General features: G+C 33.8%; 8 protein-coding genes, 2 long non-coding RNA genes, 1 other non-coding gene and 1 pseudogene across 15 annotated transcripts; 5 read left to right on the forward strand and 7 right to left on the reverse strand.

Moving 5' to 3' along the window:
• Positions 1 to 2345: 2345 nt before the first annotated feature.
• On the reverse strand, positions 2346 to 4472 carry LOC129894825 (protein MADS AFFECTING FLOWERING 5-like). Its single transcript, XM_055970456.1, has 3 exons — positions 4289 to 4472; positions 2970 to 3070; positions 2346 to 2633 (listed from the first exon to the last, which is right to left on the reverse strand). The coding sequence occupies exons 1-3, from the start codon at positions 4470 to 4472 to the stop codon at positions 2346 to 2348; spliced, it is 573 nt and encodes a 190-aa protein (XP_055826431.1).
• Positions 4473 to 7879: 3407 nt separating this feature from the next.
• LOC129889670 (truncated transcription factor CAULIFLOWER A-like) lies at positions 7880 to 23755 on the reverse strand. The gene is made up of 7 exons (XM_055965078.1): positions 23430 to 23755; positions 20864 to 20936; positions 12278 to 12286; positions 9111 to 9166; positions 8942 to 9041; positions 8581 to 8622; positions 7880 to 8048 (listed from the first exon to the last, which is right to left on the reverse strand). The coding sequence occupies exons 1-7, from the start codon at positions 23609 to 23611 to the stop codon at positions 7887 to 7889; spliced, it is 624 nt and encodes a 207-aa protein (XP_055821053.1). The 5' UTR covers positions 23612 to 23755; the 3' UTR covers positions 7880 to 7886.
• A 6091-nt stretch (positions 23756 to 29846) lies between these two features.
• Positions 29847 to 43666, reverse strand: LOC129880304 (agamous-like MADS-box protein AGL70). The gene is made up of 7 exons (XM_055954282.1): positions 43200 to 43666; positions 33147 to 33225; positions 31939 to 31994; positions 31770 to 31869; positions 31263 to 31304; positions 30520 to 30561; positions 29847 to 30426 (listed from the first exon to the last, which is right to left on the reverse strand). The coding sequence occupies exons 1-7, from the start codon at positions 43382 to 43384 to the stop codon at positions 30334 to 30336; spliced, it is 597 nt and encodes a 198-aa protein (XP_055810257.1). The 5' UTR covers positions 43385 to 43666; the 3' UTR covers positions 29847 to 30333.
• A 14219-nt stretch (positions 43667 to 57885) lies between these two features.
• Positions 57886 to 58413, reverse strand: LOC129894838 (uncharacterized). Its single transcript, XM_055970464.1, has one exon. It carries the CDS (start codon positions 58411 to 58413, stop codon positions 57886 to 57888), a length of 528 nt encoding a protein of 175 aa, XP_055826439.1.
• Positions 58414 to 59222: 809 nt separating this feature from the next.
• On the reverse strand, positions 59223 to 62803 carry LOC129894843 (uncharacterized; annotated as a pseudogene).
• Positions 62804 to 86488: 23685 nt separating this feature from the next.
• Positions 86489 to 91267, forward strand: LOC129880314 (uncharacterized). Of its 5 annotated transcripts, XR_008765366.1 has the most exons (3): positions 86489 to 86957; positions 88743 to 89424; positions 90402 to 91267. XR_008765366.1 is itself a non-coding variant. In XM_055954293.1 (2 exons), the coding sequence occupies exons 1-2, from the start codon at positions 86738 to 86740 to the stop codon at positions 91121 to 91123; spliced, it is 375 nt and encodes a 124-aa protein (XP_055810268.1). In that variant the 5' UTR covers positions 86494 to 86737; the 3' UTR covers positions 91124 to 91267. The 5 variants fall into 5 exon arrangements, 1 of the variants encoding a protein (XP_055810268.1); XR_008765363.1 differs by having other exon boundaries at positions 88743 to 91267; XR_008765365.1 differs by having other exon boundaries at positions 89307 to 91267.
• A 1009-nt stretch (positions 91268 to 92276) lies between these two features.
• Positions 92277 to 94051, forward strand: LOC129889677 (RING-H2 finger protein ATL52-like). Its single transcript, XM_055965092.1, has one exon. The coding sequence runs from the start codon at positions 92503 to 92505 to the stop codon at positions 93598 to 93600; it is 1098 nt and encodes a 365-aa protein (XP_055821067.1). The 5' UTR covers positions 92277 to 92502; the 3' UTR covers positions 93601 to 94051.
• A 3188-nt stretch (positions 94052 to 97239) lies between these two features.
• On the reverse strand, positions 97240 to 99644 carry LOC129889687 (transcription factor bHLH96-like). Its single transcript, XM_055965101.1, has 3 exons — positions 99135 to 99644; positions 98208 to 98720; positions 97240 to 97416 (listed from the first exon to the last, which is right to left on the reverse strand). The coding sequence occupies exons 1-3, from the start codon at positions 99513 to 99515 to the stop codon at positions 97321 to 97323; spliced, it is 990 nt and encodes a 329-aa protein (XP_055821076.1). The 5' UTR covers positions 99516 to 99644; the 3' UTR covers positions 97240 to 97320.
• Positions 99645 to 108119: 8475 nt separating this feature from the next.
• TRNAL-UAG (transfer RNA leucine (anticodon UAG)) lies at positions 108120 to 108199 on the forward strand. Its single transcript has one exon. It is a non-coding gene; the product is annotated as a tRNA-Leu (tRNA).
• A 12808-nt stretch (positions 108200 to 121007) lies between these two features.
• LOC129889697 (E3 ubiquitin-protein ligase ATL6-like) lies at positions 121008 to 122330 on the forward strand. Its single transcript, XM_055965109.1, has one exon. It carries the CDS (start codon positions 121074 to 121076, stop codon positions 122217 to 122219), a length of 1146 nt encoding a protein of 381 aa, XP_055821084.1. The 5' UTR covers positions 121008 to 121073; the 3' UTR covers positions 122220 to 122330.
• A 9971-nt stretch (positions 122331 to 132301) lies between these two features.
• Positions 132302 to 133845, reverse strand: LOC129889709 (uncharacterized). The gene is made up of 3 exons (XR_008766940.1): positions 133609 to 133845; positions 133399 to 133518; positions 132302 to 133319 (listed from the first exon to the last, which is right to left on the reverse strand). It is a non-coding gene; the product is annotated as an uncharacterized LOC129889709 (long non-coding RNA).
• An 885-nt stretch (positions 133846 to 134730) lies between these two features.
• Positions 134731 to 136325, forward strand: LOC129880349 (uncharacterized). Its single transcript, XR_008765368.1, has 2 exons — positions 134731 to 135095; positions 136281 to 136325. It is a non-coding gene; the product is annotated as an uncharacterized LOC129880349 (long non-coding RNA).
• Positions 136326 to 144179: the final 7854 nt, after the last annotated feature.

Genomic DNA, 144179 nt, shown 5'->3' on the forward strand with positions numbered 1-144179 from the left:
TCAACGCAACACTATTTTAATATTATTATATCAACTTCTCCAATTCACGAGCAGAATTTTGTTATTCTAACTTTATATTATAGTTTTTCATTGAAAATTTATTATTTACATTCTTAGTTCATAAGATATATGTCTATCCTACCCTCCCAGACCCTACTTGTAGGAATAAACTAGATATGTAATTGTTGTTATTGTTATTCAATTTATCTATGTCAAGTAGAAAAAAAATTAAGGCCTCTTTGAAATTTGGTTTTAGCCCCCCCAACCAATCTTGTTGGGCTAGCCCTGAATGGAGCATGAAAAAAAATGGGTATGTTGGATTGCAAATCTGTTGATACTTATATGAGCTCAGATGTTGAGTTTTCCCAAAAATGGGAGCCTTTGAAGTACCCTAGTAGTTCTTAAAGATATGTTGACAAGCTCAATTATTTCACGCTTGCACCACCCAACATCTCACACTTGTTGTTAGTCAGATTTTTTCAAGTGCCTTGTGATAATTAGGAGTGAAAAAATTAACTCATGAAAACATGACAATCAATTTGTTAACTTAGCCATTTTGATCCACTCAATTCAGCACATTCAAAGTTGGTTAATATGTAGCTCAAATTAACCCATGAGAAACCTTGTTACAATATTTTTATAAGAAGGTGGTGTCTGATATAGGGGCGGATCTGAAGATTGGATCCTTCATGATCAAAATTTTTAAGATTTGGAGGTATGGATACAAGTGTGGGAATTGAAATAAAAATAATTTTAATATCTAAAAATAGAATTAAGAATATTCTGAAATTATGATGGACAAATTGGAAGAAAAGGGATGCATGAATGTTTGTGAGCAAGTCTAATTAGTACATATGCATCTCCTTACAGCTTTTTTGTGTAACATGGCCATTGCAAATGATATAGAAACCATGATAGACTTCTTGAGTTCATTGTACATTGAATAGTGATGTTGATTTGTAAATATCTTTAAAAAATCTTTTGGTTGCGAATTTTTTAATACAAATATCTTTTAAAAATAAGAAAAACATATGCCTAAATTATGATTTCATCATTTTTGTGTTTCTTTCAGAAATCATTATAAATGTCTCGAATTTCTCTATCGATATTGGTCAAAGTACCCAAAATCTATTGACCATATCAAGTATAGATACCACACCCACGCCATGTTGACATGGATGCAACACTGAAAGTGAAAAGTCCGCACAACTTGTCATTTAATAGCTCAGCCTATTTTGATCCATCTAAATTCAGCTCAACCTGCCCATTTAACACCTTTAAGAATGCAGTGTTTCGTATTTTAAGAAGCCTTAAGATAGTAAAAAAGAATTTAAGATCTTTTCTTCCTAGTGATATGTGGGACAAACATCGTTATAAGTTGTCCAAATTGCTGACCTATTTATTTTCTCGACTTTCTTTTATCGAACTGAATTCCCTCCCATCCCATGAATAATTGAAGAGAGTTATCTCCCTTCGCCAACATTGAAGTTTCCAAAGTATCTAGATTTGACATTCTTATTTTCACATTAATCTCAACCATGATAGGAAAATTCTAACATCAAAGGTTCATTTAGATAGAGTCTATCATATAAGGGCAAGAAACATCCAAATATTAATGAATACTCAGATGAATACCACTAATAAAGTCCATTGAAACGGACATCCATAGCCTTTATGGAATAGAAAGAGGTTGCAGAAAACCTACTTTCTTTTTACTTCAATCTTATCCAATTGACAAACAAGACAAGTCTTCACATAACCTTCAATATCGTCTTCGATCTTTGGCCATCTTCCATCTTTTGCTAGAAATAAACATGGGGATAACAAAGCTAACATCTATTCTACACCTGGATGAACAACCCAAGTAGTATCATGCTCCTCTTTCAATAGTTTTCTGTGTAATGCTCCACCTTGAGGTACAACGATCCTCCCCCCAAAAATGGAGCAAATCGTCCTCAATTCAATACCTCCTAACATTCCTATCTTTCACTTTGAATCATTAATTTAACATATAATGAATCATTTGCAGGACATATTTCTGATTTTATCCATTTACAAGTTTGGGAATTGAATACATAGTAACAAATACCTATTTTCTACTCAAAGTATCCGCAACATGGTTGTGCATCCTCGACTTATGTTCCCACACGAAATCATATTATGCCACAAACTCCTGTCAATGTGCCTGCTTTAGACTTCGGTTGCATTGCGTCTTGAAAAATGTATTGGCTACATTATTCATCCAATCTACAAAACGTGGACCCAAAAAATATACCCTCCAAACTTGCAAGAAATGCACAACAACCACCATCTCTTTTTCATGAGTAGAGTGCCTCTGCTCCGCATCATTCAATGACCTTCTTGCACCTGAACACCTCTACAGCTTTATCGGAAGCATCCGTATGCACTTCAAACGACATTTCAAAATGTGGCAGCTTCATAATTGGTTCTGTTGCAATGGTCTCCTTCAATGATGGGAACTCACCATCACATTTCTCAGACCAAAACCATTGAACATTGTTTTTCAACAAAGCTTTCAACGAAGCCTCCTCGTTCGAATAACAAGGAATAAACTTGCGATAGTAATTTGCCAACCCCAAAAATGACCTCAAATCTTTGACGTCATTTAGTGCCTAGCAGTCAACAGTGACTTGCACTTTCTTTGGGTCCATCCGCACTTTGTTTTTGACTGACCAAATGTTCAAGGAATTTGATTTTCTCCTGGGCAAACTCACATTTTTCCATCCTAACTTACAGGTTATACTCTCACAAATGAGATGATACTTTGCTTAAATGGTTTAAGGTTTTCTCAAGATAACGACAACAAATCAAGATGTCGTCTAAGTACACTACTACAAAGTCATCAAGATACTCAAAAGAACATCATTCATTAAATTACGTAAAGTTTTTAAGGTAGTAGTCAGCCCAAATGACATTACAAGAAAGTCATATGACTCGTACCTAGTTACACAATTAGTAATAGGCTCATCACTTTCTGCTATCCTAACTTGCCAATAACCAGACCTAAGATCCAACTTAGTAAAACCAACATGAGCTTGGCCATAAGATCCTGCACCAGCGGAACTGGATATTTAATCTTCATAGTTACCTTGTTCAAAGCCGAAAAGTCCACGCACATCCTTAACGATCCGGAATAGAATGAGAGGATAAGGTTGTGTGTACACCACCCTCCTCATACACCACTTGTGGGATTACGCTAGGTATATAGTTGTTATTGCTATCCACTGTTGGAATGGTAGTAAGATCGGGAGACGAAGCTTGGATCTGATTTGGGAAGCCTTGGATCACAATGCGATGTGTGTAACGAGTTCATTATAATGCTTGAGATTCCTAAAACATCAAAGGTATTTTTAGAAGTATTGAACTATATTTTTATGGCGTACGTTAATAAATTTATTATCTTAGATGTGGTTATATTTTAATATTTAGTGATGCTAACTATCTAAATTCAAGTGTAAAAAAGGTTTGTGTTTTATTTTTTGCTATTTCAACCAAGGGAATCTGGTGTGGCCTTCATTGTGAGTTACTAATATTTTGGTTTTTTTTTCATTTGATGTAGATATGCTAAGCTCGAGGACGAATCCTTTTTCATGAGAAAAAGAATGATACGATTTCGCAAGGTCAAGATTAATCAAGAAGAACGCTGACCCATGATAAACTCAAAAGTATTCACGAATTGCATGATGGAGAGACTTCAAGATATGATTAAAAGATGTAACACATCGTATTGTTGAGTAGTGTGTCCCCTTGCAATGCTGACGAAGCACCAAGGAGCTTCTTGAAAAAACAACGCATGAGTATGAGGCACAAGATTCGAAGTTGACTAGAATTAACAATCCAACTTGACACATGGGGAAAATTTATTGAGCAAGTGCAACGTTCTGGAGTGTTAGCAAAATGGTACGGAGTAGCTTGAACTAATGCCGACATTAAGGCACATAAACTGAAGCTTCCTAAATGTCACGTGGAAAAGTTGATATCACTCTTTTTGAGTAATTGACTAACATTCGAATTATTTGGATACGTGCATTCTCAATTGTATTATGTTTACATGCTGCATAGCTCGTGCAAAAAGGTACTTTGTCTTATGCATATCATTAAGATCAACACCAAAAACTGCACCGCTAGAAAGCACATAGTTAATAAACGTGTCAACCTATAAACTATTCGTCTTCCTAACAGATCAACATGTATCAAAATGGAAGATCCACTATAAATTAGGGAAAATTAATAGGAATATCTTATTAAAATGAAAAAAATAAAATACTGTTATTGCTGGAATATTCATGGAGCCTGCCACGATGGGAGATGATAAGAACAGCAACATCGACATCGCAGAGAATGGAGAGTTCTTTAGCTTTCTTCAATAAAACTTTTCTCCGTTTACAGAAAGCAACTTGCCTACAGTTTTTATCTTGGATTCGCTTAATTTCTACCTTCCTTTGCCCCATTTTTTAGCCCGAAAAAAGCCCTATTCCACAATTTTCAGATACTGTACATATCCAAAAATTTCCTATTTTTATCATTAACCACAATTGCTCCACAGTTTTTTTTTTTTTTTTTTTTTCTATTTCCATCCTATGTTCTCCACACTCAAAATCTCCATGGGTCCTTCACCCATCTTTTCATGATTTTTTATTTTTTTTGGTTTTTCAAATCCTGCTCTTTGTTTTTACTTGTCAGTAATTTTGGTCCAAAAATCCAAGGACTATTTGACAAGTTGGCTCACTACGTGGCAAAAAATAGAGAGAGCTGTTTAGGGTTGCTCAAAATCGAACAAAAATTAATAATTTGAATCCGAAAAAGTTATTAATTGATTAGTAATGAGTTATTGATTTAACGGTTTTGATAATAGTTTTAAATTTTTTATAATTATTAGGTTATCGATTTTTTAAAGATTTTTTTTTTTTAAAAAAAACAGATTAACCAATAACCTGATAGTAAATTAATAAATATTTATATCATTTGGTATATAAAATCATTGATTTAGGGTTTAGTTTCATACTTTTATTTTTGATTGTCTCAAACTCTCAATTATTCTACAATATGTCAGTGTTTGTTTTGAGCAATATGCAATCAATCAACTCATGTGTATAGTTCATTTGGTTTGTCACGTTGTTTTTAAGTGATTTTAATGTCTTTTTTGTGTCGTATCTTAATGATTAAATTGCTAACGATCAATAATCAATAAACATAAGTCAATATTTTAATGGTTCTATAACGGTTTAGCATGTTTACAAACCAGTAATTGATAAGCCAAATCGATAAACTTTAAAATCGAACCGATTGATACACAACCCTAGAGTTGATGGGCTGACAATTTTAAGGGGCCGTTTGGTGTGAAGAATAACAGCAAATAGTCTTGGGATTAATTATGGTGCTTCTTAATTTTTTGTTTGGTTGGCAAGTCTGGGATAACTTATCCCAAAATTAATAATTAGTACCGGGATAAGTTATCCCTCCTCTTGGATGCTATAGTAGTTCCGAGATAACTTATCCCGAAATAAAATAGGAAAAATGACAAAAATATCCTTTTAAAATATTTTTATACATCACTTTTCACATTCATGTATATTTACATTATTTTTAATACTATGTATAATAACATTCTCAACCTTCACCACTCCTTATTTTTATGATAATTTTTCATATTTTTCTATTAAAAATTACACTATATAAAAATATTTTTTTTATTAATTTATTTAACTAACTCTTATGTTTATTTATATTTTGATTTCTCTACTATTAAATTACATATTTTTAATTATATATTCTTTTAACCACTTGAAAGCTTGTATGTTATATATCAATAAAATGAAAACTTTCAATAGTGATATGTACTTAAATAAAGTGATATAAATAATAAAAAAAAAATTACTTAAACAAAGTTAAGCAGTGTAAATTTTTTAATTGAATTAACTTAATAAAAGAAGTATACACCTTAATCAAGTTGATATCCGTATTTGAATTAATTTATGAAATTTTACAATCAAGAACATGAATTTAATACAAGTTCAATATATTCATTATTCGATCACAAAGCAAATGAAAGAAAATTGTTGGGGATGATTTGTGATCCGTGATTGACATGAGATCCGACTTTATTGCCTTTTAAGTTTGGCAAATAATATTGGGTTATCGATTAATGAATGATAAAATCGTTTCATTTTGAATAATTTTGAGGTAAAATTGATCATTTTTTCCTCCAATATTTAAAACAACAACAGTCAAGTTCAACCAACCAATCACATCCAGTAAGCAAACAAACATCATAAGAATAACCAAAATTTAATCCCAAAATCAAACACTGATTTCTAAGCTAATATTAATACCATTTCAAAAGTTACACATACAATATTCACAGGTTCTCATCACAGGAGTTCTCATGGATATTACAATAACAACTTCAAACTAATCTAAACAGAATAAATTGATTTTTAAAATGTTAATTAAATAAATTGATTTTTATAGATATGATCGAAAATTGTCGGCTCTAAATACATATCATACGTAGCAACCAATAGGCTCCTAAGATGAAACTTAATTAACTATCAACAAGACTAATTAAGGATAAACTAAAAATGACGAATATAGTCTTCTTTCGAATAGTTCGGAAGCAAAATTAATTATATTCTTTAGAAGTGACAAAATTAGTCCATTAAAATATGAACCCCTAATTCATCTAAATATGAGCAAATTAATGATTCATTCGTTTATTAACTTAGTCTATTTTAATATGTCCGATTCAATCCATCTAAAAATTAGGTTGAATCAGTCCAAATAAACTATAATCGAATTAATAAACTTAGACGATTTTAACCCGTTCAAATTTAACTTATTTAGCTTCATCCAAAATTTAATTCAACCCGCTTATTTAATAGTTTACTTTTCGAGTGAAATCATGACCAAACACTAATTTTAATATTTACTAATTTGTTCATTTTATTTAAAAGAATAGGAAACTACTATGTTAGATAGACGAACCCAAATTGACAATTACCAGTAAGTCGGTCCAATTAATTCGTCGAAGTAGTCGTTAGGTGGCACTTACCATTGTGGCAAACTATCCGATCACGAAGGAAAGTCATCCAGTAATTATAATTGGTGTAATTATTAGAGTAATAATTATCAGTCTAATAATTATAATGGCATAATATATTGAGGATACCAATCATTAAAGTTGTTATTGAGTTGTAAATATTCTTCCTTTTTTAATTGAGATTATATCGTTTGAGCTTTAAATATGAAAGTGTTGTTGATAAATAAAAAAATATTTTATCTCTAAAACGAGATTTTTCTGCACAAATTTAATTAATTAGCCTCAAAATAAATAACAAACACAAAATGAAAAGAAACAAAAAAAAGGTTTCCTCGATGTACGTAGCTGGCTTTATAGGCGATTGATCATCGTACACGCCGAACACTTGTTTCTTTCTAATTTTACCTAAATTTAAATTAACTAATATAATAAACTATAGTATTATTTTCATGTAAGAAGCTAAATTTTTACCCTAATATATATTTGCTTGAGTGGCATATTCTTCGTAGAACCGTGACTTATATAGATTTCTACTCTTTTCAAAATGCAAAGTTTCAATCCTCTCTGTCTCTTTTTATAAAGCTTGATTTGTTGTTCGAACAAAAGCGGTAATTCGTAATAGTTATTTCCAGAGACGTGTTGAGTTTTGCTGATTTTTCAGGTTATTCCCCTGCGGCCTGTATAATTGGGCTTTATTTATTGGTACCAGCCTTCTCCGATCATGTTGATCGTAACAGAAGAGTTCCTCTACAATCACTAGAAGAAATTCAGGGTCACTCTCTGTGCTAGCAGGTCAGCGAAATCCGTAGACATCTCATTTACTTGTCTATTTTTCTTCATAGTAGCGATCTGTATGGGCATAATGCATATTGTTATTGTTAGATAGAAAAACATGAAACAGGTCTAATTTGTGATTACCAGAATTGAAGAGGAGATTAATATTTACATTGTCCTCCAAATGTTTCTTTTCCTCTTGCAGCACTTTTTCCTGCAATAATTAAAGATATCTGATGAAAACTATTGATTATAAAGATACATACATCTGTAGAAACCAGGGATGCCAATTAACTGGAGCAAAGACAACAATATTTCATCGGAAGAGAAGCCGAGAGTATTAAGTCCAATAGTCAATTAAGTCTTTAACATACTTTAGACCAGCCTATCATGAAACGGGCGAGGACAAGTGGATGTTTTGTATGTGCAAGACTGGTGATGGTGTGTCCTATAACCCAGGAAAAGAGGAAATGTTCAACACCAGAGTTGTACGGTTTAGTAGATGAAAACTGTGTTGCTCCGACCCTCCAAAATATTTTTGAAGAGTTCGACCAAACGCAGGATATATCAAGGTTTGAATAAGAAACCTAATCCAATGCACCTTGATCTGAGACTCAAAGTTCAACGAATCAATGCACTGTTGGTCGAGAGATTCACAGGACACAGACAGATAAACCAAACTCATGACTTCAAGAGAAACTAGTATTCAGGATGTTCCTGAAGATGCAGTGGGAATGAAAACGTACCTTCTCATGAAGATCCTTAGCAGATTCAAGCATCAAATGTGTCTGCACAAAACAAAACTATTTAGATTTGCTTCATTCTGAGGTACTAACTGAGAACCAGATTATAATACTGATGTCGAACATTACTTTTAAAAAATAAATGCAACTTCTCATATTATGGTTTCTTACTATTTGGATTAGAAACTAAATCATGAAACAAAGCGTTAGAACATATAGAGTTACGAGATAGGTGTATTTTAGAACATTGAGGTACTCTAGCTAAGGGTTGTCAAGTCTGAAAAACACATGACGTTGTGACAGCTTTCCAGAGTTCCAATGATTCAATTCCAATAGGGCGAGGTACAGAGGAAAGCAGAGAGACCTTTCTAGATCTGACATGTATTAGAGCAGTTTGAAGTTCGTTCTCCAAATGGATAAGGTCAGTCACAGTAAGATCATCATCATTAGTTTCCTCGAGTTGCCTGTCAAATTGAGACACAGAATCAATGGTATAAGCTTTAAGAAACAAAAGTGAAGAATAAGATCAGTACCTTTCTGTTGTTTGTAGCAGTTCTCCCATTGTTGTGAACCCTGAGTATATAGAGTGCTATTTCCACCTCAAAATGATTGGAAAACTTTCAGCACAAAAAATGTAAGAATGATTATCCAAGATAACACACACATGATTATTGTGGATACATTGCAATATACGCAATGAATCGATGATAAGTTAGTAATCAACCGTATTTCCTATATGATTGAACAACTAGTCAAAACATGCTTCCAGGATTTGATGATCTACTATGCATGTCTGGCATAACTCATTTTAGTCGAGTAAATGATAGGTACCATTTTTAGTTGAACAGCAACATGACTTTGATGCACATGCACTATAATGAAGAGTAAGCATTATTATAATTTGGACCTTCCAGTCCAGGAGGTGGCACACCAAAGCTAACGTGTATTAGTGTATATATAGTTTCCGTTTGGCTATAGATTTTGGTCGTAGATTTTCCAACAAAAAAAAATTGAAAACATTGTTGTTTCTTGAAATTCGGAGATTTTTGAAAATTTGCCTTCAAAAAATTTCAAGTTACAAAAACTAGTTTAGAGCAGTTCTTGGGTGAAATTTCACTTTCAGTCACAAGATTTCAACTTTTTTCCCAAAAAGTGTGTAATGACCTTGAGGGTCATTTTTAAAAATTTTGTGTGAAATTACCATTTACCTCTATTATTAGTGCCCCCGAGTATTATTTAATCGATTTGTGTAGTTGAAAGTGTCAAAATCTTAATGGTTTGTAAATTGTGCAAATTCTTGAGCTTTATAGAGTTAAGAGGTGAAAAAGTGATTTTCGATACCAACCGTAGCTACGGGTCTCGTAACAGAATTTTGTCGATTCCAGTAGCTCTGAAATGTGAAAATTGGTCTAGGAAAGTTTACGGAATTAATTTTGGAATTGTAACGAAGATTTGAGGTCTTCAGTTGGGAATTTAAGAAATTTTAGGCCAAGGTTTAACTTTGGTCAACTTTCGGAGTTTCGATACTCAGAATGGAATTCCGACGACTCCCTTGGATTCGGGGGATGATTTTTGGTCTATAAGAAGTGTTGGCTGAATTTTTAGCGGTCCCGATTCCATTTTGGTATTTTGAAGGCCTAAGTTGGTTTAGTTGCGACTTTTCGAGTTTCGGGGCAAGGAGACTTCAAATTTGAATTCTAATGATTCCATCAGCTCCGGAATGGCCAAATTAGGTTAGAAGCATTGCCGGCATAACTATCGAGGCAATCGATACGAATTTGGGACTATTTGACGATTTTGACTTTGAAAGTTAGCCTATGGTTGACTTTGGTCAACATTCTTGAAAAACGTACTTGGATGAAAATTCTGACAGCACAGTTTGTTTTGGAATGTCAATTTTGGTCTAGAACAACCCTTCGTTTTCTTCCTGAAGTTTCCGGTCTAATTCCGAGGCCCGTTGTGAAATTTGGCTTAAAATAATACTTTGATGTGGGATCTACTTTTTATTAAAATAATCTCGTATGATAATTTCGAATAAGTCATTGAGTACAGAATGTCGAATTTAGTGGGGTAGCATATCTGATTTATTTTTATCAGGTCCGAACGAATTTCGAAAGTCATTTCGGAGACTTTAAATAATGCAAAAGTGCAGATTTTTCAGATTTTTTTTCAACTTTGAACCCTCAATTTTTGAGTTTTCAAGTCCAAATCTAGCGATTCAAGAGTCTATCGTCAAGAGAATTTCATGGGGAGTCCATTGGTGAGCTCGAAATCTTGATTATACGCTTCATTGGAGGTAAGATTTGATGTTTTAGATGCTACCTCGACCATTTTCAGATTCAGATTTTTGTAAACTTTGAAAGATGATTTCTTGGCATTCTTAAATCCGAATTCAGTGATTCAACGCTCTAAATTGTGTAGTTTTTCCGTAGGAATCTAGTGGTGAGCTCAGAAACTTGATTAGGAGCTTCATGTGAGGTAAATTCGCTAATCTAATTGCTACCTTTGTCATTTTCGAGTTGGAATTTTAATGGATTTTGGAGGATTGTTTCTTGGACATCGTAGCTCCGTCTTTAATGATTCTTGGGTCTAAATTATGAGTTTTTCCGCAAGGAACATCATGGTGATAATATCTTTTACCAGTTTCTGCAATTATTTTCTTCCAAAACATCTTTAAATCAAGATTTCAGAGGTGTGTTATAGGGTTTTCTTCCAAGTTAGAAAATTGTATTTTTATAATTTGGAACTCGATTCTTGCTCGATTTTAATGGGTTTTTCATCCACGAACTCTACTCAATGTGTAAAAAATAATTTACAAATAAAATTCCAGATTTGACCCTTTTCAAAAATAATTCATTTTTGAATCATTTTACCTTCGATTTCGAAACCTATCAATATATGTGTCATTGGACTCCTTGTGATGTGTATGTTCCATTGTTGATAGTGGATTGTCATTCCGGGTGTTGAATTCGAGAGTTGCTTGTCCAGTGGAGGTATTCGAGTGCGGTTTCGGCAATTAAGGTAAGTTTGACTATCCTTCGTTGAGATTGAGATTGGGTAATTAGTCATTTATATGTTATAAACTTTTGGATGGGGTTGTAGTATGAGTTGAAAATGTTATATATATTGTGATGCCCGTGTGGGGGCTTATTTATTTAAGCGTTGCCGCGTGGGGGCTTATTTGTATTACATAGCCCGTGTGGGGGCCTTATTTATTATTTTATTTATTTTGAGAGCATATGATTCATGATTTGCCTGGGAGAAAGGCCTGAGGGCATTATTTGACTTGTGATGCTCGCCCGTGTGGTTGATTTGGGGGTTTTGAGCACGTCTGAGTATTGAAATATTGTTGAGAAAGTGGTAACCACTTAAATTGAAATATTTCCTTCTCATTTCTATTTATTGAGGGTGAGTATCATGGGTAGGTTAAGTTTTGAGAACTTTAAACCTTGTACTACATGTTGAGTTGAACATTGCTTCCATGCCATATGTGTTTTGATGCATTCATCCTTATTCATCATATCATGAAATATGGAAAGTTGTGAAATATGGAAATTCTTTTTGAAAAAGAAAATGAAACACCTTTAAACCTTTGTATCTTACACTTTATATCAATTTGCGGGAGTGGCCAAGGAGTGTGGAGGTCAGTTCTCGCTCGTAGACCTATTAATTCTTCTATGATGAGTTGGGAACAGTTTACTGAGGTGTTCTTTGAGAGATTCGTGCCTTATAGCCTCTGTGATTAGCGCGGAGATGAGTTTGACAGATTGGAGCAGGGCTCCCTATTTGTATCTGAGTATGAGGCTTGCTTCAATGAGTTAACTCGTTATGCTATATCGAGTATTCCCACTGAGTTCGAGCGGATTCACAAGCTAGTGAAAGGATTCGTCGGTTATCTCCAGGAGGCTACAACCTCTCTTTTACTGTCTGGGGGTATGTTTCAGAGTATTATTGATCATGTCAGGATGATAGAGAGTATCTGACGTACTAGACAAGGAGGGGCCAAGAGGTTCCATCGGCAGGGTCAGTTCAGCGGTCATTCCTCCAAGGGTAGAAAATATTTGGGTTTAGTAACCTATGGTTATCAGGGCAGACCAGTCCAGGCAGCTATTCAGGGTTTTTCGGGATCTGATGGCCATTTTGACACTTAAGGTTATCCCCCACGGGGTTCAGGTCCTCGAGGTTGTTATGTGTTAGATGATTTTGGGCATAAGGCCCAATATTTCCCTAAATGTGCTCCTTCTACTGGACGGCTCGGAGCACCAGTTGTTCGTTCTATAGATTCTCCAGCTGTTCGAGGTTCTTCGCAGAATACTAGAGGTGACACTCGTAGTGCTAAGGGTGGAGCACGAGGTGGTGCTCGTGGTGGTTCGCAAGCTAAGAGTGACCATCAGTTATGCTATTCTATACCGGGTAGATATGAGGCAGAAGCCTCTAATGCAGTTATTAAAGGTATTGTTCCATTTTGCCATCGTTCTACTTTAGTATTATTTGATCTAGGGTCTATCTATTCTTATGTGTCGACTTATTTCGATGTGGGTATTAATTATGTGAGTGAGTCCTTTCCTGTGCCTATTACTATTTCTACCTCGGTAGGTGAATCTTTAGTGGTGGATCGGGTATACAAAGAATGTTTGGTGATATTTCCGGGTAAAGAGACTCGTGCAGACTTGATTTTATTAGATATTCTTGATTTTGATATGATACTAAGTATGGAATGGTTATCTTTTTATCATGCTATATTAGATTGTTATGCAAAAATCGTGACCTTAGCTTATCCCGATTTAACTAGCTTGGTATGGAAGGGTAATCCGAGTTCGTATCCTAAGGAGGTGATATCTTATATTCATGCTCGTCACTTAATAGATAAAGGTTGTTTGTCTTATTTGGCTCATGTATGTGATCTCACTACAGAGTCATCTCTTATAGAGACTACGAGGGTGGTGAGAGAGTTTATGGATGTATTTCCTACAGACTTGTTGGGAGTTCTTCCTGATTGTGATATCGATTTTGTGATTGATTTGGAGCCTGACACTAAACCCATCTCTATTTCTCCTAATCAAATGGCTTCGGCAGAATTGAAAGAGTTGAAAGAATATTTGAAAGATTTATTGAAGAAGGGGTTTATTAGACGTAGTGTATCACTATAGGGTGCACCGATTTTATTTGTGAAGAAGAAAGATGGTACTATGAGGATGTGTATTGACTATCAACAGTTGAACAAAGTCACCGTCAAGAACAAGTATCCTCTTCCTCGCATTGATGATTTATTTGATCAGCTTCAGGGTGCATCGTTGTTCTCAAAGATTGATTTGAGGTCGGATTTATCAGTTGAGAGATCCCGAAAACTACATTTATGACTCGTTATAGGCATTATGAAGTTGTGGAGGCACTATCTCTATGGAGTGCATTGTGAGGTCTATATTGACCACCATAGCCTTAAATATATCTTTTTCTTTGTCGAATCTGAACATGCGGCAGTGTAGGTGGTTAGAGTTATTGAAAGACTATGACATCACCATTCTTTATCATTCGGGCAAAGCTAATGTGGTAGCGGATGTCCTGAGTCGCAAAGCATCTAGTATGGGTAGTTTGGCCTTTCTTAAGGCTGATGAGAGGCCTTTGGCGTTGGAGGTTCAGTCATTGGCTAGACAGTTGGTCCGACTAGATATTTCTACACATCATGGTATTTTGGTCTTTGTGGAGGCTAGGTCTATTTTGATGGACTAGATTCATACACACTAGTTTGAAGATGACAAGTTGAGGGTCATTCGAGACAAAGTGTTGAGTGGTGAAGCAAAATTAGCCTCTCTTGATCCAGAAGGAGTTTTGAGGATTAATGGTCGAATTTGTGTGCCCAAGGTTAGTGAATGGGTACGTATGCTATTGGAGGAGGCTCATTGTTCTAAGTATTCAATTCACTCGAGAGTGACAAAGATGTTTCATGACTTGAAACAACATTATTGGTGGTGTGGCATGAAGAGAGACATTTGATTTTGTGGCTAAGTGTCTAAACTGCCAACAAGTGAAGTATGAGCATCAGAAATCGGATGGTCCTATGTAAAGGATGCCCATTCTCGAGTGAAAATGAGAGCGTATCATTATGGACTTTGTGTCTGAATTAGGGGTGGGCGTTCGGTATTCGGTTCGGTATTTTCAAAATTTAGATTCGATAATTCGGTAATCGGTAATTCAAAGTATATACCAAATACCGAACTTTCAAACTTCGGTTCGGTAATTCGGTAATCGGTAAATAAAAATTCGGTTCGGTACGGTATTCGGTAATACCCAAATTTCTGCATCTTATAAGATCAACACAAATGCAAGCACTTTTTTTTACAAGATAAGTAGCCACAAACCATCTTAAAATAAAACCTAAAACTAAAAGGCAACAACAGGCAACAACAACAAAGTGCTTCAGCCTTCAGCTGCAACACACAACAACTAACAACAATACAACATAAGCTGCAAGCCTGCAATAATACACCAAGCAGCAGCAGCTCCCTACAGCACCTGCAACAGCATACAACATGCAGCAACAGCTACACACAACAACAACTAACAACATAAGCTGCAATAAGCTGCAAGCCTGCAACACTACACCCAGCACTGCCAGCAACATCACACTACACACTACACACAACACCTCCTGCAGCAGGTCCCTACAACAGCCACCAAAATAAGCAACAACCAGCAACAACACCACTTGCAGTACACCTGCAGTAGCAATAAGCCAATAAGTGGCAGGAGCAACACAACAACAGTCAACAGCAGAGGAAATAATTGGCAGGAGCAACATAACAACAGTCAACACTACCTGCAGCAGCAGCACACTACACACAACACCACCACCATCTGTCTTGATGTTACTTTATGTTCTAGTGAGTGGTTGTATGCTGAAGTACTTGTTCTTGGGGATTATAGTTGTGTATTGTACCTGCACAAGTAAAAGAACAAGAAGAAAAGTACCTCCAATACTTCTGCACAGCAAACACTGTGCTGTGGTTCTGCAGGTCCATTGTGGACTTGTAGTTTGTCCTTGTATGCTGCATGTTGTTGGAGTTTTTGTGTGTTGTGGCTTGTAAACATGTCCCCAACTGTAACATGCTTTAATGTATCTCCAGATACCTGCAAATGCATAGAGACAAGCCAACAAGACCAAAAACAAATAGACACCAACCTCCTCATTATGCTTACGTCGGCTAACTTTTTCAAGATCGCTCGACTAACGTTTCCAATTATCCATTTGAGGTGGAACTTCTTGGGCCTTGTAGTTACTGTATTTTCTGTGTTCTTGCAATATTTGGAGGCCTTTTGGACAAGCTGGAAGCTCCAAGTAGTGAATTGCTCCATTTGAAGACTTAAGTCGACTAACTTTTTCAAGGTCGCTCGACTAACGTCTCCAATTATCCATTTGGGATGAAACTTCTTAGGCTTTGAAACTACTGTATTTTCTGTATTCCTGCCCAGTTTGGAGTCAATTTGATATTGCATGATGCTTTTGTTGGGGGCTGCAGCTGTGGCCTGTGCTGGAATTTTGATGGTTGTTGCTTGCTGCTGGCCTCTGCTGCTGCTGTTGGACTGCTTGTTTGTCCCAACTATAAGTTCAACATTGGAACAGCTGTGGCAAACTTCCAGTGTACCTGTAAACTTGAAACCAACAAGGAGGGTATTCCTAGTGCTGAGTGATCCTTCACCTGCTATTGCTGTAATGTTGCTGCACCATGTGTTATTATTTACTGTAGTGTGGCTGTACCAAGACTTACACCTGAATGTCCCTCCAGTTGTTGGGTGGTATGTTGCATGTCTATAGGAACCTACACTTCCAAGAAAAGGAAGTAAAAGCAAGAAAAGATCTACTCTAGTCCTAAGCTGAAGGATTATAGTTGTTATTCTAAGGAAGTAATAAACAGGGGAGAGTTCCCTTTTTGTACACCAGTTTGCCATTCTAATAATGAATTTTTTGTGGACTTATCAAAAGAATAAGAATTGTGTGTATTTGAATTATTTTTTTCCAGTTTTACCCGCCAGTAGACTGGTTGGTTGGGTCATGTTTGCCTTCAAGGTTTAGTCCAGACATTATTGAAGCAGTTCTAAATGATCTCAGAAATAAGAGAAAGACAGAGAGAACATGCTGCTTATGATTTTTCCGAAAAGATCAAAACTTTAGATTTTTTTCATTTTCTTCATACAAAGAGCAATGTTCAACAGATATACAAATAACGCTGGTGGAAGAAAACTTGCCTGAGCTTCAAAAAAATTCAGCTCGTCTAAATCAGCCACTAACTCCAAAGCCACTAATTTCTTATACCAATTTTGTTTCGCCTTCAGAACCTCTTCCCGATAAACTCCAAAGCCACTAATTTCTTATACCAATTTTGTTGAAGAAGATTCAGCCATAACCAAAAAAGCTTTTGCTTTCCTGTGAAGCTACTTTTTCTTTTTTCTTTTACATTCCCATGAGACGATGACTATCGACTGATGAGTGATGACTGATGACGAGTTGACGACGAGAACTGAGAAGTGAGAAACTGAGAAGAAGTGAAGGCGCACTGGCAGAAGTGAAGAACTGAAGAAGAAGAAGAAGTGAAGAACAGAGAACTGAGAAGAAGAGAAAGTGAGAAACAGAAATAAAGAATAACATTTAACCCTAACTAAATGGATTTTTGTTGTAATCTTGTAATGTTGTTGGACTGGGCTGTTGTTATTGGGTTAGCGATTTGGGCTGAATTAAAATATTTCATAAAGGGCTTAGGCCCAACATATATAATAGACTATTAATAGTGGACTAGTCATATTAATTACGGTATTTGGTATTTACCGAAATACCGAACGGGAAAAAATTAAATACCGAAACCGAAACCGAATACCGAAATTATGGACTTTTGGTACCGATTACCGAACCGAATTACCGAATACCGAATACCGAAATACCTAAATAGCCGGTTCGGTTCGGTAATTCGGATTTCGGTATTTTATGCCCAGCCCTAGTCTGAATTACCCATGGCATTGGGTAAGTATGACTCTATTTGGATGATTGTTGATCAATTGACCAAATCAACCATTTTTTTTTCGGTGAATACTAGCTACAATGCGGATCAGTTAGTTAGGATCTATCTTTGTGAGATTGTTAGGCTGCATGGGGTGCTTATCTTTATTATGTCGGATCGGGGTTCAGTGTTCACCTCTCACTTTTGGGAGGCATGTTTGGATATGCGGCTAGAGATGAGTTCAGCATTTCATCCCCAAATTGATGGTCAGTACGAACGGACTATTTAGGTGTTGGAGGATATGCTTAGGGCCTGTGTGATTGATTTTGGTGCCCGATGGGACTAACACTTGCCCTTAGCAGAGTTTGCCTGGCACCATATGAGGCATTATATGATCGTAGGTGTCGATCACCCATTGAATGATTTGATTCTGTTGCGGTTGATGCATTGGATACTGACTTACTTAGGGATGTTGTGAAGAGGGTACGTTTGATTCAGGGTTGACTATTGACAGCTCAGAGTCGTCAGAAGAGTTATGCTGACAAGAGGATTCGTCCCTTAGAGTTCATGGTTGGTGATTGTGTGTGGCTTAAAATATCGCCCATGAAGGGTGTGATGAGGTTTGGGAAGAAGGGCAAGCTTAGGTCAAGGTTTGTTGGCCCATTTGAAATCTTGAGGAGAGTAGGTGGGGTGGCGTATGAGTTGGCCTTACCCCCTAAATTGTCAGCTTTCCATCTGGTGTTTCATATTTCCATGCTTCACAATTACATACCGAATGAGTATCATGTGGTTTCTTATGATGCGATAGATTTGAATCCATATTTGACTTATGAGGAAAAGCCGACAACTATCCTAGATAGGCAGCTTTGTAGACTCAGGACCAAGAAGATCGCTTCGGTCAAAGTACAGTGGCGCCATCGGCCTGTTGAGTAGGCAACTTGAGAGTTAGAGTGATATGCGGGCCCGATACCCTCAACTTTTTGAGACCCCAAGTACTTTCTTTTATCTTATGTTCGAGGACGAACGTCCTTTTTAGTGGTGGATGTTGTAATGACCTTGAGGGTCATTTTTAAAAATTTTGTGTGAAATTACCATTTTATTTCTATCATTAGTAACCCCCGAGTATTATTTAATCGGTTTGTGTAGTTGAAAGTGTCAAAATCTTAATGGTTTGTAAATTGTGTAAATTCTTGAGTTTTATAGAATTAAGAGGTGAAAAAGTGATTTTTGGTACTAACCATAGCTACGGATCTCAAAATGGAATTTCGTCAATTCGAGCAGCTTTGAAACGTGGAAATTGATCAAGGAGAGTTTACAAAATTAATTTTGGAGTTGTAACGAAGATTTGAGATCTTGAGTTGAGAATTTAAGAAATTTTAGGTCAAGGCTTGACTTTGATCAACTGTTGGAGTTTCGATACTCATAATGGAATTCTAACAACTCCGTTAGATTCGGGGGATGGTTTTTGGTCTATAAAAAGTGTTGGCTGAATGCCCGTGTGGGGGCTTATTTATTTAAGTATTGCCGTGTAGGGGCTTATTTGTATTACATAGCCCGTGTGGGGACCTTATTTTTTATCTTATTTGCTTTGAGAGCATATGATTCATGATTTGCCTGGGAGAGAGACTTGATGGCATTATTTGACTTGTGATGCTCGCCCGAGTGGTTGATTTGGGAGTTTTGAGCATGCCTGAGTATTGAAATATTGTTGAGAAAGTGGTGACCACTTAAATTGAAATATTTCCTTCTCATTTCTATTTATTGAGGGTGAGTATCATGGGTAGGTTAAGTTTTGAGAACTTTAAACCTTGTACTACATGTTGAGTTGAACATTGCTTCCATGCCATATGTGTTTTGATGCATTCATCCTTATTCATCATATCATGAAATATGGGAAGTTGAAAAATATGGAAATTCTTTTTGAGAAAGAAAATGAAACACCTTTAAACCTTTGTATCTTGAATCCCTGATCGAGATAGTTTTACGGTAGAGTAGTGGATGTATTGTGATTCCTTGACCACGAGGAGGTGGTAAGGATAATGAGATATTGTGATTGAGGTATATGGTCTGCGAGACCCCCATGGGTCCTGCTTGGCAACACAGCTCGACAGGTGTATACAATAACTTGTGCGACAATCTTGATTCCACTGTACCACCACATCATTGCATCATCATATTGTATTGCATTGCATTGATATCTGTGCTGCTTGAATTATCTGGTTAATTATGATTATGAGCTATTATTATGGGATTTACTTTACTCGCGCCATTATATATATAAACTGGCTGCACCGAACCCGAAGTGGAACTTTTCTGTATGCAGGTGGAAGTGTCCATTAGTTTACTTTATAGGTTTGATTAATTTCTTATACTCAGTCAGTTAAAATCTACTGAGTACATGTAAATTGTACTCACCCCTACTTTTGTATCTCTTTTTGATGCAGCTACTAGTCAGAGTACCTCACGTGGCAGTAGCGGATTGTATATTCTCAGATTAGTGGTGAGGTCCCGAAATTCGGATCGTCACTAGCCTATTTATTTCTCAGTCTTTTGTATCATTCAGAGACTTATGTTGTATCTTCAAACTCGAACCTTGTATTAGATGCTCTTTATACTTATGACACCAGGTTTTAGGATAATTTGATTCATTGTCTTTTTTTTCATTTAAATTGTGGCATGACTTTTCATTTGGGAGTCTCGTATGAGTTTTACTTTTAGGCTTACACATCAGGTTGAGTTTTGAGATGTGTGCCATCATGACCTCGATTTTTAGGTCGTGACAAATTGGTATCTTCAAAAAAAAATTCCAAGTAAAATACACGTCCAAACACAACTTAAAATTTCAAAACTATTTTCCAACAAATTTTAAAAACTCATATTTTTCAAGTTTTAATTAAATCTATGACCAAATGCTAGCTTAGAGCTTGTTTGAATTGGCTTATTTTAAGTGCTTTTAAGTTAAAATAGCTTCTAAGCACTTCTTTTCAAGTCAAAAACAGGCCAAAAATCATAGGTTGAGACTCCTAACTTACGGTTTATGCTTATGGATCATAAGTTACAAATCTATCCAAACAGAGTCCTAGTATCTTCGTACCTTCTATTAAAAATGCAGGAATTATATGTATTTCAAAGTTCATCCGGAATAGTTGATAACATCAAACGGAGGCAAAGAGTAACCAAATTAATTGATAACTTAAATATATGGACACACAGTGCACTTATTTCATGTATCAAGAGAGGATTGTAGTTCAATAGAATAACAAGACAGCAGTCAACTAATCAAATATCTCTGCAACCTGTATTTCTGCACAGATCTCTTTTTCTGCCTCGACGTGGCTTTCATATCGTTGAAGTATTTCTGTCAGACTGGAAAAAATATTATTAGATATGGTTGTTGGTGTGCAAGTATAAGGAAATATTATGGGGAGCAGATCAACTTGTATAGGTTTAAACTTAAAGAGTGCACCAGAAACTGAACATATTTAATGGTGTTCCATCTCTTTGGGCATTATGCACTAAACCATCGAAAATACCTTCTGCATCGGTAACAAAAGGGAAGGCCTCTTTTAATTAATAAGGTATGGGTTGGCGGGGGAGGATCCAAAACTAGGTTTCCTAAAAGTATACCCTATATTATAGACAAGTTTGAGAAAAGGTTAGAATAGGAATAGGAACAAGAATAATATATACAATTCTACTTAAGAACAGGAATATGAACAGTATATAGAATCCTAATTGGAAAAGGATTATAATATAGTGTCCCAATAAGAAAAGGAGTCTAATGTAGTGTCTATAAATAGGGTCTCAATGCAATAAGGTAGAGACACAATTCAATAATAATTTTCTCCTATATTTTCCACATGGTATTAGAACCTCTAGAATCTGACATCCGTTAGTCGTTTGACGCATGCCTTACATTGTGGCATATTTCTTTTTGATGATTTTTTTCTCATGTAGGACAGCAATACGAGACAGACGATTGGCACAGGACATGAATCACAAGGCCTTCCCTATCTTACCTCTTCAAATTCCTTCAGAGCATGCTCTTTTACAGATCCTCCAGACCTAATTCACAAACGTTTGGGACATCCGAGTCTATCCAAGTTGCAAAGGATGAAATAGGAATAGGTGTACACAATCCTATCTAGAATAGGAATAGTTTACAATATCCTACTTGAAAAAAAAAACTGTTTTATAGTGTCTATAAATAGGGTCTTTGTTTTATAGTGTCTATCAATAGGGTCTTTGTGTAATATTGTTCTTACACAATTCAATAATATTTTTCTTGTATATTTCTCACAACTTACACTCTCTTGGTATTTAGGTGATAGTTATATATCTTTGAATAAAATTCATCCAAAATTTGCTTAAATTCTCAAATTCTTTAGGCTAAGCATATCTATCAATTACTCTCATTACCTTCAATTGAGGTATAAGATCTTTTTGTTCTCAATATTGGTTGGAATTCTATATAATTATTTTAATTAATTGATTAGCCTAGATTTTGTACTACCGTCATCCAACTTTACCTCAATCAAAGTCTCTCGTCAATTGTGGCAAACTTAACTACTTTTTGGAGATTGAAGTTATGTTCCCAAACGGGATTGTCTTATCATAGTCAGAATACATCCTAGAGATACCATTTGAACTAGATATAATTCAGCGCAAAGGGATCACCATATCCATAGGTCCAAGTTCACCATCAATTGAATGGGTTTGCCCTTGAATTGAAGTGATGAGGTCGGAAAGAGGGAAGTAGAAAGCAATTGATGGTTCACCCCCTATCGATGCAATGCTATATCGGTGCACACTTGGTATGTTGCATTACATATCTTTCAGCACGTCTTGATATTTCATTTGAACTGAACAAACAACCCAATTCATGTATGCCTCGAGTTGTAGCCTCGGAAAGCGATAAAAAGGCCACAGACATACACAGATAGTTATCATTTTTTTTGTTTAATCTCTCCCCAAGAACTCCCACCTATTTTTTTCTTTTTTTGGTGGCTCAAACTCAAACATTAAAATTGGAGGAAAAGTATACTTTAACACCTGAGCGACCCCTCGTCATTAAATAAAATTCATTCAAGCTTTGCTTATCTCAATCTCTTTTAGGCTAAGCCTATCTATCAATTACTCCTATCACCTTAGACATTCAATTGAGGTATAAAATCAGTTTGAATTCTATCTTATTATTTTTATTAATTCATCCTTCCTCTTTTTCAATTTGTTTGGCTTATTTTGATTTTACGCAAATTTTTAAAAATTAAAAAACTTTTAAATTTTGTGGTCTTTAATTGAAGATATGCCAAATGTACCAAAATATGTATTAATCTTGTGATCTTAAATATATCATCCAAGGGCGTGGCTACCTTGACTCAAGGATTGCCACTTGAACACCCTTCTCAAAAAATTATATAGTGCACATAGAAAATGATACTATGTATATAAGTCTAAATATATACTAAAGTTTTGAACACTCAACAAAAATTTCTAGTTTCGCCACAAATGTCATGTGAAAAATTGAAGTCACTCTCTTTGAAACTGACTAAAAAAAAAAGCAGACCAAATAAATTAAAACGGATGGGGTAATTGACTAGCATTCGAACTATTTGGATGCGTGCATTCTCAATTGTATTATGTCGACATCCTGCATAGCTAATGCAAAAAGGCACTCTGTCTCATGCATATCATTAAGATTAACACCAAAAACTGCACCGCTAGAAAGCACATAGTTAATAAACGTGTCAACCTATAAACTACTCATCTTCCTAACAGATCAACATGTATCAAAATGGAAGATCCACTATAAATTAGGGAAAATTAATAGGAATATCTTATTAAAATGAAAAAAAAAAACTGTTATTGCTGGAATATTCATGGAGCCTGCCACGATGGGAGATGATAAGAACAGCAACATCGACATCGCAGAGAATGGAGAGTTCTTTAGCTTTCTTCAATAAACCTTTTCTCCGTTTACAGAAAGCAACTTGCCTACAGTTTTTATCTTGGATTCGCTTAATTTCTACCTTCCTTCGCCCCATTTTTTAGCCCGAAAAAAGCCTTAATCCACAATTTTCAGATACTGTACATATCCAAAAATTTCATATTTTTATCATTAACCACAATTGCTGCACAGTTACTTTTTTTTTTTTCTATTTCCATCCTAGGTTCTCCATATTCAAAATCTCCATGGGCATCTTTTCATGATTCCTCTGTTTTTTTTTTTCGTTTTTCAAATCCTGCTCTTTGTTTTTCTTATCAGTAATTTTTGGTCCAAAAATCCAGGGACTATTTGACAAGTTGGCTCACTACATGACTAAAACATAGAGAGAGCTGATGGGCTGACAGTATTTTCCTAAATTAGAATCATTATCCTTTAATAGTGTGTTTTGTTCGTCATAAATATATGTAAATTGTCATTATTTTATGACTTTCGCATCTCAATTATTACTAATTATATTTTGTTTACTAAACCCTCACCTTTTATTATAGGATAATCTCAAATATATATATAATAAAATAATTTGTTTATAATAAATATAGTTAAGTTAAGAGGGAAAAAAAGGGTTGAGTTAACATACTTTCAAAGGAAAATGCCCGATTATATCACTAAACAATTCAGAAATCAAAAGGGGATGGCTGATGGCTCTGTCCTCTGTCACGGTTTATTTACCTAAAAACACCATTGTGTTTAGTTAAGCAGCGTAAGTTTTTTATTGAATTAACTTAATAAAAGAAGTATACACCTTAATCAAGTTGATATCCATATTTGAATTAATTTATAAAGTTTTACAATCAAGAACCTAAATTTAATACAAGTTCAATATATTTATTATTCGATCACAAAGCAAATGAAAAAATTGTCGGGGGATGATTTGTGATCCGTAATTGACATGAGATCCGATTTTATTACTTTTTTTAGTTTTGCAGATGATATTGAGTTATCGATTAACAAATGATAAAATCGACTCATTTTAAATATTTTTGAGGTAAAATTGATCATTTTTTTCCTTCAATATTTAAACGATAATACTCAAGTTCAATCAACCAATTCACATTCACTAAGCAAACAAACATCATTAAAATAACCAACAATTTGATCCCAAAATTAAACACTGATTTCTAAGCTAATATTAATAATTCAATTTAATAACTTACACATACAATATTCACATCGGTTCTCATCACAGGAGTTCTCATGGATATTACATTAACATCTTCAAACTAATCTAAACATAACAAATAAGAAATTATAATATACTCATAGAGAGAGAACACAAAAAGAATATGCCCAACTATAAATTCACTTATTTCTTTAGTGTTCAGGTACCTTAATATTATCCTCAAATGCGTTCCAGACTTCTAGTGTGTGTAATTTTTACTTGAAAATTTTAGAATTTTAAAACAAAAGTAAAAAAAATATATATATGGTCAAAGGCCTCCTAATATCTATTTTATTGTCAAAATCCATCATCATAAATCTAATTCCACTAACTACCAATTATTGTTAAATCAATTTCGTCCTTCAATCATTAGCAATCATAAGGGTAAGGGTTATAATCACTTTCTCTCTATATATATATAGTTTTGAACATATGGATTGTACGTGTATCTCAAACTAATTAATATTAATGTTTTAAGAAGATATAAATAATATTGAAGTATGTATATGATGAAAATTGTAAGAAAAAATATACAAGTGTGAATTGATGAATGATTAGCCTAAATCTGAATTTGGAGAGAAAAGAAAGCTTCTATTAGTACCATCTTCTAATATTGGTGGATCAGGATAATGAGATCATTAACATTCTCTTGAAAAACATACCAAAAATTGAAGACAAAAAAAATTAACTTACTTCATATTTGTAAATCTATTTAACCATGCTTGCAGCCTAGTGTGCTTAGAGAACGTGATTAATTGATATAATTTTTTCACCAACCCTTGCTTGTGTGATACCTTAAATTCCGTTGAACTTCAAGTTCAGTCAACGAATGCAAGTGAGGTTTATTAAGAAGAAGAAAAGTAGAAAACTTTAAAAAATTGTAGTTTAAAAATGAGAGAAAATTCATCTATTTATAGCCAACAAACGATAATATGAAATAGTGTTAATTGTGCCTTATCAGAAAAGTCATAATCTCTTTGGAAAAATCACAACTAATCGAAAAAGTCACAACCATTTAAAAAAGTCACAACCCTTTAATATGAAAAGGTGTCTGGTTTTAATATGATACAAATAAATAAATATAAATATAAAAATAATAGATATTCTAAATTGGTCATTTTTAGAGATATCGTTGAATTTCGAACTTACTCAATGACTATAAATCTGATTGAGGTTTTTTTTTTTAAGAAGAAGAGTAGAAAACTTAGAAAATTCGTTGTTTAAAAATGAGAGGAAATTCCACTATTCATAGCCAACAAGTGATAGTGTGAATAGTTGATAATTGTGTTTTATTAGAAAAATCACAATTCTTTGAAAAAATTGCAACTCATAAAAGAATTCACAATCCTTTAAAAAAAATCGCAATCATTTAATGTGAAAAAGTTATTTGGTTTTAATATTTTATAAACAAATTAACTATAAAATATAGAAAATATTCTACATTGGGCGTATTATAGAAATTAAACTTTTATTGGGAGTTCATACTTTTATATATATACATGAAAATACTACAGTTTCCCCAAATCCAACGGTTTTTTAGTGGAGTTGTTTCTTTTTAAGGTCTTTTAGCCAGTTTTTACATCCTCATTTGTTCCATCAAAATTTCAAACATCGAGACATCCAGTTTCTTCATTTTCTACTAGAATTGAGGCTATTAACTGACTCTAGGATATAATAAAATCTCGATAAAGTAATAATATCGCAAAATAAATATTTTTTTTCGATCCCAATTTGGATTAGTTATATTAAAGTAATATTCTCGTTAAGTGCATTAGATGATAATTAAAAATAAAATATTAAAGACCAGAAAAAATATAAAGTAATAATTACTAAAATATGTCAAGAATTTATATATATTTAATCAGTAAATAATACTAAATCAATAACTATTTCTTTTTAAAATATGATTCTATAGTTGATTGTGTTTTCTTCCCACCAAAATCAAAATTAATCTCATCTAGCTTTTTTTCTGTTATAGTTAACATAAAATCTATTCATATTCTATATACATGAATACAATTAGAAACATTAAACTTCACTAAATTCGTTTAGCTTTTCTAGATTTGAATAATAAATATGCAAAGACTACACTTTTTAGTTTTCTAGATTTAAACTTTTGAAATTCTTAATTCAAATATTTTTTTTTCTTTCTTATGACACATACTGTAAAATACTCTCTAAAATAATAAATATTTATTTATCGATAAATAAATATTTTATACATTTATCGATAAACTAATAATCTCGATAAATAAATATTTTTTTCCGATCCCAAACATATACATTTATAGAGATTTTACCGTACTATATCTATAGAAAAATCTATCTTAACTAAAATCAATGATGATCAACCTCAATCCCCTACCTACTCGTCATTATGTGGAGAGAGCTACAGACTTTGACACAAGATTTTCAAATTGATAAAGAAAAACTTAAGAGTAGACTTTTATTCTCAAGGAAATATTTTTAAAAGAACTTGATTTTTTAATAATTTTCAAAATGATGAAAGAAAAAACCTTCAAGAGATTTATTGTGTGTTTTAAATTTGTCCAAAAATAAATTAATTTCTTTGAATGATTTGAGGCTTATGCTGAATATCATCAATTAGATTTTCTTTTTTTTCAAAATCAATCAATGTTTCAAAGATATGAAAAACTCTCAATAAAGGTGATATCACTTCTGAATTTTCCCCATTACAAAGTTTTACAATGTCTTTTGTTGATAGCTCTATCGTTGCAACACATTTTAAAAGGAAAGCTGATAATAACGCCATCAATAGAAGAGATATTAAAAATCTTTTTGAACAAAATAATTATACAAATAAATATATAAATGTTTTAATAGTAAATCTTGATCATCATTTGGGTAGTGTTTGATGTTTCTTTTGATTTTGATTTTTGCTGTTGATTGGCGCAAAAACGAATTCAGTATTTATATTTCTTATTGTAATTTGTTTTGTTTTTAAAATTATGATTTTGAATATACTAATTATTTCAATTTTTGTATATAAATTTATCCTCAATATCAAAATACTATATTCAAGTGATCATGACACAACAGTTCTAAATCTGGCGTTGACAGATTTGCCAGATGTAGAATTTATAGATTTTATTGCATCGATACTAATATTAGACTAGATGAAAGGTACGCATAAAAAATATTATTTGTTTGGACAACTTTGGGAGCATTTTTCAGTTGGATTTATGATAAAATATGGGTACTTATATTTTATTTATATTTTTATGAGTTAAATAGATTGAACACTATATTTACTCAATTAAAATATAAGTGAATTAATTTTAAAATGTTAATTAAATAAATTAATTTTCATAAATATTTGCTAAAATTGTCGGCTCTAATAACATATCATGCGTAGCAACCAATAGGCTCTTAAGATGAAATTAAACTAACTATTGACAAGATAAGGATAAACTATCAATGACGAATATATTCTTATTATGAACTCCTAATTCGTTTAAATTTGGGCAAATTAGTGATTCATACGTTTATTAACTCAGGCTATTTTAATCTACTTAATTCAATTTATTTAAAAGTTAGGTTGAATCAGTCCAAATAACCTATAATCAAGTTAATAAACTTAGACAATTTTGATCCGTTCAAATTTAACTTATTTAACTTTGTTCAAATTTAATTCAACCCGTTTATTTAACACTTATATTTTTCGAGTGAATTCATAACAAAACACTAATTTTAATATTTACTTATTTGTTAATTTTATTAGTTAAAAGAATAGGAAACTTACTATGTCAGACTGACGAACCCAAATTGACAATTTCCAGCGCATAGTAAGTCGGTCAGTTAATTCGTGGATAGTCATTAGGCGGTGCATACCATAATGGTAAATTACTCCAATGCTTGTTTGGAAAGTCATTTTAGTAATGAAATTTGATATAATTATGTGTAATTATATTGTTTGACATATTTGATTAGTCATAAAATATTTAGTCAGCAAATAATTATGTATAATTGGTAGAAGTAATTACACTGTGAATTGCTGATAATTAATTACAAGGTGATTACTTTTTAATTTCTTCTTTATAATTATATTTTTATCTTTAAAACTAGATTTTTCTACACAAATTTAATTAATTAAACTTTAAAATAAATAACAAATACGAAATGAAAAGAAACAAAAAGAGATTTCCTCGTACGTAGGCGCTTGATCATCGAAGACGTGGTCTTTTGTGTTGTTTCATTTTTGGCCAATGATGCACGCCGAACTCTTTCTTTCTCATTTTACCTAAATTTAAATTAATTAATATAATAAACTATATTATATTTAATATAAAGATCTAAATTTTTGCCTCTATATATATATATATATATATATATATATATATATATATATATATATATATATATGTTTGAGTGGCTTATTTGTGGTTTCTCCATAGAACCCTAACTTATACGAAAACCCGCAGTGAGAGGGAAGTCTTGATGAATCGTTTCAGAAGAAAATTAAAGCTGCATTAGATTTCTTCATGAATAATCTGTAAGTTCGACTAACTGATTTCTAAATCCTCTCTCTCTTTTTATAAAGTTTGATTTTTTTTTCTGGATGATAGAACGAATTTAAAATTTTACTTTAACGTCTAGCTCCACGTGCCAGTTTTGTATGTATTGCTCAGGAAGTTTTTTTCAAAAATATCTTTTTTCTTCTAGAAAAATAAATTTCTTAAAAATTAAAAAAATAATTTCTGAAAAACAAATTTTATAAATGATATTTTAAGTAATTGTCTTCTCCGCACCTTCTGACTATCCAACCTCCAACTCCTGAACCCCTATGTATTATATTTCGCTAGATAACATATTATAATTTTTTTTGAAATAATATTTTTTGCTTACTTATTAAATATTAAAAAAAATAAGTAGAGCCATCCACTTATTTTTTCATAAAAATATTTTTCTTCATGCCAAACACAATTTTTTATCTCATTGAATTATATTCTGCTTACTCCCAGTGGAGGAGATTTCCTCAAGTAACTTTTGTTACAGTAATGAGTGAAGTCCAATAGTACTAATGCACTTGATACTAGCCAAGTATCACTATAAATATATGAAGGATTTGAAATTTTGATTTATGCTGATGATCTCATACCGAATTCCATCAATATAATCACTTTTCTCGAGAAAATACAAGAATCTAAGTCATACAAATAAAGAGATCTAGACTTGTCAAACCTAGATTTGGGATATTTTTATTTGAACTTTAAGACCAGCATCACTTAAAAGATATCTAAATGTTCCCAACAAAGTGATTGAACACACCTACATAGGGGAACAGTGCACAGTAATAGTTATTTCCGGGAGACCTGTTGAGTTTTGCTAATTTTTCAGGTTATTCCTGTACAATGAGGGTATTTGACAATCACTAGAAGAGATTGTCAAACCCAAATTTCGGATATTTTTATTTGAACTTTAAGACCAGCATCACTTAGAAGATATCTAAATGTTCCCAACAAAGTGATTGAACACACCTACATAGGGGAACAGTGCACAGTAATAGTTATTTCTGGAGACATGTTGAGTTTTGCTAATATTTCAGGTTATTCCTCTGCAATGGGGGTATTTGACAATCACTAGAAGAGGTTGAGAGTCACTCTCTGTGCTAGCAGGTCAGCGAAATCCGCAGACATCTCATATACTTGTCTGTTTTTCTTCATAGTAGCTATCTGTATTGGCATAATATGCATATTGCTAGTTAAAAACACATGAAACAAGTCTAATTCGTGATTACCAGAATTGAAGAGGAGATTAATATTTACATTGTCCTCCAGATGTTTCTTTTCCTCTTGCAGCACTTTTCCCTGCAATAATTTAAAGATATCTGATGAGAACTATTGATTACAAAGATACATAGATCTGTAGAAATCAGGGAAGCCTATTTACTCTGTCCATCGATGGAGCAAAGACAACAGTTTTTGATCGGAAGAGAAGCCGAGAGTATTAAGTCCAATAGTTAATTAAGTCTTAACATACTTTAGACCAGCCTATCAAGAAACTGACGAGGACAAGTGGATGTTTTGTGCCTCTTTATACTCCTTTTCCACAATAAGCTAATTGACTATATTAAGCTTATGCAACTTGTGACATTAGCATAGCATGCAAGCACTACTGACTAATCCTCACTTGAAACCAAGGATTGTGTCTATAACCAAGGAAAAGAGGAAATGCTCAACACCAGAATTGTACAGTTTAGTAAATGAAAACTATGTTGCTCGGACCCTCCAAAAGTTTCTGCCGCACTCTTGTCGGATCCTCGAAAATGCATAGCTTTTGAAGGATCCTTCAAAAGCTATTTTTGAAGAAATTGAGCAACATAGGATATATGAAGGTTTGAATAAGAAACCTAATCCAATGCACCTTGATCTGAGAGTCTAAAGTTCAACGAATCAATGCACTGTTGGTCGAGAGATTCACAGGACACAGACGGATGAACCAACTCATGACTTCAGGAGAAACTGGTATTCAGGATGTTCGTGAAGATGCAGTGGAAATGAAAACGTACCTTCTCATGAAGATCCTTAGCAGATTCAAGCATCAAATGTGTCTGCACAAAACAAAACTACTTAGATTTGCTTCATTCTGAGGTACTAACTGAGAACCAGATTATAATACTGATGTGACTTTTAGTAAGGGGGTTCAAAATATGAAGAAGTAGACACATGAACTATCCGTAGAGGGGGTTCAACATCTACTATATATACATATAAAATAATTTTAATCATGTATAAATAGTGTAATTTTCTTCACCAAGGGGTTCGGATGAACCCCATAAGCCCAAGCTGGAGGAATTCAATAACAATTATGGTTTCTTACTATTTGGATTAGAAACTAAATCATGAAAAACAAAGCATTAGAACATATAGTGTTACAAGATAGGTATGTTTTAGAACATTGAGGTACTCTAGCTAAGGGTTGTCAAGTCTGGAAAACACATGACGTTGTGACAGCTTTCCAGAGTTCCAAATGATTCAAAATCAATAGGGCGAGGTACAGCGGAAAGCAGAGAGACCTTTCTAGATCTGACTTGTATTAGAGCAGTTTGAAGTTCATCCTCCAAATGGATAAGGTCAGTCACAGTGAGACCATCATCATTAGTTTCCTCGAGTTGCCTGTCAAATTGAGACAGAGAATCAATGGTATAAGCTTTAAGAAACAAAAGTGAAGAATAAGATCAGTACCTTTCTGTTGTTTGTAGCAGTTCTCCCATTGTTGTGAACCCTGAGTATTTAGAGTGCTATTTCCACCTCAAAATGATTGGAAAACTTTCAGCACAAAAAATGTAACAATGATTGTCCAAGATAACACACAAATAATATTGTGGATACATTGCAACATACGCAATGAATCAGTGATAAGTTAGTAATCAACCGTATTAGCTATATGAATGAACAACTAGTCAGAGCATGCTTCCAGGATTTGATGAAATACTATGCATGTCTGGCATAACTCATTTTACTCAAGTAACAACAAGATTATTAGTTTTTTGATAGGTACCACTTTGGTTGAACAGCAACATGACTTTGATGCACATGCACTATAATGAAGAGTAAGCATTATTATAATTTGAACCTTCCAGTCCGGGAGATGGCACACCAAAGCTAATGTGTATTAGTGTATATATAGTTTTCGTTTGACCATAGATTTTGGGAGTAGATTTTCCAACAAAAAAACAATTGAAAACATTGTTTGTTTCATGAAATTCGGACAGTTTTTGAAAATCTTAAAATTATTTTCAAGTTCCAAAAACTAGTTTAGAGCAGTTTTTGGTGAAATTTCACTTTCACTCACAAGACTTCCAACTTTTTCCCCAAAAAGTGTATCTTCAAAAAAAAAATCAAGTAAAATGCATGTCCAAACACAACTTAAAACTCCAAAACTATTTTTCAACAAACTTTAAAAAATCATTTTCTTCAAGTTCCAATTAAATCTAATGGCCAAACGCTAGTTTAGAGCATGTTTGGATTGGCTTATTTTAAGTGCTTTTAAGCCAAAATAGCTTTTAAACACTTATTTTCAAGTCAAAAATAGGCCAAAAATCATAGGTTAAGATTCCTAACTTATGGTTTATGCTTATGGGTCATAAGTTATAAGTCCATCCAAACACACTCTTAGTATCTTCGTACCTATTAAAAATGCAGGACTTAAATGTAATTCAAAGTTCATCCGGAATAGTTCAGTCTAAATATTGATCAGTTAAAGGCTGCTCCCTTTTTTTTAAGGATGCAAGTTCAAAGTTACTTAACATCACCCGGAGGGCCGGAGGCAAAGAGTAACCAAATTAATTGATAACTTAAATATATGGACACACACTGCACTTATTTCATGTATCAAGAGAGGATTCTAATTCACTAGAATATAAATTGACAGCAGTCAACTAATCAAATACCTCTGCAACCTGTATTTCTGCAGAGATCTCTTTTTCTGCTTCGACGTGGCTTTCATATCGTTGAAGTATTCCTGTCAGACTGGAAACAATATTATCAGATATGGTTGTTGGTGTGCAAGTATAAGGAGATATTATGGGGAGCAGATCAACTTGTATATGTTTAAACTTAAGAGTGCACCCGAAACTGAACATATTTAATGATGTTCAATCTCTTTGGGCATTAGGCACTAAACCATCGAAAATACCTTCTGCGTCGATAACAAAAGGGAAGGCCTCTTTTAATTAATAAGGTATAGGTTGGCGGGGGAGGATCCAAAACTAGGTTTCCTAAAAGTATACCCTATATTATAGACAAGTTTGAGAAAAGGCAACGATTAGAATAGGAATACGAACAAGAATAATATATACAATTCTACTTAAGAATAGAAATAAGAATAGTATATAGAATCCTATTTGGAAAAGAATAGTAATGTAGTGGCCCAGTTGGAAAAGGATTCTACTGTAGCGTCTACAAATAGGATCTCAATATAATAATGTAGAAACACAATTCAATAATAATTTTCTCCTATATTTCTCACATGGTATTAGAGCCTCTAGGATCTTGGTAGAGAATAAAAAGCTTTAGTAGTCGGCGGGTGGTATAACTCATATAGCCACCTATCTGGCCAATGATTATGTTAGCAAAAGTTGGGGCAATACTATATGCATGAAAAATAGTCTGCTGAGAAGGACTAATTTGAGAAGCATCCGAGACAAAGAAAGTAGCACCACGCTTCTTTCCAGTGACTACTTTCTCATATTTGATTTGTATAGTACTGTGTCATCTTTTCGGTGACTACTTTCTCATATCCAATTTGTGTAACATCGTGCATCTTTTCGGTGACTACTTTCTCATATCTCATTTGTGTAGAACTGTGATATCTTTCTGGTGACTACTTTCTCATATTTGAGTGAAAGTCACTTGACTGTAAGGAGAGAAGCTCACAAACAAGATATTTAGAACGGAAACTACAAAGAAATACAAAAATCGAGGTATAAGAAACAACAGCTAGTAACATAAATTAAATGACAAGAATCTACAGGTGCAATACTACGACTACTAATATGAACGGCCAGCAAGACAAGACCCTACATTCTACTAACCTTTCATCCTAATTGTGTCCTCCACACCTTCCTATCTAAAGTCATGTTTTCGATAAGCTAAAACTGTGTCATTTCTTGTCTAATCATCTCCCTAAAATACTTATTCTCTCTACCTCCTGAAACAATTTATAGTCAACCTCATACCTCCACACTGGGGCATCCATGCATCTCCTCTTCACATGTCCGAACCATCTCAGTCTCACTTCTTCCATCTTGTCCTCCAGCGAAGGTACTCCCACCTTATCCCAAATATTCTCATTTCTAATTCTATCTCTCCTATTATCCCCCCCCCCCAATCCATCGCAACATTCTCATTTTCGTAACTTGCTAGAAGACAACTTGAGAAAATGAATACCAAGAAAAACAAAAAAGGGGTCATTTTTTAACTAGAGGATTGGATTTTGGATTCAGTTAGGAGAAAGGTTTCCAACAAAGAAGGAAAAACAAGCTTCTACGAATAAGAGAAGGCCGCATTCTAAGTTCTCTAGCATATTAATGATAATGCTTATAAGATAGATCTTCCTAACGACTCTCTAGAGCATGACATGGCCAATGCTAGTGATTTTGTCTCATTTTGTTGTAATGATGAAGAATTTTTTCTAAGAAGGGGAGGGTTATAACCCCTAACCTACACTAATACATCTACAACACGATTCACTCGTAGCCAAAGAAAGAAGTTATAGGCACTTGAATTACCTTTTATGAATTGGAAAGCATTCAATGAACCCTAGGAGGATTTCATCTCATGCTACACACTTGTTGGAACGGTAGCAAGATTGGAAAACAGAGCTTGGAGCTGATTTGGGAAAACTTGGATTATAATGCGATGTGTAATTGGTTCATTATAATGCTTAAGATTCCTAGAAAATTTAAGCAGTGTTATCAAAAGCAAAAGAGTGCAAAAAAACTCTTAGGTATGTTGGGCTTTTTAGAGAGAGAAAGGCTCGTGATTTGAATCAAGTGAAGTGCATTAAGAATGAGGAAAGCAAGGTGTTGGTGGAAGAGACCTTTATTAAGCAACGATTGCAAGCATACTTCCACAAACTCTTAAACGAAGAAAGGGACAGAGACATTGTGTTAGGTGAATTGGCACACTCTGATAGACTTTGGGACTTTGGGTATTGTAGGTGTGTTAGGGTTGAGGAGGTTAGACGTGTTATTAGCAGTATGAGAAGGGGAAGAGTGCCGATAAGATTCTGATGGAATTTTGGAGAAACACAGACACGGCAAGTGTGGAGTGGTTGACTAAGTTGTTTAATGTTATTCTTAAGACGACAAAAATGTCCGACAAATGGAGGTGGAGTACACTGGTTCCATTGTACAAAAACAAGGGTAATATCCAAAATTGTAATAATTATAGGGTATCAAATTGCTAAGTCACACTATGAAAGTTTGGGAAAGTGTGGTGGAGATGAAGGTGAGGAAAGAGGTGTCCATTTCTGAGAATCAATTTGGATTTATGCCAAGACGTTCAAATTCTGAAGCCATCCATCTTATGCAGAGACTGATAGAGAAGTATATGGAAAGGAAGAGGGGTCTTCATATGGTGTTCATTAACCTTGAAAAGGCTTATGGTAAAAGTTTGAGGGATGTTCTCTAGAAGTGTTTGAAAGTTATAGGTGTCTCGATGGTATATATATTAATGCAATAAAGGACATGTAGCACTTTCCAATTAGAATGGGACTACATCAGAGATCAGTTCTTAGCCTTTTCCTATTTTCCTTGGCGATGGATGAGTCGAAGCGGTCTATTCAGGAAGAAGTTCCTTGGTGTATGTTATTTTCTGATGACATAGTATTGATTGATGAGACATGATACAGAGTTAATGCTAGGTTGGAGGTTTGGAGATAGACTCTGGAGTCCAAAGGCTTCAAATTGAGCAGACCAAAATAGAGTACTTGGAGTTCGAATTCGGTGTTGTGTTAGATGAAGCGGATGAGGAAATGAGTCTTGCCACACAACCTATTCCCAAGATAGAAAGTTTCAAGTATCTTGGGTCCGTACTCTAGGGTAATAGGACATCAACAATGATGTCACCCATCGCATTGGCCTGGGGCGGCATGGATGAAATGGAGGTTTGGCTCTTGAGTCTTGGGTGATAAGAAGGTACCACCCAAACTTAAAGGAAAGTTTTACAGAGTGGTGGTTAAACTGTCCTTGTTGTCTAGGGTAGAGTTCTGGCTAGTCAAGAACTCACATTTTCAAAAAATACATGTAGCGGAGATTAGAATGTTGAGATGGATGTGTGGACATACTAGGAGTGACAAGATTAGTAATGAGGATATCAAGGGAAAGGTAGTAGTGTCCTCTGTGGCAGACAAAATGAAGGAAGAGAGGTTACGATGGTTTTAGTATGTGCAAAGGAGGTGCGTTGACGCCGCAGTGAGGAGGTGCCAGAGGCTGGTTGTAGGGGGTACCCGGAGGGGTAAAGGTAGGCCAGAAAAATATTGAGGATTTGGCGCTTAAATAGGATTTGACGCAACTTCATATTATCGAAGACATGACTCTAGATAGAAAGGAGTGGAGGACGTGTATTAGGATAGAAAGTTAGTAGGGGTGAAATGTTGTCTTGCCTTATGTTGTGTATTGTGTTTCGATTATCACACTATTTTGTTGTTGTTATTGTTTCTTTCTTGTAGACTTTACATTGTCTTTCTTATTAACGGCTATGTTTTCTTCATTGTTTCTTTTTCTTCATTATTTCTTTTTCTTCTTTTACTTGGGTTTGATGCATTTGAGCCGAAGGACTTTCGAAAACAGCCTCTCTACCTTCTTGAGGTAGTGGTAAGGTCTGCGTACACTCTATTCTCCCTAACCCCACTTAGTGGAATTTCACTGTATATGTTGTTGTTTAATCCAAAACTAATAATTATAAGCATGATGACAAATATATGTACAAAGAAATTTAAAAAGAAATACAATAATCTTCAGAAAAGGCTCATTGGAAAGGAAAACTGGAAATAGTATGTCTTAAAACCTTGATGACGACACTGAAGTGCACATTAAGCGAAGTACTCGACATGTTTTGATACTCGCTTTGGGGGTTAAGCGCGCCCTGCATCTAAGGTATTTGTAGAAGTATTGTACTATATTCTTATGTTGATGGCTTTATTATCTTAGATAATGATTATATCTCAAAATTTATTGATAGTAACTGATATCTACAAAATAATTATTTCAAAAACAATGTGAGAACTTGATTTAGTGGGTATTTGATAAAATTTATTAATTTAAAGAAGAGTTCTTGGGTTGTAGCCTTCTTAGATTTCCAGTTTATATCCTTTACTTTGGCCTCCAATGGTTCTTTCGATTACTAATTTACAGGGTTGATTTTACAATTACGATCTTCCAAGCTCTAATTGCCTACTCTTGTTGACAGCTTAACTACATCGTTGAGCGGGGATAAGCATGAACCAACAAAAATGCATTATAACTATCATCTTGTTTATTAACCAAACATGGTGTATAGATATGTGTCACATCCATTCCATACACAAATTATTCTAGGCTATTTTAGGACAATCATGCTCCTTATATTCTAGTGTTCTATCACCTTTCCGTCTTCCGAGTTTCGGGTGGACAACAAATTTGTTCTAATGGTGATCAAGCATTAAAACAATAGAAAACAATAATATAAGAGTAATCATATGTAAAAACCCATTTTCAACCAAAGCAAGCAAGATTTAAACCTTCATCTTATTGTTACAACCCAAGAACAAGGGAATTTAGCCACTCATAGTTTGTGACATACTTACATGAATCATTTGTAACATTAACTTGAATTCAAGATGAAAATAAAAGAGAAAATATCAACAAAATTAGGGTTTCCTTCGTCTTCTGCAGCTCTCCTCCGACAATATGCAATGCTGCCTTTAGAATATGCAAAAGTTCCAATTATAGTGCTAGAAAATGCGTTGGTAAAGCAAGCGCACTGAAGTACGTGACGCGGACTTGGGTCATTCCAATACAACATTTCATTTTCCAGCTTTTGGGATGAATTTAGCTTACCCATGTCCAAGGTCCGCGACGCGGACTTGTCTCAGACCACACTGCCTCGCCAAATAATTTCACGCTTTAATTTTTGATCAACACATTTCCAAGGTCCGCGACGCAGATTTGTTGCGGACCACACTGCCTTGTGAAATAATTTAATTTCTTCGTTGTTGATTCTTCATAGACAGGTCCGCGTCGCGGACCTGGCGTGGACTACACTGTTTTGGCTAATACATTTCATGTTTTGGAATAAAAATTGTAGGTCTTTATTCCGCAATGTCGATTTATTTTGTTGTAGTGTACTTTTGTCGCCTTGTGATTTTATTTCTCCCTTGAGTTCCAATTTTCATCAAATCATGCTTCTAATGTCCATTTGTACTAAATTAGACCTGACAGTTTCTAATCATGCTATTTAGTTACAGCAATACGAAATATGCACAATATGAACTCAACTTTTAGGAATTTGTTTTCAAATCTAGCATTAATTTATGGGTTTTAATTGTTATTGGGCACGTAAATGTGCCCAAGATTAGTAACTAACTAAATTCAAGTGTAAAAAAAGGCTTATGTATATTATTTCATGTTACTTCAACCAAGGTAATTTAGTATGGCCTTCATTATGATTTGCCTAACATTTTTGTTATTTTTTCTTTTGATGTAGATATGTTGGGCTTGAGGATGAATCTTTTTCATGAGAAAAAGAATGATACGATTTCAGAAGATCAAGAAGATCGTTGACTTGCTAAAATCAAAAGTATTCATAGATTGTTGTATGTTGAAGAGACTTCAAGATATGTTTAAAAATTTAAAGAGCCATTTTGAATAATTTTTCCATATCAACGACCAAGCTAGAGATTAGGATTGGGGGGGGGGATTCTAATGACCCTGAAGGTCATTTTTGAAAATTTTTGCAAAATGACCATTTTGCCCCTCCCTCTAGTTTTCCTGTGTCATTTCTGATTAGTATCAAGTGTTGGTTGGAGTAAATTCTATGAAAAAGTTGAGTTTTTAAAAATTTTGAGCTTTCATAAGCTTTAAGTGTTTATAACTATTATTTTAGGTCAACCGAAGCTACGAGTCTCGAAATAAAATTTCGTCGATTCCAGCAGCGCTATGGAATGAAAATATTGGTCTAGGAGAGTTTACAAAATCAGAATTGGGTTGGTAACAAAGAATTGAGGTCTTGAGTTGAGAATTTGATGAATTTTAGGCTAATGTTTGATTTTGGTCAACTTTTTGAGTTTCGATGGTCGAAATAACTTCATTGGATTTATGGGGTGGTTTTTGGTCTAAAAGATGTGTTGGTTGAATTTTTTAGAGGTTTCGAGCCCGTTTAGGCATTTTGGAGGCCTAAGTTAGTTTGGTTGCAACTTTTTGAGTTTCAAATCAAGGAGATCTTGAATTCAAATTCTGATGGTTTCATTGAGTCCCAAACGTCGAGATTATTATTGTAGCATATAAAGTTTGTGTGCTCGGGATTCCGAATGAATCCCGAGGATATATTCCAGGATTTGAAACTTAAAGGAATTGCTGATATTTGGTGCACCAACCGAGTGCATCGCGACCGCGATCCCTTTTCCCGCGATCGCGAGGCTTTGTTCCCTTGTGAGTCGCGATCGCGTGGACTCTGTCGCGATCACGAGGGTCGATTAAGTGAGTTGACCCATTGACCCTCCGCGATTGCGAGGAATTGTTCATCGTGATCGCGAAGGGTAAAATATACCTGAACAGTGTTTAGTCCCAAATCGTAAATTAGACCTCATTTTCTCCATTGTTGGACCTTGGGGAACTCGGGAGGGACAATTCTTGAGGGATATTGGTTGGGTAAGTCCTTTTATCATGATTTCATCTCCCCATCAATTATTTACTGATTTTAGCTTGAATTTGGGGATTTCAATTGAGAAAATTTGGGTTTTTTCAAGAACATGTAAGTTTTGGTTAATTGAGGATTGTGAACTCATTTTATGTCCAAATTCAATTTTGTTTTCACTAATAGTTTCCAAATACTTCAAGGATCGTTTTCATGTAAAAAATTCCATATTTTTCTTTCATTTTCGAAATCGGGTATTTTAGGCTGTTTTGGTTAGTTTTGGGTCGTGTGTTCAAAATGTCGAATTGAGTATCGTTAGACTCGTATTCTTATTGAAATTGCTTATTTGAATAGATTATCTTGATTCGAAACGTTGGCGTAAGGGTAAAGTTCAGATTTCGAAGTAGTTCGAGATTGAAATCGAGGCAAGTGAATTTCTAAACCTATGTTTAAGCTTGTATGATCATGTATTCGTGTTTTACATGTTTGGAAGTAATGGGAAGTGATTTTAAGGATTAGTTGAGATTATTTGATGTTCAAACGGACTTGATAATGAATAAGGGGGTAATGGATGGCAAATGAGATGATTTAACATGTTGTGTTAGATATGAGTTGATACTTAACTTATTGTGAATACTTGAATATGTTGTTGTGATATGAGTTGTGAATTGTTGATATTTTCATTCCATCATTGTATTTTACATAGACATTACCTATTTGCATTAGCTCCGATATTTTGAGATGGAATTTGATTTGAGGATTATGCCAAAGGGAAATTGTTTCGGTGAGAAATGATTTGTGTCGAAGGGAAATGGTTCCGATGAGAGATGAATTATGCCGAAGGGAAATGGCTCTGGTGGATACATGGTCCATGTGTGGCCCCCATGGGTTTCGACCTGCTAGTCAGTGAAAGTGTATCATTTAGGACAGACATGCATCACTATATGTGACATTGCATTACATTTAATTGCATCATACATCTTTTGCCATTTTGGACTGTTTTACCCCTGACATCCCCTTGATTTGTATTATTGACTGATGAGATCCTATTTGATACTTGAGTAGCACTTTGTCGGGACTTATACATATACTTGTACTGTACTGTTAGAATTATTAGATTGGGCTGATGTTTATGTAAGTTGTAGTCTGGGGTTGGATGATATGACAAGAGTACGTGTGTCTTAGTAGCTTAGTCTTAATCGTTCGCTTGCTGGGTACCGTGCCGGTGGTACTCACCATTGCTATGTAAACTTGTGTAGGTTCTGAGCCTGGACAGTGACCCAGTTCTCTCATCTTTCATCCGAGGCTTTCTGAGGTGATTCGAGATGTAGCTGTTGATGTCGTCCATCTTTCCTATTTCTCCTTATCTTTTACTTTGTTCCATTTGAGATACAAAGGTTGAGACTTGTATTTTATTTCAGTATCTTGTATTAGAAGGCTTGTACATGTGACAACCAGACTGTAGGGAATTTTGTAATGATTAAGATTTCTGCTTTTGACATTTAAATTGCTTATTTTAAACTGTTTCCGCTTTTATTTCTGCATCTAGTAGGTTAGGCTGACTTGTCCGGTGGGAAAGGATAAGTGTCATCACACCCATATTTCAGGTCGTGACAGGGATCCATGCAAATGTCTAGCTTTTGGGTAGAAATTCAAGTCTAGTACATTAATTGCATTGGCTTTGGTTGCTTTGGTTGTGCCCTTAGCAATGTTAGGGAAGCACCGAGGAGTTGCTTGGAAAACCAATGTAGGAATATGAGGCACAAAACTTAAAGTGGACTAGAATTAACGATCCAACTTGACACACCGAGGAAGTTTATTGAGCAAGTGAGGCATGCTGGGATGCTGAAAAAACGTTGCGAGTAGCTAAAACTAATGTAGAACGTTGTGAGTAGCTGAAACTAATGCAAACATTGAGCCACATAAATTGAAGCTTCCTAAAATTATCAATTCAGCCCGATGCATTGGGAAAATTTTATCGAGCCAACGTGGTGTGCTAGTCTAGCAAAGAGATGAGAACTTAGTTTGGAAAATTTCATTTTTTCTTAAAATAATAATTAGGGATTTATATATATGGGGGGTGAGAGAGAGAGAGAGAGACGTCTTTGGGAGGAGATTATTAGATTTTGACAGTTGAGAAACCCTTTCACAAGGTAAGAAAATATTGATCGCTCGAATTTAATCTGTGTACATTTTTACAATGATTCCTGTCTTACATCTTTATATATTAGGTGTTTTCTTATAATTCTCTTGGATGGTTGGCTTTATTAGGATAAACTCATGTTTATCAATTTTTATTTGGTTGTTGCTCAATTGTTATGATTAGATTTAGTTTGTCTCATTATTTGAATTATTTTCTAATCTTATATATAAAGATTAGGTTATGTTAGTTACATAAGTTTAGGAGAGTTAGTTGCACTCTCTTGATATTTAGGTGATAGATATCATTGAACAAAATTCATTCAAATTTTGCTTAGTTATATTCTCAAATTCTTTAGGCTAAGCCTATCTACCAATTACTCCTATTACCATAAGACATTTTAATTGAGGTAAAAGATCTTTTTTTTCAATAATATCGATTGAAATTCTATCTCATTATTTGAGAAAATGATCAAAAACACATCTAAACTATCTATTTTTCTCAAGTTTCACACTCCAACTATCAACTGTTCCTTGTTCCTATACTTGAACTATCTCCACCATCTATGTATTAAAAACACATCACCTATTAGTTGTTGCTATTTCCTACTTGAATGACGGTGTTAACAACTGATAGTTAAAGTGTGTTTTAATGCATAATGTGATGGTACAAATAGAAAAAGGAAATAACGTAACTAATAGTTAAAATGTGAAAGTCAGGAAAAGTCAACAGTTCATTGAATAAAATTCATTCAATTTTTTGCTTATAATTCTCAAACTCTTTTAGGCACTATCTCATTATTTTCCCAATGGTATTATGTTGACATCTTGCATATCACATGCAAAAAGGTGAACTCTCTTATGCATATCAATAAGATCAACACCAAAAATTGCACCGTTAGAAAGCACATAGCACAACACCTATCAAAATAAAGATCCGCGATAATCATCTAGGGAAAAAAAAAAACCTGTTATTGCTGGAGAATTCATGGAGCCTGCCACGATTGGAGATGATAACAACAGCAACATCCACATCGCAAAGAATTGAGAGTTCATTTGCTTTCTTTACTAAACCTTTTCTGCGTTTACAGAACGCCACTTGCCTACTACTCTTCTCGGAGATTCGCTTTATTTCCAACTTCCTTCGCCCCATTTTTTTAGATCAAGAAAAGCCCTAATCCACAATTAGTTTCTACATACCCAAAAAATTTCATTTTTGTAGTTTTACTCGTATGCGCTCTCCACACATGGGTCCCTTCGTCCATCTTTTCATGCTTTCTCTGTTTTTTATTTTTTCAATTTTTCTAATATTGGAACTCAAATTAAATTTAAATAGCGCATTGCACGAAAGTGAAAGATCTCCTTATTACAGGCTCGAATTCACCACCTCTTAGTAAGATGAAACCTGCACCACAACCCAAGGTACTTTCTCTGTTTTTACTTCTCGGTAAATTTTTGTTTCAACTCAAACAGAGGTGGACTATTATTTGACACGTTGGCTTAGACGTGGCAAAATATAAAGAGCTGATGGGCTGACGCTAGCTAGTGTTGATGTTGAACTCGGACAATTTAATGCTGATTGGCTGGGAATTGTGACTACGGAAGAACACAGTAGTACTTTCCTATATTAGAATCATTATCCATTAGCGGTAGTTGGTAGAGGGTATCGGAAAAAATAATGTATGTATTAGCTTTTTATATTATTAATATTTTATTTGATAGACTTTTTCAGTTTATGAATAACTAATTAATATTTATATTATATTATATATTGAGATATATATTATTAATATCATGAATTTTTATGTATTAGTAATGCAATGAGTTTTAATACAATTATTAGTATAGTTAAAGATATAATCGTTCCTCAAAATCTTTTTTACATCCTTTTTATTATTTTTATGGAGGGTATTTTTTTAAGCAAATACTTTTTTAAAAAAAAATTATTTAATTTCTGTTATTTCTAAAATATCAAATTAAACACTGCATAAGAAAAATTTCAGCATAACTAACGCAAGCATTATTAACACACTGTAGTTTATATTATTCTTATACATTTTACCAAACGATCCATTAGTAGTGTACTTTTCTTGAGTCTATGGTTTTAAAAAGGCATAATACATAAATTGACCCCTAAACTTGGCTTCAAATTTTAAATATGACCTCTAATTTCCATAGTGCACAAATAGGCACTTTAACTATCCAAAACTTGAATAAATAGACACATATGTCCTACGTGACACAATACACGTAAAACACAAAATTACTACGTAGTTATATTTCTACGTCATCTATTTAATTAGTTATGTTTTAATATATAAATAATGATAAAAGAATAGAAAATAACTCATGGTAAAAACATACCTTAAAGTGCACTAGGCCAATTGTTAGCTATTTTCTTTTTGTACACTATCTACTCAACTAATACATAAATGATGTTAATTTAATTAAAAAAGAGAAACAACTAATAATTAATATGTGAAATTAGCAAAATAATAATAATAGTTAATATATGTTTTTGGTTATTATCTCATTATTCTTTGATCCAATGAAAAAAGAAAAAGATTGAATTAACATACTTCCAAATAACCAATTAGAAAATGGAGAGGAATGGTGGGGATGGAGTACAACGAATGACAGAGAGTTATGTACGTAACACATATGTGTCACATGTTTTAAGTTGAGTTTAATAAATAAAAAGACTAATTAAAAAATATTAGTTAAAACTTATGAGGTATTTTTACAAGTAATTAAGTGTCTGTTCATAATTAGGTAATGTCTCTACGCTAATTTATGATAAAGTGATTTGAAAACATAAGATGTGTCAGGCGGTGTCAATATTATACATTAATATAAATACTGGAACATAATGCTATAGTAGTATATATTTCAAAAAGATTCACCTAAGAAAAGTTTCACCTAAGTATAAATATTATTTATTGTTATTCTTAATAAATGTTGTTTAATTTAAGTTATCAATATGTAAAGGTGTATTACAACTTCATTATCTGACCATACAGTTTACACCTTACATAGAGTCTTATAATTAATTACTTACACTTAGATTAACCAACATATGTTTGTATTGAATTTTAGCAAAGTTAAATTTCTTTCAAATTTTTTTAAACCTTTTTCCTCCAAACTACCGTAGAATTCTTTTCATTTCTTCATTATATATTTTTTCAAGTATATAATATGATATATGTTCGTATCTGAAGAATCAATATTTCAGAGAAAAAGGAAGAAATCGAAGAAGAAGAGAGAGAAAGCAGCTGACTTTATTGCATTGGGCTAAAATGCCCTAACTGAATACAGTGATCACTGCTATGTATATATAGCAGTGATTTGTCTCTAAACTAACTTTGCTTTCTAACTAATTGTTACTTAGTTAGTTCTAACTGATAGATGGTAAAAAAGACTAAACTACCCCTGCTTCTAACTTCTTATTCTAGTCTTCTTATATCACAACACTCCCTTTCAAGCTAGGAGGTGCAAAGATATTCAAAACTCCTAGCTTGGATAGAAGATGTTCATGTTGAACTCTAGACAGTCCTTTGGTTAATATATCTGCAAGTTGTTCTTGAGTTGGTAGGTAGTTTACTTTGATCAAGCCTTGTTGCAACCTTTCTCTAATGAAGTGACAATCTATTTCTATATGTTTTGTTCTTTCGTGGTATACTGGATTTGCTGCAATCTGAATTGCAGCTTTGCTATCACTATACATTTGCATTGGCAACTCAACTTCAGCCTCCACTTCTTTCAACATTCCAAGCAGCCATACTAGCTCTGACACATAGAAGCCATGCTTCTGTATTCAGCTTCAGCTGAACTCCTTGATACTATGGTCTGCTTCTTGGCTTTCCATGATATCAAAGACTTTCTAATCTTGATCATGTAGCCTATGACTGACTTTCTGGTGAGTGGACAAGCATCCCAATCTGCATCACAAAATGCAGTGACCTGATTGTTTGAGTGGCTGGACAGTAGTATACCTTCTCCAGGTTGCCTCTTTAAGTACCTGACTACTCTTAGTGCAGCATCCATGTGAGATTTCTTTGGCTGATTTAGGAACTGACTTAATGTCTGAGTACTGAAGGATATATCTGTTCTTATCATATTGAGATACAATAATTTACCTATGAGTTTTTGATATGTTGCTTGGTCTATCAGAGGGTCATGTGACTCTTCTTGCTTCTTGTTCACATGGTCATCATACTTCCTTGATGTTAGTTTGATGCTGACATCTATTGATGTTTCTGCTGGCTTAGCTGCTGTCATTTCTACCCCTGCTATAAGTTCAAGAGTATACTTCCTCTGATGCATAAGTATCCCTTCTGTGGATCTTGTAAATTCAATTCCCAGAAAATATTTGAGCTCCCCTAAGTCTTTCATCTTGAAGGCCTTTTGTAAAGCCTTTTTTGTTTCTTCTATCAACTTCAGGCTGCTGCCAGTTATTAACATATCATCTACATACACAAGTACAATTACAATTCCTTCTGCTGATTTGTTGATGAATAAGGAGTAATCATATTGACTTTGTTTAAACTTAAGAGAAATGAGAGCTTCAATAAGTTTGTGATTCTATTATCTTGGAGCTTGCTTAAGTCCATATAGAGACTTTGTCAATCTACACACCTTCTTCCCTTGATTGACAAACCCTTGAGGAAGGTGCATATAGATTTCATCCTCTAGGTCTCCATGTAGAAAGACATTGAAGACATCCATTTGATGAATATGCCATTTTCTAGAAGCTGCAATAGAGAGAATAGACCTCACTGTAACCATCTTCACAACTGGAGAGAAGGTCTCTTTATAATCAATTTCTTTCTGCTGACTATAGCCCTTTGCAACTAATCTTGCTTTAAATCTCTCTATTTCTCCTGTGGATTTGTATTTAACTTTATAGATCCATCTGCAACCAATAGGCTTCTTCCCTACAGGTAATGAAGTGATCTCCCAGGTATGATTGCTTTCTAAAGACTGGATCTCTGTTTGCATAGCTTCAACCCATCTTGGATCCTTGATTGCTTCTGCATAGCTGGTAGGTTCTGTCACAGTTGAGGTAGCAGCAATAAAGCACTAATAAGTGGGTGAGAGATGAGAATAGCTCACATAGTTGGACAAGGGATATTGAACATCTTGCTTTACATTTAAGGAAAAAAAATCTTTCAGCCATAGAGGAGGTTGTTTAGATCTTGTAGATCTTCTTGTGACAGTTGGAACTTCTGTATGTGATACCTCAAAACCACCTGCATCAGTAGGTAGCTGTATCTGTATCTTCGATTGCTCCACACAGACTTGCTCACAACTTGTATCAATACATGCATCTACCCCCTCTGATATGACAGATTGATCAGTACCTGTGAATATCACTGGATCCATTTGATGAAACTCTTGATCAGTCTCACCTAACCCTTACAGGTTATCTACAAATATCTGCTGTTGAGCAGAAGTGTCATCCTTGGCAAATGGAAATATATCTTCCCTAAAGATAACGTCTCTACTGATAAAGAAGGAGTTATTGTGCAAATCAAATAAAATATACCCTTTTATGTACTTCAGAGTATCCCATGTGAACAGCTGACTTTGATCTGGGCATTAGTTTATCATGTTCAGTGAGATTCTTTGCAAGGGCTAGACATCCAATTGTTCTCAAATGAGATAACACTGGTTGTACACCATATAGTCTTTTATAAGGAGTTTTAAGCTCAATCACACTACTAGAAAGTTTGTTAATGAGATAAGTTGCAGCTAGGACAAAGTGAACCCAAAACCTTTTAGGTATTTTAGCTTGAAACCTTAAGGCTCTTGTTACTTCTAGCAGATGTCTATGTTTACTCTCAACAACATCATTTTGTTAAGGAGTGTAAGGACAAGATCTTTGATGTATAATACCAGTTCTTTAAACATATTATCACATACTGAGTTAACAAATTTTATACCATTATCAGATCTTAGGACTTTGACCACTTTTCCAAACAAAGAAGAGTTCTAGGAGCTTCAAGATTTGAGTCCTCCATTGAAGACCCAACAACAAGGTTTCTTCAAGTCTTCACTAAGGTATGTAAGGCTATCCAAAACATGGGTTAAGTCCACCCATGTGCCCTACTCTTTCTTGGGGTTAGATGTTCATAAGAAAATGGAGTTCCTTGGTATGGTTTATGGTTGAATGAGTTTTGTTCCCTATTTATTTGATTCTATATGTGTCAATGTTGTTAAGCTAAGAGGTTCCAAAAATGAGCCCTTATGTGAGTATGAGTTGATGAAGAAATGAGTTGTGAAATATGTTTTATTTATCTTCTTAACTATGTAGATTATGATAAAGGATGTTATTTTCTTGAAAATGTTGCTCAATATGAAATGTCAATTTAAAGTCTTGAAATTGTGATAAGCCTCAAAGATTTCTCAAATGGATGAAAGAAATGATTGATTATATCTAGATGATGCTATATATGTGCATTTAAATTTCTTTTGGAGATGTGATTGAGATTGATCGAATAGTATGATTGGAAGAGATTGATTGTGATAGAGTTGATGAGTTGACAAGGTTCTAATGAGACTTGTCGATATGATTTGATTGGATGGAGTTTTATGAGCATTGAGTCTTGGGAGGAGTATCGAGCACCGAATTGGGCAAGAGTATAGTCCATACTCGAACCCAATACCTATGTTGCCAAACGTAGGGGGGATTGAACCGTTAAAATCGGATGCTTCCCCGAGAGATTTGTCCTGACATCATAGGACTTGGTTGGATTGGATCCATGATTGGTTGATTCGTTCATACCCTGGCAAAGTATGAACGGACGCGGCAACAACGTCGGTTTGTTGTACTTTCACTGGCTCATAAGTGATGGTTGTCGGTTAAGAGAAACTCCCAAATAGGTCTTGATAGTACTCTGAGTCAGATTGAGTTGAATTGTATGTGATTGGTCCCGTCTAAATCATATTCTTGTTTAGACTTAGGACATTTGATTGAGTTGTTATTCCTCTTGAGTTGAACTTCTGAGTTGATTAATTCTTCCTTGATATTCGTTGTATTCGGCCATTTTACATACTCGTATATTCCATGTACTGACGCCATTTGGCCTGTATCATTTCATGATGCAGAGACAGGTACTAGAGATCATCAACCGGCGCTCCATTGAAGATTCACATACACTCTTAGCTAGCTGGTGAGTCCTCCTAGTTTCTGGAGGATGTTGAGCCTTTTTGTACAGTTTTGTTGTCATTTCCTTTATTTTGATTGATGGTAGTCATGGACTTGTCATTGGCACCTTTTAGACTTGGATAAAGGCTTCATAGACTAGAGTGTGAGGAGGTTGAACGGTTAATTCGAAGAGTCTTATTATATTTGTTGTTGAGTTGATAAATACTTGGCCTTCGGCCCTCATATTGCGAATAGTATTTTATTAATTGAGTTTCCGCTAACAGAATGTGATTGAATGAATGTGTGACTGGACCAGGTGGTTCGCTCGGAGGTCAGAAATGGCCTTCGGGTGCCGGTTATGTCTAGGGTACCCTCTCGGGGCGTGACAAATATGGTATCAGAGCACAGAGTTCAAGTGTCCTAGGGAGTCTATGAAGTCGTGTCTAGTAGAGTCTTGCTAATGAGTGTGTTGTGCACCACACTTATAAGCAGGAGGCCATAGGACATTAGAAATTGTTTCACTTCTTTCATACTCTAACTTCGTGTGATAGAGTTAAAACTCTATAAAACTCCTTCTAATTCGTGCATTTGTACGTTACAGATAATGCCTCCTAAACGTACTGCTAGCTAGAGAAATGTTGATAACGCCGAGATGCCCCAAGCAGAGGTACGTCCAGCAAGGGCTAGAGGCCGACCTGTGACGTATGCGGAGGCACCTCAAATGCCTGCTACTCCACCTGCACCCACATCAGAGGCAGAATTCCGAGGGGCAATTTTAATGCTCACGCAGTTAATGGCTGCCCGAAACGGTAATCAGAGCTTGCCCACTCTTAGCTCTAGTTCCCAAGAGCCATCTGCTGCCACTAGAATTAGAGACTTTCTGAGGATGAATCCGCCGGCATTCACGGGTTCTAAGGTTGATGAAGATCCCCAAAATTTTATTGATGAGATGTGGAAAATTCTGAAAGCTATGCATGCTACGGAAATTGAGGGGGTTGAATTGGTGTCTTATCAACTCAAAGATGTGGAAAACATTTGGTATAACCAATGAAAACAAGGTAGGGGCGAGGATGCCGAACGTGCTAGGTGGAATGAATTTGAGGGAGCCTTTCTTGACCACTTCTTTCCTCGAGAATTGAGGGAAGCGAAAGTGGAGGAATTTGTAAATCTGAAGCAAGAGGGTATGACTGTTAAGGAGTACGGCCTGAAGTTCATCCAACTATCCAGGTATGCTCCAGAAATGACCCCAGATGTGAGGTCGAAGATGAGGAAGTTTGTCTCCGGTTTGGGAAGACATGTGAAGAAGGAGTGCAAAGCGGCATTGTTAATCTCCAATATGGATATTTCAAGGTTAATAGTGTACGCCCAACAGGTGGAGGATGAGAAAAGAAAGGACAGAGAGGAACATCTGAGCAAGAAGGCAAGATCAGCTGGGCATGAGAATGAACAGAGGCAAAATAAGGGCAACAGGTCCTTCTTCCGGAAGAGGCCTCCCAATTATGCCTCATCTACCGCCAGCGCACCTATGCCGCAAAACAGGTATGATCGGCAGGGACAGAATCGCCAGAATTTCAGACCCCAGGGTTCTCAATTCCAGGCCAGTGTAAGACAAGGTACGAGGGGGAAGCCACCATGCAGCAAGTGTGGTAGGCTCCACTTGGGAGAATGCAGAGCGGGAAGGGTTGGTTGTTATAAATGCGGCCAAATAGACCATTTTCAGAAGGAGTGTCAAGCATGGGGGAACAGAGCCCAGTTCTCCACCACCGCCCTGCCAGCTAGGGGTAATCAGAGGGGCACTACTTCAGGTACGAGTGGAGGTACAAACCGCCTATATGCCATGGGTAGTCGCCAAGATTAGGAGGACTCTTCAAATGTCGTGACGGGTATGATTCGAGTCTCTTCTTTTGATTGTTATGTATTGATGGATCCGGGTGCCACCCTATCTTTTGTGACTCCTTATGTGGCTAGTAAATTCAATAAAATTCCTGAACGTCTTCTTGAGCCTTTTAGTGTGGCCACCCCTGTCGGTGATTCTGTCTTAGCTGAGAAAGTCTATAGAGATTGCACTGTGTCCATTTACCACAGGGATACCTTGGCCAACCTAGTTGAGTTGGACATGGTTGCTTTTGACGTGATCCTTGGCATGGACTGGCTCTATGTCTATTATGCCTCTATTGATTGTAAAACTCAGATTGTCACGTTCAAATTCCCAAATGAGGCTGTCATAGAATGGAAGGGTAGTCTTGTTGCGCCTAAGGGTAAGTTTATTTCATACCTTATGGCCAGGAAGCTAATCTCAAAGGGGTGCATTTATCATTTTGTTCGAGTGAAGGATGACAATATTGAGTCTCCACCCCTTGAGTCGGATCCGATTGTCAACGAGTTTCTGGATGCCTTTCCTGAAGATCTGCCTGGAGTCCCTTCGGATAGGGAGATTGACTTTGGGATTGATGTTCTTCCTAATACTCAGCCTATCTCAATTCCTCCTTATAGAATGGCCCCAGCCGAGTTGAAAGAGTTGAAGGAGCAGTTGAAAGACTTGTTAGATAAGGGATTTATTAGGCCAAGTGTCTCGCCATAGGGAGCTCCGGTCCTATTTGTCCGAAAGAAAGATGGGTCCCTTAGAATGTGTATTGACTACAGACAGCTGAACAAGATCACCATAAAGAATAAGTACCCTCTCCCCAAAATAGATGACGTATTCGACCAACTTCAGGGTGCCACTTGTTTTTCAAAGATAGACCTGAGATCCGGCTACCATCAGTTGAAGGTGAGGGATTGTGATATTCCGAAGACCGCTTTTCGGACTCGTTATAGCCACTTCGAATTTTTGGTCATGTCCTTTGGATTGACAAATGCCCCCGCGGCTTTTATGGATCTCATGAACCGAGTATTCAAACCATATCTTGATATGTTTGTGATTGTATTCATAGATGATATTCTGGTTTACTCCAAGAATGAGGAGGAGCATGCCCATCATCTTAGAGTCGTCTTGCAAACTTTGAGAGACCAGATATTGTATGCAAAGTTCTCCAAATGTGAATTTTGGCTTGCATCAGTGGCCTTCCTAGGCCACATTATATCTGGAGATGGTATTCAGGTTGATGCTCAGAGAATTGAGGCAGTGAAGAGTTGGCCCAAACCCACATCCCCGACAGAGATAAGGAGCTTCTTGGGTTTGGCTGGCTATTATCGAAGGTTTGTAGAGGGATTCTCATCCATATCATCACCATTGACTAAGCTGACTCAAAAGAAGGCTAAGTTTCAATGGTCCGAGGCTTGTGAGTAGAGTTTCCAGAAATTGAAGACTAAGCTAACCACTGCCCCTGTTCTAACCTTGCCCGATGGTACAGAGGGTTTTGTGATCTATTGTGATGCATCCAGAATTGGTTTGGGTTGTGTGTTGATGCAAAGGGGGAAGGTGATAGCCTATGCTTCAAGACAGCTTAACGTTCATGAGAGGAATTACCCAACTCATGACCTTGAGTTGGCAGTTGTGGTGTTTGCGCTTAAAATCTGGCGCCACTACCTGTATGGAGTGCATATTGATGTATTTACCGACCACAAGAGCTTGCAATACGTCTTTAGCCAGAAGGAACTCAACCTGAGGCAAAGGAGATGGCTTGAGCTACTCAAGGACTATTATATGAGCATCCTCTACCATCCAGGTAAAGCTAATGTTGTTGTTGATGCTCTTAGCAGGTTGTCTATAGGTAGCACTGCCCACGTGGAGGAATGAAGGAGAGAATTGGCGAAGGAGGTACACAGATTAGCCTAATTAAGAGTTCATCTGGAAGAGAACAATGAAGGCGGAGTTACTGTTCAGGATGGGTCTACGTCCTCACTTGTGGCAGAGGTAAAGGAGAAGCAAGACCAAGATCCCGTCCTTCTGCAATTGAAGGGAGTTGTTCACAAACAAGAGGTAGTGGTTTTTACCCAAGGGGGAGATGGTGTGTTGAGGTACCAAAATAGATTGTGTGTGCCGGATGTCGATGACGTTCGAGAAAGGATTATGGCTGAAGCGCATAGTTCCAGGTACTTCATTCATCCAGGCTCCACGAAAATGTATCATGATTTGAGAGAAATCTATTGGTGGAGTGGGATGAAGAGGGATATTGCGGAATTTGTTTCCAAGTGCCCGAATTGCCAACAAGTGAAGGTTGAGCATCAAAGGCCATGTGGTCTAGCTCAAAATATAGTAATTCCGAAATGGAAGTGGGAAATGATCAACATGGACTTTATTACAAGTCTACCGAGGTCTCAAAAGCAACACGATTCCATTTGGGTGATTGTGGATAGAATGACGAAATCGGCTCACTTCTTGGCGGTTAAGACTACTGACACCGCAGAAGATTATGCAAGGTTGTACGTTTGGGAGATCGTCAGACTGCATGGGGTTCCCTTGTCTATCATCTCAGACAGAGGAGCTCAATTCACTTCCCAATTTTGGAAATCCTTTTAGAAGGGGACTGGGTTCGAAGGTGAGCTTGAGCACAGCCTTCCATCCCCAGACAGATGGCCAAGCGGAGCGCACCATTCAGACATTGGAAGATATGTTGAGGGCATGTGTTCTTAACTTCAAGGGAAATTAGGATGATCACTTGCCTCTCATAGAGTTTGCATATAACAATAGCTATCATGCAAGCATTCAAATGGCTCATTATGAAGCCTTGTATGGGAGGAGGTGTAGATCGCCCATTGGGTGGTTTGAAGTTGGTGAAGCCGAGTTGATCGGGCCTGATTTTGTTCATCAGGCCATGGAAAAGGTGCGGGTCATTTGAGAGAGGCTCAAGACAGCCCAAAGCCGCCAAAAATCTTACACTAATGTGCGAAGGAGAGACTTAGAGTTTGAGGTGGGTGATTGGGTATACTTGAAAGTGTCACCCATAAAGGGCGTCATGAGGTTCGGAAAGAAGGGGAAGCTTAGTCCTCGATATATCGGTCCGTACCAAATTTTGAGGCGGATTGGGAGTGTTGCTTATGAGTTGGAGTTACCCTCAGAGCTAGCTTTTATTCATCCGGTGTTCCACGTTTCGATGTTGAAAAAGTGTTTGGGCGATCCCTCGTTGGTAGTCCCTATTGATAGCGTTGGAATTAAGGATAGCTTATCCTATGAAGAAGTTCCGGTCCAAATTCTTGATCGCCAAATTCGCAAATTGAGGAACAAAGAGGTCGCCTCAGTCAAAGTCCTGTGGAGGAATCAACTTGTTGAGGAAGCCACATGGGAAGTGGAGGAAGCCATGAAATCTAAGTATCCACATCTATTCGTGCCTACCGAGGAGGATGTCGAAGGTAATGTCCATTTCCTTGACATTGAATTCATTTGTGCATTTTGAGTCCTGATTAATAATTAACTGAGAATTTGATTGATTGAATGACTGAGTTTTGATTGTGATTTGCACCCCGAGTCTATTCTTGATTTCTCGTCATTCGAGGATGAATGATCCTAAGGGGGAGATAATGTAACACCCCCAAAAAAAATTTCCCTAAGATTCGGACCCTTCTTGTGTTCGGGTAGGGTCGAACTCGAGTATTGTGGAGCCTTCGCGTGAGTAAGACGAGTTTAAGGAGGACCCCTAGGACCAAATTTAACCCAAAGATTCGTCGTGACCAAGTTTGAGGAGGAGTCCGCTTAAGGGGTTGACTTCTAACGACCCTATCTTGTGATAGATGACGATCTGGGTGGCCCACGATCTATTAAATCAAAGGTCGTCGAGTCTTCTTTCCAACGCCACCAAGAATGCGAATTTTGGAGTTCGGAGTCGAAAGATATGACGCTCCTAAGACGAACTAGCGCGGCAGGAATTTCATTTTGGCCTGGGTTACAACTGTTGGGGAAATGGCCTTGGCGCTGTAAGGGCGCGACGCGCCACTATCGCGCCAGAAACATGTCTCAGTAGTTTGGTCCTTGGCGCGACGCGCCACTAAAAGTTGTGTAGGGTTTTTCAGGCCAGATTTCCAGAATCGAGAAACTTTGGCCTTGGCGCTATAAGGGCGCGACGTGTCACTATCGCGCCAGAAACATGCCTCAGTAGTTTGGGCTCTGGCGCGGCGCTCCACTAAAAGTTGTGCAGGTTTTTAGGCGTAACTGGCCTTGGCGCTGTAAGGGCGCGACGCGCCACTATCGCGCCAAGGGCGTTATGGCCTATTTTTCAGAATTTTGGAGGAGGGTAATTTGGGAATTGTCCCAAATTATATATACACAAGCCTTGAATATTTTTGGACCATTTCTTCAGCCCTCACTCTCTCTCTAAAAGCCCTAGGAGCTTCTCTCTCTCTTTTCTTCTTCTTCTCCATTTCCAACAAAGAAGAGTTCTAGGAGCTTCAAGATTTGAGTCCTCCATTGAAGACCCAACAACAAGGTTTCTTCAAGTCTTCACTAAGGTATGTAAGGCTATCCAAAACATGGGTTAAGTCCACCCATGTGCCCTACTCTTTCTTGGGGTTAGATGTTCATAAGAAAATGGAGTTCCTTGGTATGGTTTATGGTTGAATGAGTTTTGTTCCCTATTTATTTGATTCTATATGTGTCAATGTTGTTAAGCTAAGAGGTTCCAAAAATGAGCCCTTATGTGAGTATGAGTTGATGAAGAAATGAGTTGTGAAATATGTTTTATTGATCTTCTTAACTATGTAGATTAAGATAAAGGATGTTATTTTCTTGAAAATGTTGCTCAATATGAAATGTCAATTTAAAGTCTTGAAATTGTGATAAGCCTCAAAGATTTCTCAAATGGATGAAAGAAATGATTGATTATATCTAGATGATGCTATATATGTGCATTTAAATTTCTTTTGGAGATGTGATTGAGATTGATCGAATAGTATGATTGGAAGAGATTGATTGTGATAGAGTTGATGAGTTGACAAGGTTCTAATGAGACTTGTCGATATGATTTGATTGAGTTGATTGGATGGAGTTTTATGAGCATTGAGTCTTGGGAGGAGTATCGAGCACCGAATTGGGCAAGAGTATAGTCCATACTCGAACCCAATACCTATGTTGCCAAACGTATGAGGGATTGAACCGTTAAAGTCGGATGCTTCCCCGAGAGATTTGTCCTGACATCATAGGACTTGGTTGGATTGGATCCATGATTGGTTGATTCGTTCATACCCTGGCAAAGTATGAACGGACGCGGCAACAACGTCGGTTTGTTGTACTTTCACTGGCTCATAAGTGATGGTTGTCGGTTAAGAGAAACTCCCAAATAGGTCTTGATAGTACTCTGAGTCAGATTGAGTTGAATTGTATGTGATTGGTCCCGTCTAAATCATATTCTTGTTTAGACTTAGGACATTTGATTGAGTTGTTATTCCTCTTGAGTTGAACTTCTGAGTTGATTAATTTTTCCTTGATATTCGTTGTATTCGGCCATTTTACATACTCGTATATTCCATGTACTGACGCCATTTGGCCTGTATCGTTTCATGATGCAGAGACAGGTACTAGAGATCATCAACCGGCGCTCCGTTGAAGATCCACATACACTCTTAGCTAGCTGGTGAGTCCTCCTAGTTTCCGGAGGATGTTGAGCCTTTTTGTACAGTTTTGTTGTCATTTCCTTTATTTTGATTGATGGTAGCCATGGACTTGTCATTGGCACCTTTTAGACTTGGATAGAGGCTTCATAGACTGGAGTGTGAGGAGGTTGAACGGTTAATTCGAGGAGTCTTATTATATTTGTTGTTGAGTTGATAAATACTTGGCCTTCGGCCCTCATATTGCGAATAGTATTTCATTAATTGAGTTTCCGCTAAGAGAATGTGATTGAATGAATGTGTGACTGGACCAGGTGGTTCGCTCGTAGGTCAGAAATGGCCTTCGGGTGCCGGTTACGTCTAGGATACCCTCCCGGGGCGTGACAGTAATTGTTTGACATCTTTCTCAGCTTGACTTATAGTCTTATTGGAAGTAGAAGCTTCAGCTGGAACTTTGTCTGTAGTGTGTTGTGCTGTGATATTCCTACCCCATACTGATTCATCAATTACATTTGTGTTCAAGCCATAAGAAAAATTAGCCCGAACTAATTGCTGAGGTTGACTAGACAAGCCAGTGTTTGCACTTTGTACCTTTCTCTTGGACTTGAAGTCTGGTGGATACCCAACAACCTTGTAGGAAAACTCTTTGGTATGACCTCTACACTTACAAAAATCACAGATTAAGAGTGTATTTTTCTTGAATCTGTTACTGGCACCTGAACTACTACCAACTTTAGAGTACATAGCAGCTGAATCTAAGCTGGATGAATGTAGTCCCAAGTTATTGATGCATGTAACAACAGATTTTTGGCTCTCATCTCCTACTATTATAGCATATGCTTGATTGATAGTTGATAGTGGATCTATCATGAGAATCTGACTCCTAGCCTGATGGTATGAGTCATTTAATGCCATTAGAAATTGATACAACTTTTGTCTATTCATGTGAGCTACAAATCCTCTGGATTTCACACAGTTGCAACAGGGCGAGGGCACTAAAACTTCAAACTCATCCCACAAGGCTTTCAGTATAATATACTGAGAAAAGCAGTACCCTGCTGTAAAGTGGCAATTTCTTTGTGTAAACTATAAGTTCTTGATCCATCAACTCTATCAAATCTCTCTTGCAGATCAGTCCACACATTCAAAGCACTTGAAGCAAATGCAACTCCACTAAGTAGGCTCTTCGAAACTGAATTCATTAACCATGACAACACAATAGCATTCACTCTTTTCCATTGGCCCCACAGTTCTTCACTATACATTTTCTTCCTGCATGGTCCATCCACTAACCCTAACTTATTTCTTCCTAATAGAGCTAGTTTGATTGATCGATTCCATAAGGTGTAGTTTTCCACACCATGCAACTGAAATGATATAATGCTAATTCCACTCACATCTATAGGGATAAGTAATAGAGGATGATCATAGTCAATACCTTGCCCATTGCTACTCGCAGAGCTCGCAGAAACAGGTATACCAACTCGTTGAACATTGAAGTGACTCTGATTGAGATTTTGAGCTGGATCTGGTGTTGTGGCTTCACCTGCCATTTCTTCAAACTTCTTTGAAATTTTGTTGCGGAAATAACTGTTGATTGCAGATTTTAGCTTCAATGGAGCTTAGATCTACAGAACAAGCTCGAAATTGGATGAATCTTTGACTCAAATAAGAGCAACTTCTCACAATAGTCACTGTGATGAAGGCTCTAATACCATATTCGTATCTGAAGAATCAGTATTTCAGAGAAAAAGAAAGAAATCAAAAAAGAAGAGAGAGAGAGCAGCTGACTTTATTGCATTAGGCTAAAATGTCCTAACTGAATACAGTGATCACTGCTATGTATATATAGCAGTGATTAGTCTCTAAACTAACTTTTCTTTCTAACTAATTGTTAGTTAGTTAAATCTAACTGATAGATGGTAAAAAGACTAAACTATCCCTGCTTCTAACTTCTTATTCTAGTCTTCTTATATCATAACAATATATAATAGTTTATATACATTGTGATACATAAGATGCAACACATACACACACATTGTATTTACAACGTATAAATGATAGTTTTTTTTGGAGATAATTATTGATAAAAAAACTGTATGTAAACAACTTTCAAACTCCATTGATAACCATTGAAAGAGAATTAAGCTACAATGGAGAAACTGAATTGTATTTTACTTGAGAAGAGAATGAATTGATTTTCATGTACATCCACTACATAGTATATATCCAACTCTATACAGCTTGCAGTTAACAACTAAAAATGTCTAACTAACTAACTACACATGTATAACAAATTCCTAACAACTTCTACCAAAATATCTGACAAAAAGTAATGACCATTCTATCCTCAGCTTCTGCTTCAAGTTACTCCTACTTCATCACTCCCCCTTAAGTTGGTAGGTATGAAAATGTTCAGCATGCCAAGCTTACTAACTATAAATTCATTTGTGGTCGTGGCAACCTTTTAGTCAACACATTTGGAACTCACATGAATTGTCTTGATCAGCCTTTCTTGGATTTTCTCCCTAATGAAATGACAATTTATTTCAATATGTTTAGTTCTTTCGTGAAAAACAGGATTAGCCGCAATCTGAAGTGAAGCTTTACTATCACTATACACAATCACTGGTGTAGTCACTTTCTCATTCAGCTCTCTCAATAGTTCAGTTAACCATACTACTTCAGACACTGCATTAGCCATGCTCCTATACTCAGCCTCTGTTGAACTTCTAGATACCACATTTTGTTTCTTTGATTTTCAAGAGACTAATGAGTCTTCATGCTTGATTAAGAATCCTGAAACTGATCTTTTTGTATTTGGGCATGATGCCCAATCTGCATCAAAAAATACTGTCAAAGTGTTGGAGATTCTGCTACTTAGCAAAATGCCTAAAACTGGTTCTCTCTTAATGTACTTTATGACTCTAATTGCTGCATTCCAATGAGACCTCTTAGGCTGTTGTAAAAATTGACTAAGTGTTTGTACTGAGAAGGCAATACCAGGTCTTGATAGTGTCAAATATAACATCTTTCCAATCAACCTTTGATACTATGTTTTATCCTTCAATGTCTCATCATCTGTTTCCTTTGTTAATTCATCTAGTTTCTGTGTTGTCAACTTTGTGTTTGCCTCCAAAGTTGTCCAAGAAGGTTTCACATTGCTTATTCCCAAGTATGAAATGATTTCAAGTGCATATTTTCTCTGGTTCACAAGTATTCCCTTGGAAGATCTGCTAAACTCAATTCCAAGGAAGAACTTCAGTGTCCTTAAGTCCTTGATCTTTAAAGCTTGATGCAAGGAAGCTTTGGTCTCTTCAATGACAGCTAGATTACTTCCTGTCACTAACATGTCATACACATATATCAATATAATAATAGTAGCAATCCTTTGTCTCTTTATAAACAGGAAATGGTCTAGGCGGCTTTGAATAAAGCTTGAATGCGTCAATGCTTCAGACAATTTAAGATTCCACTACCTGCTAGCTTGCTTTAACCCATAAAAGGATTTAACAAGTCTGCAAACAGTGCCTTCCTGACTTGGTAAACCTTGAGGAAGCTGCATATAAACCTCATCATATAAATCACCCTGTAGAAAAGCATTATAGACATCCAACCTACCCTTGAACCTTTCAACCTCTCCAGTAGCCTGTAATTTCACTTTATAGAACCATCTACACCCAATAGCAGTCTTTCCAGGAGGAAGTTGAATCAACTCCAAAGTGTGATTATCTTGTAGGGCTTGCAATTTAGAATTCATGGCATCTATCTATCTATTATCTTGAATAGTTTCCTGGTAAGATTTGGACTCCTGAACAGTAGATAGAGCACCAAGATAAGCTTGGTGGGCAGGAAAAAGTGTCTCATAAGACAGATAAGCACTGATGGGATACAAAACATGAGCAGAAGCCTTTTCGGTGACATAATCAACATACCACATAGGCTCCTTAGATACCCTTTGAGACCTTCTTAGCGGAACAGATTCATGAGTGATCATAGGACCATCAGAGGTGGTTGGAGCAGGTTGTGAAGATTCAGAAGGAGAAAGAACTATAAGAAAAGATTCTATAGTGGTAGAAGGATTATTTAAGTCAGGATTAGAAGGAAAATCAGGTGTGAATGAACAAGGAGAAGAGTGATCAACATCTTCATCCATAGTTGTAAATGGATCAGAAAAGCTAAGATCTGAGGAGCCAGAGAACTTAGCAACAGAGAGAGTAAAGCCTGAAGCAATTTGAAATGGAAACACATGTTCTATGAAAAGCATATCTCTATTAACAAAGAATCTTTCATTTACTAATTTATACAAAATATAGCCCTTGGTAACACTTGAATATCCCATGAGCACAGAGGGAACTGCTCTAGGTGCAAATTTATCCACTTTTGCCAATACACTAGCATAACTCAGACAACGAAGAGTTCTAATGTGATCAAGTTTTGGCTTTCTCCCAAAGAACAACTCAAAAGGAGATTTCCCTTTAAGAACTACATATGGTAACTTGTTAATCACATAAGTTGCAGTCAAGATGCAGTGACCCCAAAACTTCAAAGGAATACCACCTTGGAACCTTAAAGCTTTAGCTAGTTCAAGCAAATGTCTGTGCTTCCTCTCAGCTACACCATTTTGATGAGGAGTGTAAACACAAGTTCTCTAATAAATTCTACCCAATTCTTAGAGTAGATCTTGCATGTTAGAGTTCAGAAACTCTCATCTATTATCAGATCTGATCACTTGTACAACAACATTAAACTGAGTCTGTATCATTCTAAAAAATGATTCGAGGATTAAAAAGACATCACTCTTAAAACTTCAGCAAAAAAATCCAAGTAATATGAGAGAAGTCATCTATCACAGTTAAAAAGAATTTATTGCCATCAAATATTGCTATAGGATAGGGTCCTCAAACATCAAGATGCAGTAGCTCAAAAATCTTATTGGATGAACTAGTGCTAATAGGGAAAGGTTGTCTTGTATGCTTGGCTAAAGGACATACCTGACAATCAACTATAATTGATTTACAATTATCTAGATTATAACCAAACAAATTCTTCATAGAATTACTAAAAGTATGAGCTAATCTCCTATGCCATAGTAGAATATCATCTTTTGTCTTCTCTGCAATATAAGCTCTTGCCACAGATGCATCACTGAAACAGTTTCCTTTAAGTGGTCGTGAAACTAGTAGATACAAACCATCAGTCTCTTTACCAATCCTCTTCAAAATCCCAGTGGCAAGGTCCTGGAACAAGCAGAAACTGGGATAAAAAAGACAAAGCATTTAAACTCTGTAATAATTTTTTAGACTGATAGGAGATTGTACTTGAAGTCAGGAATAAACAGAACATTGTTAATTACTCCTGTGTCTGTGATCTTACACTTATCTTACACTTTCCTATATGGGATACCATTGTTACTCCACCATTTGGCAAGTGCACCTTTCTATCATGATTTGTCTTGACCTCTTCTATATCTAATAATGTATCTAAACTAGCAACCATATGATTTGTTGCCCCTGTATCTATTATCCATTTGACTTGTTCTACAGTAGACAAGTTTTGGAAATCAATACCTGCCATATTAGCTATGTTCTCTTGTTTTCCTCCATTGTCTAGCATATCTACGATCCTGCCATGTTGTTCGTCTGTAAGATGTGGTGCTCTTTGAAAGTTTTCATCTCCAGATGAGCATCCTACCTTAAAATTTCCTGCATACACATTTGGATTAATATTTTCAGCCTGAACAACATTATATGCAGTATTTCCTTTGTACATATGTGCATTAGTGTTCTCAGCATGAGCATTATGTATATTAGGTGCAGCAGGTGGATATCCAACCAGACTGTAGCATACGTTCATAGTGTGACCTATGAGTTTATAATAATCACATTGCAAATTCCAGTTCTTCTGTGGTTTGTGATAGTTGTTACCTCCCTTTCCAGCCATCATAGCCCTTAATTCAAGTCATTCTCCTGAATTGGATAAGTTAGCTATGGATCTGTGGCTCTCTCTCTCGATCAACATTGAATAGGCCTTATTGATGTTCGGAGTAGGACTTGTCATTAGAATCTGACTTCGCGCTTGTTCCTAGTTCTCATTTAGTTCCATGAGAAATTGCATCACATTCATACCCTGCATGTACTGCACAAACTCCTTCGATTTAGTAAAGTCGCATGGGGGTGGTATCATGCTGTCAAACTCAGCCCAAAAATTCCTTAGCTTCGAGAAATACATCGAGATACTATCAATTCCTTGAACTAATGTTGCAACTTCTTTATGCAATTGATAAACTTGTGAGGCATTCACTTTATCAAATCTCTCCTTCAGATCATCCCAAATCAATTTTGCACTTTCTGCATAAACAATTCATGTGTGTAACTCTTTTGTTACTGATCCTAGTATCCATCCTATCACAACAGCATCACACTTATTCCACCGATGAGTGAGATCTGCGGTAAAATCCTCTTTCTTTCAGGTTCCATCTACGATTTCCAACTTGTTCTTGCCAAGTAATTGAATTCGCATAGACCTACTCCAAAGTGAATAGTTCTCAGATCCTGTCAATTGAATGGGAATTATCGGACCTCATGTTGTATCTAAAGGATGGATGAAGAGTGCGTGTGTGATTGATCTTCGTCATTGCCATTACTGTGTCGAGCTAGCAAACTCACTAACCGTTCCTCTGCAATCGTCCTCCTCTTTGGATCGATCAATTCAACTCACAATTATGGTTATTGCTCTGATACCATGATAAAAAACTTTATGTAAACAACTCTCAAACTCCATTGATAACCATCGAAAGAGAACTAATCTACAATGGAGAAACTAGATTGTATTTTACTTGAGAAGAGAATGAATTGATTTTTTTGTACATCCACTACATAGTATATATCCTACTCTATACAGCAGGCAGTTAACAACTAAAAATGTCTAACTAACTAACTACACATATATAACAAATTCCTAACAATTTCTACCAAAATATCTAACAAAGGTAATGACCATTCTGTCCTCAACTTCTACTTCAAGTTACTCCTACTTCATCAATTATTCTTAATCACGTACTTAGCATAACTATCTTTCAGGGATGATTTTTTAATATAAGAAAATATCTTGTATAATCGCAAGCAACAAACACAAAGGAGCCTTATATGTATTAGACAAATTTAGAATTTAAATTTTGTGGATTCAATGTAACTTTTAATAAATTTTAAAATCAGACACTTAGAGCTATTATTTGTTATAGTTTTTAAGAATCTTTACACGAAAAATTGTATTCAGTGTCAAAAAATTAGATTTGGATAAATTTTATGCTTTAATTATGTTGATTTGCATTAAAGTAGATCTTAATCATTATTTGGGTAATCTTTTGACGTTTCTTATGTTTTTTGTTGTCGATTGGTATAAATGAGGATTCAATATTTAAATTCTTTTGGATCAATTTTAAATTTCTTATGGTTGATTTATTGCATTTTATAAATGATGATTTCGAACCAACCAATTATTTCAATTTAGATATATAAATTTATAAGCAATATAAAAAACGATTATGTTTTTGAAGAATTTTGAGTTGGTTTTATGGTAAAATATGTTACTCATATTTTATTTATATTTTTATGAGCAGTGATTCAACTCATTAAAATGTGAATTAAATATAAATATGAGCTAAAACTGTTAAGTCTAAATATAAATTATATGTAGCAACCAATAGGCTTCGTTCTATTTAAGATGAAACTAAATTAACTATAATTAATCAAAACTGACAGTAAATTAACTATAATTCATCAAAACTGACTAAGGATAAACACTCAATGAAGAACATAGTCTTATTTCAAATAGTTCAAGATCAAAATTAATTAAAAATCTTTAGAAGTGACAAAATTATTCCATAAAAATATATATGAAATATCTATTTCATTCAAGTTTGGGCAGGTTAATGACTCCTTTATTTTAGTCTATTTTGATCCATCTAATTCAACCCATCTAAAAGTTGATTTGACCCAGCTCAAATAACCTATAACCGAATTAATGAACTCAAATGGTTTTGTGTTGGGGAGAGAAGCACCACAACTAAAGTTTGATATGACAAATAATATGAAAATAAATTGGACACGAGAATTTTACGTGAAAACCCCTCTAACTGATAGAGGAAAAAAACCACGGGGTAGAAGGATCTCACTATAAAAATATGGAGTACACTGTTCTCAAATACAAGGAGAAAACGACAATTAACACTTCTCTCTTGTAAAAGGAACAACTACTAAAGAGGACACTCAAGACTACAATATTTATCTTGGTATATAACTTTTTTTTATATTTTTACTCTCAGTTTCTAGGATGATTTAAATGAGGGCAAGAGGCCCTCTATTTATAAGAGAATGAAAACGCGTAAAATTATTTTACGCGTTTTCAAAACGCATTTGAAATGTCCAACATTTCAATTCAACAACAACAACCCAGTGAAATCCCACAACATGGGGTCTGGGGAAGGTAGAATGTACGCAGATCTTACTCCTACCAAGGTAGGACGGCTGTTTCCTGGAGACCCTCGGCTCAGTAAAAGCATAAATGCATAAAAAATGTTAGATAAGAATAGAAAATTAAAAGTTTTATGAGAAAAACAACAAACAAATAACGAATAGATAACAAATAAATACAAATAAATAAATACTAATAACAAATAACGATTAAATAAATAATGAAAGCGTCACAGGTAAAATTGAGTAATCAAAGCATAGAAAGTAATAAATAATAACAGAAATAACAGAAATCAGAAGTCAAAGCGCAAGAGATCGTAATGCACTACTACACCTATGAATAGAGAAGAATAACGAGACTATGAACTAGCCTCCCCTTTTTGACTCTTTTTCATTCTCCCACTTGAAGATTTAATTGAGAATCAATTAAGTCTTCACACCATCCTTTCTACCCAATTACTGCAATGTTACGTTTCTGCTAGGCCAATAGAAGATCGACACCATATGAACTTGTTACTGTTGATCGGCTTCGTAAACATATCTGCTAGGTTGTCATTAGTGTGAATTTTCTGAATATCCACACTGCCTTCTTCCACCTTCTCACGAACGAAGTGATACTGAACTCATATGTGCTTTGTCCTTGAATGAAATGCTGGATTCTTTGCAAGATGCAAAGCGCTCTGACTGTCACAAAACAGAGCAACCTTCTCTTGTTTGAGCCCGAGCTCCTCCAGTAACATCTGCATCCATATTGCCTCTTTGCTAGCTTGTGTAGCTGCTACATATTCTGCTTCCGTCGTAGATGTAGCCACGATAGATTGCAGTTTTGAAACCCAGCTTACAGCTCCTCCAGCAAGAGTAAACACATAACTTGTGGTGGACTTACTTTTATCAAGATCACCTGCATAATCTGAATCAACATAACCTTTAACAGTAAAGTCAGATCCTCCATAACACATTGTAACATCTGAGGTACCCTTGATGTATCTCAGGATCCTCTTAACAGTATTCCAATGCTCTTTACCAGGATTAGCCATGTATCGACGAACCAATCCCACTGCTTGTGCAATGTCAGGTCTTGTACATACCATGGCGAACATTAAACTTTCCATTGCTGATGCATACGGTACTCGAGACATCTTCATCCTCTCTGCTTCATTGCTAGGACACATACTTGAGGATAACTTGAAGTTAATAGGAAGTGCGGTAGAAATTAACTTACAGTCTTGCATCTTGAATCGTCTCAAGCATTCCTAGAATCTTGTTTGTTGGTCCCAAGTCCTTCATTTCAAACTCCCTAGCCAACTGTGCTTTTAAATTTGTGAGACGATCTTTGTTGGGGCCTGCAACCAACATGTCATCAACATACAACAGCAAAATAACAAAATTTTCATCACCAAATCTCTTGTAATAAACACAAGAATCTGAACTATGTCTGTTGTATCCAAGGCTTATAATGAAGGAATCAAATCTCTTATACCAACACCTCGGCGGCTATTTGAGACCATATAGAGATTTGTTCAACCAACAAACCAAGTTCTCTTTTTCCTATTCTTCAAAACCTTCTGGTTGGAGCATATAAATTTCTTCTTCAAGCTCTCCATGAAGAAATGCAGTTTTGACATCTAACAGCTCCAAGTACAAGTCAAATGTAGCACACATCGCCAGGACCACTCGAATTGTTGTGAGTCGAACCACCGGAGAAAATATCTCATTGAAGTCTATACCTTCTTTCTGAGTGAAACTTTTCACCACCAATCTTGCACGATACTTCTCCACTTGATCATTACCATTGCGTTTGATCTTGTAGACTCATTTATTTCCAATGGCCTTCCTTCCTTGTGGTAATTGAACAAGATCTCATGTTTTATTTTTATGAAAAGCTTCAATTTCTTCTTGCATTGCTGCCACCCATAGAGATGATTCTTGGCCTTTCATAGCCCCATGAAAAGTTGAAGGCTCTCCATCTTCTGTTAGTAGACAGTATGCAATATTACTCTCCATAAAATAATCTGAGTGCCAAGCTGATTCTCTTCTCTCCCTAGTTGACCGTCGAACTAATGGAGTTTTGATCTCAGCTTGCTCTTGTTCTTCGTGCTCTGGTGCTGCTTCAGAAGAAACTGGAACTTCTTCTATTTCTTCAACTTCAACTATAGTAGTCTCTGATTTTTCTTTTGAAGTGCTATCTTCTTTTGCTTGTATCTTATTTTCAACAAATACAACATCCCTGCTGATTACCACCTTGCGGGTTGTGGGATCCCACAAGTGATACCCCTTGACTCCATCAGCATACCCTAAGAAAATGCATTCCTTGGATTTCGAATTCAACTTCGATTTTTCTTGAGTATTGTACATAACATAAGCAGGACTTCCGAATATATGTAAGCGAGAATAATCATTTGCTTTTCTTGTCCACATCTCCATTGGCGTTTTTAGATCAATTGCGGTTGATGGTGACCGATTGATCACATAACAGGCGATTTTGACTGCTTTTGCCCAAAATGGTTTTTCCAAACCTACAGTTGCCAACATAGCTCTTGTCCGTTCCAACAAGGTTCTGTTCATCTGCTCTGCTACTCCATTTTGTTGTGGAGTATATGCCACCGTGAACTGTCGTTTAATACCTTCTTGTTTATAGAAGTTATTAAATTCATTACCGGTGTATTCTCCTCCATTATCTGTCCTCAAATACTTGATCTTTTTCTCAGATTCAAGTTTCACCCGCGCTTTGAATTCTTTGAAAACTGGAAAAACATCTGTCTTTCTCTTGATTGGATACACCCAACTTCTCCTGGAGTAATTGTCGATGAATGACACGAAATATTTCGCTCCTCCTAGGAACTCCACCGGTGCTTGCCAGACATCAGAGTGGACCAGATCTAATATTTCCTTGCTTTTAGCAAAGGAACTGCTAAACTTCAGTCTATTTTGCTTACTGGTAACACAATGCTCACAAAAAGATAGTGAGACCTTTTTGAGCCCGGGAAGAAGCTTTTGCTCAGCAAGAATCTTCAAACCCCGTTCCGACATATGGTCAAGTTTACGTTGCCATATCATCATTGATTCTTCAAATGAACTTGCTGACGCGATTGATGCTTCTCCTTCTTGGTGTGTTTCACCTTTAAGCATATATAGGTTTGCAGCAAGTTTTTCCGCTTTCATCACTACAAGCGCTTCTTTGGATATTCTCATGACTCCACCATGAGTTTTATATGAACATTCATTATCATCTAGTTGTCCTAAAGACAATAGATTCTTCTTCAAGTCTTTTACATGTCGTACCTCCTGGATGGTGCGAACCGTGCCATCTTACATCTTTATTTTGATGGATCCAATACCAATAACATCCAAAGCATGATCGTTTTCCATGAATACAGACCCTCCTGAGATAGGGTTATATTGATGGAACTATTCTCTCCGGGAAGTCATGTGTCATGTTGCTCCTGTGTCCATGATTCAGACATCAGCGAAACATTTTCTGCCTTTATTATTTGATATTGTCTTACTACATAAAATATCGCCATCATCCGAGGTACATGCAACATTCCCTTGAGCATTTGATGGCTTAGGGTGTTCACTCTTTTTTTTTAACCGACAATCTTTCTTGAAGTGCCCTTTCTTGCCACAGTTGTAGCACTTCATATTCTTCTTACTTCTTGATTGAGATCTGCCATGATTGTGACTCCCACTAGGGCCACGTTCCGTTGGTCTTCCTCTCACCATCATCAAAATTTCATCTTGCTGCGAACTAGCTTGTTTGTCTTCCTTATTTTTGCGCTGATTTTCTTCTTCCAAGACAACGGCTGCAATTTCATCGAAAACTAGACTGTCTATATTGTTCGTCAGGTTGATGATGAGTTGATCATACGAGTCAGGCAGACTTTGAAGTAGAAGCTCTGCACGTTCAGTCCCCTCTATTTTGCAACCCATTGTTGTAAGTTGTGAAAACAGAGTATTCAAAGTATTGATGTGTTCAGTAACTGACATGGACTCTGTCATTTGAAGAGTATACAATCTTCTTTTTAAGAAGATTTTATTATGCAAAGACTTGGCCTCATACAACCCTGTAAGAGTATCCCATATTTCCTTCGCCGTCCGTTTTTCCGCCATACTAGACAACACTTGATCGGCTAGTGTCAAGTGTAGACCAGCAACTGCGTTGTTGTCTATGTCGTTCCACTTGCTGTCATCAACAAAGTCTATGGGTCTGCCTTCAATTGCAGCTAAGCAATTGTTTTTTCTCAATATCGCTTTTATTTTTCATTTTCCACATTGAGAAATTAGTCTCATTGAATTTTTCAACGTCAAACTTTGTTGTACTCGACATTGTTATTTGTTTCACACCCTTCTAGATTGTTTCTAAATATTTTTGCGAACAATCGTGACAAACTGTACCGTCACCGAAATTTACTATTCACAAAAATTTACTATTCATGAATAATACTTTTGCATAAAACAAACAGAATAACCGAGGGCTCTGATACCACTGTTGGGGGGAGAAAGCACCACAACTAAAGTTTGATATGACAAATAATATGAAAATAAATTGGACACGAGAATTTTACGTGAAAACCCCTCTAACTGATAGAGGAAAAAAAACACGGGGTAGAAGGATCTCACTATAAAAATATGGAGTACATTGTTCTCAAATACAAGGAGAAAACAACAATTAACATTTCTCTCTTGTAAAAGGAACAACTACTAAAGAGGACACTCAAGACTACAATATTTATCTTGGTATATAACTCTCTTTGTATTTTTACTCTCAGTTTCTAGGATGATTTAAATGAGGGCAAGAGGCCCTATATTTATAAGAGAATGAAAACGCGTAAAATAATTTTACGCGTTTTCAAAACGCGTTTGAAATGTCCAACATTTCAATTCAACAAAGGGTGTAAAATGAAAAGTCATAAAGGGAGACAGCCTTTTTGACTTCCTTGGCCTCCCCTTTTTGACTCTCTTTCATTTTGACCGTTCAAATTTAACCTAGATTCGTCTAAATTTAATTCAAAACCCGCTTATTTAACACCTCTATTATTTTTCCTTATTTTAAAAATATTAATTTTACCTGGAGGTCAGTTAGTACACTTTTCTAACATTGTGAGCAATTTTGTGTCAAAAGACGAAATCGAAGTTAAAATTATCCTAGTTCGAACAGGTACAATACCGGAATGAACTCTTTTCCATTCTAATAATAAAGTATTGTAATATTTTTAAATAATATTTAGTAATTAAACTTTAATTTGCAATTAATAATTCTAGTATTTTGCAAGTGAAATCATGACCAAACATTAATTTTAATATTAATAATTTGTTGATTTTCTTTTTTATAAAAAAAAATTAGGAAACTATTATGTGAGATAGAAACCAGCATAGTGTAAGTCGCTCCATTAATTTGTCTACATAGTTGTTAGGTGGCGCATACTATAGTGGTCAATTACTCAGAAGTCTCTTTATCGAGTGATAACTATTTTATATAATTTTTTAAAATGAAAATTTTAGATTTAAACTTTAATTTTTGATTATGAGTATTTTATTTCTGATATAAAAGTTCTTTTATGTGAATATTAAATAGTTGAACTTGTGCCACGCGGTCTTTTCTGTTGTTTCTTGTTTTGGTCAAAGGTGTACGCCGAAGGCCCAACACTTGTTTCATTCTAGTTTATTCATTTGGGGCCGATATGAGTATTAGCCTGTTTGGATTGACTTATTTTTAAATAGCTTATAAGTTGAAAACTGCTTATAAATTAAAAAAAAAAGTAGGTGCAAGCCAACTTTTTTTTTTTGACTTATAAGCTGTTTTCAACTTATAAACTGCTTAAAATAAATTCATCCAAATAAACTCAACTACTTATTGGGACTTATTTTAAGCACAAAATGACTTTAAGTTAGCCAGCTAAACATTCAAAAAAAAGCTGAAAACAGCTTATAAGTCAATCCAAACGGCCTCTATATCGCTTAAATCAAATAAACTACTAACTCTAAAATTTTGATTAATATTTTACGGCAAAGGGGTAAATATATTTTTTAATTTTGTGATTAAAATAAATATACTTTTTATTAAAAGATATTGCATATATATTATTGTCGTCTAATAATTGGTATATATACACCATCGCTGTCTAACAAATGATATAGAGCCCGTTTGGATTGGCTTTAAGTTGGTCAAAACCAACTTAAAGCCCCTTTTCAGCTTTTGGACGTGTTTGCCTAATGCTAACTTTAAGCCAGAAAGTTCTTAAAGTCAGTCAAAAATGAAAAATTAGGATTCCTAACTTTTTTTTTTCTAAGTGCTTAAAGTCATTTTCTTTGACCATGAAAATTACTTTTATATCCCTTATATTTTAACTAAATTCCCAAACTACCCTTTTTATTCTTTTAACCCTAAAATTCACGTAATTTTCCTCGTTTAAGCACTTTTATCCAAACACTCAACTGCTTATTTATAAAAATAACTTTCAGCACTTTAAAGTTCTAAAAGCACTTCATACATAAAAGTTACTTTTTTAAGCCCATCCAAACGGGCTCATAGATTTATTCTTTTCGTTGTTGTCATACTGAAGATCAAAAAAATAATCTTAAAATTTTGGGGTATAGAACCCACATTGACATAAACAGGGAAAAGATAAAGGTGCCCAGCAAATTTTGGGGGTGAATTGAAAATTATATTTGAATTTTGGTGGTAGATATTTGAATTTTAATCAAATGAGTTACGTGTCGGGTTAGTTGAAAATTTATTTTAAACGAATAATTTTGACTGAAATTAGACAATTGAAGTCAATTTGAGAGATTCCATCCAAATCAGGGGTATATGTGTTAATTTTGTAGACGTTAAGAATAAGAATAACTTGATTTTAACGATAAAGGTAAATTCTAATTAATAAATAAAAATTGAGGAGTATTTTTGACTTTTTTCACTTATTTTTTTAATGTATAAAAACCAAAACTTTTTGACTATATAGGTACATCTGAACAAGTGTATTATGGTTTCCCCTAACTTGTATGGAAACCCGCGGTTAGAGGAAAGTCTTAGTGATTTATTTGAGAAGAAAAGCTGCATTTACATTTCTCCATGAATAATCTGTAAGTTCGACTAACTGATTTCTACTCTTTTCAAAACTGCAAATTTCCAATGCTCTCTCTCTTTTTATAAAGTTTGAATTTTATTGCTTCTGTCAGAAGCAGAGTTAGGATTTGAATCTTATCGATTCAAGATTGTAGTCATTTAAGGTTATTAAGTTCTAGAATTAGTAATAATTTATAAATATTAAATATAAAGTTGAGTAAAGTTAATGAATTCGATCAAACAATACTTTGGCCTCTAACTCCACCTAACCTCAGATTATAAGGCCGTCAATCAAAGTATATTTTTTCACCTTGAAGACGAGGAAGTTTACCCCTACCGATCATGTTGATCGTAACGGAAGAGTTCACTCAAAAAGGAGGGAAAACCTTGATTTATGCTGATGTTAGGCTTGTCAAATTCCAAATTTCCGATTTTTTTGTCTGAAGTTTTAAAACTAGCATGACTTTAAAAATAAAAAATAAGAAAACTTCAAGTACTTGATACAACTAGAGAAAAAGAAGGCATACGCCCCTGAAGAAAGAAAGCTGCCGAAGCAGGGTCGAAGAATTCGTGATTACCAGAATTGAAGAGGAGATTAATATTTACATTGTCCTCCAGATGTTTCTTTTCCTCTTGCAGCACTTTTTCCTGCAATAATTAACGATATCTGATGACAACTATTGATTATAAAAATACATACATCTGTAGAAACCAGGGATGCCTATTAACTGGAGCAAAGACAACAATATTTCATCGGAAGAGAAGCCGAGAGTATCAAGTCCAATAGTCACTGTCTTTAACACACTTTAGACCAGCCTATCAAGAAACTGACGAGGACAAGTGGATGTTTTGTGCCTCTTTATACTCCTTTTCCACAATAAGCTAATTGACTATATTATTATTTTTTTCCGAAGCTAATTGACTATATTAAGCTTATGCAGTTTGTGACATTAGCATAGCATGCAAGACGGGTGATGGTGTGTCCTATAACCCCGGAAAAGAGGAAATGTTCAACACCAGAATTATACTGTTTGGTAAATGAAAACTATGTTGCTCGGACCCTCCAAAAAATTCTGCCGCACGCTTGTTGGACCCTTCAAAAGCTATTTTTGAAGAGTTCGAGCAACACAAGATGAGCATCTTTTCTGATATATGAAGGCTTGAATAAGAGAAACCTAAATCCAATGCACCTTGATCTGAGATTCAAAGATCAGGGAATCAATGCCCTGTGGGTAGAGAGATTCACAAGACAGAAACGGATAAACCAAACTCTCACTGACTTCAGGAGAAACTAGTATTCAGGACGTTCCTGAAGATACAGTGGGATGTGTCGGTGGAAATGAAAACGTACCTTCTCATCAAGACCCTTAGCAGATTCAAGCATCAAATGTGTCTGCACAAAACAAAACTATTTAGAGTTGCTTCCTTCTGAGGTACTAACTGAGAACCAGATTACAATACTGAAATCGAACGTTATTCAAAGGCATATTCCATAAATGTGCCCTTTAACTTGACCTCAGCTGACATATATGCCCTCCAACTTTGGGTGTGCATAAGTAGACACTTAAACTTATATAAAATTGAATAAGTAGACACATGTTGTGAGAAATATTGGAGAAAAATATTCTATATACTATTCCTATTCCTATTCCTATTCCTATTCCTATTCCTATTCCTATTCCTATTCCTATTCCTATTCCTATTCCTATTCCTATTCATATTCATATTCATATTCCTAATCTAAATAGGATTTTAAATACTATTCTTGTTCCTATTCCTATTCCTATTCATATTCATATTCATATTCATATTCATATTCATATTCATATTCATATTCATATTCATATTCATATTCATATTCATATTCATATTCCTAATCTAAATAGGATTTCATATACTATTCTTGTTCCTATTCCTAATCTCATGCTACACACTTGTTGGAATGGTAGCACGATCGAGAAACGGAGCTTGGAGCTAATTTGGGAAGCCTTGGATTATAATGTGATATGTAATTAGTTCATTATTATGCTTGAGATTCCTTAAACATCTAAGCAATGTTATCAAAAGTAAAAAGTGCAAAAAAGCTCAAAGGTTTGTTGGGCTTTCTGACAAATAAAATGTGGGCTTTGAAAAAAAGCGCAAAGGGAGCAAAAATACAAATATATTTGTTTAGTCTAAAAGTAATAATTATAAGCATGAATGACAAATAATATGAATAAAGAAATTGAAATTTTTTTACGATAAAGTAATATATCAATTGTTTAGTGTCGCCTCTTCAGAAGAGGTTCATTGGAAGAGAAAAGTTTGTCTTACAATCTTGATGATGACACTGAAGCGCACATTAAGCGAGACAAAGCGCTCAACACATTTTTAACCTCGCTTTGGGGCTTAAGCCCACCTTTGATAACACTGCATCTAAGGTATTTGTAGAAGTATTGTACTATATTCTTATGTAGCATGTTGATGACTTTATTATCTTAGATTATGATTATATCTCAATATTTATTAATGGTAAATATCTAAATTCAAGTGTAAAAAGAGGCTTATGTGTATTATTTCGTGTTATTTCAACCAAGGGAATCTGGTGTGGCCTTCATTAAGATTTGCCTAATATTTTGGTTTTCTTTCTTTTGATGTAGATATGTTGAGCTTGAGGAAAAAGCCTTTTCATCAGAAAAAGAATGATACGATTTCATAAGGTCAAGAATAGTCAAGAAGAACGTTGACTCATGCTAAAATCAAAAGTATTCATGGAATGTTGCATGTTGAAGAAACTTCAAGAAATGGCTCAAAGATGCTTAGAGAGCCATATTGAATAATGTTGTGATCTCAACGACCCAGCTGGAGATTGGGTTTGGGGGAGGGGGCTCTATGCAATAGCCTAGACTTTGGGTAGATACTCAAGTCTAGTACATTGCAGTGGCTTTGGTTGTGCCCCTTTGTAATGTTGGCGAAGCACCAAGGAGCTGCTTGAAAAACCAATGGAGTAATATGAGGGACATAACTCAAAGTTGACTAGAATTAACAATCCAGCTTGATGAACCGGGGAAATCTATTTAGCAAGTGCGACGTGCAGGAATGCTGGAAAAACGTTGCGAGTAGCTTGAACTAATGCAAACATTGAACCACACAAATTGAAGCTTCCTAAAATTATCAATTCATCCCGATGCATTGGAAAAAATTTATCGAGCCAATATGGCGTTCAAGTCTAGCAAAGAGAGGAGAATTGCAATTTGGAAAATTTCATCTTTACTTAGAATAATTAGGGCTGTGTGTGTGTGTGTGTGTGTGTGAGAGAGAGAGAGAGAGAGAGAGACTCGTCTTTGGAAGGAGATAACTAGATTTTGACGATTGAAAAACCCTTTCCCGAGGTAAGAAATATTTATTGCTCGAATTGAACTTAATTAAGTGTACTTTTTTTACAGTGATTCCTTTCATTTTACATCTTTATATATTTGGAGTTTTCTTATGATTCTCTTTGATGGTAAGATTAGGATAAATTTGTGTATATCAATTGTTATCAGGTTGTTACTCAACAGTTATGATAAGATTTAATTTGTTTCATTATTTGAATTATTATCTAATATTATCTATAAAGATTAGGTTATGATAGTTACTTAAGCTTAAGGAGAGTTGTCTCTTGCTATTTAGGTGATAGATACAATTGAACAAATTCATTCAAATTTTGCTTATATTCTCAAATTCTTTAGGGTCAGCCTATCGATCAATTACTCTTATTACCATAGACATTCAATTGAGGTAAAAGATCTTTCTAGTCTGTAATACCGATCGGAATTCTATCTCATTATTTTGAAACAATGATCAAAAACACATCTAAACTATCACTTTTTCTCGAGTTTCACACCCCAACTATCATTTGTTCCTTGTTCCTATTTGAACTATCACCTTTTATGTATTAAAATAGACTTCAACTATTAGTTGTTCCCTTTTCCTATTTGAACGATGGTGATAGTTTAGGTAGAAAAAGGAAACAAATGATAGTGAGGTGTGTTTTAATGCACAATGGAGATAGTTTAAGTAGAAAAAGGAAACAATTGATAGTTGAGGTGTGAAAGTTGCAAAAAGCCAATAGTTCTGCATATCACCAAAAACAGCACCGCTAGAAACCTACAAAACTATTCGACTTTCTAACAGCACAACACGTATCAAAAATAAAGATCCGCAATAATCTAGAGGGGAAAAAAAAGAACCTGTTATTGCTGGAGAATTCATGGAGCCTTCCACGATTGGAGATGATTACAGCAGCAACATCTACATCGCATAGAATGGAAAGCTCTATTGCTTTCTTCAATAGACCTTTCCTCCGCTTACAAAACGCTACTTGCCTACAGCTCTTCTCTTCGATTCGCTTTATTTCCAATTTCCTTCGCCCCATATTTTTTACACCAAGAAAAAGCCCTAATCGAAAAAAAATTAAGATGTCTCTGTTTTTACTTACGTCAGTTATAATTTGGCTCAATACGTGGAAAAAAATAAAGCGATAAACACTGGCATATAAGGGGTCATTCGCACGAATGCCGCCCACCGGCGGAACTACAATTTTCATCAATGGATTTAAAAAAAAGAATCGAATTAAATATGAATGGATTGGATTGAATATAAGCGGGCTAGATGAAGTTTAATTCTATTTCAAAAATCATAATTATTTTATTTTTTGCATAGTATATAGCCAAGAGATTGGTTATTAAAATTATTTTATTATTTTACTTTAGAGCGGATCAAAATTGGTTATATTTGCGCCAAAAGATTTTCAAAAAATAACTATTTCATATAACAAAAAGAAGAGGAAAATGTGGAGTGAATCTTTTTGCCGCTGAACCAAGCCTTGGACTTGTGTTTTGGGGGTTCAATACTCAATATATACACATAAAATAAAATTTTGATCATAATACACAGTATTTTTTTTTATCGAGGGGGTTCGGATGAAACCCCTGAGTTTCATGTAGCTCCTCCCGTGATGCCGCCCCTCGAATTGGTGTTTATTATTTTATTAATATTTATCTATGATAAACTTCATTAAAAAGAATAACTTAATTTTAATGCGTTATAACTTATTCTAAATCAGTGACAAATTTAAGTGTGTGATTATTATAATGCTCTTGTCCATGTTATTGTTGTTGTTGATTGTCATCAATTATTTTATAAGGTTGTTTTTAATGGAACATGTTCATTATAAATTGATAATGCAAACTTATGGTAATTTTAATAATTTTATAACTTATAGATATAAATCATATTTTTTTTTAAAATCAAATATTTCTCCAAAAATTTATGACCAAACACATGATGAAACTTCACCAAAAAATAACTTGCCAAAAAAAATTGAAAATTTATGGCCAAACACTAAGGCCCCGTTTGGCCCCAAGTTCCCAAATATTCTTGGCAAGTTATTCTTGGGAGAATTTTTGGTGAAATTGCACCATGCGTTTGGCCTCAAGTTTTGGTGAAAATTCAAAAAATATTATTTTGTACCTATAAGTTCTAAAAATTATTTTAAATATCCATAATTTTGTGTTATCATTTTATGATAAACATGTTCCTTAAAAAAAACCTTATGAAATAATTGATAACAATCAACAACAACAAAATAACATTATATACAATACATTAATCAAATTAAAAATAAATTATTATTTTTAAAAAAAATTATCATTCAAACTATTCTTTTTCGAAGGAAGTAATATCAAACTATGTGGTTGTTGGCATATAGGTAGAAGTTTCATTAAAGAGGGTCGGTGGATATTTTTATATAAAAGTTTTATTTAAGAGGGATTAATGGTATTGGTTGATCATATTAATGGAGTAAATTGGTAGATAAATATTTAGTTGGAATTAATAAATGATCGATGTTTTTATACAATATAAAAATTTGAGATTATTTTAAATTTTTAAAATTTTCCAAGTTCCCAAGTTCTACTTTTTTTTTTAGAACTTGAAAACTTGAGGATTTTATAAAAAATATTTACCAAGTAATAATAAATTGTATGAATAACACAAATTTCTAAATATTTTTCAAGTTTTTCTCAAAAATTGCTTGGGTTAAACGCTAGGTGAGACTCACCATATAAAATTCTTTAGTGGCTGAAACTCAAAGAAAAATTTTCACCCCAACAAATGATTCAACGCCACGTGGCACAAAAAATGCCTCTATCTACCATAGGAAAATCACAAGGGAAATCCAAATACTAAACCATAACCAATCAGCCATTGCTTAGTTGTACAACTTGAATCCTCAAGATCCATATATATATAGCCCCCACAACTCCCTCTTCCCTTCATATCAGAAAAAAAGAAACAAAAAGGAAAAGCAAATTAAGGAAAATGGCCATTAAAATCAAAAAAAATTTAATGGAGTTTGTTGTAGATAGATATTAATTGGAATTAATGTTTCCTCCATCTTATTTTATGTAGTATTGCTTGATTTGGTGCGATATTTAAAAAGAATAAAAAGAATATTTTAAAAAATTGTCGTTAAGAATAATTTTTAGATATTTATATGATTGTAAATTATTTCGGGTAAAAACAAAATTTTAAAATTAGTTATTTTTAATAATAATAATATGACATTCTTTTTTAGACGAGCTAAAAATGAAAGAATACCATATAATATGAGACAAAGGAAGTAAAAAAAATAGTCAAAATATCTCTTATAAAAATATATATATTTTTTTATATATTTATATTATTATATAACACAAGTTATGTCGTTTAATTTCTATAAAATTTATGTTAGTCCAGTTCATAGCTCATAAGTTATACTTTAAGATAAATAAAGAATTTTATCCTTTAAATTTATGTTTGACAAGATAAAAGTTTTTTAAATTTGTCAATTTGTGAATTAAATACAATCAACACTCCAATCCGCAGGAGTTTATTCCATATTTGCTCTTGTACTGGAAGACCGATAATCTGGATTCTAATACCAACTTGTTACGACCCAACTCACTAGCTCACACGGGCTCCTACTCTAACACATTAGTAGGAGAACCCTCAATTCCCAAATTGTTATAACATGTGGAAGTTTAACGAAATACAAGCTAACAGCCTAAAAGAGTTATGAAGTCACCGTGTATTAATTTAAAACTTTAGGATCAATTATAAGAAGCATTCTAACACACACACACACCCTTCCCAAAGATATTAGTCTAAACAAGTACAATAGCTTCTAAAAGTACAGTGTATAAATAAACTAATGACACATCTCCCACCATAAGGAAGAAAGAATAGAAGTTGTTGGAGATCATCATCGTCCTCGCCTATTAAAATTACGGACCCTGCAATCAGACTATGCCAAATGGCATAACTAGAGTAGTATCGGTACAAACGACACGTACTAATAGGCATCATCGGTCAATCCAAGTCCCACCACATAATATAAAGCAATCAACAAGAAGAAACCATACAATTAAGGAAATGCACCCTCCAAACCTTTATGCACCAACTCTTACCATCCCCATTAACCTTCCAATGTTCTTCGAACCTAGAACTCGATCATAGTCTAGCCCTTCTAGCACATGGAGGATTTTTCGAACTACGAGCCATCATTAAATCTGTTTAATCAGTCTACTTTCCTTAAGCTTTCACACTAACACATGGCCCTAGAATATTTAGCATCTCACTTGCAAGAGGCAATATTAAGGTGGTCTAAGGCTCCTTTCCCCCTTAACCGTACTAGCCCGCCATAGAGGAACCTAACCCTCTATGACGGCCTCGTCATAATGGGATTCCTCCGTCAAGGCATCCTGTTCGGAGATTCTCCTTTCACAATTCCCTATTAACACACGCACCAACATGATATCAATAATATCTGACTCTAAGTTACTAATCTCACTAAACAACACTGTAACTGCTCTCCACTTGCTTACACACGACCTCATGCTTATGGTACAGACCCATCGAGCAATCATAGCATAATAATGCAGAGGACACCTTTAAGGTATGAAAATTGGTAACACTTGGACCTTCGGTCCTTACATATCAATCATTGCATAAAATGAGCATGCTCCATTATAATGGTGTCAATTCCTCTAATATCACACATATAACTAGGATACACAACCACTTTATATTACAGCATCACTCGAACTTTCAATCCTTAACTTGAATCAGTTTACATAATGGGCATGATTAATCACAATTACAACAATCAATTGATTCTCTTAAGGAACCATAACACATACTTGGTCCTCTCATGGAACCCACATTCAAACTGTTAGTGTATCACTGTGATATCCGATCCAATAATTAGAGTGTCAGTGTGACACTTGATTCAATTATGTATCGATGTGGTACCTGATCTAATATGTATTAGCGTGATACTTGATCCAATATGTACCGATGTGGTATTCGATCCATTATGTATCGGCGTGTTACCCGATCCAACATGTACCGGCGTGGTACTCGATCCATTATGTGTCGGCGTGACACCTGATTCATTATGTACCGGCGTTGTACCCGATCCAACAGCCCTAGTCACAAACACAATCAATAATGAATAGTTTACACACTTGCACAATCAATTAAAAAGTTCATTACATGCAATTGATCACAAATAGTCATTTCACATTCATCCTTTTATTTCATGAATATACATTACTCAAGTACTTTTATAGGGAGTAGTCAACATGAACACACACAGTTATACATACAAGCATATTCCTATATACACATCAATAATCCATAACCTACAAGTCTGAGGATCTCATTATAACCCAGCAATCTTCATACAATTAGTCTCGCAAAAGTCAACAGCCTTCTCAACATGGACTATCAAGATTAACATTCTGGGATTGGACCACTACCTCTAGTTACAGAAAATCATGACCCACTTTATATCTTCCTGCCCTAAACAACAATAACAATCATTTAGCCATCTAAATTCCGTGCCTGAAGACCTAACCATAAAATCTCTCGTCAATCTACGATGTAATATGCATTGGGTTTAGGTTTACAACTACTCAATTAAGAAAATCTAGCCTACCTGAGCGTCAAGTAGTTGTAGAAGGATTATAGCACGATCTCTAACTCCCAGAAAGAGAAACGATGGAGACAAGTCTGAAATTTGTGGGTTATAGCCTTCCTTGCTGTAAAATTTTTTCCCTCTCTTCTCTTCAAGCCTAGAACAACTTTTTGAGGGTTTCTAAGGTGACAATCGTCTATTTTGACACTTAAGGGAAAAAGAAGAAAATAAAAATTTGCGTCTTTTAATTTTGTCCCGTCGATCCCGCTATGTCGCGAATACTCCCGCTATGACGGGTTGGTGTCTGTCCGAAATAACTTGAACCATAAAATTTTCTGCCCCTTCTAGATAACGACGATTTTGGTCGTTACAATTTCGTTATAGCAATATTATTTTCTCAGAATAATTTTTTTATGTTATATTTTACTCTCTGTAACAAATTTTAGCTTTAACAGTAATGACATTCATTATAACATTACACCTTTATAACATCTCTATAATAGTTATCTTCAAATAATATTATTTTACAAGAACAATAATGTATAAAATAAAACATTTAAAGTAATCACTATTAATTTCTCGCATATAATAAATTTTAATTTTGAATATTTTTAAAAAATGTATTAAATATCTATCAGTTATATATCTAATATAACGTAAAATGGAAAGAAGATTAATAATATTTGTCCTTTTACATTCATTAGTTCTCTATAACTTAAGTATATAGTATATAAAATTATATACCTTAATCAAGTAAACATCCACATTTAAATTAATTGATGAAGATTTGTGATAAAGAACAAAATTTTAGTGCGAGTTCAATATTCATTATTCAATTACAAAGCAAATGAAAGAAAATTGTGAGGAATAGCTTGTTGAACAAAATTTTTGAGGTCTAGCTTGTTGGCTAAATTAATCCTTATACATTAAGTTGCTCAAGCCACTTGACTTTAATTATATTAGTTGCCACTTTTGCAACTTGACACAATTTATAGCCAGAAATTTAAATTAGCATTCAGTATTAATTACTTCCTTTTCTTATCTAATCAAAAAAAAAATGACTCGAGTTTTGTAATTAACAAAGGACTATACCAAAAGTTTTGGTCAGCCAAATATGGGCTAAAATATGAAATATGACCACATGGTGTGTAGCTTAGGTGTGGAGAAGTAAATAATATTGTTAATACTCTCTCCGCTCCATATTAGATGGACATTTTCAACTTTATACGGTGATTAAGAAATCATTAATACATTGAAAGATTTTATCATTTTGTCCTTTGTTTATATTAATGCAATATACATAGAGTATAGAAATAGCTAGTTTTGGAAATTGTTTACATTCAAAATGCCATATTAATTGTAGGGATAAAATAAAATAAAATAAATTATTTTTATCTTAATTTAGTAAGTAATGAAGTAATATGAAATAAATATTATTGTAAATTGTTAAGTCAGCAAGAATTAGTCAACGACCTAACCTACCAAATTTTGCTTAATATACGGCCTTTGATGTTGATTTATTACCTAAACTTCGAAATAACATGAGCTACATATGTACTACTCATTATTGCGACGACTTAGAGGACCAAGGAAAAAAAGAACAATAATTATTCCAGTAAATTTCCTAATCATCATAGTAAGATCTATTGGAAGAAAATAGTGATTCACCAACAAGATTGTGATGGTAACCATCCATTCCTAACTAGAGGTTTCGGGCTTGATGACTTGTTGGATACAGATTTGCAGAGTGTTGAAGAGTCTCATATTGGATGAAAAAGAAATGTGGCATTGCCTTATATGATCCTTATATGGTCTAAATCAATTATTTTCGTGAACTAGCTTTTGGAGTTGAATTATTTTCAAGAATTACTTTTTTGACGTTGAGTCGCCTTTGTTAGGAGAGCCATATTGATCCTTCAATGTGGGACTTGCTAGCGCAATATCAAATTTAGTGGGTCTCAATACGAGTATCTGACACCGGGTGAAAACTCTCAAAAAAAAAGAGAAAGAAAATAGTTATAAGCAGTGGCGAAGCCACATGGTGACTATGGCATTCATCCGAACCCCCTTCGGTGAAAAATTATACTATTTATACACGATTAAAATATTTTTTTATGTATAAATAGTAGATGTCGAACTTCCTTTGGCGAATTCGTGTGTCTACTTTTTCAGATTTTGAACCCCCTTATTGAAAATTCTTGTTTCGTAAGTGGTTATAAGGCAGAAAGAGTTGCATAAATCAAGACCTAAAGGGCTAAAATGTTGATCAAACTTTTCTTTTTGAAATTTTTCTTTATATTGTACTTCAAGTTTGGAGATTACATTTCAGGATTGGGGCCAAAATAATATAAAGGGACCAGAGAGAGTTGCTCGGATGGTAAACAATCCTTACTACAGATTCTAAGGTTGTGAGATCAGTTATCAAGGGAGCAAAAAAGGCGAAGTCCCTAAGGAGGAGTTTTAAAAATAAATAATATATATATATATATATATATATATATATATATATATAAAACGAAGGGAGTATATCATCATTCCTACATTTTCAGTTATATTATTAAGATTTAAGGGCGTAGACATCTTAGTTTATGTGAATTTTTTTTATTAAATGCATATTTAAATAATATGTAAAAATAAATTTAAAAAATGTATAGATAATCTTATTAATAAATTATTTGACAACTCACATTTTTAAGTCTAGTGGCCAAGCGTTTCATTTTTTATTTTTTTGGTTTCTTATTTGGTGTCTGGTATTCGCATTGGTGTTCGACTAATTCGAACCCAAATTGAAGTCTGACTAATTCGAATTCGCGCCACGGAGAGCTCTTTTTGAGGGGAAGCGCTTTCTATCAATAATTTTTCCATATTCAGGCTTTGAATTCGAGACTTCTAATCAAGGGAGGACTAACCATATCTATTGCACCACATTCCTTATGGTTGCGCTTCATCTTTTTTGAAATTAGAATTGGGATTCTAGCTCCAATCTTATCATTTAGAGTGGTTTTGGTATAATGGAAAATATTTTTTCGAAAAATATTTTTCAATTATCTCTTATTTGGTTGATCAAAATTTTTGAATTATTTATTTTTAGAAAAACAATTTCAGGAAAATGACTTTTTCGATGACATAATAAAAGTAGAGAAAATAAATTCTACAAGAAATATTTTACATTAATCGTGTCCTTCCTACCAACCCACTCTTCAATATACTCCGTCTTCACTCCTATCCCCCACAGTCCCCCATCCCCACTACCGCACAATCCCTACTCTCAGTTCCACCTCTCATAGTATTTGTTTAAATTATATACAATACTTTTAAAATAATAATATTTTATTTATTTACATACCAAATACAAGAAAAAAGAATTTTAAAAAAAAACTCATTTATTTTCTCCAACGTTTTTTTCTTTATACTAGAATCCCAAATCTAGTTTCCTTTTTATGAGCAAGAATCACATAAACTACTAAGTCAACGCTCTTATTTAAGGTACAAAACAAAATATATTTAAATAATGTTCAAAATTCTTTTGTATTTTCATCCACTCCAACACCTCAGACGTCGTTGACCCAAATCCCAATGTTCATCTTAGCTTGACTCTCTGACACGAAATTTATTTTTGATTGACCTTTAAATATTTGACCTTTACTACTATTAGATACTCGCATTGGTTAAATAAATTGTTGTGGCCCTTGATAAACTATACAACTCCTTTATCTTTATTCAATTGACCAATCTATTGTACTCCCTCTGTCCTACTCTATCATGTACATTTTACTTGTCATATTTGATATTTTCAAATCTTTTAAAAAATATTATTTTATTTGCATCAATGTATATGATATTTTCTCCTTTTAAATCATGTGTGCGCTTTGATTTGATATAAAAAAAAATTAATTTTATGATTTTAAATTTAAAATAGGTAGAATATATCAAAATGACATCTAAAGCCTGCCATTGTTATTGGAAGATCAAAAATACTTATTTTAAAAAAAAAAATTCTAAAAAATCAAAATGTTCGGTTAATCAGTAAAACTGCTTTTAAATGGAAGCAGAAACATTTTTTTTTCCTGCTATTGGAAGAAGCTAAAAATTTCTGCTTCTTAAAAAAAGCTGAAGCAGAAAATTATTTTTTTTCAAGATCAAAATATCTCTGTCATTAGGGGTGTGTATCGATCGGTTCGATTTGAATTTAAGTATTATCGGTTCGCTTTATTGGTTTTTGGTTTTTGGTTTTTAAATATGCTAAACCGATAACCAAACCAATAAGATATTTGTTATCGATTTTTGGTCTTTAACGGTTCAGTTTTCGGTTTAATCAATAAGAAAATGCTTTCAAAACAAATATACGACTTCTCCAATAATTTGACACAATACAAGCATACAACGAAACAAGCAAATCAAACATTCTTGTTGTGAATACTCACAATTCACAACCCTAGCCACCATCGCCTAACCTTTGTCATTGTCTTTGCAAATTGTAGCAGCCTCCATTTTTAGTTCTTTAGATTTTGACATTGTGAACCTAAAGTAATACTAACCCCTAACGGATAAATACAGTGTGAACTGTGAAGCAGTGTAAATTGTGAATTGTGTAGGGTACTGATAATCTGATATAGTAATTATATTAAAATATTTTGTTTGATACTTTAATATTTATGTATAAGTAAAAATTAAAATAGTAAATTGTTATTATCTTAATGGGTAATCGGTTTACCCAATTACCCAATATTAAAAAATCAATACCGAACCGATAACTTAATATTTTTTTTTTATAAAACTATTAATTAATCGTTAACCCAATAACCCAATAGCAATAAACCAATAACACTTTTTCGATTCAGTTTATCGATCGGTTCAATTTTTGCACACTCCTATCTTTCATATATACATATTTATCAATATATCCCTTGAATTTATTTATTATTGTGGTGAATTTTTCGTATGCAATGATTTAATTTGTAAAATGGTTCTTAAAGTTTTTGTTTGATATTTTTAATTATGTTTAAATCATCATGTTAATATTATATCAACATTTTATTTTTTTTCTTATCTATCTATGTATAATATTGATTAGAAAATTGAATATGTACATTTAAATTTAATAAAAATAAAAATTCTTCTCTTCTCTCTCTTCCTTCTCTCTCCTCTTAGCTCATGTTTATTAACGTGGGCTGAGGTCGATAATGGCGAGGGGTTGAGGTACGGGACGAGGGCGAGGATGAGAAAGGACCCGTAATATTTTAGTTGCATTTGGAAGCTCTATTGGGGCTCGAGTACCAGCTAATTCAGACGGCAAAGGGCAATAGGAGAACACTACGATTTCGGATACTGTGTTGAACGCAGTAGAATATGGATCTATGTCAAACTCTGGGGCTGTTGCAAAAAAACTACAATTAACCACTCCCCCAAACTCTGTGGCAGCTAGGGAAGCGCAATCGAGTGGTGGAAGGGGTATTTTGGCAGAGCCAATAATCAATGGAACAGTATCGGGGACTAACAATGTGCAGCATGATGATGGGGAAATCAACAAAAATTCATGGGAAAATCTATTTAGGGGGAATCGAGCTTCTGATAATGGTATGACTCTAACTTATATCCCCCCTCAGATTTGATTGATGAAAAATCTATGGTGAAACTAGATGCAACAAGGGTTAAGAAAAAAGCTGATAAATGGAGATGTGCTCTAATTACCTATTTTGTTGGTCCTGTATCGGAATATAATGCTATGACTAGATATATTGCACAACATTGATCAAACATGGCTGCTCCTGACCTGTATCTCCATGAAGAAGGTTATTATCTTATAAAATTTCATTCAATTGAGAATATGCAAGAAGTATTTTATGTAGGGCCATTTACAGTTAACAATCAACCTGTTATCCTTAAACCTTGGTCTCCAGAGTTTGATTTTAGTGTAGAATTTCCTATTGAAATTCCCTTATGGGTGAAATTCCCAAAGTTGCCAATGAACTAACGGGGAGTGAACTCACTTAGCCGAATCGCTAGTGTTATAGGTTCTCCTATTTTGCTGATCAATGCACTACAAAGCAATCTCGCATTTCCTTTGCTCGAATGTTGATAGAGGTTAATGTAACAAATGATCTACCTGCTGAAATAACAGTGAAGGATCCTAGTGGTCGAGTGTTCTTGTAGGAAGTTACCTATGATAGCTTGATTTTTGCAAAACATATCAAGTTGTTGGCCATTCCTGTTCTAGTATCAAGCTACCACAGGAACCCAACAGGCCCCTCCTAGGAAGAATAAAGAACATGCTAAAGTCACACTTGAGTGGAAATCTAAAGGGCCTATTTCACGAGCTACCAATATAGAGGGAGTTGCTGTAACATGTTTGGGATCACACTCAACTCAGGAGATACATATGCAAGATAAGCAACAATTAGAGAGCCCAAAATCATCATCTAAGGAGAAATTTAATGTCAGTCCTGAACTTCACCATGAAAACTTTCCTTTGCTGGCAAGTGTGTCTGTTAAGAATGGATTTGAGATACTAGATGTCGAATAGAATGGTAGAAGGTGTTCTCCCCTAGACAAAGGAGGGGGATCCATATCCAAATGACTTGGCTTTTCTGAAACATTAGAGGAGTGAATAAGAGGTATAAGCAGAAAGAGCTTAAATAATACCTCATTAATAAACACATTAAATTGGCTGATATTGTTGAGACAAAGGTCAAAGAAACTAAGGCTAGAAACATTTGTGATAATGTAGCTTTTGGGTGGGACATGTTAACCAACTACTCATATGCACCAAATGGAAGGATTTGGATTATTTGGGATTCTCACTGTCATAAAGTAGGGATATTTACTAGTAGTGCCCAACTTATACACTACCAAGTAAAAGGGAGAATTGATTCTTTTCAGTGCAATCTGATTGTGATTTATGGCTATAATACTATAAAACAAAGGAAGAACTTATGGTCAGATTTAGTTACTAATTTTCAGTCTTTTCAAGGACCATGGTTGATATGTGGAGATTCTAATGCAGTACTACTACAAGATAATAGACTATTTGATAATCCTTTCACCTTTCCTGAAATTCGAGACTTCTCTGAGTGTATCCAACAAGTGCAATTGACTGAATTCAAATGGAGTGGGGAATACTATACTTGGAGCAAAAAGCAAGCTAGTTCTGAAAGAATATGGAGCAGGATTAACAGAGCTTTTGGTAATCATGATTAGATGCTGCTATAGGGTCATGTTACTCTTGAATATGATATTCCTCATATCTCAAATCATGCTCCAATTCTACTTAGTCTAAACATTATGATCTATCCCGGGAAAAGTCCTTTTAGATTCTTCAACATTTGAATTGACCATAGTGCTTTTATGGATATTGTGCAACAGGTTTGGTGCAAGGAGTTAAATCACTATAGGATGAAAAATATTTGGCTCAAACTCAAAGCTTTAAAGCCATTGTTGAAGAAGCTGAATAGAGAAGAGTTTAAAGATATTAATCTAAAGATAGAAAAGTCCAGACGGGAACTTGCAATCATTCAACAACAACTTACAATCCATAGTTCAAATGACTTGTATAGACAGGAAAACATAGTTATTCAGAATCTTGATAAATGATCACTTATTGATGAGAGTGCTCTCAGACAGAAAGAAAGAGCACAATGGATCAAGCTTGGTAATGCAAATACCAAGTATTTCTCCGTTGTGATAAAAAAGAGAAGCCAAAAGAAGCATCTTGGAGAAATTTACTCACTTTTAGGCACGAAGCTCACTGATCCCAATGGGATCAATGATGAGATTATTCTCTTCTATAAATCTCTAATGGGTTCATCTTCTACCCCTTTACTTGTAGTTAATAGAGCAGTGATGAAGAAGGTCCCTATCCTCTCTCATCAACAGAAGATCCAACTATGTAGAGATATTATTGACCAAGAGATTTTTGATGCTTTGCAGTCTATTGAGGGTGACAAAGCGCTTGGCATTGATAGTTGCAATGCACATTTCTTTCAAAATACTTGGCACATACTGAAAGATGACATTCTCCAAACTATCAAAGAATTTTTTCAGACATGTAAGCTTTATAGAGCTCTCAACTGCACAACTATTACGTTAATTCCTAAAACTGTGAGTTCTTCTAATATTAAAGAGTTCAGACCTATATTGGTAAAGTGCTTGCTGCTAGTCTCCAACCTTTTATGGCTAGTCTAATTTGTGAAGCACAGGTACCTAAGAGGAAAATTGCCGATAGTATAATCTTAGCTCATGAGCTTGTGAGGGCCTACACTAAAAAACATATCTCACCTAGATATGTCATTAAAATAGATCTCTAAAAGGCTTATGACTCTATGGAATGGATCTACCTAGAACAAGTTATGCGAGAACTAGGGTTCCCTACAAAGTTTCTAGGTTGGATTATGGAGTGTGTGAAGATAATGAACTATACTATAATGATTAATGGAGAACCCTTTGATGCAACGAAAGGATTGAGGCAAGGAGATCCAATCTCCCCTATTTGTTTGCTATAGCCATGGAGTATCTTAGTAGATTATTGAATGATCTTGAGTAATTTGATGAATTCAAGTATCATCCTAGGTGTTCAAAACTAGGTATCACACACTTGAGCTTTGCAGATGACCTCCTCTTATTTTCTAGTGCTGATCTGAACTCTGTTAGTAAGATACAACAATGTTTTAATATCTTTTATGAAGCTTCTGAATTACAAGAAAACTTGAACAAAAGTTTCATTTATTTTGGAGGCACTGCTCAGACAATACAAGCTAGTATTTTAGGTCATCTTGGTTTGACACTAGAAACTCTACCTTTCAAGTATCTAGGTATTCCTTTATCTACCAGGAAGCTTACTATTGTGCAATGAATGCCACTTATTGAGAGGATTATAACAAAAATTACCTCATGAATAGCCAAAAAATTATCTTATGCAGAAAGGATACAACTTGTCCAATCAGTTCTTTTTGGTATTCAAGCCTACTGGGCTCAGTTATTTGTTATCCCATCTAAGGTATTGAAGCTTATTGATGTCCACTGCAGAAGCTATATATGGTCAGGTACTAATACTATCACCAAGAGAGGCTTGGTGTCTTGGGAAAAAGTTTGCTCTCCAAAATCAATTGGTGGTCTCAACTTGATTAACCTTCAATTATGGAATAAGGCTGCCATTGCTAAACACTACTGGGACCTAGAGCATAAACAGGACAAGTTGTGGATCAAATGGGTACACTCCTACTATATCAAAAAGATTCCTTTCCAAGAGGTGATCATCTCCCTACAAGCTTGCTGGATGGTGAAGAAAATTCTGGAAAATAGATAAATTTACTTACAATTTCAGCCTAATACCTTGAGGGGTAAAACTATAATCAAACATCTGTACTTACACTTGCTAGGACCTCAACAAAGAGTTCAATGGAAATGCTTGATCTTTCAAAATGATGCTAGACCAAAGGCAGTCTTCGCTTTGTGGTTACAAATGCAAAACAATCTAAGCACTATAGATAGACTCAAAAAATATGGGCTAGATGTTGATTTGAAATGTGTTTGTACCAACATCTTTTTGAATCCAGAGATCATATATATACAAGGTGTTCTTTTGCTTATCAGGTCTGGTGCAAACTACTACAATGGATCAAATTAGCTCAAACTCCTTACAACAGTTGGGACTAATATATCCTGGGATCATAGGCTCTGCTAAGGGAAAAACTCAAACTGCTCAAATCTTTATGTTGGTGTACACTGAGTATGTCTATGCTATCTGATTTGAGAGAAACCAAAGGATCTTTGAAAAGAAAAGTAGGACTTGGGAATCTATTGCCAGGGAAATTGCTTATATTTGTTGTGCTAGGGCCAACCAGAAAACTATGCAAGCCATTCATCAATTTATCTTTTAGCTTTCTAGCTTAGTTTTCTTTTAGTCTTGTTGTCTTTATATTTGAGAATAGCAAACTGTGTCGTGGCTTAGCTATTGGTTCTTTGTAATTGGTATAATTTCTCTCTATAAATAATCTTAATTTAAAAGGTGCATTGATACTTGTCATTTTTCGTAATTTGACTTTAAAAAGAATTTTTTTAAAAAAAAATAGTCAAAAATATGCAATAAAATGAATTAGCCAAACATAAATTGTTTTTTCTCAAAAATACTTTTCTGAAAAGTTATTTTTAAAAAGTAATTCTAAAAATAGGAAGTTTTTAGTAATAATGTCAAACATGTTTTTAATCTTATGGTCTTAAACATGTTACGTGGAAAGATGAAATTAAAGAGTTAACAAATTAAAAGGGAAAAAATGACAACCAAATTGAAAGGAGAAGATTGTCATTTGATTTGACACAAAATTTAAGAAAAAGAGTAAGTTTTTGAAATTTATAATCTAAAACAAACATTAGATATTTGAGTGAGTATAAATTATTTCATTAAGCGGCAAAAACAGAATTTTAAAGTTAAATTCTTTCTAAATATAGAAAAATACCATTCTTTTTGAGTTGGACTAAAAGAAAAATATGTCATATAATTGAGACAGAAGGAGTAATTAAAAGAATAATTTGACGAAATGACTATTTATAATAGTACTACTTTTCCTTTCTTTGTGTCAAAGGGTTTGGTGTTGTACCCATGTTTTTCTGTGTGTCAAATCAAAGGATCATATATAAATTGCATAGCAGATCTCTTTAAAATTAACTATGTCCTCTAATTTAATTTATGTGATATATTTATTGTTTTTTAGTTGGTTTTAAAAAGAATAACATATTTTTATATTTAGTAATAATTTAATTTTAAAATATTATTTTATTTTTAACTAGATAATTTATCATATAAATATCTATGATTTATTTTATGCCATAATTTTTTTTTTAAAAAAATCTTTTTAAAATTTCATGTCAAATATTAAAATATCACAAACCGGGGAATATGAGGAGATAAGGAACCTTGCCACGCTTCCTAGTTGACAACTACACATTATTCAGAGAAAGTTTTAGATACATTGATCGCAATGACTCCTCAACTAAATCATCATCATTTTCTACCCACAACCTAACCTAACTCCATTATTATTTTTTTCTTCATGATCAAGAATCACTCTTACCAAACACCCCCTTTTCAATAATATTCACACTTTCTTTTCTTCTTTTGATCTTGTCAATGGCCATGAGGCCAAGAATGCTATTTCCAACATTAAGTCAAACAACAAATTGTCATGATGTTTGTGACTCAACCTGTCCTTCTGGGTGCTATCCATACCCTAATATGGACTATTACATGCCACCACCACCACCACTATCCGCACTATTACCACAACAACCACCAATCGAAAGGAGTAACAAAATTGTTCAGAACATCTTACCTTATATTATTATCTCCGTGGCATTGCTTGCTAGCTTGTTCCTACTCCTCACCTACTACTTAATCATCGTAAGGAATTGCTCGAATTGGAATCGTAGAAGAACGCGAGAGGAAGGAGCTAACGAGGAGTTCTTAGACGAAAATCGAGGTCCAATTATTGATCATCCAATTTGGTACATCAATACTGTGGGACTTGAACCTTGTTTAATCAATTTGATCACAATTTTCAAGTACAAAACAGGGGATAATTTGATTGATGGAACAGAGTGCTCTGTTTGTTTGAATGAATTCCAAGATAATGATTCTCTTAGGTTGTTACCTAAATGTAACCATGCCTTTCACATCCATTGTATCGATACATGGCTTAGATCACACGTGAATTGCCCGTTGTGTCGTGCTGCTATAATCTCCAACACTGCAGCACCCGTGGGATCAATCGTTCCCATCTCGAGTACTAATACGAGTCCTAATGATGACATTGGTTCACAAAGAGATGAAATTGTACAAGTGAACAACAACACATACAACAACAATCAGGCTAGAGAGGGGGAGTTTCAAGAAAACGTGAGGGTAGTGAACGGTGATCATGGTGAACTTCAAAAGAATGAACTTCCTGAAACATCGAAAAAAGATGTTGATGTATTACAACAAATGAGAAGGTCAGTCTCAATGGATTCTTCAATTGCTACAAATATAGGAATACAAATGGTTGTGTTATCAAAGGGTGAAGGTGAAAAAAGATGTGTTGAGACAAAAAGAAATGAGGAAACAAGTTCAAATTCAAGAATTCAAAGGGTTATGGACAGTGCTTCTTCAATGAAAAGATCATTTTCTTATGGTGGGAGGTCATTTTTTTCGAAAAGTAATCGAAATCACAGTTTAGTACTTCCATTGTGAATCCATTTGAGTTGTTTAATTGAGGTGATCTATATGAAATTCCTGAGTACAAATGCATAGCAGTAAGAGAAATGGGATTTATCGTATTGTACAGGTATGAGAAAAAGTTTAGTTCATAAATTAATGAAAAAATTACCTATATACACATCTTATTTTATTATAATATTTAAAATTTTCTATCATCTAAAAAAATTTCAAAAATCCATCTCGGATACATCACTCTTCACTCGTTGATACATCTCTATACCTCTTTCGGATACATCCCTCTCATATTTGATACATACCTTCCCTCTCGGATACATTTCTCCCTTATGTATCCGGATGTCTGCTAATGTATGTGGAAATCTGTATCTGAAATTTATAAATTTTGAGTTTTTTTTGTAATTTAAAAATAAAATAAAAAAATAATATCATTAACTCTTATCACTATAGGATTTGTCAACAACCTCAAGATCATCTGTAATGTTTTGTGCCCAAAATTTTAAGTAGGGAAAAGGGGTAAATATACCTTTCAAACTCTGTGATTTAGAGAGTATATACACATTGTTATAAAAATGGTATATCTATATTCTTATCGTCTAACAAATAATGCATATATATACTCATCGTCTAACAAATGTGGCATACTTTAGTTTTTTCGTTATAAGGCTGAATTCTTTTTTTAAAAAAAATCCTAAAACACTGAGTATGTCTAAATTTTACCCACCTAGCCCCTCTCCCTCTAGGCCCAGAGTATTGCTATCAATATGGGCTGACCTATCCCATCCGGAATAGCCCATACAAGTTTTGAAACTGTATGGGCTAGGTCGGGTTAATCCATTATTTTGACAAGCTAAAAAACAGTTAGTCCATCCCACAACTATGTGGCTACGGGTCGCGTCGGGCCGATCCATGTTTTTAAAAATAATATATTTTTTATAATTTTAATTTTAAAATGTTAACATAAAAATCGATAAGACAATATTATATGGTGTTACTACTTGTTAACCAAGTGTCGAATCCACGAATAAAATAATTTTAATAATACTTATTAAGTTTGACTTTAATTAAATATTTGATTGTCTGACTTCAATATGAAATCATTGTCATTTTAGGTAAACATCTTGGAAATAACTGTACAAGAAAATAATTTATATATTTGGGTTTCTGAACTTTGTAATATTTATATGCATCATTTAATACTTTGAGTTTGGACTCCTCTTGTTATTTTTAGTATTTTTTTATTTACGGACCGGCCCAACCTACATTGTTCAAGCCCTACAAACCAAAAGGCTTATTTGGGCTGGGCCAAAAACTCTTATTCTTAAAGGAAAAATTACTTGGGTGAACACTTTTTAATAAATAATTACCGATTTTAGCGATATTTTTTTATTTATTACCATCTATAGCAATACATAGCAATACTATGATAAATATGATATGTATTAAAAGTGAATTATGCATGCAATATAAATGTATTATAAGTGTTTTAAAATATATTATGCATGTTTGGTAAGAAATTGGCACAATATATTATAAGTGTATTAAAATGTGTGATAAATGTATTATCCATAATAAAACGTGTATTATATGTACTTTATAAATTATTTCGCTAATATATGTTAAAATTGTATTATAAATATATTATAAGTGTCCAATGAAAAAATGTTATTATTATAAATGATAAGTATTTTCTTAATATACTATATCTATATAAATTTTGCATTCTTAAATATGCTTTAAAAATCTTAGTCCAACTCTATTATATCACAAATTAAATTGAGCTGGCCCAACGGACCTAGGCCTTATCGACGGCTCTAGTATTTGGCTGGCACGACAGATTCCTGCCTGGCACCCTATGAATTATTTAGAAATTAAACTCTAATAGCACATTGCAACATGCTCATTAATATCTACGTAATTAATCTTTGTTTGGAAAATATTTAGAATTTTCTTTTTCAATCTACGGCACATGTAATATGTCATTTTGCTTTAAGTAGACTTTACTACCCCCAATTTCAGATGTGTTCTCCTAAAAATTGACTAGACTAGTTAGGCTTCATTAAGACAATTAGATGTGTTTAAATACATATGCTAGGCTAGCTAAGTTTCATCAAGATGGCGATTTTTTCACGAGAAGTGGGTGTTCGATTCTTCGATTCAATTTTTTCAAACTTTGATTTGATATTTTGATTTTTGTTTTGTTAATAGTGTACATCGAATACCATGCCAAATTAATTCGATTCGATTTAATTTTTGAAAAGTTTAGTTCATTTAGTTCTAGTTAGGGAATGGGTTATGGGCTTGGGAATTGAGTCGAAATTTATGGGCTTGGGAATTGGATCAAAGTACGAAATTTGAAGAAGGAAACTTACATAAATATACAATATTAAGAAAATATTTACCATTTATAGCAATAAAAAAATAATTTCACTGAACACTTATAATACATATTGCAGAGAACTATTTATAAAACATATATAATACAAGTTTTATAGATGGATAGTACATTTATCACATATTTTAATAGACTTATAATACATTATGTTAGTTTCTTACTACACAAACATAATATATATTTTAAAACACTTATAATACATTTATATTGTATGCATAATTCACTTTTAATACAAGTGTAGATTTATCATAATATTGTTATATATTGCTATAAATGGTAATAAATAAAAAATATCGCTAAAATCAGTAATTAATTTTTAAAAATCACTCAATCAAGTAATTTTTCCTTTGAAGAATGACTATTAAACTTCGATATTATTGAAGAATCAGTTACATAATATCAAGGACCGAACCAAAATATCAAATTGTTAGAAAAATTGTATTGAACTAGTATTGAAATATCAAAACTGAAGTACGAAAATTCAATTGGGTTTGATTTCTTGATATTTATGTTCATCCCTATCTGGGAGGATTTGGACGAAATCTATCTAAAATTTCAACTCATTTGCCATAGACATTATATTTTTCTTTTTTTATGTCATTAAAATTCAACAATTTATATATAACCATAAAAATAATCATTTTTCTCTATTTGCATGGTATTATTTTTTGAGGAATTTAATTAACCCCCTTTCTCCTACCTAACTCCGCCTCCCTTCTTGTACAATGGAAAAGTAGTTTCTAATGAAAATTGTCAAATACACTAAAATTATTCCCTATGTTCTCTTTTATTTGTCAAATTTTTTATAATTTAATTTTCCTTTTTACTAGTTAAATTTGACAAATTAAGAAAGTATAATTTTTTTTTACCTATTACATCCTCAATTTATTGAGAGAGTTAATATCTTTGTTATCAAAATATTTTGGATTTGGATTATGACTTTAGAGATTAAAATAGGTAAAATGATAAACTCACCATATCAATAATTAATTTCTTAATAGGTGTGTAAAGTTAAAAATTGACAAGTAAAAAGGAATGTAGGAAGTAATAGATAGCAACTATTATTGGAATTTAATTTCGAGATAGTCACTGCATTCGTAGATCTCACCAAATCACTAAACCTGACGGTTGTTCGCATGCCTAGAAAACTATTAGTTTTTCTATTGGAAGAGTTGACACTTTTAAATCCAACCATTTTCCTTGTCACTATGGAAGGAAATAATAATATGATTAAAAGAAAAGAAGGTAGTAATAAACAAATAAAAATTGATTAAAAGAAGAAAAGATGATACATATAGAAATTAAATAAACAAGAGAGATTACATTTTGAGAAAAAAATATTATTAGTTTAAAGTAGCCTCCTCTTCTTGAATTCTACCCAACAATTGGTTAACAGCCTGAGAAATTTCTTCTACTGTTGTCAGTTGGCACCCTTCTAGCTGTTCCAAATTTTCATCCATATTGCACACAATTCAAGTGAATTAGAAATATAATTAAATGTCAACGAATGGAAAGAAAAGGAAAAATAAGAGGGGAAAACTTTTTTTTTAACCTTGATATTTTTGTATCATATATATTAATAAATGTAAAATCATGTATCTTTTTAATATAAATTTTGCTTGAGTTTAGCAATGTACTGTACATGAATTTTTATGACTGAAATTAGGCAAAATTAATTGAACTTCTTACATTGGACTTCAATCATATGTACCTGAATTTTTAGTTAAATGAAACTTAATTCAGACATTGAGTTTAAAGTTAGACTTTGTCAAAAATAACTTTAAACATCGTATATTTAAAGTTATCCCGAAGTGGGTACATATGTAAAAAATAAAAATAAAAATGTTAAATCGTGGCGTCAAAATTGGGTATTCATGCACTTATCACCTAATAGTAAGAGAACTTTTACAATATTATATCAACTACAATAGATTTTAACTTATATACACCAATATTATGTCACACTAAAGATATTTATAGGTAAATTCTCTCTAATGAGAGTATCTGTTATTTTTGAAAATAAGATAAATTATCTACTTTATCAAGTAAAAGTAATCTGATAGTATTAAAATTCTTGAGAGTTAGAGTTAGTCTAATCTACTATTTTATTCTAATTTAATTATGACTCTTATGGTGACATTATAATTAGTTTAAATTTGGTGTAAACACATAATGCGAGTAAATGTAGGTACCAAATAATATGGAGAGATGCAAAAAATTAATGACAAACCTTAGCACTGATGGAGTAAAGAACCATTTGGTCATGAACAACAGTGACATTAAGGTGAAGAATAGTTAGCCACAAGCACTGAAGGCCAACTACTATATTCATGAGCTGTTTTGATCTTCTCTTTGAAAGTATTTTGAGGTTGACATGACTCTCTACCAAGTTCACTTGTATGTCGTGAGTCATCGTTCGCGGTCGAGAAATCTCGGCAGCAGATGACTCACATGAATAATTTGAGTGTCGTAGGAAAGAGAAAAATGATGATATATCACGTTTTTTGACATGACTCTCTACCAAGTTCACTTGTATGTCGTGAGTCATCGTTCGCGGTCGAGAAATCTCGGCAGCAGATGACTCACATGAATAATTTGAGTGTTGTAGGAAAGAGAAAAATGATGATATATCACGTTTTTTGAGATGAGAAATTAATGTCTTTTGAGCTTGTAGAGTTTGGAGATTATGTTCTAGCTCTTTTACAAAGTTTATGGCTCCTCCAATTATTGATGCTTGGTCCGCCTGAAATTCATAAAAAATCCTTTAATGAATTTCACCATAACTAATTAAACTATACACAACAAGGTTAAATACTAGAAATTATACGAAATATTTTTAAAGGATTGTATGAAGTTAATTAAAAATAAAGTTATATTAGATTGAAATTGAAGTTGAGTTTAGAAATTAATTTTATTTTAAAAAATAAATATATATTTATAAATAAAAAATATTGTTTTACTTCAAATACAATTGAAAGTAATATTTTTATTTCACTAGTACTTCAAAATTGACGGCCAAAAATTAAATTTGAATGTAATTGATACTCCTAGTAATTACAGTTTGGCCAAATAATTACTTAGTCAACTTGAAAATAGATGCAATTTTATTTAAGAAAGGAAAGAAACTTTTATTAAAAATCGTAATTGAATAACATACCTTTTGAACGTAGGAAGATGGCATCAAAGATCGAAGAAGATTAAGATATTCATTCATTTGTTTTCGCCGATTTCGCTCCACAGCAATATGTATCATTCTCTGATTTTTATTATTACATGTTCGTTTCCTTTTCCTCGTGCTACACCTTGAAGAATTTGAATTTGCTGAAGAACCCTCCAAAATAAGCTGATTATTATTACTCTCCCCAACAATATTGCAATCTCCTATCACTTGATTTTGCATCGTTGAATAATTACAAGATGAAGGGTACTCCCAATTGTTGCCAAGAAAGGAACTTTCTTGCTCTCCATAGCCATAAAATTCTTTACAAACATAGCCATTATATTGTTCTTGAGGGCAAACCACTGTCTCTAATGCCATGATATTTTTTTTAAAGATTAAAATAAATGGTTTTTAATGTTTTTCTCCAAAGAATTCCAAATGACCAAAGAGGGAGAAAGAAGATCAAAGGAGAGAGAGAGAGAAGAGAAGAGAGCTCCTGAATTTGCACTTTTGTAATAGTATATGAGTTCAAGGGAAGATACAATTAGAGGTTGTTTGGCTTAACTTATTTAAAATAGTGTATAAGTTGTCTTAGATAAGATAAGTGAAACAGACTCAATTATTATTTTGGAGTTATTTTAAGCACAAAATGGTTTTAAATTGGCCAGCAAAATATTCAAAAAAAGCTGAAAACAGCTAATAAGCGAATCCAAACGGGCTCTTAATACTACAACCACAACATATTCAGCACAATACAACATGTGGAATCTAGATAGAGTGATACGTACACAATCTTATTCCTATCTTACAAAGGTGGAGAAACTATTTTCGATAGGTATTCAGCTCAACTAAAACATAATAAAACCCAATATGAAAAAGGGACACAATAGTGAAGTTCATTGAAGCAAAAGAAATTACAACAAGTCAAAATAAAATCGAAGAACAAGATAGTAAATGAGTAATAATCATAAGGCAAATTAGTTAGACAATATTTGATTATCTATTAATTTTTTTCTTAATCCCTGACTCTCATTATTTCTTAGCTAAGATCATGTTTTCGATAAGTTGTAAGTATGAGTTAAAGTTGCGATAGAAATTAAAAATTCTTTACAAGAATTACTATATTAATTAAATAAGATTGAGATAGAAGTTGATGTGGGACCTAAGGTAGACTTAACACAATCGAACACAAGACAAATGCCACACAATTAATTAATTAATTAGTAAGCAAAACATTTACAAGTGGGTCACCGGGTAATCCGGAATTCATCAATAAGTACACACATGAGCTGAACAATTTAAGCAAAATAAATAATATTACTAGTCAAATATTTAATTTTCCCATTTTGAATATTATAATTAATTTTGAGGATTAAGTTCAGCGATTATAAAACTGTTGCATAATTTAGAAATGTAAAGAAAATAAATCAAATTCAAAAAATAATATGACTATCACAAAAATTAAATGTGTAACTGACAATTTCGTCATAATACAGAAATTATTATGCCTTTTCACACTATTGTATGTGTACGTCTGGCTAGGAATGACTTCTATGTTATCATGTTTGCAAGGACACTAAACTAATCAATTTTGTACAAATATGAAAAGCAAATAAAAGAGGATTTTGTATCGTCACGTACTTAAAACCAGTTAACACCAAGAGGGAGTTAAATGATTTATATTCATGGTTTCATTTAGAATATTGCAGGACACCAATAAAAGAAAAGAGAATGAAACTGGCTGACGATTGAGAAGCAATAACCACAGTATAATTCGACAAGTGAAGTCTAAATATGATGATATGTATGCAGCTTTGATGGAGGTATATAGGTTGTTTTCGGTGGATCCTTAACTAAAAAGAAATTAAATTTGCTATCTTTGGAATTTGAAAAATGTGTTCAAACGGACTATCCATTAATATATTAAGCAAGCATTCTCTTGTATTATAAGAAGGCCTATGTTTTTTTCTAAAAAAATATATTATTGATTGGGGTTGAGGTTGATTTGACATGATTTGTATTTAAAAAAGGGTCAAATCTAACGTTGAATTATGTTAAATGATCTGGATTTGCTCCAAAATTTCAAAAAAGAGGATTACTATTTCAACTACAATAATAACATCGTCATCTTCAATGCTCCGAACTTCCAACGACAATCATTGATTTACAACAATGATGAATGAGTAAAATGAAATCTCCACAACTTAACAATGTTTATGTAACAACCTGCTTCCGTCGTTAGGATATGCCAATGGAAAAGGATTTTGGGCCAGAACTTCGGGTAGTAACTTCCGCAAATTTGAGCCTAGGCCAGACTTGGACGTATTCTGAGTCAGGTGAAGTATAGGGTGATCACGTGAATGATGGGAGGTCAAATTTGTAATTTGATTGGATAGTTTGATTGCAAAGACGATACAGAGCATTTACAGCTTCGCGGAATCGCATTCGGGCGAGTAAAACTCCCGAAATCGAAGTTGGCGTGAAGGTTATATTTTAATACGTCTTTGAAATGGAGTGTGTTTTGAAATGGGAGCTTGGAGAACAAAATCCGAGCTCACTGTTCCCGCATATCCCGCCAGAGCGGGATCTGTCCCGCCAGAGCGGACAATCGCGACTTAAATCATGAAAAAGACTTGAAACGAACTTTTCTGCAATAATCAGTTTCTAAAACCCCAAGAGGCGACCTAGGGCGATTTCCATTGATTTTCCACGGATTTCCACGCTTAAGGTAAGGTTTTTACTCCCTAGATTCATACTTTGATTCTTATAAACTAGAAGTATGGGTGATAATCATTGGGGGAGGGTTTGAACCGAAAATCTATGGTGGAAAATAGCCCTAGGGTAAGATCGCATATCCCGCCAGAGCGGGATCTGTCCCGCCAGAGCGGACAATCGCGACTTAAATCATGAAAAAGACTTGAAACGAACTTTTCTGCAATAATCAGTTTCTAAAACCCCAAGAGGCGACCTAGGGCGATTTCCATTGATTTTCCACGGATTTCCACGCTTAAGGTAAGGTTTTTACTCCCTAGATTCATACTTTGATTCTTATAAACTAGAAGTATGGGTGATAATCATTGGGGGAGGGTTTGAACCGAAAATCTATGGTGGAAAATAGCCCTAGGGTAAGATTAGGATCATGGGTTTGGCCTAGGGAATGAAATTGTGCTATATTTCTTGATAGTTAGGTCATTGTATTGATCCTGTAACACCCCTCAAAATTTTCCCTAAGATTCGGGCCTTCTTTGTATACGTGTGGGGCCCATCGTATTTATTTCGAAGTATGTGCTTGAGTTAAGATGAGTCCCTGAGAAATTAGGAGCGTTGGAGGTGATGTGGGGTCATTGAGGACCCCTAGGACCGAGCTAAGTCCAAGAGATCCGTTGTGGCTAAGTTTAGGACGAGTTCATGTGAGGGTCGACTTTTAACGACCCTATCTTTTGAAAAGCGTCAATCTGGGTGGACCACGACCTATCAAATTAAAGGTCGTCGAGTCTTCTTTCCAACGCCACCAAGAACGTAAATTTTGGAGTTCGGAGTCAAAAGATATGACGATCCTAAGATGAACTAGCACGACAGGAATTTCATTTTTTGGCCTGAGTTGCAACTGCTGGGGAAATGGCCTTGGCGCTGTAAGGGTGCGACGCGCCACTATCGCGCCAGAAACATGCCTCAGTATTTTGGTCCCTGGCGCGACGCGCCACTAAAAGTTGTGCAGGGTTTTTCAGGCTAAATTCCCAAAATTCAGAACAATGGGCTTGGCGCTATAAGGGCGCGATGCGCCACTATCGCGCCAGAAACATGCCTCAGTAGTTTGGTCCCTGGCGCGACGCGCCACTAAAAGTTGTGCAGGTTTTAGGCGTGATTGGCCTTGGCGCTGTAAGGGCGCGACGCGCCACTATCGCGCCAAGGGCGTTTTAGCCTATTTTCAGAACTTTTGAGAAGGGGCAATTTGGGAACTTACCCAAATTATATATATGTAACCCTTGGTCTTTTGGGAACCCATTTGGCAGCCCCCATTCTCTCTCTCTAAAAAGCCCTATGAGCTTCTCTCTCTCTCTCTTCTTCATCTTCTCCATTTCCAACAAAAAGAGTCCAAGAGCTTCAAGATTTGAGTCCCCCATTGAAGACCCAACATCAAGGTTTCTTCAAAGTCTTCAAACAAGGTATGTAAGGCTATCCAAAACATGGACTAAGTTCACCCATGTGCCCTATTCTTGCTTGAGGTTAGATACTCATGAAAAATAGAGTTCTTGGTATGGTGTAGGTCTATATGAACTTTGTCTCCTATTTATATAATGCTATATGTGTTGATGTTGTTGAGCCAAGAAGTCCTTAAATTCCTTCATGATTAGTATGAATTGATGGAGATGAATTGTTGTTATGTTTTGTTGACCTCTTTAGCCATGTGAATATGTTGTTTAAGTCAATTTCCTTAAATGCGCTATTCTATTTGAATGGTTGAGTTGAAGTCATAGAGTTGTGTTAAATCTTGAGGAGATGTCATAAATGTTCATATAGAGAAGGCTTGATTGAGTTGATATGAGGAAGGAATTGGCAAGTGGACAAGGTCCTAAATGAGACTTGTCATTGTGCCTCAATTGAATTGCAAATGAGAACCGAGTTGATGAGGTGGTATTGTACCACATAAAACTAGCCGTGAGGGCTTGTTTGAGATGATTTGAGGAGTCTTATGAGCATAGAGTCATGGGAGGAGTATCGAGCACCGAAGCGGGTGAGAGTATAGTCCATACTCGAACCCCAGAAACTACGCCGCCAACGTAGGTAGGGATGGAACCGTTAAAGTCGGATGCTTCCCGAGGGATTGGAACCGTTAAAGTCGGATGTTTCCCGTGGGATCGAACCGTTAAAGTCGGATGTTTCCCATTTGTATTGTCCTGAAATGATAGGACTTGACTAATCGATGGTACTCATGATTAGAGAGGCGTTCATACCCTGGCAAGGTATGGACAGACGTGGCAACAACGTCGGATTGTTGTACTATCACCGGCTCATAGGTGATGGTTGTCGGTTAAGAGAAACTCCCATTTAGGCCTTGTTAGTGCTCCGAGTCAGTTGAGTTAAGTGGCTTATGAGTTAGTCATGTCTAAACTATTCTTGTTGGACTTAGGACATTGAGTGAGTTGTGATGTATACATGTATGAGTTGAGGTCCTGAGTTGATATTGATGTTTTCTTAATGTGGTTTCATCCGGCCATTTTACATACTCGTACATTCCATGTACTGACGTCATTTGGCCTGCATCGTTTCATAATGCAGAGACAGGTACTAGGGATCATCAACCGGCGCTCCGTTGAAGATCCACATACACTTCCAGCCAGTCGGTGAGTCCTTCTAGTTCCCGGAGGATATTGGGCCTTCTTGTACAGTTTTGTTATCTCTTCTTTTATTTAGATTGTTGGTAGCCATGGGCTTGTCATTGACACCTTTTAGACTTGAATAGAGGCTTCGTAGACTGGAGTGTGGGGAGGATTAAACTGTTATCTTGAGGAGTCTTAATTTACTATTCTTGTTGGGTTGTAAATGTTTAGCCTTCGGCCCTTATAGTATGAAAAGTATTTCATTAATTGAGTTCCGCTAAGGAAATGTGAATGAATGAATGAGTGACTGGACCAGGTGGTTCGCTCGGAGGTCAGAAATGGCCTTCGGGTGTCGGTTACGTCTAGGGTACCCTCCCGAGATGTGACAGATCCTTAATATGTATTTAATGTTTCTAGACCAAGAACGAGAAGAACAAACCCGGAAAGGGAAGACTCTTGCATTGTAAGGTTGAGAAAGTTTGAATTTGTGGTAGGTGATGGTCTAGTTTCCCGTATGTGTTTTATATACTTGTTAAGTTGCTTAATGATATGCATGCATGTATATGAATAAGGAAACATGCTACATTATGCGTGAAATGATCGTTTGCTGGCCTGTTATTGTGATTAACCTATTCTTGGTGGTATAGAGTTGTAAATATTGAATGTTCTTGTGATTATGATATCTTGAGATTGGGTGTCACATTTCGATACATAATTTGGATCGGATGTCATGTTCCGACACATACTTGGATCGGGTGTCACATTCCGACACAAAGTTGATTGTTTGTAGGTCCTTTAAGAGGACTCTTGTGTGAAAATTATAGCATGTGGAAGATATTGAGTTGTGATATTGAGATGTTGTTGACTTATTCTGTATATGTATATGCCTATAACGTTGAATTTAATTATCTATGATCCGCCTATTGTCTAACCGCGTGATCCTACCAGTATACCGTTGTCTTTTGTGTACTAATACTACACTTGCTCTATCTTTTTGTTGAGTACATGACATATTCAGTTGGTTGCGGAGAAACCTCATCTAGAGGAGTGATCGTGTCTTCTAGTTCAAGGGTGAACTGTTCCTTTAGGCTGCCGTGGACTCTATCGTTATTCTAGTTCTTTTCTTTTCTATGTCTTATGTGTTCAGACAAGGTTTTTATTTATTACTGGTTTCTATTTGGAGTTGTACTCCTGTTCTAGACTTGTTAGTTAGAGTTTTGGTACGATGACGTACAGTTTCTAGGATGTGTTTACTTCTACATTTCGTTGTTATTAACATGGTTGACTAAGTTTATGGGAACTCATCATTATTTTTGTTTTATTCCTGCTTCCGCAAGTCTTTAATTGTTATCTCCTAAGGTTTGATAAGTTGGGCTGTAGAAATGGTTCTCCCACTGGAATAAGTATTGTAGGTGCCAGTCACGGCCAGTTGGAGTCGTGATAATTTATGCGCAAATTGAGACCATTTGGCTTAGTTTAAGAACAATTTTGACCCTTTTTATGTTAAAAAGTTTTCGCCAGTAGTTAATAACGACATGTACCAATCTAATAAGTCATAACAGTAGTGATATATTTGACCCCAATTTTTAATAAAGGGTAAATTTGGATTATTTCACAAAGTAAAAAAGGCAAATTTGGATATTTTTCCTTCCTCCGTTGAAGGTGTGTATAATGTATTCTCTCTGTCCAATAATAGTTGTTCATTGATTTAAGGATTAAGAATAGTTGACATAAGGATTAAGAAGCAGTAAATGATAGGGATAATTTTACCAAGTCACTCTTATTAAATACAAGTCATCTAAACATTGAAAAATGAATAGTAGTTAATAACAAGGGTAAAATAGACATATCATGATAGATTATTTATTGGTTTCCTAAACTGAACAAGTATTATTGAAAATTTCAAAATAATACAGTGGACAAATAAAGATGGACGGAGTAAGTGCAAAATAAAATATCAAAATTAGAAACTTACTACATTATTGTACTAAAAAAAGGACTCACTCTTTGGAATTCCTCGATTACCCTTTCTAATGGAATATTTACTTGGCTTTGTTCATCTTAAGCTAAATTATTTTGTCTTCCAAACATTGACAACTATTGGTGCTTAACTAACATACACTTAATTAGTTAATACATTATTAAAAACCCAAGATTAACAGATTCGATTACTGATTAAAGTTGTACCAGTAGTTGATTTAAAAATGATTAGAGAACAATATACAATGCAACTTGACTTAGGTTTATTATTTTATAATGGAATCAGTATGATTCTGTTCAGATTTCTTAGGAAAAGCTACACGTAAACAATTGAAGAAAGTTTCTCTGTCTGTATATTATTTTAATAATGGAACAGTATTTTTTTTGAATTGTTGCTTGTCGTTTTCCCATATAATTATTGAGTAATCCGTATTTATTTATTTGGACTTCATTACTATATAATACTTCTTCCGTTACTTTTAGTTGTAACAATTTTCTTTTTAAAAATCAAATAATATAAACTTTGACTAATTTTTTAATATATATAATATATATTTTTTTATTATATTAATATAAAAAAGAAAATGCAATTTAGTACTTTTTATAAAGTTTTTTAAAATCTAAATTGATATAAAAAGGAATAAATAATTTTAAAACTTGTGATTTTTGACATGACATAATATATATTAGATATTTTGTTGTTGTACAACTTTTGAGACTTACTCTTTAACGAGTGAGCATAATTACACAAATGAGGTTTGAAGAGGATAAGGTTTACGTTGATTTTACTCATAACATTTTTTCTGATAGTCTTATTGTATTAAACATGAAATAACATATATATGATTATAAAAAAAAAATTCCTTAGGGATAAAATGGACAATATAAAATTAATTGTTTTTCAATTTAAAAATTTGTGATTCTTTTTTAATTAATAGACGTAAATAAAAGGAGGTGACGTAAATTAGAACCGAGAGAATATATAAAACTTGTGATACTTTTTCGATAGAATATTGACTTGGCTTTTGTTCTTCTTGAGCTATAGATGTTAATTTATTTTCTCTTCCAAAATAAATGACATAGAAATAAGAAGAAAAATCCAAAATATATATTCTAACTGGCATATACTTTGAATGTATCATGAAAACATATCAGTTTAATATATTCGAGACAGACTTATTTAAGTTGAATACCCTATTAAGAAGACGATAATAACAGGATAATGCAGCTTAATTAGCGCTTATTAATATATTGATGAGATAGGTAGGATTCCTTTTAGATTTTCTTAGACAAATTAAGCTACATATGAACACTTTGACTAACTCACCAACAAGATTGTCGTGGAGTGATAAAATTTTTTTATTCTTAATCAAAGGTTTTGAGTTCGAGTTTATCTGGATATAAAGTCATCTTTGTTAGGGGGAGTTTCCCTAGTATTGAACTTCTGGTGCGAATTCAAATTTAATAATAAAACTTCAAATATAGATACCTGACATTTCATGAACATAAAAAACTTTGAAAGAAACTCTTTTTTTTTCTATGTGAGAAAATGATACTCTCCTCAAGATTTTCGAGATCAAATTTGGATAATTTTACCATCAAATTATCAAATTTGTTTGTAATACTTACGAATTAAATTAATTAATATAACATATTACTAACGACTAAACAAAGTATACTTGACGGTTTGGCCGAGTGGTCTAAGGCGCCAGATTTAGGCTCTGGTCCGAAAGGGCGTGGGTTCAAATCCCACAGCCGTCACATTTTTGCTATGAAAAAATAACATTGACATAATTTTTTTAAAGTTTTGTATTAAAACAAATTAGAGTTAAATTTTGTATTTAAATTTTTTTTAAATTAGAACCTATATTTGAACATACATTAGTTTCTATTCGTTCCTTAGTCTCTATTTTTGTATTATTTTCCATGATAAAGAAAAATGACATTAAAGGTGTGCCTTAATGATCAATAAATTTGATCGACAAAATATAAGATCTCATGTTTAAATCTAAATGGAAGCAAAAATACTAGATAATTTCTATTCGTTTATCAAAATTTTGGTATATAGAGTTATATGATATTTTAACCAGCTAGTGTTGCTAATAGCAATATCTTGTGAAATTAATCAAGAATTCTGCAAAACTAGCTCAAATACGTGATTATTAAAAAAAAATTGAGAAACAAAAATGGCTCTTGGAAACTCAGTAAGGTCCTTAAAGGGTTAAGATCTAAACAAACCCTTTTTTCCTCATTAAAAATCTTTGTTCTAATCAGATTTAATTTTGACTTGGGAATTCTATCAATAGTGCTATAATTAATATAAAACTTAGGTTTTGTCATTAGAGGTGGGAACACTGAACCCTATTTTCATTCTGTTTTTTCCCCTGTCTTTGTCAGTTAAATCTTGATTAGTATTATATTGTACATGTCCTTATAATTACAACTCATCATCTAAGAAAACAACAAAATTGACCCTACTTTAGGCACTTAATTAATGTTTATTAATTAAATACTAATAGCATGTGTTATTTAGCGCAAAGCATGGTTAGAGGCAGAAAAATGTCAATTCAGCTGCCAAAAAAATACTTATTATAAAATATATTAACTTAACAAAATAAAAAGGAGAGAGTAAAATAAAAAAAAAGAGAACAGAGGAGAGAAAACGTCTGTATGTTGCAGTATCTCACTCTTTAGAGCTTGACTATATTTATAGCCACAAAAAAATGACAATTTGATAGGCAAGTTGCCTAGTGGGACATCCACTAGTGACAACTTTCAAAATACTCCCCCTTGGATGTAAACGTGTAATAAAATTTTTTTTACAAGAAATAATATACATAGTTATCCTGAATACCCATAAATGTTGTGCCTCGTTAAAACTTTACTAGAAAAAACCCAGTGGGAAAAGAGAATTCTTTAAATTGAAGAATCTTTTGGTTCTTCAAAGATTGTCCACGTGAACTCTCAATTATTTTGCGCATCATATTAGAACCGGGATGGCCCAACCGGTCATGCCAAATAATAAAATCATTTGAGTTAGAAAACCTTTGATTTACTATGACATGTATTTCAACCATGCTAATACTTGTGAAGTATAACCCGGATGAAAGAGAAGGTAACTTTTCAAGTATAAACTTTTTGCCCGACGTCATTGTAGTAATGTAAAGATATTCATTCTTTTCATCATTTGTAGTCTCAATATTATAACCATTTTGACGAATGTCTTTGAAACTTAAAAAGTTTCTTTGAGACTTACTATAATATAATGCTTCATTAATTGTTAAATTAATTCCTCCGACAAGTACAACTTTAGCTTTTTCGGATCATTCAATTAATCTTGTACTATCAGATATTGTATTAACATTATCTTCTTTCATAATCAAATAAGAGAAATATTTCTTATCTCTTAAAATAGTGTGTGTTGTGGCACTATCAATAAGACATATATCATCATAATTATTTTTGGATCCAACTGATAACTGAAGAATTTTCATTTTCTTCATAAACAAAAAAATACATTATAAGAACGTGAAAAACTAATAACATAAGAAACTTTAAAAAACTGTATTGCCTTAAAAAATATTTTACGAAGGACAACATAATATCAAACATAATAATAAAATAATAACTATTTTTATCCCAGTTAGATGATCAATTCTTTAGTCAACATTCATAAAATCTTCAGCTTCCAAATGAGTAATATTTGGTAGATCTTCGAAAGCACCATTTTTATAAGCAAAATTCGCTATAATATCTTCATATTTATTTGAGGGAGTCGCTTCATTATCATCATTCCAAAAATTCAAGTGTGCCTCTACATTATTATCTCTTCTTTTGAGAGGGGCTTGATATAGTTTCACAAAATAATCGGACGTACGACATTCATGTGCCCAATGACCCTTCATACCACACCGGCTGCAAATATTGAATTTACCTCTGGAAGGATTAATTTGAGGAACTTCATTGTTCTCGTGTTTATTTCCATCGTGATGACGATAATTGTTTCGTCCTCTTTCACGTCATCGCCCACGTCCACGTCCGTGATAATTATTTTATCTTGATTCAGACTGATTATTTGTGTTTACAACATTCGCTTCAAGAAATGGAGTAGACCTAGTGGGACGGGCTTCATAATTTTTTATCAGCAAAGTATTATTTTGCTCAGCCACAATTAGACCTGTAATTAATTCAGAATACTTCTTAAACACTTTTTCACGATATTGTTGTTGTAGCAACACATTTGAAGCGTGAAAAGTGCAAGGAGTTTTCTCAAGTAAGTCATCATCAGTGCTAGTATCTCCACATAATTTTAACATTGAACTTATCTCGTGGATAGCAGAATTATACTTTGTCACAGTTTTAAAATCTTGAAATCGAAGGTGTATCCAGTCATATCGGGCTTTTGGTAATACCGTAAGTTTTAAGTGGTGATATCGATCTTTCAAATTAGTCCATAATTCAAGGAGGTCTTTCACAGTTAAATATTCAGTTTTTAATCCTTCATGAATATGATGACGGAGAAAAATTATGGTATTTCCTTTATTTTGGGTTGATGCTTTATTTTCTTGTTTAATAGTATCACCAAGACCTTTAGCGTCAAGGTGAATTTTAGCATTAAGGATCCATGATAAATAATTTTTTTCGAAAATGTCAAGTGCCACAAACTCAAGTTTTGATAAATTTGACATAATGACAACTGATATAAAAATTAATTTAGAAATAACAAAGACAACTAAAATAAAATTTCTTCAGTACATATACCTGATATAGAAGTTAATTTGTCCGAAAAAAATTAGAGTTGCGTGCTGATAACGTATTATAAAATACACTAACTTAACAAAATAAGAAGGAGATAGTAAAAGAAAAGAAAGGAGAAGACAGGAGAGAAAACGTCTGTATGTTGCAGTATCTCACTTTTCAGAGCTTGACTATATTTATAGCCACAAAAAGATAACAATTTGATAGGCAAGTTGCCTAGTGGGACATCCATTAGTGCCAACTTTCAAAACAATACTGTATTTATTTCTTTAAGATTATAAAATTTAACTAGAGTCCTTATTTAATACTACTCTACTATCAAGTGATCAATACACTTTCCGTTTGGACTTTGCACACCTATTAAGAAATGATGTCTGACATAATTATTTTATGATAATACTCATATTAATTGATATTTAGTTTCAAGTCTTAGAAAATAATTTGGGGAATAAATAATTAATGTTACGAGTAAAATATGAAAAACAAATATTTTTCTATTTATGTGTTAATATTAGCAAGTACTACTTTCCTTTACCTTTACTTGTTCAGTTTGAAAAATTAAGAAATAATTTATTATTTAATTCCTAAATACCTAAACTATAGAATAGGAATGGGGCATAAATATTGAAAAATCAAATTGAACGGAACTAATTTTGATATTTTATGTTGGCCATGACTATTATCGTTGTTGCTTTCTAGGCAGTACAAGAGCATTGGGCTCTTGTCTAGGCCTGGTCTACATGAGCCCAAAAAGCATCACAAGAGCGCCAACAAGACCTCAATCAATTGGGCATCTATAAGAAAATTATACGGATGATCCTTAATTTTTGCCATCAACACTTTAAATAATAATAAAATGTGATCTTAAAACATCCCGACGATAGAAAAAATAAAATTGCAAGACACAAATTATGCTACACAAGGCAAAAAATATTCGCAAGGCATAAATTTGATTTCAGAAGACAAATTCACAAAACAAATTTAAAGATACAAGTTATATCTTAAAAGGCATAAGTTTAGTTTCATTATCCACAAAGTTATGCCTCTTATTTCTCTAAGCTTTTGCCGGATAAAACATCTACGTATATTTAGTTGAATATTAAAAGTACATATTCTAATGAATTATCAACACATCTTTGCCCCAAAAAAAAAGGGACATAAAAGCGACTTCTAGATCATAAATAGAGTTACTCATGGAGTTTCTAATAATGAGTCTGCAGCTAAAAGGGTCATTTTCCCCCTAAAAAATGTACAAAAGGGCCACTCAATTTTTTTTTTTAAATCAAAAGGGACAATTCGCTCCTTAGGGAGCGAAATCCTTTGTAATTTTAACAGCTGTTAACGACGTTTAATTTTCTCTTTCTTGCTGCTCAGTCAATGAGAAATGTTAATTTTTTTTAAATAAAATCTCTGCAACAGCATCAAGTTTCTACTGTTCAACGACCCGTATAAAAAATATATCAATACCATTTAGACAACAACTTCACATCACATCTTCTTACTTATTATAAAAGCACGAAAGCTCTTCGAAATATCGTTGACTTATTTTTACCTTTCATTATATGAAATCATTATTTAATTATTTTGTTAAATATTTAAGATCACATCAAAGAGCAACATATATATTCAGAAGGTAACAACGGGCAGGGGCTTGCGTTCTCGCAGCCCTATCTAAGTTATCAATTAAAATTTTCTACTTAATTGACTTTACATTTTTCAATTGCCTAGAATGCTTATAAAGAGTTGCATGCTTTTCAATATATATGATTTTATTGATTGACATGAAACATACATGCAAATCACATGCACATACTAAACTAATGTGTATAAACGTGTATACGTCCGGTATAATAATAGATCAACAAACATATATTGTTCCATAAAAAGAAAATGTCATCTTGTCGTTATAATTTCCTTCTCGTGGCCCTATTGACTGGCACAACGTGGCTTTGTTCACCTTATAGTGAATTAGTGACTATCACAATCCCACTACTTTTAGTTGTGTTATGTATATCTCAAGAAACATTGTTGAAGATCAAAGCGTTAGAACAAAACTAGAGATGGAGACATTAATAATAAAAATAAATACTCTTTGTACATGATACGCTCGAGATATATATATATATATATATCATATTTTCAAGATTGAAAAATCTTTCTTCGAGATGAAGACATTAATAGTATGATAATAAAAAGAAATACTCTTTGTATATGATAGGATCGATATCATATCAAGATACAAAAATCAACTGGTTGATTTTCTAATTTTGCACTCAAATATTGAAATACAAATCTTGTGATATAATGTGTACACGAGACCTAGGATGGTATGAATTGAGCTAGGTTTAAAATTTTTTAACCCGATAATCATCGTTAGTTGAGCAACTCATTGCAAAAACACTTTAACCACAAGCAAACTTGACTATAAAAGTTATCTCTGTGATACTGACTATTAAATCTACCTAAACTTGCAGCTTCTTTCATCAAAGGCAGATGTTCTTTCTAAAATGACTATAATTACTGTTTTTTTGGTTGTAATTACTGTACTTTTAATTTTATAAAATTAAATAATTGATGAGCTTACTTGATTAAATGGACCCTATATTTTACTTTAATCCCATTCTTAACTTTCTTTATTCATTTAAGGGCCAATCTTGATCTTAGAGATCCATGTGATTGTGATTGAACATCACTTCAAACTCAATTGATTACAATATGGAATAACGATTAGCTAATTATCATTAAAATAATTAGCAGTATCAAACGAAATAATCGCTGAATTGTTTGACCTTTTATTGAACCATAGAGATAGGATTTAAAAAATTCATGATCTTTTGGTATAGTTAAAAAAAGACAAATCAATTGATATCCCCTTAAAGTTGGCACCAAGTTTCACTTAGAAATTTTAAGTGGACAATGTTCACTTTAGACACCTCATGTAGGGTTTCGCTGTATCATTTTGATACTTTTTGCTGACATGGCAAAGTTAGTGTGATACACTTAACAATAGCGTGTGAAAAGCTTTATTTAGTCATTTTTTATTTTATTTTCTCTTCTTCTTCTTCATTTCTAAAGCCACCATTTTCCACCATTTTTTTAAGCTTAAACTCCGGCGAAATTTTTATTTAAATTCGTTTTTAAGCCATTTTTTTCCTTCATTGTATTACTTTTCTAAATCTACCATCACCTCCCTCCACTTTTTTTGCCGAAAAAATGGATACCAACACCCATATTTTTTATTTCTTCTCTCTTTATTTCTTCTTCTCACCATCGTAAGAATTTTTTAATTTTAAATTTTTTTCGAATTTGAAAATCGCACTCACTATCATCTTCTCCTTTCTTTTCTTTAGATCCAACAATTATAATTATGAAAAAAAAGTGAAAATCTAAATCTAATGAAAATCCTAAAATGAAAAAAAAAATATTCAGGGAGATGCTGGGAAAGTTTTTGAGAAAGGAGGAAGGAGGGGTGGGGTAGTTGTGGTGGAATTTGGAAATATATATTTTTTATTATTATTTATGGCTGAAATTTAGTTTTTTTTCTATAATATATTTTTAAAATATTATTTTCCACGCAAATGTCACATGTTCTTTTTTAATTAGTCGTAGTGTCAGGTCATTCGCGAGTGTGTTACACACACTGTGTAAATTTATCTGATTATTAAAAAAGTGTCAAAATGACCCAGCAAAACCTAAATAAGGTGTATAAAGTGAACATCATCTAGTTAAGATGTCTAAGTGAAATTTGGTGCCAATTTTAAGGTTATTTGACCTAAAAAAAATATGAAAAAACACTGTCCATTATAGTATTATAATCCTGCAAAAAGAGTCTAAGCTTTAAGTTGAATGGTATTATAATCCTCACTACTCACCATAAGAGGCGGAGCCAAAAATTCATGTTCGAAAATGAAAAAAACTACAAAAATGTCACATAGAGAATTTAAACCTGTATTCTAGAGCAATTTTTGAACCCTTTTGTGACTAAACTAGGATATTTCCATATCTTTAGTAGTAGATATAGATCAAAAAGAAAATATATTTTTACCCTATTTATGCGGTATAATTTTATGACAAAGAATTAAACCCCATTTTAGGTATCAAATTATTGATAATTTGTTCAAATATGATATGATTTTAGGTATTATGATTTATCCTCATCTTATATTTTGACGCTTCAGATGTCCAATTTTGAACATAAAGACAAGAGATAGGGATTGTTCATGAGTTTCCAGTTTCCACATAAGATAGGTTATTTGATCTTCTTATGAGTATGATTTTACACAATCTCAATACTCACTATTATTATTAATCTACCATACAAGTTGCAATTGCTATAACTCACAAACAAAAAGTGCCTCAAATTAGATCTAGGGACAAAAGATTTCCAACTCAAACTGGATTAAACATAGGATGATAAGACACAATGTTTCAAAAAAAAAACCAAATATAAAAACATAAATAGTCGCATTATCTCAAAAACAATTAAGTAATATATTTCCAGTAAACATGTCATTAGTGATAGATGACAGAGTAGTTGACAGACAGTTACATAATTCCTAAACTTAATGTATTAAATTTCATTCATAAAAAATTAAAGATTGGAACAACTAATATCTCAGGAATTTTTACATATAATATCCATTAAATTTATTCGATTGGAGACGTGACCCCTTTTTTATTTTATTTTTAGGAGACGTGACATTTATTCATTAATCAAATTGGAGTCTGACCTCTATTTGTGTTGGGTACACTTGCACGTTCAATGGAGTTCATTAACTTTTTTTATACTATATATCGTATATTAAGAAATTAACTAAATATTTTTTAAATAAATGATTTTTTATTAATTACTTAAAGTTGTTGTAGAAATCCATAAAATTTAAATTCTCCGAATTACTACAAATTTAAAATCTCCGAATAAAAATCCAGCATAAATTAAGCTAGCGTGTGAGACTTGCAGCCTGTAGGAGTTGAACGAGCCAAATTTTAGTCATTAGGCTTTTTAAAATAGAAATACTTTGAAATTCCTACTGGCATAATTATTTTTTGAGAAAAGGGGCAAATGTAACTCTCAACTTTGTCATATAGAATGAATATATATTCATTAAAAAAGTGGTGTACGTATATACTCTCTTCGTTTAACAAATTATGTTTATATACCCTTTTCGTTAACAATCTTCTCTGCTCAACTGCGTTCGAATGTGAACTTGCAGCTCTTCTCTTAGGTGTTCGTTTGGCACAAGACTTGGATCTCTATATATTAAAAATCGAGATTGATTCACATGTATCAATCCATATCACATATACAAATACTGGCCGTTACTCATAGCTTATTTTTAATTACAGGTCCTTGATAACAATACTGCACAACACGAAAATTAAGCATATATATATATATATTTACTAGGAGTCAAATCATATAGATGTACTGACAAAATTTGATAATTCTTCTAATGAACGTCACTCTTGAATATAACTATAACATCTCTACCCCGAAATATGTATTTACTATTATCAATAATACTATAATTGTTTTGAAATAGTTTCGACAATAACAATCCCTTAATCTTGTAATAGTGTTTTCATTTCACAATTCACACCACAAATATAAATATATGTGGAATTGAAAGCTGCACTACTAGATATGGTTGGCATATAATCAAAGGCATTGGACAAATTTTAATAATGTTATGTCAAATGATGTGTCTTCTCCCAGCTGTTTATTAGGATATAAAATACCTACGAGTTATTGGTCAATCAAATTCAATATTGGAACTTTATTTATGTGACACCATTTAGTTCGATATAAAGTTTAAGAAAAAAATACTTTTAAAATTTGTGATATAAGTATTTATATTGCCATAAATTATTTTATTAAAAGTAAAAAATAATTTGAAAGTTATTTTCCTTAACATTAAAAAAGTAACTTTTTTTTTAAAAGATTAAAAAATAATGTCATTTATATTGAGGCACATATTTTATCTCGTCGAACAGCAATTTCTTATCTAAAATTAGGTGACACAACATTGAGGACCACTAAACAAGTCTTAAAATGTCTATGCTGACTTTTCAGGTCCTTTAAAAAGTTCAAACAAGTGATCATAGGCTTACCCAACCCATTAATAATAATGTCAACAAAGAAATTAATTTGCTAACCTCAATCATATACTCTCCATTTAATAGTACCTTTTTATGTTTAAAAATATTTAACTTTAAAATTCTCACACCATTAGAGGTGGTTTGGTGGTTGGTTCGAATCATACAACAACACTAACAACCCAGTGAAATCCCACAACGTAGGATATGGAGAGGGTAGAGTGTACGCAAATCTTACTCCTACCAAGGTAGGACGGCTGTATTAAAAATGATATGAAAATTATTTCACGCCTCAACTTTGCTTTTAAAATTAAATTCCCGCTAACCTTTGAACAATAATCAAACTCCCCCTTTTTATTCTAATTAAATTTTTAAAATGTCTATTATACCCTCTCATTATCAATTTTTTTTACTTCTTTAGAAATCATGATATTTTTATTTTTTTTATTTAATGTAACAGATTTTTCATAAAAGCATAAACATTATTTTTTGGACAAAAAAGTGAAAAATACTAATTAAGTATATAACTTAATGATGTTCTATAATGAATTAAATTAGCATAATGAGAAAATTAATTTTTATTAATAATAATCAAAACTCTAATATTTATTTATACAAGTGAAAATAACAGAGAATAATAACTATACAGATATATTTCAATGTAAGAATACCCACCACCATTTATATTACTTGACTCTCATTCTAAAAATAGTTGTTTTAATTTACTTGTCCAATTTATAAAATTTAAGAAATTTTTAATATCTTTTTATTTCTACCCTTAATATTAAATAACTGCATAAAGTAGTGATAGTCACATTTAAGGTTTCGAAATATTATTAATAATGTTAGTTTAGTAAAATACACTTCTAATTAATTTTTTTAGGGTGTCGTATATATCAAGAAGAGTCAAGTAATATGAAACGCATGGAGTAAAATAGTGGAGAAAAGAAAAAATATACATATACATACATGTACACACACTTGCATATTATATTGAAATAACGGTCATAAGAATAATATTAAATTTTGTGATAAATTCTTTAAAATATTATTCTACTTATAATGTTAAAGAACTTAAAGAAAAAGTTATAAATATCTATGTTAAAAAGCAAATTATACATAATATAAAGAGATATTAAATGGATGTGATAGAACAAGGATAAAATGGATAATGCATAGGATAAAGAGGAGAGTTTGATTATTATTCAAAGTTTTTTTTTTTTGGGGGGGGGGGGGGGAATTTGATTTCGAAAGCAAATTTGGAGGGTGAAAATGATTTTCATCCATTACATTTGTAAGAATTAATTATGTAAAGATAAATTACACATAGTTTAGTTAGTTTATCTTCTATCTTGTATAAAATAATATATAAATAAATTATAATTTATGCCTATATTATTTGTGTGAAATTGTAAAATTACAACCAAACACCATATATTACTTAATATGTTGAATTTTACTTAAAAAAACTATCAAATATAATATTACACGCTACTTCCAATACATAAATAACTTTCTTAATTACTAACCATTAATCAAACGACTTCTTAATAATATATTTACTTTTCAAGTTACAGAAATATCGTAAGTCATAACATATCTAAGATAAAAACAAATTCAAAATTTCTTATCTTTTTCTAGACTTCATATTCAATTAAACTATTTCATATAAATTGAAAAAGGAGCTAAACATTTCCTAAGAAATTTGCATGGAAAGACAGCTTTTGTCCCTTGGCATTACGCGCGCCTTTCAACTCTAATTTTTTTCGGTTTTAATTTACGAGACACTGCATAGAAATATTTGATATTTGTGATTTAAATTAAATTTTAATATTTATATATGACTACAAATTATTTTAGTAAGAGTAAAATAAATTCAAATTAAATTATTTCTTATTGGATAGATGGGGTACTTATTTGGTGGTGCAGTTGAAGTATTTCTCTAGACAATTTTAAGACATCTATACTTATTTTCAATATTTCGAATTAAGCAGATATATATTGGTAATATATTTTTTAGTTATGAGAGCATTTATATATTATTTTATGTAAAAATTAGTTATGTAAAATTTAGTAGATACATAAATTCTTTTATAACTTATATATGTATTACTTATTTAGATTTTTAAATTGCAAATCAAATACTATGTATTAATTCTATGCATGAGTATTCAGCTACCAAACATAGTACTCCTTTTGTTCCAATTCATTTGTCAAATATTTGCTAATTTGATTTCTACATTTACTTGTCATTTTTGACAAATTTAGGAAGGACAATTTTTTTTTTCTTATTATATCCTCAATTTATTAACATTGAATTAATGTCTTTGAAAAATGTAGTGACTAATTATGTTTGGAACCCTATCAATTAATGGGGGTGAAATGATAAACTTACTGTATTCATTATTATTTTCTTAATAAATGTACCAAGTAAAAATTTGACAAATAAATCAGAACGGAGAGAATATTATTACTCAAAATTTAATACCTTCCTAACTCATATCTAAGTCGTTTGGTTTGAATACAAGTTATGATAGGATTATTTATGATCGAATAATTTATGTTGGATTAGTTATGACGTGATAAGTTATTCTGATATTATTTTTTATTGAGTGTTTGGATTGTTGTATTCAAAATAATATGCATCGCTTAAATTTTAAGAATATGTTGTTTGTTTACTAAAATACCCTTCACTTTATTTAGTTTTTTATATTTTCTTTGCAAGCTTTAGTTATTCCATATTCATTCTTAAAATAAAACTTTCATCTTTTTTACCTTAAATATTTTTATGTGTGCATTTCCATGATGTCCGTATGTATTTAAAAATAAAATTTTCTTCTTATTTAATTTAAAAATAGAATTTTCATTTTAAGTTTGTTAAAGTAAAATTTTTTTTATGAGAAATCAAAATATAAATAAACATAAGAATTAGTCAAATAAAAATTATATTATATAGTGTAATTTTTTAATTGAAAAAAATATGAAGAATTATCATAAAAATAAAGAGTGAATGTTGTTATATATGGTATTAAAAATAATGTAAATATATATATATGAATGTGAAAAATTAGGTATAAAAAATATTTAAAGGAATATATTTGTCATTTATCTATTGTATTCCGGAATAAGTTATCCCGAAATTAGTATACCACTTAAGAAGAAAAATAACTTATCTCAATACTATTTATTAATTCCGAAATAAATTATTTCAAATTTTCCAACCAAACAATAATTTAAATGTCATTATAATTTAATCTCAAAATTATTTAGTATTATCATTCAAGTCGAACGATTCCAACCAAGTACTTGCACTTAATTAAAGAAAAACCTGCCTAGTCTCCAAAGTCAACCTTATTTGTTTTCCTTGGGCGGCTACTTTTATAAGTCATAGATTCTTCATCCCCACGCTCTAGAAATATCCAAAAGAAACAACCCCATTTTTTTCCTTTTGGGTTTCTCTATGTCAAAACGAATATTGAATTTTGATTAAATTTAAATTTAAATTTTGTGAACCCCATTTTTAAGAACATCGCTCTCAATTAGGATTTTTTTATAATTTAAACATGACAGAATCTCAACTATTTTACTAATGTTTGTCCAATTCTCCCTTTCAACAATTTTTAATTCACAAGTAAAGTAAAACCATCTGCGATATTTCCTCTTTGTATATATGTATGTATGCATATTTCCTCTTTTCTTGTCCTTCATTCAAAAATCTATCCCCTTACTTTTTCTCTTCCTCAAGCAATTCCACTTGACACACCTTTTTTTTTCCTTCTCAATGAAGCATAAAAAGAATATACTCTATTTCTTCTTATGCTTTTTTTGTGTAATAGCAGAAGCTGGTACAATCTTAGGTACACAATCTTTAGCTCCAACAACGTTAATGCACCCGTTAGACTCATCAAATGTTGAAATCAGTCCAACATTAGCGATAATACTCGCTTGCCTCGTATTAATTCTATTGGCAGGTGTCTTCATATATATGCGTCGAATGAGCCCCGATTTCTTCGATCACTCATTGGGTTTTCATTTCCTAGGACATCGACCTCCTCTTTCCCGAGGACTCGACTCCGAGATCATTAAAACATTCCCCATATTTGTCTATTCAGATGTCAAATCATTAAAATTGGGCAAATCCATCCTGGAATGCGCTGTTTGTTTAAACGAATTCGAAGACGAAGAAAATCTTCGTCTTCTTCCAAATTGTTATCATGTTTTTCATCCTGAATGTATTGATGCTTGGCTAGCCTTCCGAACCACTTGCCCCGTTTGCCGAACCAATCTCAAAATCAAATTGCCCGAAATAAAGAAACAGGTTCAACAAACGGGCCCTCAGGATGTGACATCACATCCTGACACAGTCATAGATATTCATATGAGTAGCGTTGTTGGTCCACAAGAGGTAATTAATGTATCGCCTCGAAAGTCTATTCATAGTCATAATATTCCGTATTGTAGTAATGTGAAAAGTAAAACGCCTGATTTTCGTCACCCGACACAAAAACCAGCAACACCTAGACGAACAAATATATTACGGGTGTTTAATCGATCTCACTCGACGGGTCATTCGTTGATTCAACCGGGTCAAAATTGCGAGAGGTTTACGCTAAAGTTACCGGATGATGCACGTAAAAGATTGGTGGAGTTAAGCTTGAGTAGGGCTTATAATGGTGAAGCTTTATCTTTAGAGAGGAGTTCATCCAAGGGGTACCGGTTCGAACCGGGAAATGGCCGGTTCAAGTTTCTATCGACTCCGAATTTATTATCTAAACCCGGTTCGTCAAAGGAGGAGAAGAGTGAAAAACAATCGAAGAATCTGTTGAAGTCCGTTAAGTCGCCGTTAAGTTTGATTTGCGGAACGGAAAAGGAGGATGATGCAGGAGAAAGATCTTTTACTTATTTAAGATCTAATCCTTCAAGTTAGATAATTTTCCATATCTTCCTCATTTCTTTTTTACACAAAAGTAATATATTGTATATAGACAATATAGTGATTGGATAGTTGATAGGAAATTGTGGCAACTTACAAAATTGAACAGAGAAAAATGATTTTTTTTTTCAAATTTTATATATGTGAAAATATTTTTTTTATGTATAAAAACAAACATATTTTATAAAAAAAATATAATAATTATTTTTTAACAAAAGCTACAAAATCAAATTTCTCGATTGTTGAAGTGTCACTATGTAAATTGCCTGGCCCAGTGATCTATTGCAATTTACAATCATCAATTTTGAAAACCAGAATTCTTTTGGAGAAGTTTTTGTATATAACTATAATTTTTGTCTTAAATTATGAAACATAGATACAATTTCTGTATTTATAAAATATAGCAATAACTTATAGATACAATTTTGTATTTATAAAACATAGCAATAATTTATATTTGTGTACAAGCAAAATATACTATATTCACATGCTTAATAAGTATATCCACACATATATAATTTTTCTGTCTAAGTGTATTAACGTGGATATGCTACTAAACCCCAAATATCGCTATATTATGATTCTTTTAAATTATCACTATTTCGAATAAATATAGAGCATTTGTTTTTTGTGCCACACAACTTTACAATTTTTGTATTTATAAATCATATATATTGCAATAATTTATATTTGTACACGAGCAAAATATATTGTATTCGTATGCTTAATAAGTATATTCACGCATATATAATTTTTCTGCCTAAGTTTATTAACGTGTATATGCTATTAAACCCCCAATATCTCTATATTATGATTCTTTTAAATTACCACTATTTCAAATAAATATAGAGCATTTGTTTTTTGTATCACACAGTTTTTCCATTCTTTTACTACTTACAAATTAGTTACCTTAACAATTACACTTCAGGTCAAGTGCTACGACCCCTAATCCAGTTTTTTTGCTCTAGACGAGATATTTTGTTAAAGAATTTTAGCGCTCGTTTGGAATGATTTAATTTAAGTATTTTTTAGTTAAAATAATTTTTAAGAACTTTTAAAGTATTTGAATAAAAAAAATCTTATTGATGCTTGGTTTTAAGCTACAATGATAAAAATAAATCAAAAAATATAAATTAAAATTTCTAATTTATAACTTTTTGACTTATAAAGCTCTTAACTATTCATAAAATTATATCTCTAATCCACTTAATATGCTCTAATAAATTATTGTAATAGATTTATGTGTTTAGTGGCAGAATCATCATGACACTAGCATCTTTCTAAGAATTAATCTGCAGGGAGAATCCAACTATCTTTATCTTTAGATTGCTCCTAATTTGACATTAAACACTACACCTTTTCTAATTTTATTGCAATTACTCATCAATTTTTTCAATTTATTGTCTGCTCGACTATATAAGAATTGATTTTTTTTTATTGTTTTTATAACTTGTTGAATTTTCATATTTACGAGGAAAAATATAATTAAAAAACTTTAAATTATATATTCAAACAAAATTTTAATTTCATATCTATCTAATTTCATATTCAAAAATTTAACTTGCATATCTTTTTCAAAATTTTACAAGATGATAAATATAAACGATTAGTGGACTTAACATAACCTAAGTCAGAAGTGAAATCAGAATTTGAAATTTATAAATCCTCAACTTGCTACTGAATAATATTTAAATACATCTATTAGATAGATTCAATAATATTTATATATTTTTTTTAGTTTCTCATCCGATGTCTGGTACCTACATTGGAGCCTGATTAAATTCGAATTCGCACCGGAAAATCCCACATTGAAGGAGTAAAAGGAGACTCAAACCCAGACCTCTTGATTAAAAATAAAGGAGTACTTACCACTCCACCACAACTCTTGGTTAATAATATTTATATCTATTAAATAAATTCCTGATATCGAATTCGTCAGAATTGTACCTAATATTGTAGCTTTGTCAACTAAGGGCTACCGGTTCGAACCGGAGAATGAGCGGTTCGATCAGTTAATTAAATCGCCGTTAAGTTTGTTATGACGGATGGAGAAGGATGAAACAAGAAAAACGTATTTTTTTACTTATTTACGATCAAGTACTTCAAGTTAGATTAATTTACATTTAAAACCCATTTTTTTATTCGCAATTCTAACATTCTTAGCTAGCTCACCTATCCGTTATAGTCGTTTGCTGTGTATATCAATGTATAATAAGTATATAACAATATCTCTTATTCTATATTGTTTATATCGATAAATAAATTTTGATTGTCATGAAGATAATATTTTTTAAGTTATAAATAAATGATCTTTGGAGAATTTGTTAAAAGATGTATGATATGAAATGTTTTACATATTCGAGTAGTAAAAGTAGAAATATTTTTCAATATATAAAATATTTGATATCATACGACTACTCTAAATTAAATACAGAATTTATATTTAATTATGACGAAATGCAGAGGTAGATATTTAGAACAACAAAAGAAAATTCAAGTTTTAAATAAAAAAATCTGTGTTAATATAATATCTTGATAGTTTATAGTAGATGATGCGCATGATCAAAGTTTACAAATAAGGCACGAAAGCGAGCGAACACAAAAAATAAATAAATATAATTTGGCCCACAATAATAATAATAAAAAAACTCAGAATCTTATCCACAAATTAAATAAAAATCAATTGGTCGAGGATTAAATTTCTTTTTTTATGAAATTGGATGTTCCACTTTGTGGGACCACTCAAAAGGGGAAGTTGTCTATCACTTTTTTTTATTTGGTTATAAAATGGTCATACTTTGTGTGTATAGATACTAAGAATTCTCTCTCGTTTTGTTACTATTTTTTTTTTAATTTGCTAAGTTAGTTTGTTTTATAACAAGTTATCAGCACGAGCCTCGATCACTTTGAGCTATTTTAAAAAGGTAACAAAAGGGCAAGAATTTTATTTTCTTAAAATGTCGAATATCTCTAAACTAGATTTTGTTGTTCTTGATATATTTGGAAAAAGGCTACTCATCATGGGTACTAGATGTCAAAATACACCTAGAATCGATGGATCTGGCAGACACCATCAAAGATGACAATATGACATCTAGTCAAGACGGTGCCAAAGCCATGATATTTCTCCACCACCATCTTGACGAAGGGTTAAAATTACAGTACTTCACATTAAAAGACCCCCTTAAACTGTGAAAGAATATAAAAGAAAGATACGACCACCTGAAGTGGTAATTCTTCCACAAGCACGTCATGATTGGCTCAATTTGAGATTAATGGATTTCAAAAATATAACTGAATATAATTCCTCCTTGTTTAGAATTATAGCACAGTTAAATTTATGGGGAGAAAAAATCACTGAGCAAGACAAACTTGAAAAAACACACTTCACATTTTCACCCGCAAATATGCTCCTGCAGTAGTATTATCGCGAAAAGGGTTTTAAAAAATATTCTGAATTACTCTCTCACCTTCTTATTGCTGAACGCCATAACGAAATGTTAATGAAAAATTACGATAGTCGGCTTGTTGGTACTTTGTCGCTCGCTGAATGAATGAGGCAAACTATAGCCAATGAGAAAGAGGTCATGGCCCCAGTCGTGGTCGAAGAAGAAATTATAATCATGATGCTCGACTGGTACCGAGAAATGATCAGTAATATAAAAAGAAGAGTGAAAATAAAGAATCTATACCAAAGAAAAATTCAGAAAGTATATGTCCTAAATGTGGAGGTATGAGATACTTGTCACGGACCTGCCGGTCATCAAAACATCTTGTTCAGCTATATCAGGTATCCTTGAAAAGAGCAAAAAATAATCTAGATACAAACTTTATCTCTAAAGATAATATTGAGTCTATGCATGTGGATGTAGTTGATTTCTTCAATTTTCTAGAAGAAAATATGAATATTGATAACCCTGATAATATTTAAATAATTTTCTTTTCATTTGTATGTACTAAATCATATGTTTATTATTTTCTAATTCATGTGAATAAATAAAATTTGTATAATGCGCCATGTATTAATTATAATGTTTACTTTATTTCTTTTTGAAGAAAAATATGGATATGCCTCAAATTTTATTTGGATCAATAAACAATCGTGAGGATATTTGTGTAATTGATAGTGGAACGACTCATGCCATTTTTAAAGACAAGAAATATTTTTCCTACTTGCTTAGAAAAAAAAACAATTATTACTGCAATTTTTGGTAATTCAAAAATTATTGAAGGCTCCGAAAGAGCTACTATATTTCTGTCAAAGGAGACAAAGATTATTATAGAAAATACACTATTCTCTTCTAAATTCCCAAAAAACATGTTAAGTTTTAAAGATATCCACAGAAATGGATATCAAGTTGAAACACTAAATGAAATGAATATTGAATACCTTGGTATAAACAAGAGTGTCTCAGGCTAGAAATATATTTTGGAAAAATTACTAACTTTGTCGTCTGGCCTATATTTTGCAGAAATTAGTACAATTGAAGCACATTTGATCGTAAATAAGAAGTTTACTAATCTAACTACTTTTGTGCTATGACATGATCGAATATGTTATCCTAGATCAATAATAATGAAATGAATTCTTGAAAATTCAACTGGATATCCGTTAAAAAACCTGAAGATTCTTACGAATGATGAATTTTCATGTGCTGCTTGTTATCAAGGCAAATTAATTGCCAGACCATCAACCCTGAAGGTTGGCATCAAATCTTCGTGCTTTTTAAAGCGTATACATGGGGATATATTTGGATCTATTCATCCACCTAGTGGATTGTTTAGATATTTTATTATCCTAATAGATGCATCATCAAGATGGTATCATGTGTGCCTGTTATCCTTTCGCAACCTGGCATTTGCGAAGTTATTAGCACAGATAATAAGATTAAGGACGCAATTCCCAAATTATCCAATTAAAGCTATTCGCCTTGATAATGCTGGAAAATTTATATTCCATGCTTTTGATGATTTTTTCTTATCAATTGGGATAAAAATTGAACATCCTATTGCTCATGTTCATACTCAAAATGGCATTACAAAGTCAGTTATTAAGCGCTTATAATTGATAGCAAGACTTCTACGTATGAAAATAAAATTACCGATCAATGTTTGGGGTTATGCTATCTTACATACAATAGCACTTGCACGTCTGAGACTGACAAATTATAATAAATACTCTACGTCACAATTAGTATTTATTCATGAGCCAAATATAGCCCATGTACGAATTTTTTATTGTGCGGTATACGTGTCTGTAGCACCACTATAACGTACAAAGATGGGCCATCAACGAAGGTTGGACATATATGTTGGGTTTGAGTCACCCTCCATAATTTGCTACCTTGAACCGTTGGCATGAGACTTATTTACCGCTTGGTTTGAAGATTATCGGTTTGATGAAATAACTTTTTTGCAATTAGGGGGAGAGAAAAAGGAACTCGAAAGAGAAATTGCGTGAAAATTTTTATCACTATCTCGTTTTGATCCACGTACCCACCCATCTAAGCAAGAGATCCAGAAGATCATCTACTTACAGAAAATAGCAAATCAAATGCTAGGTGTATTTACTGATTTAAAACGGATAACTAAATCACATATCCTTGCAGTGAATGCGCCTATCCGGATTGATGTTCCAAAAGGATCATCTATTAGTATCATAGCTTTTGAATTCCAAACATGCCTGAAGCGTAGTAGACCAGTAGGTTTAAATGATAAAAATCCTAGAAAGAGAAACGTAAGAAATAATAAAGATGATACTACAAAAAAACCTCCTGAAGAAGGTAAAGATTTGAGTAATCCTGATACTTCTGAAGAAATCAGTAAATCCGAGACTCAAATGAATGAAGAACTTTCAATAAGTTCTATCGATGATGAGATAAACTTAGATCGATCAAAAATTACGGTGGATAATATTTTTGCATATAATGTTGCACTTAACCACATGCAAGATAGTGAAAGTCTTGAGCCTAAATCCATCAAAGAATATCGACGTAGATGTGATTGGTCAGAATGACAAATGACAATTCAATCAGAATTAGACTTACTTGCTAAATGTGATGTTTTTGGACCTGTAGTCCAAACCGCCGAAGGTGTAAAACCAGTTGGCTATAAATGGATTTTTGTGCGAAAACAAACTGAGAGAAATGAGATTTTAAGATATAAGGCACGCCTTGTTGCATAAGGATTCTCTCAAAGAACCGGGGTCAACTATGAAGCAACATATTCATCTGTTATAGATGAAATAACTTTTTGATATTTCATTAGTTTAGCTGTACATAAAAATATTAAAATACATCTAATGGATGTAGTTACAGCTTACCTTTATGGTTCACTTGTTAATGAAATTTAAATGAAAATCCAAAAGGATTAAAATTGCCTGAAACATGTACTAGGTCTCGGGAGATGTACTCAATCAAATTGCAAAGATCATTATAGTGAGTACTTGACAAATGAAGGTCATATAAATGATGTCATTTGTTCATGTGTTTTTATTAAGAAAATAAAATCAGAGTTTTTTTATACTCGCCATTTATGTTTGTGACATAAATCTCATTGGAACCCCTAAAGAGGTCCAAAAGGAGATTAAATATCTAAAGAGAGAATTTGATATGAAAGACCTTGGAAAGACAAAACTTTATCTGGGTTTGCAAATTGAACATTTAGTAGATGGGGTCTTTGTCCATCAATCTGTCTATACAGAGAAAATCTTAAAACGATTTTACAATGACAAAGCACATTCATTAAGTACTCCAATGGTTGTTCGATTACTTGAAGTGGAAAATGATCCATTTCGATCTCCAGAAGAGAATGAAGAACTGCTTGGTCCTGAAGTACCATATCTCAGTGCTATTAGTGCACTTATATTTCTTGCTAACGCAACCAAGCCTGATATAATATTTTTTGTTAATTTGATGGCAAGGTATAGTTCATCCCAACGCGAAGACATTGAAACGGTATCAAGCATATTTTGCGATACCTAAAGGGTATCATTGATATAGGTTTATTTTATACTAACAAAGGTTGTGCAGACCTTATTGGTTATGCAAATGTAGGTTATTTATTAGACCCACATAAAGCTCGATCTCAGAAATGCTACTTATTTACATACGGAGGAACAATGCTATATCATGACGATCTACAAAGCAGTTTATAGTTGCTATTTCTTCAAATCATGCCGAAATAATAACAATTCATGAAACAAGTAGAGAATGTGTATGGTTGAGATCAATGATACAGCTCATTAAAGAAAGATGCGGTCTGGAAAATGATGTCAAAGTAACCACGATTATATTCGAAGACAATGTCGCGTGCATAGCTCAATTAAAAGGTAGCTTCATAAAAGGAGACAGAACGAAATATATTTCACAAAAATTATTTTTCATATATGATCTTCAAAAAAATGGTGATATTAATGTACAACAAATTCGTTCGAGTGATCATCTTGCAGATTTATTCACAAAGGCATTACCAACATCAACTTTTGAGAAACTAAAATATAAGATTGGAATGCGTCGTCTTCAAAATATAAAATGAAGTTTTCATCAGGGGAGTAAAATATGCGCCGTACTCTTTTTTCCTTAACCAAGGCTTAGTCTCACTGAATTTTTTCTGGTAAGGTTTTTAATGAGGCAGCACTCAAGGTGTATTGCCAGAAATGTGTACTCTTTTTTTTTCACTAGGTTTTTTCCACTGGATTTTCCTAGTAAGGTTTTAACGAGTCATCATATCTATGAGTTTTTAGGATAAATATGTATATTGTTTTTTCTAAAGTTTTTAATGAGAGACACTACACGTGGACATCCAAAGGGGAGTATTATGAAAATGGATGTTCTACTTTGTGGAACCCACTCAAAAGGGGGCAAGTTGCCCACCACCATTTCTCTTTATTGGACCATACTTTGCAGTGAAAGAATGCACACACAAATACTAATAATTCTCTCAATTATCTCTCTTTCTCTTACTATTTCTTTTTAAATTTGCCAAGTTAGTTGTTTTATAACATCTTGTTATTATTATTTGTTATTTCCAAAGAATATTGTCAAAAGAAACAATTATATAAAAGGCCAATAATTAAAGTATGGCGACTTTAAATTAATCGATTTAGAATGTTCGGCTTGATGTTGAGATATATATACTTTCTCTCTTAAAAAAACTTTTGAAGTTAAAGTTCCACCCAACATTAATAGAAAAGAAACCACAAAATCTTATATTTTAATTTACTATATTTAAAAGTGTTAGGAAATAGTATTAAAATTTTTAATTGGAAAATGTTGTGTAGCTCCTTATTTAGGAAATTAGAATGAAGAGCATAATTACTTTCCACATTTTGGACCCTAGCATGTGGGGGTAAAATATCATGCGTATGGAATATTTATATCAAATTAATATAACTTATCTATTTAATATAGGAAAAAGAATATTTATATTCCAAAAAGAAAAATTATGTACCTTTAAATGTACCATTATTTTCATACCTCATTTTTATTTTAAAATGACATAAATTTATTTTAAAATTTGTGCACTGACATCATGTTGGTGTTAGCGCCACCTATATGACACGATATGGTATCAATATACCGACAAAGCATAATAGAAGTTTAAGCTAAAACCTATATGATACCAATATGGTATCAATATACCAATAGAGTATCACAAAGAATATTTTTTCCAGTAATTTAGAGTTTAATAAATAAGATTGTGACTTTAATATTTTTCTCATAATTTTTTATTTATTTCTTGAAAAAAGAGTCCAATCTTATATGATATTGATAGAGTATCAATATACTGACGGAGTATTACAGAGACTTAAACTCAGTTCTATTTGATATCGATATGGTATCAATATATCGATTGAGTATCACAGATGATTAATTCATACAAGTGATACTGACGTCATGTTGATGTCATGCGCGAAATAAGAAAGGAGAAAGTGGGGTAAGATGGTAAAAAGTTTGGGACATGAATCTATTAAGAATAAATAATTTGGATTGAGTTCAATTTGGATAAATAGTTTCACAATTTGATCTATTTTTTATAGTTTTTCCTTTAATATAATACTAACCGACATTAAATAAGTAGAATAACAACAACTAGAAAATAAAGAAGAGTTAAGGTGGTTTAAATTCATGGGCTGGACCAGTCTGCACAGGCCCATTCCTAACATCCCCTTAAGTTGGAAGCCCAACCCAACTTGGAAAGTAAACTAATTCTCCTTCTTTTTATTCTTCTTCTTCTTCATCGTTTCTAGCAAATTATACATCAAAAGACTTGAACCAATGAGAGGACTTTATATCTAAAATTTGATGTTATTTTGAGGAGATTTTGAGTTGGTCGGGATTGAATAATCAATGTATACTGCATGTATTGTCAGTATATATTTCATGTATAATTAAGCTATAATCAGTTTTTTGAGTGTTCATGATGTATAGTCAGTGTATACTTTCTATGAATTTTAACTATTTTTTTTATATAAATAAAAAATGACTATATTTATTGTAAACTTATTACTTTCTTGTATATACTTGAAACAAGCCCTAATATAAATGGAAGCAACTCCTCTTAATTAGGTATTAAATTCGTCCAACACCTTAGCTTGTTGATTTTATTATACCATTCCACTTAGAGAGGAGTAAGGATCAAGATTAATTTAATTAATTAATCCTCTAAACCAGGTTGTTCTTATCTCTAATGACTTGAAAATAATCCATGGTTTCAAGCAGTATGGGAAATAAAACTCTTATGTTGCTGTCCAAATGTGTAAGATGAAGAGAATGGAAGATATCATGGAGATTTCTAAATTATATATAGGAGATTCAAGATTTTTTAACATATACTATTTGAAAAAGACATAAAAAGCAGTATAAACCACCATAATTAAAAATTTAAAAATTTTAAAAACATGTAAAAAATTTGATTGACTATTGATATTCTATCTACGCCACATAAATTGGGACAGATATTGTAACATATATTACTTAAAAAATTACTTAAAAAGTATTACAAATTACAATAATTAACAACTAAAAATATCGAAAAATCATATTAAAATTTGATTAAATCCTTTTTTTAGGGAGCCAATGCCTTAAGGGATAAAAGAATGGACAAAGCACTCTGCTGCGGCGAACAACTAGTTCTTATTGCATTCACCGACTCTCCGAATTCGATATGTGCCACATAAATTAAGAAAAAAAATACTACTAATAAATTGTGAAAAAGCGACGTACTGCGTCGCTTTCTTGGTCAAACTCGACGAAAAAGTAATGCAGTCACTCTTAATGCTTTTTTCCTCGACGCTTTTTCTAAAAGTGACGGACTGCGTCGATCCTAATATTTTTTAATTAAAAAAATATAAATAAAACAACGATAGAGGCTGTCGTTTTATTTTTAAAAAATTAATTATTTAATATAAAGCGACAGACTGTGTTATTTTATTTGTAAATTTTTAATTTGTTTTTTAGAAAAGCTACAGATTAATAGTCTCCGTCTGTCGCTTTTGTTCTTGGTGTTCTTAAAAATTTTCAGAAAAGCGACGGACAATGACCATCTGTCCGTAGCTATTTCTCAAAAAAAAATTAAACTTTTTTGCAGAAAAGCGACGTACTAAAGGACACTGTCCGTTGCTTTTCTACAATATTTTTGATAGCAGAAATCTGTTGTCTACCTGCAATCAAATGTTCATAAACTAACATAAGGAACCTAATTTGGAATCATCCAAAGTAGATCCTCTTGAATAACTGGGCGGATTCTGACAGTCGAGATTGAGTACTTGTACTTTGATTTGCTCAACTTGTTGATTCATAATTTTTTGCTCCTCAAACTTTTTTGCCTCAGATTTTTTTAATATGCGTGTAAGTTTTGTAATTTGCAGAGACATAGCAGTTATCTGAACTCCGTCAATGGCCTCGGCTTGACTTGACGATCCAACACCTTCTAAACCTGATTGAAGTCGTCGTATGTCATTCCTAGAACTCATTCCATATATTCGGCCTTGTGGCTCCCTCCAACCATTTAGTCTGTCTAAATTTTAGTGAATTGTTCAGGCGTTAGCTGGATCGAATCTCCCATCTCACGTATGTGCTGCTCATAATCTTGCTGCATATTAAAAAATAAAAGTTATAATATATATATATATATATATTATACATTATACATTATATGTTAAATAACTTACATGGGCTCGTTCGGCTCTTTTCTCCACCCACTCATTCGGATCCGACGCATTAGTCTTTTTCTTCACATGAGTCTTTTTGAAAACTTAATGATGATCGGGAGTGCGCCCCAATTCTTTTTCCTATAAATAAAAATACAATTAATGAAATAATATTTTGTCAAATAATTTATTTAAGAAAATGAATTTAAACTTAAAATTTAGAAACCTTACCATCTTCTTTTGAATCGTACCAACACTCTTTGCACCTTCGGTGTGCAACGAGCCACTCTTTAGGTTGGCTTTAGCTTTTTTTCTTGATCGGACAAAGTTGAATTATTCAGTATCCCAATATCGACATAGTTCTTCAAATATATTAGGCAGTATCGAACTCGAAGGTGCACGATCATCCCTAGCTTTCTTTAGCCAGCTAGACAGTCTGGCGCTCACTTTTCTTTCAAAAGTGGTCGCAATGACCATATTGTACCTGTTATGTCGGAAAAAGACGGTTTAAAATCAATTTCAACTTTTAGAGAAAAAATCAATTTTAGTAAAAGAAGAGTCGCCACTTAATTTTTTTAAAAAATAAAGAAAACTTAATTTAAAAGACCCTAACAAATTTAAGTCTTAAAAATTTAGAGAAAAAAGGTACGAGGTTCATATTACTATTTTAAGAAGGTTTTAGCACTTAAAATAGCCGCTAACATGCGGTTATCCGACGATTTAAAAATTATTTGACTAACTTTGGGAAAATATATTTTAGCAATAATTGAAGTATTAAACAATTTGAAAGAAGTATAATGTTACACCCCAGAAATGTTTTTTGTTTTACTATGGCTATAGATGGCTTAACCGTGAACTGAGGTGGAGCCCACTTAATAGATTTTATAAAAAGGACATATGATAATTTATATGGATAATGTATGTGAAGTTAAACACAATTCAAGGAGGACCCTTGAGCCAAATCCAAGTGTGAGCCCTCCAAAAAGATGTTTTTAAGTTATGTTTTTGGGCAATCTGACTTGGGGAGACCATAACACCATCATGGCTCAGGAATTTGGGAAACCTTATAAAATAAAAGTTGTAGATAATTGGATTATCTTTCCAACCATAGGTTGTGGTAATTTATTCGATATCGGTATCAAGAGATATGACTGTTTTACTGAACAAAGGTGTTGACTGTGAATTTTAATTCCGAATTTTAAAAATGGTTCGACCGGTTTTCAAATTTCTACTGATATAGAAATATTAATCGAGATTAGGGATTAATTAACCATATTTGAATTATTAAGTGGGAATCTGAGATTAATTGAGATGAATTAAATTAAATAGTGGGATGAAAAGTGGTCCCCACTGCCACATGGCCAATTCTAATTGGCCCATGCTTTAGTAGGGGACATCTAGTCACCTTGGGCAGCACACATGGTCTTCATTTTGACCAAAATAGCAGCCAAAAACGTGTCCCAACTCCAGAATGTTCAAGAAAGAGAGAGAAGCCCTCATCTTCTCCAAATTTCCTAAGCTTTTGGGAAAGAAAGAATAGAGAGAAGTAACGAGAGAGAGAGGCGGACAAGCTTGAGAGTGAGGAAGAAATTGAGGGATTAAGTGTGGTGATTATTCAAGGTTATGGAAGCAAGGATGGATCCATTAGAGAAGCAAAAAAAAAATGTTTTTGACCAAGCCCTCAAATTTTCAAGCAAATTGTTTCATAAAAGCCTAAGGTAAGATTTCATCTCCTTTTTCGTTTTTCCCTCATCTTGAAGGTAATTGAAGCTTGTGTGAGTTGATGAATGTATGAAATTATGGGTGTTGATGTTGAGGCATGGTAGGATACGTTTGGGGCTGTTTTGGTGTGGAAAATAATGAATTAATTTTGCTTAGTATTTGATTGTTATTGTTATGGATTTTGGGATGAGAATGAAGGGATTAAATGGTTAAAGTTGAGGTTGAAATTCGTTTGTGGGCTATGGTAGGACTTGTGGTGATATTAACATGGCTTTCTTGAATTTAAATGAGTGATGTTTATGTTGAGGGGCTGCTGTTATAGGTCACGAAAATTTGATGAAAAGTAGTATGAAATAAGGTGTAAAAATTATAGGTGGTTTGCTTGGCTTGTGGTATGTGTTCATGAGGTTTTTGAGCATCTTTATGTTGTTAGTTAAAGGCCATTTTTGATAGGTTGTTATTGTTCTTGTTGAGATTGGAATATTAATGATAATTAAGGTTATATGTTGCATTATATGTTGGTTGGGCTGTTTTAGGATTGTTTCAATAAAACGTTAACACTATGGATCATTAAAGATAATTGGAAGATGTAGTAGTTGTATGTGGATTGGAATTGTTGTTGAGTGTTATGAATGTGGGTTGACTTAACTTACCAATAAGGTTATAATGAAGATATTAACTTGTATTAAATGGACTTGGAAGCAAGAAAATCCCATGATTAGTGTTGGTATTAAAATGGACAGATTTGGAGTATTTTTGAATATCTTCTTGGCTTGTCTTGACATGGCATTTGAAGGTGTGATTATTGATATTGCTTGGGGATTTTATGACTGATTTGGAAGTGGAAAAAAAATGACCAATATAAGGGAGTTGCTGCCCAGAATTTTGTGTTTTGCAAACCCGTTTTTGGATGGGACTGCTGTTAGTAAATTTAGCATAACTCCTTGTGTAAAGCTCCGTTTTGGTTGATTAAAGATGTTTTGGAAAGCTATTTGATAGAGATAAAACTTTCATTTAGACTCTAAAATCCAGTTTTACTTTTATATACTCGAAAAAGGGTGATGAAGTTAAGGGGAGGTGTTGTCCAGTTTTTTTTGTTTTTGTTTGAAATAATCTACTAACGATAAAAACGTTTTATGCCTTTCCATATCTTAACCATAACGCTTAACGTATTAATATAGGTATGAGGCAGCATATACATGTTGTGTGTGGATAAACACTAAAGGTATGTAAAGCTAACATTTCTCTCTTTTGGCATGATTTATATGAGACAAACGGACGAAGGTATAAATTCCAAAGAAGCTCCTATTCTTAGAGACACTAGGATGGCTAATGTTCGTAAATTCCTAGAACTTATATTATTATATTTTGATACATGAGTTTGATTCCAGCCATCCTATTTTGGTATAATTCATGCTTTAGTATAATTCATAATGACAATCGAAGGTTACTTGAAATAACTATTATCTTGATTTTTAAATGATAGTTATTTCAATTATTTAATTGATCCCCATATTATGTTTCGAAATATGGAAAATGATTTCTGAAAGACTGTTTTGACATAGACCATCGTGACATCGGAAAGAAGTACACTATGATTATAGCTCAGTTTCTTTTATATGACTTATCATCAGGATTAAGCTATTGAGTCTCTATAAATGTTTTTATATTTTAAATTGCATTTAGTTTCTCACTACTCTACTCGTGCATACTGAAAGTAATAAATAGTAACATAAATAGCAGAAATGAGAGCACAAGGAATTGTAATGTGCTAATGCGCCTACGAATAGGGAAGAATAACGAGACTATGTACTAGCCTTCTACCCTAATGTGGTCCTCCACACCCTCCTATCTAAGGTCATGTCCTCGGTGAGCTGTAATTGAGCCATGTCCTGTCTAATCACCTCTCCCCAATACTTCTTCGGCCTACCCCTACCTCTTCTGTAACCATCCATGGCCAACCTCTCACACCTCCTCACTGGGTCATCTGTGTCTTTCCTCTTCACATGCCCAAACCATCTCAGTCGCATTTCCCGCATCTTGTCTTCCATCGAGACCACTCCTACCTTGTCCCGAATAGCCTTATTTCTAATCCTGTCGCTCCTGGTGTGACCACACATCCATCTCAACATTCTCATCTCGGTACCTTTCATCTTTTGAATGCGAGAGATCTTAACTGGCCAACACTCTGCCCCATACAACATAGCCGGTCTAACCACCACTTTGTAGAACTTGCCCTTAAGTTGTGGTGGCACCTTCTTGTCGCATAGCACTCCGGAAGCGAGCCTCTATTTCATCCACCCTGCCCCAATACGATGTGTGACATCATCGTCAATCTTCCCGCTGCCTTGCATGATAGACCCAAGATACTTGAAACTACTTCTCTTTTGAATGGCTTGGGCACCAAGCTTAACTTCCACGCCAACCTCCTGAGGTGTCTCACTGAACTTGCACTCTAAGTACTCTGTCTTGGTCCTACTCAGCTTAAACCCTTTAGACTCCAAGGTATGTCTCCAATCCTCCAGCTTAGCATTAACTCCACTACGAGTCTCATCAATCAGGACTATGTCATCCGCGAAAACCATACACCATGGCACCTCACCTTGAATTTGTCGCGTCAATGCATCCATCATCAAGGCAAATAAAAATGGACTAAGAGCTGATCCTTGATGCAACCCCATCCCAACTGGGAAATTCTCTGAGTCCCCTCCTACTGTCCTTACCCTGGTTTTGGCTCCCTCATACATGTCCTTGATCACCCTAATGTATGCCACAGGTACATCTTTAGCCTCCAAACATTTCCATAGTATCTCTCTTGGAACTTTATCGTAGGCCTTTTCTAAGTCGATGAATACCATATGCAAGTCCCTCTTCCTCTCCCTATATTGCTCCACCAGTCTCCTCATAAGATGGATGGCTTTTGTAGTTGAGCGTCCCGGCATAAATCCGAACTGGTTCTCTGAAATAGACACGCCTCTCCTCACCCTCATCTCCACCACTCTTTCCCACACTTTCATAGTGTGGTTTAGTAACTTGATACCTCTATAGTTATTGCAACTCTGGATATCCCCTTTGTTTTTGTTTAGAGGGATTATTACGCTCGACCTCCATTCTTCGGGCATCGTTGCCGTTTTAAAGATGACATTAAATAACCTAGTCAGCCACTCCAAACCTACCGAGCTGGCGCTCTTCCAAAATTCCCCAGGAATCTCGTCAGGTCCGGTTGCTCTTTCCCAGCGCATCCTACGAACAACACCCTTAACCTCTTCGACCTTAATACTCCTGCAATATCCAAAATTGCGACGCCTCTCTGTATGTTCCAAATCTCCCAACACAAAGTCTCTGTCCCCTACGTCATTCAAAAGTTTATGGAAGTATGACTGCCACCTCTGTTTAATGAGAGTCTCTTCTACCAATACTTTTCCATGCTCGTCCTTAATGCACTTCAATTGATCCACACCGTGTTCCCTTCTCTCCCGCGCCCTGGCTAGCTTGAACAATTTCCTATCCCCACCTTTTTCTTCTAGTTTAGCATAAAGGCGTTCAAAAGCTACCGTTTTTGCCGTCGAAACAGCCGACTTCGCCTCCTTCTTTGCTATCTTATAAAGTTCCTTATTCGTCCACTTCTCCACCTCATCCGTGCTTTCTATCAACTTCGCGTACGCTATTTTCTTTGCTTCCACCTTCCCTTACACTTCCCCATTCCACCACCAGTCCCCTTGATGTCGACTACGACTACCTGTCGAGACTCCCAACACTTCCCTTGCTACAACCCTAATATAACTAGTCGTCCTATCCCACATACTGTTCGCATCCCCACTACTATCCCAGGCTCTCATGTCCTTCAATTTCTCTCCCATCTCCAGGGCACTAGCCGTGGTCAAACTCCTCCATCTGATCCTAGGTTGATCATTCCCGACCCTCTTCTTCCTCGTCATCTTGATCCCTAAATCCATTACCAAGAGCTTATGTCGGGTTGTAAGGTTGTCTATCAGAATGACCTTGCAGTCTTTGCACAGACCTTTATCATCCTTCCTAAGGAGTAAAAAGTCTATCTGAGTCTTAGCCACCGAACTACTGAAGGTTACCAATTGGTCCTCCTTTTTTGGGAAATTCGAATTAGCTATCACCAACCCAAAAGCTCTTGCGAACTCCAAAAGTGAAACTCCTCCTCCATTTCTGTCCCCGAAGCCAAAGCCTCCATGCACATCGTCATACCGTCCCGAAATAGACCCGATGTGCCCATTGAAGTCCCCTCCCACGAAAAGCTTCTCAGTAGGCGGTATGCTTTCCACTAACTCGTCCAAATCCTCCCAAAAGTGCCTCTTCTCCTCCTATGATAAGCCCGCTTGCGGCGCATAAGCACTAATAATGTTCAAAGTGGTCCCTTCAACGACCACCTTAATCGACATCATCCTATCAGTGATTCTCCTAACCTCCACCACCTGATCCCTTAGATCACTGTCTACTAAAATGCCTACCCCATTCCTATACTTTGATCTACCAGAGAACCAAAGCTTATACCCGTCTACCTCCTTAGCTTTATTACCTACCCATTTGGTCTCTTGGAGACAAGCTATATTAATCTTTCTTTTCTTAAGAATCTTAACTAGCTCTATTGACTTTCCCGTTAACGTCCCAATGTTCCAAGAACCTACTCTTAGTCTAGACTCTCATTTAACCCATTTACCCCTCCTTACCCTCATCCCCGACCCTGACTGAGAACATGACCCTAATCTACCATCACTATCCAAAGCCATAAAAACGCGTATGAACTACTAAAGTATTCAATGGTCTAAAGTCAGCAAAATGTAACGACAAGCGTATGAACAAAGAATATTTGGAAACCGAAGGTACCAACTCCAGTTGAAAAGAACTTGGTTCACGCCGGAAATATTGTTCACGCGCTGAAAATACTGTTCACCTCGAAACACTGTTCATGCGCCGAAAACACTGTTCATTTGCTGGAAATACTGTTCATGCGCCGGAAACACTGTTCACTCGCCGGAAACACTGTTCACCGCCAGAAACTACCGAAATACCTGTGCAAAAACTGCCCGAAAATCTACTGGTGGGGGATTTTTGATCGCAGTCAAAGAGAAAAAAAGAAAAGAAAAAAAACACAAAGAAGAAGAAAAGAAGAGATGAAGAGAGAGAACAGAGGGGAGAGAGATCTGGCCGGAAATAGTCTTCGCCGGTGGCCGCTTGGGGAGGTGGTGGCCTGGGTGTAGGTGGGATGGAGGTGGGGGGTTGGGGGGGTCGGGGGTGGGGGAGTCACTTACCGTTGTGGAAGATGAGAGGAGAGAGAAAATTCAAATCCCAACCAAAATGGAAGAAAGAGGCATAACTACAATAAATAAATAAATAAGATAAGATAAGATAGATAAGACAGTCAAAGTACAACGGCGCCACAACTATAAATAGCAATACAATTCAGAAATCAAAAGGCAATAAACAATGGACAGAACTACAACTACTATGGTGCAAAAGATGAATCACTTAGCCTTTAATCCTAATCTGGGTCCTCCACAAAGGAAATTATAGTGCGCTAATGCGCCTACTAGTAGGGTAGGATAACGCGACTATGTACTAGCCTTCTACCCGAATGCGGGTCCTCCACAGTAAATTCTACCTATATGATGTCTAAATAGTTAATATAGACATGATATATTAAAATTATAAATTATATGGACATGATGTCTATGCGAAATGGTATTCACATCTAGATACGATTAAATCATCATATTCAAGAATATTTAGTAAATTCTACCTATATGATGTCTAAATAGTTAATATGACAAAGTTATTATTTGAAACTATATTCATGGTTTTAAGTTTAAAAGACAAGTTATAACGTAGAAATATCATTAAAATAATTATTTTAATGAGTATTAAAATTTAATAAACAAAGATAACACATAAAATAGACAAATTATTTTTTGAAAACATATATGTTGGTAAACGATATTTAACAAACTATCCTTAGATCATTTTATTTTATTTTATTTTATTTTTGATTAAAGCAAATATTTATGTAATGAATAAAAAGACCTACGTATGTGGAAATGAGTAGTATAACTAGATCACATGTATCCCAAGCACATATAAATTTATGATAAACTAAAAAATAAATAAAATAAGAAAGTAGCAAGTATATTCCTCCCCATGTATTCTCCCCTTTTTATTGTATACAGAGTTTATTATTACATGCCAAAATAATTAAGAAATAATAATACACAAATAGAAATAATAGCCGGAACTAAAACTATTTAAATCCTGTTCCAAATGAACATCTTCATTTCTTGCCTTTGAAATCCAAATCCTGCTAAACCATAAAGAAAATACAAGCAGTATACGAATAATATAGAGGTGTAACATGATTATATAATTTCATCCAAACAAAACAATCAAACAAACATAAAAACACATTTAAAATAATACACCTCCACATATAAAAAAAAAGATTAGGACTAACATGGAAGCTTTAGTTAGAAGGGATGAACAAATAAAATCTAACTTGTGATGATGACAACAAATAAAATAATATTAAAATATGTAAGACAACTCTTCTTATTGCTTTGTTTTTTTTGTTTGAGATGTATGAAATGTAAAAATATTTTTTTCTTTCTTAACTCTCTTTTTGTTTTTGCTCCTTCTCTTTCTGTCTGTCTCCCCTTTTTTAAAATGAAGATGTGAGGTCTTTTATAATGATCAAATCAATTCCAGCAAGAAAATTAAAAAACCCCTATTTTAGTACGACTTTTTCTCCCAAAATAGTCAATAAGAGGAGCTCATATTTCAAAATAATTATCACATTTCAAAAACAAAATCAAATAAAATTTCAACCATAAAATCTGTCAAGTTTTTCAACTACCAAATTAATTATCATGATTTGATCAAATTAAAACAAGCCTAATTTGAATAGATGGTGAAAAAGTCAGAAAAATAATTAACAAAATCCCAAAAATCATGCAAAGAGGGACCTACTATCAATAATTATAAAGAAATTATTACTTAATTTACAAATCAAGTTATGCCATAATTAAGATGAATACGCATATTCTTATAATTTCAACAGGCTGTAAGATTAATTGAGAAAATGACAGACCGAAATTAGTGAATAATCAATTTCATAACAAAACTACTCAAAATTTCCAAATACCCACCTTAATACTTCTCAAGAGGCCAAAATATTAACAAAAGTAATTAGGCAGATTTGCAGACACAAATAGAGATTTGGACACAAAATATAATTGAACTAATGGACAAAGAATCTGAAAACTATAGGAATTCAAACTTAAATTCATAATAAAATGATTTTCGCTTGAATTAGACCTGCATAAAAAATCATACAGACTGAATTGAAATCAAATTTAAAAGTAGGAGCTTGTGAAAATAAGAACATGAACCTGGACGGATCTGTCAAGATCTGTCTTTAGCACGCTACAGATTTGAAGCATCGTTCAACCAAGTTCTACCTATGGTGTTCTTCGTCGTTGTCTCAAACTTCGCCAGAATCCGCTGCTTCACTGGGAAAACGAGAGGGAGGTGGTGGTGGTCGTTTTCTGGGCAGTGGGGATAGAGGAACGGTGTGTGTGAGAGAGAGGGTGACGTAGATGGAGATGATAAGGTTGCATGGCGGGGTGCACCGCCTCTGGTTCGGGGTTTCGCCGGAGATGAGGAGGGAGATCGGCGCGGTGGAGAGAAGGAGAGAGGCGACGTCTTTTTTATCGGAGGAGAAGAGAGATCGGTGAGGGTGAGAGAGAGTGGGGACGGCGACGGTGATGAGAGAGTGGAGGGAGGAGAAGCGGCGGAGGTGCGGTGGAGCGAAGAAGAAAGGGAGGGAGGCGACGTTGTTGTCTTCTCTTCTCTTTGGACAAGATGAAGAGAGTGTAGAGAGAGGGGAGTTAGTGAGGTTGAGAGTTAGAGAGAGAGTATGGGAAAAAAAAGTCAAGTTAGTTTTAGGGTTTTGGGTAATAATAAATAAAACAAAATAGGAAAATGATAGAATTAATTATGGTCATTGATCAAGATGTAATAGACGGTTGAGATTATAGTTGGGGATATAAAATTAGACCACTACTTATGTATATACTATGTAAATATATGCATATATGTATATATAACATGCGTATGTATATAATACGTACCAAATAGACGTATAATTAATATAATTAACCAAAATATATAATAAACTTAATTAAGTAATAACTTTATATGCACATGTATATAAAACGTATTAAAATAAATATGTAATATGTGTATATTAATATGAATAAGTAACTTATAAAATAAACTTAGTTAAGAAATATTTTTTATATAAAGAAAATACACACTCATACATAATATATACTAAATAGATACATAATAATATTTGAACGTATTAAGCTTATTATAAAAATAATAAAGATAATAGTAATAATATTAATAAATAGAAACAATATTATAAATTATGAATGTTAAAATATACGATTTATTTATTAAACTAAATATAAACTTATTTAATTAATAAGAAAATAATTTTGAAAAATGCTTATTTATTAAGATAGCAATCCGAAAAGTAGTTATGGGTTGATCAAAATTGGGTGTCAATAGTACCTTGGCTCCCAGTTACATAAAATCTGAAAAACATGAATAACGTTAAATAATTAGTTAAGTAAAGTATAGTAAATATATTAAACTTAACTTAAAAAATAGATTTAAACATATATATACCTTAAATTCATTAAACATCGCCTGACGGATACTTTTTGGAATCTCCACCAAGAGTGATTCCTGAAGAGACCTAGCAGCCTCCTTCGAAGGATGTCACCAGCAAGACACATAATAAACATGTAATTAGTTCATGAATAATTTATTAATGTAGAAAAATAAATAAATAAAACATTAAACTTACGAGGATCCACCAGACTCAATCATGACTCTTCCAAGTCTGTCCTTCTTCCCAGGAGCTAACCAAGGCACATCATGTGCTGCCTCTGGTCTAGCAGCAGAAGAAGGTGAAGTTGATTCTGTAAGAGTGTCAGTCTCAACACTAAAATCTCTAAGTCTCAGAGTAGATTTGTGAGGAGACTGAGATC

Source organism: Solanum dulcamara, chromosome 1, assembly GCF_947179165.1.
Source record: "Solanum dulcamara chromosome 1, daSolDulc1.2, whole genome shotgun sequence".
NCBI lineage: Eukaryota > Viridiplantae > Streptophyta > Magnoliopsida > Solanales > Solanaceae > Solanum > Solanum dulcamara.

Coding starts and splice junctions, on each gene's coding strand:
- LOC129894825 (XM_055970456.1), bottom strand. CDS start 4,472: ATGGGGCAAAGGAAGGTAGAAATTAAGCGAATCCAAGATAAAAACTGT. Junction 3,071..4,288: donor TGAATATTCCAGCAATAACA/GTATTTTATTTT, acceptor CCGCTGGTGCAG/GATCTTATGGCCAAGCTCAT. Junction 2,634..2,969: donor ATGAGCCTATTACTAATTGT/GTAACTAGGTAC, acceptor GTTGACTGCTAG/GCACTAAATGACGTCAAAGA.
- LOC129889670 (XM_055965078.1), bottom strand. CDS start 23,611: ATGGGGCGAAGGAAGGTAGAAATTAAGCGAATCCAAGATAAAAACTGT. Junction 9,042..9,110: donor CTGCTACAAACAACAGAAAG/GTACTGATCTTA, acceptor TCAATTTGACAG/GCAACTCGAGGAAACTAATG. Junction 8,623..8,941: donor TACATGTCAGATCTAGAAAG/GTCTCTCTGCTT, acceptor TGTTTTGTGCAG/ACACATTTGATGCTTGAATC.
- LOC129880304 (XM_055954282.1), bottom strand. CDS start 43,384: ATGGGGCGAAGGAAGTTGGAAATAAAGCGAATCTCCGAGAAGAGTAGT. Junction 31,995..33,146: donor CAGAAATACAGGTTGCAGAG/GTATTTGATTAG, acceptor AGGTGGAAATAG/CACTCTAAATACTCAGGGTT. Junction 31,305..31,769: donor TACAAGTCAGATCTAGAAAG/GTCTCTCTGCTT, acceptor TGTTTTGTGCAG/ACACATTTGATGCTTGAATC.
- LOC129894838 (XM_055970464.1), bottom strand. CDS start 58,413: ATGGCAGGTGAAGCCACAACACCAGATCCAGCTCAAAATCTCAATCAG.
- LOC129880314 (XM_055954293.1), top strand. CDS start 86,738: ATGTCAAACTCTGGGGCTGTTGCAAAAAAACTACAATTAACCACTCCC. Junction 86,958..90,968: donor GAATCGAGCTTCTGATAATG/GTATGACTCTAA, acceptor TTTGCTTATCAG/GTCTGGTGCAAACTACTACA.
- LOC129889677 (XM_055965092.1), top strand. CDS start 92,503: ATGGCCATGAGGCCAAGAATGCTATTTCCAACATTAAGTCAAACAACA.
- LOC129889687 (XM_055965101.1), bottom strand. CDS start 99,515: ATGGCATTAGAGACAGTGGTTTGCCCTCAAGAACAATATAATGGCTAT. Junction 98,721..99,134: donor CATCTTCCTACGTTCAAAAG/GTATGTTATTCA, acceptor TATGAATTTCAG/GCGGACCAAGCATCAATAAT. Junction 97,417..98,207: donor TTTACTCCATCAGTGCTAAG/GTTTGTCATTAA, acceptor AATTTGGAACAG/CTAGAAGGGTGCCAACTGAC.
- LOC129889697 (XM_055965109.1), top strand. CDS start 121,074: ATGAAGCATAAAAAGAATATACTCTATTTCTTCTTATGCTTTTTTTGT.